Genomic DNA, 144,179 nt, shown 5'->3' on the forward strand with positions numbered 1-144,179 from the left:
TCGTTAAAGCGGTTCAGAGTCGACTCTTTCTTTTGAGAAACAATATCTTTATTTATCATGCACTTTGTAATAGGTGTAATAGAACCTGATTGCTGGAAGCTTTTAAATCAATTGATGAGGGAGAGAACTTGAACTTTTTTTTCTACTTCAAGCATTGGTCTTGAGAGTCCACAGATGATACACCCCAAATATCATGTGAAAAAGACGTACAGGCCAAGAGGAGTTAAACTAAATAAAATAAAAAGTCAAAAATAAAATCTGCCAATTCATTTTTTAGAGCTTGACCCAAGGATTCAGATTAAAAAGCATTTAATGGACTCACCCTACTGCCTATACATATATAGCTAACTATAGTTTACATAACATTTTAGCATATTGTATTAACACATAAATATGACCAAACTGGAAACAATCCATGCTGTGGGTGCTGACAGTTCATGGTTTTGCTGGTGTTAGATTTCAACTTTGACTCCTCGTATCCTGTGACTCCCTCTAGAGGATAATATTAAAATTACAGCTATCATTTGTCATTCACAGCAGTTATGACCATCTTTCCAAATTCGGGATTTACAGTATCTGATCTGACCAGTTAAGATAATAATAAGTTAAAAAAGTATATACATTTTATTTTATTTTTTATTTTAGAAAATGACGGATTGTTTTGCTAGATAAGACCCTTATTCCTCGTGTAGAGGCCTTTGAGCTGCACCGAAACGGCAATTTAGACCTTCAGCTCATTGGTCCCCATTGAAGTCCATTTTATAGAGAAAATCTAAGAATTAGATTAGATTAGATTGAACTTTATTGTCATTGCACATGTAAGGTACAAGGCAACGTGTATGTTTTGCCCACAGGGGGCGCACTATTCCCTAATTTGACTCATACCTTCAAATCATGTGGAATAAGGTTTCCTCTGGATATTGCTCAGGGAGGGAACTATGGTGATGATGACAAAAAACGGCGATAATACAAAAATATGTCGATTTGTTGTATGAAAACAGGTCGTTTTAATAAAACATTGTTCATCATTTCACTCTTTGCTATAGACTCCAATCCAGAAAATAAATGAATAAATAAAAAATAAAAATGTGTCTATGCACAAACCCAACAGGTCTCTTCCTCAAAAAAGAAGACAGATAAAACAGTGGCCCTTCAGAGCTATGTCTTTAAGAGATTAAAAACGTTACTATAGCTACCATCCACCAATCCACCTGCACTATAGCTTCCAAATGTGTGTTATTATAGTGTTAAGTGTGTGTGTGTGTGTGTGTGTGTGTGTGTGTGTGTGTGTGTGTGTGTGTGTGTGTGTGTGTGTGACGTGCAGTCTCTATTGGTCACGTGGTTTTTGGTTAAGTGACTTTGCAGGTCAGAGTTCAGTTCAGCAAGCTTGATTATTTTTATTTTAATTTTTTTGCCTTCAGCGGAAAGCTGCAATTGCAAAATGACGTAAGAATCTGCAGCACTGCAAACCAAACCATTCTGTTTTCAGTGCTGTGTGTGATTGAGATTCATCCCAGAGAGCAGTCCCCAGCTCACAGAATTGTGTTACAAGAACAGGGTCCAAATATTCAGTGTTGGCTCTGGGAACATAAAAATGTTTAAAATCTTCATAAAAACATAAACATTTTCTTGATGTTAGAGGGAACGTTTTTTAAAGGTATGATGATCCTCAAATGTGCTGTCAACTTAAGTTTGATTTAAATTTCAGCATTCTAGGAACATTGATTTGTAACATTCCAAAACCATAAAAATGTCCAGTTTCCTTAATGTTAGTAGAACGTTATTTAAAGGTTAGCATGATGTTCCTGAAACGTTCTTTCAACATTCAAACACCTGCTGTGAACAAGCACTGCAAGAAAGAGAAATAAAAACACAAACTACAACTTTCTTAAGAAATGCTCAATACTTGATTGTTTCCTTTGCAAAACTTTATTTTCTTTTGCAAAACTTTATTCTTTTACGTATATATATACATGTATGTATATATATATATATATATATATATATATATATATATATATATATATATATGGCATTAGATTGACTCCATAAATGCCTAATTGTATTAATTTGTTTCTTTTTATTTCTCAATACATCTGATGACATCAAAACAGATTTGGTTATGGATCAGGAACCCTTTTCCTGTTCCCGAACAACTACTCTAATGTGAGAACAAGTACTTTTATTGGATGTGTGTGTGTTTAACTGTTGAATGAATTCAATTATTGTTTGTGTCTTAATCATGTAGTCCTATGTGTACAGCTTCAGTGTGTTTTTATGAGAAACTAAAGAAAAACCGGTGGATACATTTAAACCAATCAATCGATACAATTATTAAAAAGGGTTTTTTGTTTGGTTGGTTTTTTTTTCACTCAATTTTTATTAAATTGGCTATGACTATTTTTATAGACAGTCTTAATTTCTGTACAGTATTATATTAAAATAACAATAAAAATGATTTCACATGAGCTAAATGTGCTCTCATTCAGGTTAAAATGTTCAGCTCTGAAATGAGTTTTGAAGAACTAAGTGTTGAGTCTCAATCGAATTAAATCTAGATTACTCAGTAATTCACTTTTTCACTTTTCTTAGGCTGTGTGCCATGACCTGCCATCCTGACATTTAAGATGTGCATTTACATTCTTAATTTGAACTTGTGCTTATTCAGTTTCTACTATTTTCAAACGTGATCAAAAAAATAAAAAATAAAGAAATACTGCACTAGTGAAGCTGTGAAGTTTATGTTCGAAATGACAGTTGAAATCATTCTGCTATTTTATTGATGCTAAAGTTTACTGAGCATTCTGTGCAGGTTAATCATTCCCAAGTTTGTTTCTTGCACATCTATCTTGGTTTGCCAAACATGAACTTGTGTTGACATCCATACATTGTCATGCTGAAATGCTCTAAATGATCAACAAAGGTAAAGGTTGATAATGAAGGTGAAGGATGAGGCCTGCAAAACAAACCAAGAACATCAACTCTTACTTCTATCAAATATGTAGTATCTGACATCGAGACAAACTGCACAATGATGCAACTGAACTGTATATTTCGTGCTCCTTCTGAGCCGTTCACCGCCGTCGGCAGATATTGTGCAAGAACAATGACCCGATTTACTGCACTTCTGTTTGTTAAAATATTTCTCAAAAATATTAATAATATCTAAAAAGTCACTGTCCACGTGTGGTCCATAGTAGGGTTTCGTTTTCAACAAACTGTTGACCATCTTCAAAATATTATATAACATAATAAAATTAATATAATAAAATCAAGTGTATAGGCTTTTGTTTGATAATAATAAGCATTAGTTAAATATATATATATATAAAAAGCATGGCCAGCACAGGTATTTTTGAGTATGTGATTAAATTCCTCTGGGTTCAATGAAAAGGTGTCATATGCACTTCACCATATCTGCTATTTATAGAGTCACTAGAATCATTGCTTTACAGCTCCAGTGTTTATGTAGAATTATTCTCGCCATTATAGAGATTATTAGTGGGTATAACTATTGTAATTGAAAGTTTATGATACAATAGCCTCGTAAACAAGCAGCTGGACGGGGAAAGAGTTTGTTTAGTGTTTGTGAAGATAGACAAGGGGATACCTTGCTTTACACTATTTACCCTAATTAACTCTCTAGTGATTATTGTGTTAAATAGCACACATAAAAACACAGTAGCTAGAAGATGAAAAAATAAGATCTTCAACTTCAACTAGGTCTAGGGAATAATTTAGACACACATTCAGCTTGTATTTTTAAACGTGTCAAGAATTATAACTTGTATTTGGACTTCCTAATAAAAAGTTCTCTTTGTAGTTCATATAGAATTACATATGTAGGACACCATACACATGTTTCTGTTACCGCGGTGAGAATATTTTTACAATATCCCCCCCAATAAACTTTATGACCTCAGAGGCAGCTATCAGCAAGCTTGTGTTTACAATTCTCCTCTTACCAGAAATAGAGCAGTGATAAAGAGAAATGGGACAATACAAGGTAACAAGACAGAGCTGAAGAATCATTAAAGCCTCTTTATTAAACAGAATACTTTCAAAGACACGTGCAATTTGTCTCGTATGGATAACATCGTTACATTTTCACTTTGAGGACTTACAATATATTGGTTTCGTACCTTGAATAATTTAGTGCCATCAGTGTCAATATTATTTAACAAAAGTTCAAGTTCATGATTTCACTTCAACTTCACGTGTTATCACAGTATTTAATTTTGCATATAAAAAATAATTGTTGTATATAAATGATATACACAGAGATACATAGCAAAGCCCAGTTATTCTGCTCCTATATGCGTTAACACATTAATGAAATGTGCCATTGTTTTAAGATAAGATAATTCACTCTGAGTTCAACAGAATATAAAGTCTATTTCTGAAGCATGGCCATGATGAGCTACAGACTGATCACAGTATCTTCTCTAACCTAAAGATGAAGATGGACATATGGACGCTAGCATCAAGTTCGCAGGCAGATGCATGTTGTTTGCTCGGCCTTTGGACGCCACACCCTGGCTTTGTTAACGTGGTCATAAAACAGGTCCTGTTGCAGCGGCGCTGTATTGAGGAGATATGTGCTGCCCGTCAAGCTGAGCTTCTCTGTCCCACCGATGATAAGAGAGTCCAGAGTGTGCTTGATAATGAAACAGCTCACAGTTTCTCAGCGTGCACTCGTCTCTTATCCAGCGATGCCGTTACACTGTGCAAACAGCACCAGCTCCTGTTCTAGTGCTGTTTATTCACTCACACGCTAGCCTTGTTCTCCTGCGCTTCTCCATTTCCATAAAACCCATCTGACATTCTCCTCAATGCTTTACACAAAGCAGGAGCACTCCGGGTGAAAATGGAAACACCTTCAATAAAGCTGACAAATCAATGCTGGACACAAACCGCTGTTTCTGATATCTGAGGGAAGACACATTTGAACAGATATGAAAATGGATGGTTTCTCCATGGTAAGTCTGAAATGAATCGATTTGCCACGATGAAAACATTTATTTTATTCATACAAATCACTTAAGAAGTACACTGTTATTTGAATTCACTTTTACAATCTCAAAACATAATAAAGTAATAAAGTATTAGGATAAAGAAACCGACACGACCAGAGGAATATTACACAACGTTTCTCTCATCCATTTCAGAATGTTGCTGCATTACTTTTCAATGGACTACTTTCGATTTCAGTCTTTTGTCACGGTTGCTCCATTCATGGTGTGTTTTCATTGATGAGTTGATTTGAAAGTACCCTGTGTGTAAAAGTGTGAGAGGGCTCTGTATGAAGTTCAGTACTCTTCTTTGATAGTCATTGGCATGGATGGTGACACCAGGCCACCGCTGCTGCTGGTCACCATTGAAACATTCCCAGGCAGAACTGATCCAGGGGGGGTCGGTGTGGTCGTGGATGCCGGCTGCGGCTGTTGCATTTTCTTTTTATTGACTTTCCTCTCTTTAGCACGCCGGTTCTGGAACCAGATCTTCACCTGTCAACAGCACGCTATATAAGTCATACTGAAAAACATTTTCATTTACATTCATTAAGGTAAAAGTTGTATATTTAATCTACACTGCATTACACCCCACTGATCGCAATCAGCTTTAAAGATTCCTGGGGGGGGGGGGGGGGGCATTTCACAGCGATGCCATATAAGAACCATTTTTGGTTCCCGAACGAATCTTGGTGAACAGTTCTTAAAAGAACCATTTTTCCATTATTTGTGGAATGAAAGTTCACATTCTTAAAAATAAAACCTCATTTATTTACATCTGTGGTTCTGTGTTTCACATCCATGGAGACTTTCCATTCCTCAGACGATTTTATAAAGGATCATAATGGAAAAAGGTTCTTTAGGGAACCCAAAACATCTTTTGGAACCCCTAGTGTCTCAAAGATGTTAAAGGCTCTTCGTGGAACCAAAGATGCCAATAAAGAACCTTTTTACAGCATGAACAACCGATTCTACATTAAAAAGGTTCTTCATGAAACCATAAATTCCAAAAAAGAACCTTTGTTTTTAAGAGTGCATGAAGGAGCTTTAACATCCACGGAACCTTTCCATTCAACATCATGTTCTTTATACTGGAAAACTGTTCAAATGCTCTTCACATTAAGAGAAAAAACGGTTCTTTTTAACAACTGTTGACTGAAATGTTTTTGGGGGAATTGTTTTGTGGCTTCACTGCAAACCCTTTTGGAAGCTTTAGAGTAAAGATGAAGAATATGTTTTCTAAGAAACTGTATTCGAGCAGCTGACCTGTCTCTCTGACAGACTGAGTGCTGTCGCCAGTTCTGCCTTTCTTCTTATTGTGATGTAACGGCTGTAATGAAACTCTTTCTCCAGCTCCAGTCGCTGATGATCCGTGTACACTACCCGATATTTGTCTTTTGTTCTGGTTTTCCCCCCTAAAAGACAAACGGCATAACAAAAAAAAAAAAAAAAGATTAATTAAGAGTCGAGTCAATTTTAAACAAATAATTGTAAATCAGTCCTTTTGAGAACCCTTTCCTTTTCATGTGTAGATGGGTATTTCATCACATGACACAAGAATAATTTATTGTACTTTATTATTTAGCAACAAATTGCTTGGCATATTCAATGTAAAACTGGTCCCTTTAAATGCTATTTTAATTTTTTCGTTTTTTTTTACTCACTGAGTCCACTGAAATTATATATATATATATATATATATATATATATATATATATATATATATATATATATATATATATATATATATATATATATATTTTTTTTTTTTTTTTTTTTTTTTTTTTTTTTGAAAGCTAACAACATGTATTTTGAGAACTGCTAAACAAATCAAACTGACTATGATTAATGATAATGTGATATAAACAAAGAGTCATTTTTTTTTTGTTAATGTCATTATGTGTTTATCTTTTCTATTAAAAAGTAACTATGTGTTTGCTCCCTTAATCAAGCCAATCGTCAAAAGCACACATATATTAAATACCAAGATGTCCATGTTATGAAAGTCTTTGGAATCGTGTCTCCATATTTCAAACTCGGTTTACCCTGTCAGCGGCAAGAGGGGACTTAAGTGGCCACAAGTTAAATATTAAAACATGAGCGGCACAGTTAGGACAGCGTCTGTCTAGGGCAACCGCCACAGAGGGAGGAACTCCAGATAATTAGGCTTCTCCACCACAGCATCTTCAGCCCGTAATCTCTTGGTATCATTAACCCAGAAAAGCAACTCTCACAGTCCTCCATTTAAAAAGCCAGGCATTGGATCGTATTATATAAAATGCATCTGAGTAAAATAATAATGAGCTAATAAGACATAATTTTAGGCTTGGCTCCAGACTTTTTTCAATGAGAAAGTCTGGGAACTGAGTTGTATTTTAATGTGTGGTAATTAAAATTAAAGTCTTGAGGAATTGCATCAAGATTCTAATTTAATTGCATATGTATTTTTCATATGTATTAGGCCTATAAAGCTAAAGCTCAACTAAATTTGCAACAATTTTTCCAACTTGCATATTATGTCATGGTATGGCATTCATATGAGGAAGAACTCACAGTTAATTGTTTCTTCATGTTCCAGTCTTAATATAATAATAAAGGCTCCTGAGCTGGGATAAAATACCTTATTAACAATACCAAACATCAAAGTTTTTATTATTATTTTTTTATTTATTTTTTTTTACAGTTATTGCACCAATTAAAATATTTTGGTGGGTGTAAATATAAGGCCCAACTGTACATGTAAACATAATTTTTAATTATGAAATTTTACAATTTCATAATTTAAATTTTAATTTGCTGACATTTCTTCCAAATCCTGTGAGCTGCATGGGCAAGCTTTCATTCTGTTACACATTGTGTTGTTTTTATAAACAAAAACAAACAACAAACAAAAAGATCCTATGAATAATTAATTTTTAAAATTATTTCTCCTTTTTTTATTTTCTATATTTTTTCACTTTCTGCTGTTTTACTAGCTATTAAATGTTAATTGCACATGCGCATCCCTGTATCCAAAAACTTCACGGCATCCAGGCAAAAAAGAACAAAGAGTTACATCAAAGCAAAGAAACTCACTCAAATCACTATATTAGCATGACAAACGCGTGAAACAGAAGAGTTTTCTTCCAAACTATCGCGAGACCGGGATTAGCAGTAGTTTTCCCGTGACATATACCTACAACACAGGCCTTTTTCTTTCTTTCTTTTTTCTTTTTGCGATTATGATAGTTTTTACTCTCTATAATAATTATTAGATTATATTTTTCAAAATATAATAACTTTTTATTATTATTATTATTATTATTTTTTTTTTACGTCTATAGAGGTTTATAGTAAGGCACCTGAGTTTGGCGGCGGCGCGCTCCGACGCATCCAGTCGTAGGGGTTCCGTCTCTGAGAGTTGGGCGACAGCTGACCGACTGATGTGTTTATGGAGGATGGGAGAAGGCCGGTCGCTTGAACAGATGAAAACTCTGGAGGACTGAAGCCCAGCTGACCAGTGCTCGAGGTCGAAGCTCCTGTTCCCGGGCCGTAAGGTGGCCATTCCTCTCGCGGCGGAGGGTACGCGGGATTCCAGGCTCCTGTCTGGCTGTGGTGAGGGTCGCTGGGAATTCCAGGGACGTGATGGTATCCTGTGAAGTCTGGATACTGAGGAGGTGTGGGGACAAAATTCTGAGGGTTCAGGTTTAGGCTTGAGTGTCTTACGGAATTCGGGTACATACTGGTGTCCTTCTCCAAGAGATAACTGACGTACATTTTCCCGCCTGGTGACTCCAGTGCATAATATGCACCCACACAGTTGATCTTGGCTCCTTAGACCCAGGTTTCCCTATAACCAACCTGTCGGTTCCTCTACCTGGCCAGGTTCTCTGAACCCTCAGACTCGGTGGCTGCTAAAGGTTGCGTCGTTGACGTCACTTTTATGATCATGATAATCACCCTCCCACGGTATCGAAACCTTGTCTTGGTGATGTTCCAGTTCACAGCGGCCCTCGATTGAATGCCATTCAGAATGTTTAGGCAACCTATGAAATTAGTGCAGTCCCACGTGCAAATGCAAAAATGCAATGAAATTTTGAAAAGACAACAGGTGCAAATCTACAGTAGGCGATAATAAACGTTTTTAAAAATAAAATATGATTTAGTTTATTACTGTCGGACACACAGACACACACACGTTTGTTTGTTTTTTGTGAAAAGTGTGTTCATCCCATAGGTGTAATGGTTTTTATACTGTGCAAACTGTATATCCCATGGCCCTACACCAACCCTACACCTAACCCTAACCCTCACAGGAAACTTTGTGCATATTTATAGGCGTTTTGAAAAATGGGGACATGGGTTAGATCCTCATAAGTCACCCTCTCCTTGTAATACCTGTGTCATACCCATGTCATTATACAGAGTTGTGTCCTGTGTGTGTGTATTATTTAACACTGAATTATGTATATCTATGTTTAAGGTAAATTCGGCTGTTTTTAAAATGATATTGTTTAAAAATGTCAGCAAGATTGTTTAGATTTTATTTCATGTTCAATTATTCTTATTTTTGTTTTCATGAGTTGTAATACATTTATTTTGATTAGTTCAGTGCTATTTTTGCATTTGTATTTTTTATTGGAAACATTGCAGGAGAAAATAATAATCAAGAACATACGTTGTTATGTGGCCTTACATTTTGCCATTTGTTGCTTTCATCATTTTACATATAAAAATAGCCCAAATGCATTTGTAAACTATTTTATGATTTAATGACATGAACTGTAATAACCGTGGCGTAATACAACGCAGGTTCAGTGTCACTGTATTTTTTATCTTATGATGGCAAACAAAACGACCAATTTTTAGCCTAAATTTTTCCAGAACATGATTCTTGCAATCGAAATAATTTTATATTAGTTTATATAACACACGACATTCGATTATCAGTTGGTTCAAAACAAAGAGCAATGTCTACAATGCGTAGATAGATCGTGGTCGTAAAATAATAATTACAGATTACGGAGTATGCATGATTTAAACGTACATTGATTATATACAACTTTTTTATTTTATTTATTTAATTATTTTATATCGAATTGATGTGAACCGTGTTGAAATAGCTGTGACGTCGTGAAGCTGATATTTTAAATTGTATAAGTAATAATATGCTGCTGATCAATAATATGATTGTTTGAGTTCATGTTTTAAAGACAAATAAGTGTGTGTTTGTGTGCTAATAATTTTATAATCGTATAGTAGCTTTTATTCCACTGTTCGGCTTGAAAACGGTGGCCTATTGATAAGATAACAACATGGAAGACACTTTATTACATTTTGAGTGGTTTACATATTTTTATTGTGTTTAACCTTTATTGATCTATATCTTAAGATGAGTTACTTAATATACACACGATGTATCACGCTCTTCATCAAGCTGTTCTTCAGGATTCAGTCATTTCTCTTTGCGGAGAGATATTAGTTTGTCCATATTTGACTCATGCATTACCAGCTCTAAGATAGACATGCCATTTATGTTAATGTCTCCATCTGAAAACCGTGCAAACACTTTACAGTCCATTAGGCACAGCAGTAAATAAACAGTTTCTCAGACCTCGAGGAAACAGGATAATGCAAACGGGTTTGGGTCGGTTCGGAAGGAGAACAAGGTTTCAAAGCGATCTGAGAGGATTTAGATGTGTGGGGTTACATTTCACACCCAAGTGTGACTTCCTTGTGTTTGAAAAAATAAAATAAAAAATAAAGCTTCAGAGAATATTGTCTTCGACGGACAGCTCTGATGTGATGGTTCATATGAATTACAAATCAAGCGTATTAATATGAATAAAAATCTATTAACAAATATGACATTCAATAGTTGATTAAAATTATGTAATTATTATTTATTTTTTGTACAGTGTAAAATGTGTATTTTTTACAGCTGTGGAAGCACAAGTCTCGCTTAAAACGACCTAAACAGAGCAAGGGTAACGCTGATGATTGATAACGCGAGTAGAAAGCAAAGGTGTCGTCGTTTACACAGTGCTGAAGTTCATGTATTATTTAATTTACACATGTATTTACGAGACACTAAACTTTCTCCTTCGTTCATTTAACAAAACTTCTGAATTTGTCTCTCCTTACCCAGGAGCAATATATTTAATTGACAAATAGATAAAAGCTTTTAAAAACCAAATGCCTATATATATTGGACTTGCTTTATTTAGTAGCTAGCAGATAACAAATAGGCTACAGTAGTACATACAGTAGTACATAACAACTGTATAACTTACAACAAAACAAATAGCCTAGCTAAAATAAATCACGTAGCAACAAGTGAAATGATTTTTCAAATGTAATGTTTTACCTTACTTTAGATGTGCTAATACATTAAGGAGATGGCTTCAAATTAATTTCAGCTTAATAATAAGCAGGACCGTATTTCCTAAAAGCAGGTCTTAGACCTTAAGAAAAATGTTTTTTTTTTTTTTTTTTGATTTTTGATTCAGTGCTCAGACAGTCTCATGCAGTCACCTGCAGGACAACCACGAAATCACACCTACAGCTAAATTCTGTTTCTAATGGTTAAATTTGGTATACTATTAGGTTGATTTATCAATTTATTTCCGGTTTATTATTTATTTTGGGTAGTCAGGTAAAAACTGTACTGAATAAATGCATAAAAATATTTTAATAAATGCATAATAATAAGTAAATTAACAGCAACATAAATAAACGCAAAATAAATGCAAACATGCAAAAAATGCAAAAAATAAAAATAAAAATAAAAAAGAAATAAACAGACTCCACTGATTTGTATTTAGTTCGTATTTGTGTGCATAATATATACAACTCTATAGTTTCCATAATCCTATTTACACACACACACACACACCCCTCACAGAACATTTTCAGAATTTTTACATTCCTGATAAATAAATAAATGTGTATTCAGGATAGGATAACATACACACTCACTCACACAAATGGATGAATGTTGGTAAGACTTCCATAGTACTGAAAAAAAGGAATGTGTGTATATATATATATATATATATATATATATATATATATATATATATATATATTATAGAAGTGAATGGGGACCAGAAACTGTGACCCCTCATTTTTAAGTTGTAACAGAAATGACATTAAAGTATTATTTAGTACTTTAGGACATATTTAGAAGAGAAGTCATTATGAATTTCTGTACTGAACTCTTACTTAAGTGGGTCAAAAAGCACTCTAGTTCCTCTAACTGCCTTTAATATGTCAAGTATAATACATTTTCATTTAATTGTAAACAGCATGCAGTTAAGGGTCTGAAAACATTGCATTTTGTTCATTTAAAGTGTAATAACAATTAAAAGTAATGCATTACAATATTGCATTACTCCCTAAAAAAGTAACTAATTCTGTTTATTTTTTATGGAAAGTAATGCATTACATTACTTTTGCATTACTTTTTAAATATGAGCAGGACTTGATTGTTTTTAATATAAGAAGTTCTATTCATAGCAAATATAGAAGCCCTTTCACACCAAAAAGTGTCATGAATAAACCTCAGGCTGAAGGAAAAGTAAACTGACGTCTGTACAGCAGAACACAGGAGAAGAAGATTCAACATTCTTCAGAAATAAAAAAAAAAAACATTGATTAGTTTATCTAAAGTCATTCTCGCTTATTAGTATGGTTGAACTGGATCAAAGATCAGCAGCAAAGACACTAGCTAATAAAATGGGATTAGATAATTATTATAATTATTTTATAATAACAATAATTGCAGCTTTGCATCAGTTTGCATTACACTGTTTTAATTCATTTTGATGAATACAAAACCCATTTTTTTGTGAGTGGGATGAATTATTGCACATTCACATTTAGTCTAGAACTACATCATATTCACACAGTGCACACAACGCCTCTGTACTTCTGATTTCTCCCAATATGGGGACAGGAGACCCACCAGTCAATAAATAGGAAAACAAAGTTACGGGTGTTACTTTTTTAAAAAAAAAGTAACTCAGATATTTTCTTGTAAATTAAAAAGTAACATGTTACTTTACTAGTTACTAGAAAAAAGTAATCTGATTACGTTATGTGTAATGCTTTACCCCAACACTTCTAATTAAAGGTTTGAAAATTGTTTTGTCTTTTTCACAAGGGGGCAGTACTACTATCTAGATATCTCAAAGCACTGAATACCCAATGAAGCCATCAGATAAATCCACTCAAATATCCTCCATATTTCTGTGCAAAAACATGAGGCGTATTTCAAAATCATATATTTAATTATATATGTATATAAAACACAACTGCACATATTTTTTTCCATCACCACTGAATTTGAAACTGTAACTGTGAAAGAATCGGAAAATCATTTCTGTCTATTGTCCATCACCAATCATTTGATGAAAATAAAGAGGAGCTTATTAGCACATTTCTCCATTCAACAAAGAGAGGTTGGTTGCTGGTCCCTGATTTGTCTCATGCTTCCACAGAATGCATTTGTGGGCAGAGGTTGGTTTGTGGAGAGCTTTGAAAGGTCATACAGTTCCACCATTAGGTCCTTAAATGGTATTTGACCTGACCCCAAGAAGACGTATCATCCATCCACCAATACCAGTGCTACAGGGCATCTGTTAAGAAATATCCAATGAGCCTGAACAAACAGCATGTACTTGTAATATAGAGTTGAAATGTAATGACGTCCTCGTGGTCTCCTGGTGCTCAGCAGCAAGCCATATGAATTTTACATTACAGTCTGATAGGATGCAAAAACAGTTGAAACATAAGAGGTCTGCAGGTGCTCAAACCATTGTTAATAATTTTAATTAATAGTTTCAATTCTTTCCCCGCTAGCACTTTTTTTAAAAAGTTGCCATCCACCGCGAGCATTTTTGATGATTTTCACTATTTTGCTGTATGAATATTTTAATATGCAATACATAAAAAACAGTTTAAATCTAGCTTAAAGCATTCTTTTTTTTAATCAACACTTGAATAGGTAGGTTTCATAAAAATGCATATTTTTGAGCAAAAGGGTGAGGAAATCACATTTCTATCAAAAAATACATCAGGATAATAGTCAGTATGATTATCAAAGTATAAATCCAGTTAATCGCTTCCATCATCTCCTCCAAAGCTTGCACAGACATATACCACTTCCTGGATCATCATTTTACTCTGTAACATTATGCAGTTTTCATTTATATGCTGTCTATTACTGATGTGCATCTGTTTACATAAGAGATCGCTTGTTTCTCCGTCCTCTTCATGTGTGTTCTTGTTCGGGAGGTTTTGTACTCGTTCAGAAGATGTATAATAGCGCCCCCCAGTGTATAACAGTGAAAACACGGAAAGCTGTAAAACTTGTTTTTGGCGGGGAAGTGTTGTCTTTTAAAAGACGAGATAACTGGTTGATGGTGGGGAAAGAGTTAAAAGAAAGGTAACCAAGTAAATGATTCGTTGAACTGTATCTTTTGTGAGATAAAGACATCTGCAGACAAGAGGTCGGGAACTAAACCAAACTTGACCAATGTAAGCACTTGTAGTTAAAAAGTTTATAACATATTTACCAACCCTTATTTATCAGCCGTGCACATTTGGATTACTTTTAATCTGTGTAAAGATGGATTTTGGACTGTCGAAAATAGTCTTTGGTGAGCATGTTTTCCTCTAAAACCTTAATTTGTCTTCACCTGAGAAAAAAGTCATGTAGATCTTGGATGGCCTGGGTGTAATATTCCTTTCCAGGTCTTAAACATGGTCAGAAATGAAGTTTGTAATTGTAAGTGGTGTCCAACAGCAGTAGAATCTTATATTTGTTTTGTCATAATCTTTAAATTAAGCTTCTTGAAGAACGATTGTACTTTGCAGAGCCTACATTTCTTTCTTTTGCGATTCTTCCCTCTCTTGTAATAAATTCCATCCCAGTTTTCCTGCTTTTCGTCGTCGTTAACCCAAGGTCTCCATGCACCGCCATTCAAACTGGGGTTAGCGCGGGCATCATCTGGCGGGTAGCGAACAGGTATTGCAGTGCGATTGTAAAACACTAGCCGTGCTAGCAGTTCCTTGACGACGTCAGGCCTGTGCGCTGCAAGGTCATGCCGTTCACAAGGGTCGCCTGTAACATTGAAGAGCCAAACTGATTTTCTTTTTATTTCAATCTGTCGCTCCAGGTGCCACCAGCTGCTGGGGAAGTTTGTAAGGACCTGGGGCGGCACCCAATCCCCATGGCCAGGGTCACCCGTCAAAAGCTTCCAGTCGCCCACTCTAATGGATGCTTGCACGGTGGTGTCCCACAATCCATAGCCGTCCTTCAACGAGCCCTGACTCCGCCGATGAAGAGGGTCGATGTTGTGCAGAATTTCCATTCGTGGGGATTCCTTTCCTTCACTAATGGTAGGCCAAACATCAAACCCGTCTAAGCCCTGATGGTGCGACACATTGCCCCCAGCAAGTCCAACTAGAGTTGGATACCAGTCAGTGATGTGTATAAGGGCTCTGCTGACCCTTCTTCGATGGCGTATCAAGGGACTGTGCACGAAACCCACCCCTCTAATGCCACCTTCCCAATATGTCCCCTTACACCCTCGTAGGGGCCAGTTACTTCCCCCTGTTAATGGCTGGGCTCCGTTGTCAGTGGAGAAGATGACGATGCTATTACGGTAGAAGCCATACTTTCGCAGCGCGTAAGTTATGTTTCGGACAGCCTCGTCAACGATAGAAACCATGGCTGCGTATTTCCTGCGGGGGACGTTGCCCATGCGGCGGTACGGATAGATGTACTCTTTGGGTGGCTTTAAAGGTGTATGCACCGCCTGAAGGGAAAGGAAGATAAAAAGAGGCTGACTGGTTGAGTCGTGTGTTGCTAAGATTTTGCGCACTCTTTGGGTGTAGAGGTGAGTTGAGTACTTCCCCGCTTTCCCCCATGCCACGGACTCACCTTCGTGGAGGTCAAAGCCACACAATGACTTGCCGTCACATGAGCCATATGTATAATAGTCTACGCTGCCGGTCAACGAGCCGAAGTAGCTCTGAAATCCCCGACGTGTGGGCAAACAGTCTTTCCGATAGAAGCCCAAATGCCACTTCCCCACCATGTGAGTGGAGTAACCGACTTCCTGTAAGCGTTGAGGGAGTGTGACCACATCCAGAGGGAGGCAGCTGGGTTGACGTGGTCTGATGATGGAGTGCTGGAGGCCAGTGTGAATTTGATATCTAAAGAAATCATAAATAAATTCCCAGTGCTTAGACACAGAGGACAAAAAAATAATGAATTGAAACAATAAGGTCTTGCTTACACCTGTTATGAACTCAAAACTGACTCAATACTTTCTGTATAAACATCCTAAGAACCTAAGGGGCCATTCACACACTTTGCAACTAAAAATGAGAGATGCAGCACTCAGGAATAGCGCAGAATGCCTCCTTCGCCATGTTGCTGTAAAATAAAACAGCTGCCATGCACCTTTTTACTGTGAACAAAAGCTTGCAACACTTGACCCCTTCTTAGGGGTCTTCTGATTGGTCCACTTTTTGGAACTGACATTGATAAGCGGTCCTGCATGTAAAAGTTGAAATTCTTTTAACTTGAGACGGTGTCTTAAAAATATGGCGCTCACATGTGAGATGCTACGAAAGACTCAAGATGCAAGTGCAACAGTCATACACATCCATCTAGTGTGTGTTTACAGAGAAAAACTATGGTGTAATACGCATTGTAATGAAAAATCGTGCTCTGTGTGAACGGTCCCTTATATTGCACAATTGATCAGAGAATATTATTGTTATCAAATACAATAATTGTTACATTAACATCCATTTTTGACCTATTCCCCTTTATTTGTCACAATTCCGATGGAAATCAATTCCTGATGTCTTGGAAAACAGCAAAGGACTAAAGCTTTTCCAGGAACATAGAGCTTTAAAAAAAACTACAGCAAATGTCCAATCAAAACACATACATGCACAAGACTTCACGCAACATCGGATATGTGACACTAATCTGAAGCTCAGTTAATAAAGGTGCTTGACTACAGTAATTAGCACTACAAACGTAGTGTATGTGCTGAGGTTCAAATTTTGGGTGCAACAGTGTTTAGACAATTTTTGCTTTTGTGAAGTTAGAGTTGCATGTTTACAGCAATCTTTTTTTCAGTCTCAACCAAGTTAAAGGTCCTTGTTTTCTCACTGAAAAGTTAGCATTTTCCATAAAAATGTCTTAAATGAATAGTTCATCCAAAAATATGAATCCTCTATCCATAATATTGGTTTCTCCAGTGAAAAAGTCATCTGGTCTGAATCAGGAGAGAACTATGCACACATCATGGATTTTGATCTGAGAGGACAACAAGGCCTTTTTCATTAGACTAGAGGATGTGTTATTATAGATTATGGACTCATATTTTAGCCTGAAGCAATGGTTTAAAGTTAAAACACCTTAATGGATTAATTTCAGCTTTTGGCTTCACGAGATGTTAACTGATGGATTGGATTACTTTTGAATAATGTGATCAGCTGTTTGGACTCTCATTCTGACGGCACCCATTCACTGCAGAGGATCCACTGGTGAGAAAGTGATGGAATGCTACATTTCTCTAACTATGTTGAAGAAACAAACTCATCTACATCTTGGATGGCCTGAGGGGGAGTGAACTTTAAGCAAATTTTCATTTTTGGTTGAGCTATGCTGACCGCTTGTTTTAAATAGGGTCATGAATCAATTGACCTATATCTTCCAGATCAAATATATATATACTCCCTACGTGACAGCTCAGATTTGATATCAAAAACTGTTTTTTTTTTTAAATAGTTTTTGCTATCAGTTATGTTAATTTTTTGTTTTATTTTATCTCATGCTGTTTAATTGCATTGCTGTGTCATGATTGCGTTTGTACGTATACACACCATCTGTATATGAGCATTTATCTCAGCTTGTGGATAGCTACTTTTGATCAACTTTTGACACTCTGCATAGCTATCGTGCGAAGGCAAAGAGGTGAATGACCTGCCTGTGATGAGCTGGCTGCGGGACGGGGTGCACAGCGGCTGGACATAGTAGTTCTCCAGGCGCACTCCCTGTGAAGCCAGCTTATCCAGCGTCGGGCTGCGGATGTGTCTGTTGTGATATCCGATGTCATTGAAACCCTGGTCATCTGTCAGTATGAAGATGATATGTGGGGGTCGTTTGGGTCTGAACGGCGCAGCTTGTTCAACCCGAAAGCGCTCGGCGTCTTCTCTGCTCGACCTCGCGTCACTGCAAGACGCAGAAGTTCGTGGACTGAGGATGAGGAGTCCGAAGAGCACGAATAATGCCATATACTTCAATAGCAGTGGCAACTCTATGAGCGTGCTCCTCAGCTTCGGGCTATTAATCTTCTCTGTCTTGCTGCTGTCAGCGCGACGTGGCGATGAAGATCTGCTGCTGCTGCTGGGTTGCGTCGCCAAAACCCCCCCAATGGTATGTTCCCCTGACCAACAAATGGGTCATGTTGTGCAATTCACCCACTAAAAAAAAAAAATCGGCGTTTTTAAACAAGCCTGTAATTCGTTTATTTCGTAACGCATAATAGGCAACAATGAAAAAAAAAAACCACCAAACAAGGAGTTTTCTATATTAAAACCACGGCCCCTCCTTTCTTTTTCTACAGTCCAACCCCATCATGACGAAGGCGGTAAGAACTGAATAGTCGATCGTCTATCTCTCAAAGCCCTTTGAGATTTGAAACAATGTTCAGAGTGTGATTTCATCGTTGTGCATATTTATTGCTTTTCTTCCCTTGTATGTGCAGGCCGCATATATCAGTCATTTAAAGGAACCGTTCACCCAAAACGCGAATTCTATCATTTACTCACTCTCAAATTGTCCCAATCATCTACGAGTTTCTTTCTTCAGTCGAGCACAAAAGAATATATTGACAATTACAAAAAAATATTAATATGTGAACAGTTGGCGGTAGCCATTGTCTTCCTTTCTTCATACTGTGGAAGTCAGTGGTTACTGTAGGCCTAATTGCACATTTAAATACTGAGAATGATTAATTAACATTTTACTATTAGGAAAATTGCACGCAATTATGCATAACTTACTGTTATTACTGTGCTACATGTGACATGCAACAAGGACACTAAAATCGAGTGTTACCAAAGAACTGGTGTAGGGTTTGTAACGTTTGTAAAGTACAAAAACCATTCCGTGTACATCTGCATTCAAACAGATCATTGTCATGTTTTATTATTATTGTTACACTTCTCTTTGTTTTGTAAAATATATCAGTGAATCCCAAACTTTTGTCCTTGAAACCTCACATACAAGCATACAGTGGCATAATTCATTTATATATATGTATAGCAACCCCCCAAAAAACTGGGAAGACAGTAAAATAGATTGGATTTATCTTGAATGCAAGTTGTTAACTTTCTACTCTCATTTAAGTATTATGCCCGAATGCTGTTAAATCTCACAAACACTGCTCATTAAAAACAGAATGCAAGACAAATAGTGTAACTTGATGGGATTTTCATGTCACGTCAAGCAGTGTTATAATCTTATGGGAAATTTCAGAAAACACTACAATTAATGAGTATTTATGCTGTAAATGCTATATTAAACCTTTTAGAGTACAGGTTATGAATCTATACTTCTAAAATATTGTTAACACCCATGTTATGTCTGGGACCCTAAATATGGATTTGGTGGTGCTGCTGTATATGCCTGTGGCCAAGCTAGCATTAGCAATGAACAATAAATTCTCTTTTCTGATTACTGGAAATCTCTATATTGGGTATATTGGCAAACTACACGCTTACCTCCACAGAAGCACACACACACACAAAAAAAAGATCTTTAGAACAGATTTATTTTCAGTTGGGGACACAAATAACATGTACATTATTTTACATCAGGACGCTTACTTAGGGCTTTGCATTTACTACTGATTCAAGAGCTTTGGCCACTTGATCGACGTTCATGTTGTCCAGTGAAACACTGCGCTCTTTGCCAAAACCTGAGGCACAGAGATGCATCATTATGTATATGTGGACATTTGTATGAATAATGCTTTTGTATTGTTTTCAGGAGTATTTTCCTACCGTATCGTGCCCAGAGCGTGGGCTGAACTCCAGAGCACTCTCGGATCAGGATGGGAAACTCCGGGTTTGCCTCCTTTAACGTCACATAATGCTGCTCAATAAAATCTCTAAAATTACAACAACAAATAATAATTACAAAGACATAATTAAGAATATGACTCAGAACTAGTTTCACATTGAACATACATTTTTTTTAAATAACAATGGTCGCCACTGATCAATTTGAATAATTTCTAATATGCTGATATGGTGCTCAATTTCTTTTTATCATCAATGTTTAAAACAGTTTTTACTCAATATTTCTGTGGAAAATGTGATAGATTACCATTTATGAGTCTTTTTTAAATAAATTGTTTTTATACTTTTAATCAGCAAGGACGCATTTAACCGATCAAAAGAGACAGTAAAGGCAAATTTTAATGTTACAAAATATTTTTTTTTTTTTTTATTTCATTAATCTTCCCATTCAACAAAGAATCCCAATAAAAATGTATAACCATTTCCAACAAAAATAAATAAAGTAAAACGGTTTTTAATAATAAGGACCATTAATAATAGAGCACCAATAAAATTCAAACACCAATTCATCTGCATTGTTAATCCTTTTGGTCTTTTGTTAAAAAAAAAACAAAAACAAAAAAAAACTGGATAATAAGAATTTAAAATGGGGGGAAAATCATGATGAAATAAAGGTTTTTCTCAAATACTCATTGGACACAATTATTTGCACCCCTAGAAATTCTTATGAGTAAAATATCTCTAGTATATTCCCATTCATATTTTTAGCACTCCAAGCATGATTATAAACATGACATTATCCAGCCATGGGCTCCTGTTTCACAGAAATAAAATGAGGAGGGAAAACAAAGGCCAAATTCCCTTTATCATTCATCACAATGAGAAAAACCAAAGAATATATTTCTGATGTGCAGCAAAAGATAATTGAGCTTCACAAATTACTGAAGTGGCTTTAAGAAAAGAGCTAGAGCAGTGAAAATCCCATTTCCACCATCAGGGCAATAATGAGGAATTTCCAATCAACAATGTTACGAAACCGCCTGGAAGAGGAAATGTGTCTATATCGTCCTAATGCATGGTGAGGACGAGAGTTTGAGTGGCTAAAGACTCTCCGAGGATCACAGCTGGAGAAATGCAGAAAATAGTGGAGTCTCTTATTCAGAAAACCTTAAAAATAATTGTCAAACAGAACCTACATTACCACACGTTGTTTGGGAGGGTTTCAAGAAAAATTATCCTAGCTCGTCCCAAAAAAACTCCAGCATATTCAGTTATCAGACACGACAGGAACTTTAAATGGGACTGACTTCTATGATCAGATCAAACTACAAATGAGCTTTTTAGGAGCAAACACTCAAGATGGGTTTGGTGAACACAGAGATAAAACGTTCCCCATGTGTACAATGAAATATACTGCTGTATTTTTGATGTTGTGGGCCTATATTTCTGCTGGAGGTCCTGGACATCTACATGGCATCATGGATTCTGTCAAATACCAATAGATAAAAAATCAGTCAGTGACTGACTCTGTTAGAAATCTTATAATGGACCATGCTTGAATCTTCCAACCGTTCAATAATTCAAACACAAACCTAAAAAAATAACACAGAAATGGGTCACTGAGCACAAAACCAAGTTTCTTCTATGGCCATTCCAGTCCTCTGACCTGAACCCTGTAGAAAATGAATGTGGTAAACTGAAGAGCAGCACCACCAACATGGAGCTGGGAATCTGAAGGGTCTGGAGAGATTCTGGATGAAGGAATGATCTCTGATCTCTTGTCAGGTGTTCTCTATCCTCATCAGGCATTATAGAGGAACATTTAGACCTGTTAAACTGGCAAATGAAGGTTTCAAAACGTATTGAATAAAAAGGTGCCGTTAATTGTGGCCAATGTGTATGAGAGAAAAACATTAATTTCATAATGATATTTCCCCCCATTTTCAATTTTAATTATCCAATGAAAGGATACATTTTTTGTGTGAATTTTTAAAATAAAAAGTCAAAAGCATTAACAATGCAGATTCATTTTCATAGCCGCCTTTGATCATATTTACCAAGGGTGCCAATATTTTTGGCCATGACTGTGTGTGTGTTTGTGTACATGTATATATATTATACTTGTTATATTTATACTTGGTATATCAAAATTGGACTGAAGGATTAATGTTCAGGGAATAATCAGTTGTTTTATATATATATATATATATATATATATATATATAAACATCTGATTATTTATTGAACATTTATCTTTCATTCTGTCAACTTGTCCGTGTTGTTTATTTAATGATTGAAATTTGAGTTCTTCCATTAGGCAGGACAATAACGAATAATGATTTTATTAGCCTCTTGAAGTTTACTGTTAATTATCTGTAGGAACCCTGTACTCTGAATAAACAGCGAGTGTGTCTCGTGCAGTTTTCAGTCACGCGGGCTGTCAGTCAGTATTTATAACGTGCGTAAACATTACTGCAAGTGATTCAAGCAGCGTCTACAGAGGACAGTCACACTCTCTACTAAACATCCACCCGTGAAGAGCGCCAGTACTGCACCTGGTTCCCTGACTGGCAGCTGATTTCTGGCATAAGTGCAGGCGGACCTCACGCAGATGTTTGGACAGATTTGAGCCGATCCCACGAACCACCGCCGCCGCCGCCATCACTGTCACCTTCACGAACGGAAGTCTTCTTCTTCTTCTGTTGTTTGTCGGCTGCTGGCAAACCAATGTCTACATTACCGCCACCTACCGTCTGGACTGTATAAGTTCCTGTTTCTTTCAGTAAATGCATCAGTAAAACCCTTGTGATTTTTTTTTTTTTTTTTTTTAATCTTTTAGAAGTCTTGAAAAAGGCAGTTAATAATAAGTGGCTTAATGGGACTGCTTGTCAGGGACATTTATAGTGACAATGAACAAGCTCATCTAATCACTTTGACATTCTTGTATTCAATCGAGCTCTTGCAAACTATTCTAACTCAAACTTTTAGGAATAATTTGTATTCATTTATTTAGAGAGATTGAAAAAGTTAACCTTAAAGGATTACTCCACCACAAAAAAAAAAAAAAAAAAATGTTGTGATTAATCACTTACCCCCATGTCATTTCAAGGCTTTGTTCATCTTCAGAACACAATTTAAGATATTTTGGATGAAAACCGGGAGGCTTGTGACTGTCCAAATTCAGTATCTCTGAAAATTAGAATAAAATTTAAGACCAATACAAAGAAAGGATTTTTAGAAATCTTGGCCAACTAAAAAGTATGAACATGAAAAGTATGAGAAAGTACAACACTCAATACTTAGTTGTGTCTCCTTTTGTCTGAATTACTGCAGCAATGCAGCGTGGCATGGAGTCGATCAGTCTGTGGCGCTGCTCAGGTGTTATGAGAGCCCAGGCTGCTCTGATAGTGGCCTTCAGCTCTTCTGTATTCTTGGGTCTGACATATCACATCTTCCTCTTCACAATACCCCACAGATTATCTATGGGGTTAAGGTCAGGTGACCTTAAGAGTGCTGTCTTTGAGTCATTTTTCGAAAGGAGACAACTCGATTTCATAATAGTCAATTCCAAAAGTTGTTCTTTTTTAAGATTATTAAATGCCTCTACATATGGGTTTTCAGCAAACTCCTGAGCTAGACCTGACTAATATAAAAATCCAAAATACACAAAACAAAATACTGCAGGCTGCTACTTTTTTTTTTTAAGCCCCTAAAAATGACCACAAGATTTTAACATAACACAACCACACCACAATACTGACAAGTTGAGGAAAAGGAAGACTCACGAATGGGCTAAAACCCCAAAAATCACTGCAACCAACAAAAGTCTAACTCAACCTCCACCTGCTTAAACACTACTTCATGCAGTGCACTATTAAATCACTAAAATGACAGACAAAATAATGCTGCGTTCCCACTGCAGGAACTTTACCCAGGAACTAGGGACTTTTGCCTGGTACTCGGTGTGTTTCCACAGTAGGAACCAGGAACTAAATAAAGTTCCGGGTAAAAAAATACCCCTCAGAAAGTCCCTGCTGGCGAGGTGGTACTTTTTAAAAGTTCCGGAACTTTCGGGGGCAGGACTTGACCGCTAAACATCCTGATTGGTTGAGTTCACGTAGCATTGGTTGAGTTCAACCACCATTTATTCTGATCATTTTCAAAATATTACTGTTATTGTGTCAGGAAATGTAATTTTAAAAGTATTTCAGGCAAGAATGTAGTTGTTTAAAACTCAAATCTGTGGTTTATTTTTAAAGACAGCGCCTATTTAAAAATGTGTTTCGCCGATCTCTGAGACGGTGAGCTCGTCGCAATCAGCAGGAGCTCAGAGATCCTCTATCTGCCAAGAAGCAGCCTCTCCTGGGATAGACCTTCTGATATGTGCCGCTGGCTCTGATGCCTCTTTAGTGGTGAAATGGACATGGTCATCTTTTGGGCAACTGTCAAGTCAGCAGTCTTCCCCAAGATTGTGTAGCCTACAGAACTAGACTGAGAGACCATTTAAAGGCTTTGCAGGTGTTTTGAGACAATTAGCTGATTAGAGTGTGGCACCAGGTGTCTTCAATATTGAACCTTTTCACAATATTCTAATTTTCTGAGATACTGAATTTGGGATTTTCTTTTAGTTGTCAGTTATAAACATCAAAATTAAATGAAATAAACATTTGAAATATATCAGTCTGTTTGTAATGAATGAATATAATATACAAGTTTCACTTTTTGAATGTAATTAGTGAAATAAATATTTTTAAATAAAACTGTTTGATGATATTCTAATTATATGACCAACACCTGTAAATTTACTAATGTTAAAAACTAAAATAAGTTCTAAATTTCTGATAGCTAACTTCTAGTTGGTCAGAATAGTTCTAAGATTTATGTAAGTTTGCACAGCTGGCCCCTGAGCAGAAAAATGGTGTATCACAATTTAAACCCAAATTAGAAAAAAACAAAACAACGAAATGGTCTAAGATATCTATCAAACAACAACCTTTGTAAAAATGCCAAAGGTATCGCCATTTGTATGTTCACTTAGATGGTGACAAGCACATTGTAGGTTCCGTCATTTTAAGGACAATTGTCTGGCATGGAAATTATAATTCCTACTCTCATCACTCATCATACTGTTGTCAGCATAATTGGATTTGCACCTTCGGACATAAAAAGGCCATGACTTAGTAAACTCCTTTGCTTGAAATATTGTGAAGTATCAAGACACCAGTGATATTGTACATTGGCAAAGGAACAATTTAGACAACAAATAGGTAAACATTTCTGTGGGTTTATGAGACATTGAGAGTGTCATACACAAAATCACTGATCTGAAATTTCATTCTGCACAAATTGATGTATATTACATAATGAAATTGACAAAAGAAAATCTTTACTTTGGTGAATGGTCTGAAAAACTGACAGTGCTTTTAAAAAGCAGAAAATATACACGTCTATGCAATTAATTTTAGCCTTCAAGGCAGCAGAGAAGAATTTTTCATGATTAAATAGGAGCAATCTGTCAGGATTTTCCATGACGAGTAACTCAAAGCACCAGTTTGGGTAGGTTTTTTTTTTTTTACAACAACATAAGCAACTACTGAGAAGCAGTTGGTTTTTGTGGTTACTGCTGTGTTTGCTTCACTTCCCGATAACACACACAACCTCAGAGACACCTTTCAGTAAGAGAAAGCCACAAACTGAAGAAAAAACAAGTTGAAGGAGTATACAAAACAAAATAATACAACTTAAGATTCATTGCCTCAGAAAAAAGAGATGGTAATTTTTAAGCAACTTTAACAGCATTTGCGATGTGATTTTGTTTTTATTCTTTTTTTTTTTTTTTTGCAAGATGCAATATTAAAAAGCAATTTTTGCCAAAGTAACTATCATTCTTTTCTCTCCAGCCTTTATTGGAGGATAATTTGGCAAGTAGTCTGTTGACATTTGTCTTCCTCCGGTCTTCTTTCTGAAGTAGGCCTAGTATCCAAAGCGTAAAATGATGTGTTACCTGCGTGCAAAGATAAGAATAGCCACCTTGGTAACTTTCCACACAAATTGAAAGACCTTAAAAACACACACATGCATTTTGGGCAACAAAAAAACAAAACAAAATACATTCTTGGTTTCTATTAAGTGTCATCTGTCTTTCGTTTAGTTGCCTGTTGTACTGTATGCATCCACCTTTTTCCTATGCCTTGTGTTACTTTGTGTGATTTGTTGAAGTAAATTCCATTTAACTGTAAACAATCAGTCAAAGGACTCAGTAATAAATAAAACTGGGCACAATGTGGTGACTTTAGATTCTTCTCACTTTTAAACCATTGAACATTCTAAAGAAATGTAAACACGTAAAAGCATTAGCATATTACTACAACTGGGGCCGTATCTATAAAACTACTGGTCTTAGCACTAAGAGTTCTTCTAAATAACAGTAAAAGTTCTTAGCTGTGAGTTTCCTCTTATATCCTGTTCTCAAAGCTTCTGAGACGAGGGCACTATTTCTTAGTTGATAATGAGGTCAACCCACCCTTTCTCTTTCCATTCCACAGTTAAAGTTGGTCTCAGCAGCTTTGCGAGCAGGAAACTCTTATAGCTAAGAAATTTTACTGCTATTTAAGAGAACTCAATGTTTTGTGAATATGGCCCTTGATTCCTAGTGCATTCAGTGAAATATCCCTGGAATAAACAGTAAATGAAATCACAAATGCACAGTATATGTTTTCTTTTTTACATACTGATAAACATGAATATAATTGGGGGGGTTGGGGGGGGGGGGTTAATAATCGTTTGAAAAAATACTGAGATTTCAATAGTCTTTGTCCGTTCTTGTAGTCTTTAGTGTGGTTCGTGTTGTACTTCTCCTGCAGTCTCCTGTGTTTTCTTCTTCTTTATTAATAAAGAATGTGATTATTATAAATTTACCTTGTTGTTTCTTTCATGCATGTTTACTTGAGCGTAAACAGAGTGAAAACCGCCAAAGGGGATAAATACTTCAGTAGACATAGTATCTGTTGTTTTGGCTTATCATAATGCATGAAGTCCTGAAAATGGATTTTAGTTATAATTAATAAATAATATATTTAAAAAGTCTTAAATTACAAAACTGAAGGTTTTTAAACAATATTTACAATAAGTATGCAGGCCCCCAACAGTGTAGCTTTCATTTGGACATCCAGGTCGCTTGGAAACCTCAGCACAAAATCTGCACCTGTGTTTATTACACTGCATGAGAAGGGTTTGATGATCTCGCCAAACGGTTCGTCTGTCGCTGCCCCGTTCAAAGACACCAGCTGTGGTCACAGTGTAAGACGGGTAACTATAACACAGTAAGTATTCAAGCACAGGTAGTCCTCATATACTGTCATATTTTAGTATAAAAACAGGCCTATGTATGTGTGTGCGCGTGATCTTCGCTGTAGGCATCAGATTTCCCCAGAAGTGTAACACAACCTGAAATCACCTAAATCTAAACCTATACAATCAAAGTGCGTCAGGAAACAAGGAAAGTGGCCTGATAAGCACAGTGTTAAAATTCTAATCCAAAAATACTAAAAGCTTTGTGTGAAGGTTATGTTAAAAGGTAAAAAATAGAAAATGACTTTGGCCAAGTTATTTGGTCATTGAAAGTCAAATTGAAAAGTGAAACTCGTGCATCACCTCAAAGTTCTGATCCACGCAGCAGGTAAGAGGTAAAAATGGTCCTGCGATCTTAGCGACTGCTTCACCTCGTTTATTCTCAACTGTGAACTGAGGCAGGCAAACATGCCAGTTTTGTCGAACATGTCCGATGGTAAAGCCTGGTGGGGACTGAACCTCCAGCTAAAATATATATACACACAGCATATTATATACTGTACAACATACTCAAGGGCTAATCGATAGAAGGATAACGTTCATACCTCATGATTGAAGCTGCCGCAAACAAACGGGTGCACCAGTCTGATGACCTCTTTATTAGATTCATTAATAACATTCATTATGAAGGAACGTCCTTGATACAAATGCCTGCTACAATAATCGCTGTCCTCAAGAATACTAAAAAGAACATTCCCGACATTATCCTTGACCTTATATCTGTTGTCCGGCTTTATTCCACAGCAGACTGTAAGAAATAAAAAAAGAGATAAGATTGTTGCTCCTTTGATTTTGCTTTATTTAGAAGTCCAAGCACCAAAGGTACTGGAACTCTATTGAATTTGTACTCATTTTCTTATTTGTAATGGGGCCAAGCAACGGAGGTGTGATGTGCGTTCTTGCAGCTATATTTATTATTAGTCTTTTTTGCACTAAAAGTGTCTAGCCAGCCAAAACCGTAAGCCAAATTTAGCAGCATGGTCCCCAATCTCCCCCATTACTCAGCTGCACACACACATACCTATCATAAGTACTTTTATGTTTTTGCTCATATCTCCACAAAAATACAGCTACAATCAAAATATTTTTCCAACATAAAATTATTCTAAATGTTTTAAAAATCTACTTTTTTGAACTCCTCCTAGACCATTTATCCAATTAATGCCAATTTTTGTATGTATCACCTAGAGACCCTTTTGACAAAAGTCATCAAAATAATTTTGATTCATTAAATGGTTTAGAATGTATAGTTTAATAAGTGCATGGTGCTATAAAATTGATTGGCTTATATCTTCTAAATGGTTTGACTAATTCAAATTATTTTGATAGTTTTTTATCATTTGTGTCTAGAGATGATGTAGGCAAAATTTTGTGAGAATCAGTCAAGTGGTTTAAGAAGAGCCTACTCAAAACGGCAGAGGGACCACAACACTTTGTGCTAAAGTTGCCCACTAGAGGGAACCACATGGTAAGAAATCTATTTTCTATCAGTTTCCATCACTGTGAACTACAAATAAATCAATTTTACAGTGGTAAATGTTTACAGAGGTAACGCTAACCCTAATAATATTAATAAATATGCATGTGCTTTATATCCTTAGATATATATTTTTGTTTTCATTTACATTTAATCTAAATTACCAACTGATGTCTGTGGTCCACATATTCAGTACAATACTCACAGAAGGGATCAGATAACTGATATAGTGACCGCAGATTTTTCAAAGGCTTCAGTGATTTCTTGGGGATCAGCAATATCAATGCAAATGAAATATGAATGCTCATAAATATAAATCGGTGTAAATGGTTCAGAATAATTACTATGCTAGATGCAAAGAATAATTAAAATTTCATAGAAATTAATAAACTTAATCAGTATGCAAAAGATTTGTACCTTATTTTTTATCTGAGATTAACAATGCATAACATTCATTATAGTTTCATAAAGTTTAATAAAGGCTAAACAATCTCAGTCTAATCGGTTTCCAAAGAAATCTATGATCTCCAAAATAAATTTTTATTTATATATACTTCAGAAAACATCTGTCAAGTTGTCAGACATGACTGCATATATTGCGGTCGAATTAAAATGAAGAGACAATATTATTTGTCCATTGTAATATGGTACATGAAATAGAAAGACACTTAAATAGGCTTACTAGTATTACGCTTGAAAAGAGACATGGCCATTGTGACCTAACTGTATCCTACACAAGGCATTTCCCAGCAGACACCTTGATTTTAATTAGACATCAAATATCGGTCATTGATGACGATGCTTTAGCATCCTTTTAAATTCAGTTTGGATGGCCATATCTTGGTAATTGGGTGAAAACTGAGTTAAGACCACACTGAATTTGGTTTAATGTACTGTAAATGTATGCCAATGATGTTCAAATCAGCGTCATGCCAAGTTTTGGCATCAGTTTGATTTGTATATTTGACCTGTGTGTGTGTGTGTGTGTTTGTGATCCGGCTATATCTCATCCATGAAATCATGAAATGCTGATCTGAACAAACCTTCATCAAAACACTCATCCGGATGAGGTTCTTTGTAGACAAACAATTGATCAATCTAAAATAATCATAAAAATAACAGAAAATAACTGCATTTGTTAGAGAAAAGTACATATAACAGTGTTTGATGCAAACGTTTCTCATAAATACAAAAATTATTAAATTTATCAGAATACAAAAAGTACAGTATTTATACTATATTTTTTAATTTACATTGAAGTTAACAAAATATTGTGTCAACAATAAAATATTGAATAACATGTGTTAAATAATATTCTTAGTAGGGATGCACCAATACTATGTTTTACTGAATGAATCCGATACCGATACTTTCATTTTTGGTAGCCTGCTTGTCGATACTGAGTACTGATAGCTGTATTTTCATTGCGTTTGAAATTCTTTAAAATACTGGGTACAGAAATCAAAAGTACAGTACAAAATACATTGCACAGTTCAGATCTGTGCTGCTAGACAAGAGTTTCATTAGATTTGGTGGGAACTCACTAAACATTTGATTTGACTTCTTGGATGGCCTGATGGTCAGCAAATTAACAGCAAATTTTCATTTTGGGTTGATCCACTGATCAGCAGATGCTGGTGTCGATTAAAAGATGCTAAGTTTATCACTAAACCATGCATTCACTGGAAAGTGCTAACTTTGATCAGTGCTTCAATAATTGCACAATTAATGTCAATATCCAGATAAATGATCTGAATTCACTTTTTTCTTTAATGAATAATAAACATATCCAGTCTTATCTGACCCAGGTCAAGGACTCCAGCTGAAGAGGGCGATATGGATCTGGACAAGGAAGCATTGCAGTGTCCACTAGTGGAGCATAAACAGACTGTATCAACCAGTTTTGTTAAACAAGTTATTACACACTGAGATCTATTGTGTATTCTTGCTACACAACATTCACATTCAACTTTTAACGGTTTAATATCTACAGATTACAACTTCCACTTAAAGCTCTTTAATACATTAATGCATATTTTAATGCAAGGTCTTTTTTTAAGTTCGCAATTATTCTTTTAAAGTAGGTTATGTAGGCATACTTTTTGAAAGTATGCTGAAGTGCACTTGTTTTTCACAAGGGGTAATATCTTGCTTTGGCTGTAGTCATATAAACTAACCCGCAGAGATTAACATCCGAACACACTCACCTGTCAACTCCATGTTTGAATTTATCTGCAAAGAGCGAGTAAGTCAATTAATGAAGTTTCGTGTTGATTTTTCTTCTCTTTCATTATTTGTTCGTTGTGAATAAATGAACGGTATAAAGAGTTTATAAAACTAAACATTCATATTTAAAATACAAAATTAAAACATGATTTCGGATGACTTTAAATATACCATACATACCAGTGAGCTGCAAATCGTCTGATCGGCAGTTGCACTAATTAGTACAGTTAATGTGTCTTTCATGACAAACAACTTAAGCACCTTTTTTTTCTGCATAATGTTTGTGGTTGAACAAGAGGTTTGACCCACTTTCAGGTTTAGTGACTTCCGGTTTGAACAGGTTGACAATGGCCCATTATTCCTGCTGAGTTAAGTTTATATGCCATAATTGCAGGCATTTTTCCATTAATTGCCCTGATTGAAACTCTGTACGTTAGCTATATCAAATATCTCGAAAAACTTTTTTTTTTTTTTTTGGAGATTCTCATTTTCACATGCAGGTGTGTGTCTCTAATTGACACTTTTCACTTCACAGGTCACCTTTACACTTCAGCGGTGTTTGAGTGTCACGGTGTAAAACATTTAGTAAGTGCTTTTTATTTTAAGGGGTTTGGGCCACTGTGCGCTTCTTGCCAACCCATGGACTTTCAATAAAATGGCATCATGTGAAAAATGATTGGATATTATTCTTACCTAGGCTGCCATCTGCCATTTTCCTTAAAGATTAAATTAAATCTGCTGAAATGAAATGTTATAACTATCCAAGAGAAGCCTCATTTGAAAGCAATAAAATGGCTATGAAAATGCAACGCACAGACGAAAGAACATACAGTGGCTCAATATCAAAAGTGGCAAACCTGTACCTTGATGCTGAAATGGTGCTTCACGACTCACAATTTTTTACAATCACTTTGGCACTAATTTCATGATACTATTTTTCAAAACAAATCATTGTGCATTCATATCTAAAAAAACAAGCACTTGCTTTGTTTCAAATAACTCCTTTATCATGTGTGGAACCAAAAGTTTCACTTTGTAGTTGTTCATGCATGTCATTAAATACTGTAGTAAAAAAAAAGTTGTAGATTTGTCCACAGCTCCATCCCTCTCTAAATAAACGTTTGGTGAAGTTCATTAGTAATGAAATAAATGTTGGGGTAAAACAAACCTGAACATTCCCAGTCATCAGATTGCTTAACTCTGCATTTTGTTTTCGTCACGTGCCTTTTCTGTATGCATGCAATAGTCTGCGAGCTTATGCTTCCACACCGCTGAAAAAATTGTCATTGTCCAAGATGTGTTGCCCGGTGTCTATAAGGTGAATATTATTTCTTGCCCAAACCAAACTGACCAAAGCCAACTTTTGTTTATTTGTCAGTCAGAATTTTGCCTCCCCTATCTTCTCTATTCTACAGGGAAAATTACAGTAAGAACACACTTCTTTTGTGCTTTGCTATTCCCTGCAAAAATAATAATAGAGTAGTCTGCTCATTATTGCAGCAGGATATGTTATCTGATGATGCTTATTGGAGCAATGCAGGCTTAATTCTGTGAAAAATATAATAATAATAATAATAATAATAATAATAATAATAATAATAATAATAATAATAATAATAATGGATGCTTCCACATGTTTTTTTCCTTACCTAACAAATTAACAGAGATTTCCTACAAAATAATTTACAAGTAATACCCTGCAAACTATTAGATGAACAAAAAATTCCTCCAGTATTTTCTCCAGTTGCTCCTTTTGTGATGATTCTGTTGAAACTGTGGTCCATCTTTTTTTTCCTATCTTTTTTTTTTTGTTGCTCTTGTCCATTTACCAAAACATTTTGATAAGATATTTTAATATTCTGAATTAAATGTATGATGAATGTGTATTGTTTTGGAAGAATGAAGTGCTGTTTTTTTTCCCAATTTTAAATTCAATTTATCCGACATAACACAGCTAAGATGGCAGTTTACCCGAATATATCCTAATACACAGCTTAATAATAAATAATAATATCTGGAAATTATCATCTCAAAAACCATTACATAGCGCTGCACACATCTATAAAGGATGCACAGCCTTCTAGTGGTTAAACAATGACATTATAGATTTTTTTCCCACCAGATGCCAGCTCTTCCTCTTCCAAACATTCTAAACACAGCCTTTATTAACCTACCGACAGATCTTTCGTTTTGAAATATTCTAATTAATTCATATTCATAACTTCATGGCTATTCGTTATGATTGTTCATATTTAATATGATAATGCATTATGTGTAACTATGTTATAAATTGTACATTACAGAAACGCAGAAATACCTTGAAAAATCTAAACTTAAAAAAAAAAACATGTAATGATGTTTCATTTATTTACAAATTTTGGGAATAAGTATTAGGAATATTTAGATAAATCTTGACCTCATTTAGTGAAAGATACAACTACTTAAAAAATATATGTTTAATATTACCCCCCCCCCCCCCAGCACCATCCAGTAGCCTGTTTACTTTTTTACATTCCTTTTTTTTCCCTTAATTTTTTAATGTATTTTATTTTACTTAATATACTATTAAAGAGAAAATAAAGGTCATGAGTTTCTGTTGGATACTGTACCAATTCCTGGCTGTCTGTGGTCTCTGATTTTACATGCAACTCAATCTATGCAACACTCACCAATGACTGATGCTTTCTCATGCTTTAACTCTCTATGCTAACTTTGTTGTCAGCATTTTCAAATGTCAGATAGTTCAGTTTCATTATGGTAGTAGCCTGTAGTTTGGGTTGCCATATGTATGTATTTTCCTGCTTTCATAAAACAAAAATAATGTTACGTCATACATAATATTAAAAATAAAATATTCTCTCAACTTTATTTTTATTTTATTTTTGCTCTAGCACTAATAATGCATTTACTTATAAATTAAAATCTATAGACTATCAATGTGAACCTAGAGATCTTTCCTTATTCATTGACACTAATAATATACATAACATAATAAAGAGTGAGGACAATTTTTTGCATACATTTTCTTTTCTTTTTTTTTATTCTTTTGCTGCTACAAATTACATATTAACTTTTTTTGTGTGTGGAAATTTAGGAAATGTATTTTACATAATGTACTTTTCCACATTTACATAAATAATAATAATAGAATAATTAACAGGCCACTTAAATAAAGTGACTAAAAATTTTATAGTTATTAAATAGCAGTAATATATATATATATATATATATATATATATATATATATATATATATATATATATATATATATATATATATATATATATATATATATAAACAAATAAAGCCTGCTGAAACCCTGTTGTGTTTGTTTCTGATTTTCATATTTATATTTTCTGGCTGGTCTTATAAATGTTCTGGAAACAATAAAGACATTTTGATGGGGTATTAAATTCCATTATTTTATTCGATCATGTCTGGAGTTAAAATCATTTTTTAATTCCCTAATATATTTCATGGTTTTCCATTGCCTGTGAACCGTGGGTGTGTGCATTAGACAGGGCAGACGGCTTTCCTGGCGAGTTTGGAAATAAATAAAAAAACGGGCTGGATGCTGGGTCATGGTGCTCTCTAACGGCTCCGTTCTCTCTCCATTAGGTCGAAGGATGACAAGACAATGAATGGATTTATGCGTCTTGGCGAATAACAAGTGCGGGATATCAGTGTCCCTCGCTCGGCGCCGTGATAACGTAGTTGTTGAATAGGGAGAAATGCGTATGACACGCAGGAATCTGTCGTAAACTACGTCCTGGGCTCTGTACTCCGGCGTGAAAGTAGAGAATACTAGTCCGAGTGCTTCAGATGAACGCATAGGATATTTTCTCCACCGCAACCGAGCTAATGTTAGCAGCTGTGCGCGGAACACTCCGCGAGACCGGAGGAACCACTTCTGACGGAGGCCGTGCTGAAAATGTACCCGAATAATCAGCTGACAGCGCTCCGATCCGTCGAAGGAAAACTTTTGGGTTCAGCTTCCACGGCGGGCGTGCAGTGAAGGGGGTCGTGCGGCTAACGGGGTCCCGAGGGCCGGTGTGAAGCGTGGAGCCGTGGCTGGCATGAACCGCATCGACTGAACGCTTCTCGGGTCGGCTAATGTTCATGGGTCCTGCGTACTCGAGATCCCTACTGCCTCAGAGCGAGACCTGACCGGGCCACACATTTGTCTAGCTTGACTGGCATTTCATGTATGGATGGACGCGTGCATGCTTTGACACAGTCCTGCGTGCATCGCTGCAGTTGGCACAGTGCATCCCAAGGAGGGGCTGTTGTTACTCTAACAAATATACATTGGCTCTGTCAAAGCGTTTAATTAGCGGAGGCTCGCGGCTGCCTGTCTGCCTAAGAACATTACGTAAGACTGCAGCGTACGCTACGTCTTTTCGAAGGAAAATTATTTGGTGACATTGCAGTCTCTCTCGGTGAGATATAACGTACGCTCCGCTCGGTTATTACGTCTGTCAAAGGAAGGGAAGGTGGAGCACTGTCCGTCGTACGTGCTGACGCAGTGGGATTTCTACGCGTGGTCTGCGTCTCGGTCCGCCCTTCCCGCGGTGACGGTGATGGGTCGGAAGCGGTGTGTCGGTGCAGATTGTTCGAAGATGGCGGCCGGGTGCTGCGGGGTGAAGAAGCAGAAGTTGTCGGGATCCCCCGGTGCGGGGGGTCCCGGCGGGGCGGGGAGCGGAGTAGCCGGGACCGGACATTGTGGATCGGAATTGGGGATCGGGTCGTCGTCGAGTGTTGTGGCCGGGAACGTGACTCGGGTGAACGGCCTGGGGGGTCCGGGGGTTAGTAGTAGCAACAACACCAATGCTCTGTCCCCAAACCCAGGAGGATACAACTCCACCGGCCTCTCCCCGACTCTCAGCCCCGGCTCCGGAGCCAGGAAAATGGTCGTTTCGGCGGAGATGTGTTGCTTTTGCTTCGACGTACTTTATTGCCATCTCTACGGATACCAGCCTCCTCGAACACCCAGGTTTACAAACGACCCCTAGTAAGTAACACTAGCAAGATGGCTAGCTATTTTGACCTGCTTTGCTACAACAACAGACGGTATTTTTCCTGTTCTCTGTGCTCGAACCAGTACGTTACGTTTAAAGACTTGGTGTTCTTGGGGAAAGTTTTGATGATGCCCTTGCTGCACTATTGTCATGATAATTATTTTGTGTTTTTTTGTCCGTAAACACCTAATAAAGTAACGTTAATTAATAGTTTACTTGCTAATCCAAGCCCTCTCTAAAAAACAAACAAACAACAAAAAACATACTGTCATGTTTCCAAACTCACGTTTCTAATATTAATATAATTAATAAATACTAGTAAGTGTAATGATTTAATTGTTAATTAATCGTCAAAATTACTGGAATCAGAACGTTACATATTTGATAAATCAATCTAATGTGTTTTTTTTTAGATGTGTAACGTTAGTTTCGAAGACTGAGAGTTAAATTAATCTGTCTTTAATGCGCTCGTTAATTGAGCATTTTTTTTCTCTCTGAAAGAGATTAAATGGGTGTTAGCCTCCTCTTCTTTAAGCTTCTCTGCAAGCTAACATGCTAACCAACGCTAGCCTTCAAACACGATTCTCATTCGCCGAATATTTTCCTTTTTCAATTTATTAGCTCTTAGTTATCTATCTTTTCCTATTTAGTTAGATTTTTACAGAAAACACCGAGTGTTATTTCGTTTTGATTCAATTTGAAGCTGCTGCCTATGGTTAGCTTTAGTGAGCTAGTAAGCTAACAAAGCCCAAGAGTTGTTTACTTTTCCCCCAGTTATTTCGTTGGAAACCTCTCAAAGTACTGTTCGTTCAATCTGCAGTCCAACGTTGCGCAAGTTGTACCAATGCGAAGGTACAATGATACAATGGTATCAGGACACGAAAGAATATTTAACTCGCATGTTAAGTGTTAAGTCTACAATGGTTTAATACTCTGCTATTCTGTCGCTCGCTAAACACCGACTCTTTGTCATCTGGGACTCTTTCAGGTAAGCGTTCTCAATGTGTTATAAATTATTATGTATTCGTGTGATGAAACAAAGCGATTTACTCAAGCCACAGATCGAGTGCTGGGTTTTAAGATTGTTCTTTATCTTATCCGGTTAGTCAAGGCTCGTCGAAGAGACAATGAATGAATGAATGTCTTCACTGCAGTTCCTTCCTCTGATGATTATAGTAACACTGCCCCTATGTGTACTGTGCACATAAATGCAGATATTTAGGCAATGCATACACGCATAGAACGCTGTTTTGCTAAAACAGTGGTGTTGGCCATTTATGGACTAGTCATGTTCTTTGCTTAATTTTATTATTATTTATTTATTTATTTGTTTTTGCACTAGTGAGAACAAGTTGGTAACTTTAAATTTATTAATTTAGCAATGTTTTGCAAATTATGAAAAAAAAAATCATGTTTGATAGACGAGCCAACAATATTCATTGTACACAATGTGACGTTCAAAGTGTGATATAATTCACAAGCAGGTGAAATTATAAATTATATCAGAGATATATCTATATCAAGATACATCTGATTATGCTGATATATCTAATTATGACACACACACAATTGCAATAGTTCATAAGTAGAAATGTGACTCCATTTAAAGCATGTCTGATGATATAGCCCAAAATATTCTGCTAAAAATTATATAATTTAATAATAATTTCATACAGGGAACATTTTATATAGTTTTATTTTTATTGGTGTGTTGACTCCTAATTTGCTGCTTATTAATATTTAGTTAGGTAGTTAAGTTTAGGTATGGGGTAGGATTAAGGGGTCTGAAATATGATCATGCAGAATAAGGTATTGATATGTGCTTTATAAGTACTAAAATGTTAATAGTGAGAATTGGTTCCTTAACTAAAGTGTTACCAAAATGATAAATAAAATTGCCACAAGTGAACATCAGGTTCAAAGGACCTTTATTCAACTTGAGAAGATAAAGGATAAAGTTGTGCCAAATCATATGAAAGTAAAACTACTGGTTTAAGTTGAGTAAACTACCAGTCAAACTTTGAAAAATTGATTTGGCCCAACTTGTGTATTCCTGTTCAGTAAACTCAAAAAAAAAAAAAAAAAAAAAAGCTTTGCTGCTGGTTGCTTTAATATTTTAAGTTGACTCAACTGCTTTTTCCCCATTTAAATCTTACGTCCAGGTTCTTAGCCATGTTCTTGCATCGTCACATCATTTAAAGGGTTAGTTCACCCAAAAATGAAAATTAGCCCATAAATTACTCACCTTGAAGTCATCCTAGGTGTATATGACTTTCTTCTTTCATAAGAGTCCAATCTGAGGTTAAAAAAAAAAAAAAAAAAATTGTCTTTGATCTTTCAAGCTGTTTGATGCCACTCAGCAGGTGTTGCACTGCATCAGTCCAAGAGAAGTTTAAAGAAAAGCTAATCCATAAAAAAAAAAATAGTGTCCAATGAAATTATCAATATTAAACCGTGTGACTCGAGACCGGTGGGTCGAGCAGGTGTCGCTCATCTCCAATCACTCCACCGGCCTCGCCGTTCCCACGTCTCTCGGCCTCGCCCCACTCGTCACAAACCGTAATAATCATTTTTAACTTTTATAAAATAAAAAGATTTCTGTCCCACTATTGAAAGTCTGTTCACCCCAAACTTTGATGTTCATTAACGTTCATAAAGAGATCATAAAGAGTAATATAACTCATTGGAATGGGGCAGTTTAATCCAAGTCTTCTGAAGAGTCGAGCTTTTAGGGCTGTACGATTTAGGGCTTAGATAATAGTTAATTTGATTTGATAAGTTTATTTTCATTATTGGTATATTAACCACACATCTTTTATAATATCTTGTAGCCTCTATTAGGATTTTGCATACACACAAAACAGCATGTAGTTTCAATAAGATACTTGTATTTTTTTAGCTGACCCTCGAAAATTACAGTGCTTTATCAGTTATTAGCTGAATACATTAATAAATGACAGTTGAACATGATTAAATGTAAAGATGTAAAACAGAAAACTAAAAATAGTAATGAATACCAAGTTCCAGTGAAATGCTGCATCTTCAGGATCCTCTATGATGATGTGATGAATCTGAGTTTAGAGTTACACTGTGTTTATTTGTGTAAAAACTATTGTTTATGAAGACCAAAAGCAAAAATGGACAGAATTTGAGGCCTTCACAATATTCAAAAGAAAAAGTGAATTTGAAGTCATGGGGTTAATATCACTTCATACATAAATTAAAAAAATAATTACACACTGAACACAGGTTTAATTCAACCAAAAAAAAAAAAGATTCCGGGATCAGTGTTGAGAAGGTTCCTTTGTGGAAAGATGAAGGAACTGCAATTATGAGCTGTATTGAGGCCTTCACAGAAAGAAGTGTACATGTGTGATCTAAACAACATCTAACATGTCATTGAAAACATTTCAAATGCACCATTTGTTGATTTCCCTTGTTTTATTCTCAATATTTAGTGACAGACTCAAATGTAGTATATTTTCACTTGCTGGTATAACATTTTATAATAATATGGGCTGTCATAATCAGGATTACCTTACCTGAAATGTGTAAATGTGTCCAACCCAGGGGATACTGTCACAACAGGAGAGAAATGCTGGCCCTTAAAGTATTTTTTTGCTACCCGACATCAAACATTCATTTATCATTCTTGGAGTAACCATAAAAATGCTCACTTTCACCTTGAACCTAAAGGATTTTATATGACTTTCTTCAACGTTAATGCCTCATGAAATGCAATTCATTTCAAACATAAATTGACAAGAACACCGTGGAATTTATTACAACTCAGACATAAAAGGAAAGGCTTATGTATTCTGTTAGTTTAACACCAATTAAGTAAACTGAAAAAACTTGTCATTCAGTGTTATTTCTGGCTTGGGGTGGATCGATGATACACCCGCATATCATTGTGACAGTTACCCCTCTTATAGTTTTGGCAGTTTCACCTCCTGCCACTAGAGGTTGTTATTTTGGGGAAGTGGGGGCTGCTAGGAAGCATGGTCAGAGAAGCATTTTGCAAACGGACATTTAAGTAAATAGCATTTTTAAAAGGTTAAAAAAAAAATTACTTAATTTGTTTGGAGCTTGCACACTAGCTTTAAGGCACTTTAATGTAGGGTTGTAAAGAACTAAAAGGTCTTTCAAAGACTGAGGAAGTGGTGATAGGATTTCACCACATGCCTTACCAGAGTTATATTTCTTTTGTCCTTCTGTGGATTTTCCAGAGTTGAGAACCTGGCCAGTTGGAATATTCTGGGTTATGTGTGTGTAATGGATAGTGCTAATTGATTTAATGTACACAGAGGGTGTGTTGTACAATTGTACAGTAAGTTGATGGTTTCTGGTGTATGCATATTGAGATTTATTTTTTGTCATTATGTTGCACCCCTATAACGAGATTGCATTTATGCAACAATAGGCTCCACTCTTTCCATCCAAATGAATCATGTTCAAGGACACATGCTGCTATTCTTAGATTTTTCTGAGATTTCAAGTGGTTTCTTTTTTTTGTTTTAAATGTTAAATAGGTAAAAATAACATTTAGGTATTTATCAGCATATTTGTGTCTATGTAAACATGCTCATATTTTTCCAGCACATTAAAAGACCGTTGCCAGTTTGTTCCTGGCCAAAGGGCTTAGTTTTAAATTTCCACCATGATCAACTGATACTCAACTTTAAACAGTGGCCTAAGTTTTCTATCAAGGGAGCAGTTAATTATTGACCGCGACCTCAGGCCGTATATTGTTAATCCTCGTTCTCATTAACTCCATTTTAATGTTAAAGGTGAGATTGGAGGTCTTACTAAGACTGCTAGGATTGTAACCATTGGATTCTGTATGTGTTTAGAGAAGAATCCAGCACCTATACTTTAGATTTCGTTCCAGAGCAAGAGAGAAGAAAACAAACATAATGCTTTAACATAAAAATATTGCCTGAAGAAGATGTGTGTCAACACTCTATGTACACCTTGGCAATTGAATCGCCATTGGCTAGTAGATTTTTTTTAGTTTACTTGCCAGCCTGATATACTGAATATCTGAAAATATCTCAAAGTACACTCTTAACCTCAGTCCGTGAAGCATTATAATATGATAATCAAGTATTATTTAATGATAGAACTTTAGTAATTAGAATTAAAACTTGGTTACCATGCATGAATGCATAGATATTTTAACTGGACTGGTGGTGATATATTGGCGATTTATTGGTCGACCACTACTTAGGACATCAGTGAAGTACAAAGCCTCCAAAATAATTGGTTAGCAGCCAGATGTTACACTGTGACCATTAGGGGTGGGAATCTATGGGAGTCACAATCCAATTCCAAAACAATTCTTGATCTATATTTTTTCCCCAATTAATTCTTCTGCTCCGCAAATAATCTTTACAATTTTACATCTTAGATTATCTTTTTTCCTCAGCATTATTGCCGTTTATTACTGATGAGATCATAGAAAGTGGCCACTTTAACAGGCTGCATTTGCTCTAATGCACAGATCTATTTCGATATCAGATATTTTTTCCTGCTCTGAAAACATAATTGACTGTTTGTACATCAATTTCATATAAAAGTATTTGAAAATGCAAGTGCATTTAACCGCAGCAGACAACATCAGGACAACAAACACAAAGCGCATGTGAAAATCTGTCAGTGTGCGTGTTTCGTGCATCTAATAGAACTGCATTCCAAATGACATGAATGAAAGCATATCTAAAGTAAAACACGGCGGGTGGAAGCACAGACTGTCAAGCGATGTGCACGTATCTCACAGCGCAAATTCTGTGCATTGAAGCCATCCGCATCTTTAGCGTGCACACTTGCCATATGCGGGGAAAAAAACAAGCTCAGAATCGATTCTGAAATGTTCAGATTCAGAATCTATTCAGAATTGTTGAAGAGAGAATTGCCATGCATCGGAGAATCAATTTTTTTTTCCCACCTCTAGTGACCATGTAAACATTTGGATTTATGCCGAACAGAAACATACATTTGAATTCTGTTTGCACGCTGGTCTCTCATTGTTACAGAAAGCATTGTTAGCCAATTTCTTTTTCAGTCTGATCCAATAATTTGTTGACCTATAATGGTCACACAAAATGTGCACAGAAGCGGTTATATCTTATATCTGAAATATCTTGTCTCATTTGTTTTTTAGTCTTTATCTCTTGTAGCATTCATAGTTTGAGCTTGTTAGACAAGTTAAGGCAGTCAAGTTTGTTTGTGCAGAGCCCTGGACATGATGTTGGGGAAAAATGGAGGATAATGTAGCCATAAATAAAGAATTTGTTCCCTCATTTTAGTTAAATCATGGCCAAACTATGAATTTGAAATTTCTACAAGAATGCAATAAGTAGGCCTGTGTTTTTTTGTTTTTGTTTTTTTGGGTTGAATCATTGGTTCACTCGATTTGTCCAAAAACAGATTTGCTTTGGAAAAAAACAGCATTGCTGCCATTAGACGCACAAATGTTCTGCTTCGCCTTTGTTTGGAAATATTTTTGTTGACAAAAAAAAAAAAGACAATGTGTCTAAAATGTATGACATTTATTCACATTTGCGATTGCACTTGCACACTGATATTCAGGAAAACTGCACTCTTGCTTGTGTGATAGTACTTGTATAATAGCTAATAAATAAAAACAAAAACCCAAAAGCCTACTTGGGGATATTTTTGCTTTCACACCTTGATTTATATGTTTATTTCAACTGCATTGTGATTGGTGTTCTTTTCTTTTCCAACAGCCCACTGTTTGTCACTTGGAAAATCGGCCGGGACAAGCGGTTAAGGGGTTGTATAGGTACATTTTCTGCCATGAACCTGCACTCAGGACTCAGGGAGTACACCCTTACCAGGTATGCCACATCCGTCTTTGAAATTCTGCTTTTTTCTCTGTAATGTGTCATTCATATCATGAAATAACATGTTCAGGCTTGCTCATTTATTTTTGGGGGATTCCAGCTCCCTTTCTATCATTTAGTTAACTCATTGTCCCACACCAAACTCACTCCATTGGTTGAACCTGAATTTCTTTTCTTAAATATCTTTCAGGGCTCAACGCTAAGGATTTTTCCTACTGGCAAATTTTTACTTGCCCTGCAAGTAATTTTTACAGGCCCTGCCACAAAAAAAAAAAAAAAAAAAAAAGGTTCCTGTTATCATTATCAAGTTTGTTCTTATAAATAAGCTTATATGACACCAACATTTTAGATTCAATTTTAAGATTCTCAATTCTAATTTCGATACCACTGCAAAAACTACTAGCCTATCAAATATAGTTCAAACATTATTAAAGACAAGTGAACAGTCAGTAAATAAGAACAAATTACCAATTACAAACAATAGCAGAACTGAATATATACAAGAAAGATACAAATTAAATTCTGCTTTAGGAAAACAACAGATAAGCTGAATGAGATGCAAATTCACTCTCTGACAGCAGATGGCACTAATGGAACAGCAGTGGTACAAGGTTTCCTTGGTTACCGCTGTAAACAAAGCTTGTTAATACTACTTTAGATACATTATACAGAGGCAAAATGAAAAGAAAACATCACATGAACTTTTCTGAAAACAGTCACTCCCCCACAGAGATGCACTCAGATAATCAAACAATACAATATTCAGAATTTTCTTCCAATATTTTGCGCATTGTGAACAGTGAGTTTGCATTGCCTGCTACAGTGTTCGTCATCTTTACGCCCATCTTCAGCATCTCTGGCCTCTGTTAAAGGCTTTTTACAGACTTTATTTCCACACATTTTTGAAAATTATTGCATGCAGTTTGTATGCAAGCCCGGAAGAGATCGGTTGAAATAAAGGAAAAAATGGCCTTTGAATCTGATGAATCATTGTTAAAGCTACAAAGATAATCGCCAAGACGGATATTTTGGCATACTTTTGTATGTATTTGTCCATTCAAGCACAAGAAGGCTCAGAAAAAACTCAATTCAGTGTTCGCACTTTAAGACACATCTCTCAATGTGCTCTAATTGAGTACTGAATGGAGTAGTCATTCTCATCTTGCTTGAATGCTTTAAAATCGCTTGAATTTGTAATTTAGCAAGGCTTTAATTCATGTGTAAATGATAACCTTTCGTAGCAATGAACTGACAAAGTCCCAATGACAAATTCGTCAACTTCCCCGAGCGTCTTATATTGTGGTCCAGGGCCATTAGACAGTCCTTATTGTTGAACCCTTTATTTTAAAATCACCGTAGTGTTTATACCTGGGCTGATCAAACAAAGAAAAGGTGGCCCAAATCTGAAATTTGTGAGTCACAAATGTGACTTGGATAAGTATGAATTTCACAAACCACATGGAATGTGACATTTTATTTTGATTATTCTTTATTTTCGGTAAACACTAGTACTTGCATATCAATTTTTGTAACATAATTTAACACACATTTACATTACATTTACATTTAGTCATTTAGCAGACGCTTTTATCCAAAGTGATTTACAAATGAGGACAGTGGAAGCAATCAAAAACAACAAAAGAGCAATGATATATAAGTGTTATAACAAGTCTCAGTTAGCTTAAACAGTACATGTAGCAAGGGTTTTTAGATGATATAATAAAAAAAAAAAAAAAAAGGAAAGAATAGATAAAGAATAGAGCAAGTGGATCATTTGGGCAACGCTGTTTTTCCGGGTTTTGTTCCATTAGAATATCATCAAAATTATTCCCGCCTATGGAAATTTAAATGGTTGGAGGGTGGAGGAGGGGCGAGGTCGTGGTTAGAATGCTTGGTTGAGTGCATCAGACAAGACAACAACGATGAAGTTCTGCTGCAGAGTTAGTGCATCAGAGAAAACTAAGAAGAGCTGCTGTAGCGTCAAGTTTTCGCCAGGTCCATCCATATCCGTGTGTGCAAAGGTACTGCGCGATCCTCTTGTTCAATATATTCAGAGGTCTGAATCAGACTCATATTGATATGGCAATATTGACGCCATCCTTAACTATATCAGAACAGACTTAACTTTCTGTTTTGGTAAGGGGCGGGGGATTACTGAAACACAGTCTAAGCTGTTCACCAATCATATCGCACTGGGACAGCTAACCAATCACAACACATTTCGTTTTATGGAAGGTGGGCCTTCATCAAACCTGAAATTTAATGAGCCATTTGTGCCAGACTGGGGAGAAAGGTATTTTAATTATGTGAACTATATGAAAAATAAAAAAAGCATGAAAGCATGTTCTAGTACACCCCCAACACAAAATTAAGACTTTGTTAAAGAGCATAACAGTACTCCTTTAAGATCAGTGATTTCCTGTTTAATTTTAAACCGTTCTTGTTGAGTGTATTCAATGATCAAAACTATTACCTCCAAAGAAGCGTTGTTGAGAATTTAGATTTCCTCCTCATTACGAACTAAAGTCGATAAATTCTGGATATGCAAACCTCTAGGAATTCTCTTTGCTCTCACATATTTGCTCAGGGTTGTACCGTGTAGCTGTAGTTGAATCTCATATATAGAAATTTCTATTTATTAGTGTAGTCCTCATCTGTTGAGGTTGGTAAATCTGGGTGTAAAAAAATGGGTGTGTGCCTGGATATCAGTAAGGCCCATGATTTCATAATGTCAAAGACCAAATCCAAGGGTGGGACTGCAACGCCAAAGATAATACAAATGAAGAGACTGGAGAAGCATAGTGCCAGATGGATTTGAATAACTACATGAACTTCTGGCAGTGTGTAGATCCAAAAATAGCTCAAAGATAAAAAAATAAGATCCGCACATGAAAAATGGGCCAAAAAAGCTCACATGAAATTGTAGATTGATTGCTGTGTTCCAAGGGATTAAAATGTTTACAATGTTCGCTGTCACACGGAAAAGTTTCTAAATTAAACAAATTTGTTAATACAAGTCACGCACAAGTAAATGGTTCTCTCATTGGTAAAAGTTCCACTGTTTATTTTCTGGGATTCCACGTAGCTGTGATGGCTGATATCATACATCAGGATGGAACAACTTCACAGGCTTATTGTGTGTTTTTTAGCTTTTTTTTTTTTTTTTTTAATAGCTGTCGTTATATTTATTTATTATTTTGAGCAGGAGTCCAGGATGCACCTGGATAACCTACTAGGAAGAAGGGCAATAAGATGGCATTATAAAATGAAAAAAATTTCTTTGATTTTGAATGCAGAAGACATGCTAACCCACATTCACAGGTTAATTTTAAGGTATTAGCAAAACAACTAAGCTAATGCTTTTCATGGAACTTATGTAATTACCCATAATACATTGTGATATAGCCTTGTTTGTTAGATCGGATTGCTTTCTCACTACAACTGAAAAACTCCAGAGTTCGTTTTCAATCGAGCCAAGACCACCTCAGCCATGTTTTGGCCTGGATCCAAGCACAATTGGCGTGTTCACATATGCCCAAACTAACCAAGCTAAGGGGAAAAATGTGCCAGGTGCAAAAGCACCCTAAATATTGAAATTCTCTAAAATAGTAAGAATGTACAAACTAAATGACATCGATTGGCCAATCAGAACTTAATATTATAACGAGTCCACAAGCTAATGCCATATGTCTCCTAGCATTAACAAATAGACATCTCAATGAGAAACTTGTGGCCTCTCCTGTTAGTGCACAATTGATTCAATGTCAGTCTCAAAATGTGTACACCCAACTTGCAGTAGCTGAAAGAGAGTGTCATCTGTCAGCCTGTTTCTCTCTTTTGATTCGATGTGCTTCATTGTTGAGAAACTACTTTCGCAGATTTTAAGTAAATAAAATAAGCCTACTAACCTGATATATTATGCAGTGCAGAACTGGACAGTTAACACCACTCTTCTGAAGAAGCCCAACAAATCCAGATTTTGTTCCTTGCATTACATGTGCTCCATTAATAACAACAGACAGTTTAGCAAAGCCCCATATTCTCATACCATATTCTTAACCGCTTTGAAAATATGCTCTAACTTTGTGCTGCCATGTAATGAAGCCAAGTTTAACAGCTTCAAAATATCAGAATATCAAAAATCTCTATGATCTTTCTTTGCAAAGATCAGGAGCTGACTGACATCTGTCACATCTGTGCTTTCAGGGTGAGAGAGTAGTTATACGAATTATATAATTATATGAATAATATAGTTTATACCACAATAGTTATTTTGCTGTAAAGTTACGAAATAAAAATGTATATTTCCGTGAAATTTCTTAATTGACTATCAAATCTGAGATTTCAGAAAAAAAAAAAGTGTTCAGTAATAAACTATTATGTTATGTGTTGCGGTTTTTGAATAAACTTTTTGGAGCTTGAAACTAGATTCCATTCACTAATATTGTTTTCTAGTTTTTTTTTTTAAGGTAAGAAAATCATACATTTAACAGCCATTTCATTAATACCTTGCAAGGTGACAATTTTTTTTACCAAGAAATGCATTGGTGTGAGCTTTTGAAAGCAGTCTCCTGTCAGTATCACAGCTCTTGGGAACTGAATTGAAACCGTACCGACACTACAGAAACTCTATTATTGTTACTGACAGAGAAGTTGCCAAAGAAAATCTACCTTCTTATTCCTCCTCTCATTGTTGATCTTTCCTTGGTGACAGATTTTTCTTATGAAGTTCTTTTTGAGACATTGTCACGTCCTCTCCTGTGTCTGCCAGTTTTTGTGCCACTTAATCTAGATAGACTCACCAGTCAGCTTCACTAGATTGTTAGGCAACTAGTCATTCTGACTGATCCCAAAATGAATTGGTGTAGGCATTCATGCGCATAAGTACTTATTCACTGCGATTGGCCGTCTACCCTAGTAGACTTTTTTTAATTGTAAATCTTGCCTTCATGTCCTCTTCACAGTGCCCTTAAAGACAGTCGTTTTCCCCCCATGACGAGGGACGAGCTGCCGCGCCTCTTCTGCTCAGTGTCTCTGCTCACCAACTTTGAGGATGTTGGTGATTACCTAGACTGGGAGGTAAGAGCGCAGAAGCTATTGCCATCTGTTATTCACAAAATTAAACAAACAAACTCCCTGTGCACTTAAGGGTTTTTTGCTGCAAGCATTTTGGTAATAAATGTCACTTACCACTAAAAACTATTCCCTGAAGAGCCAAACAGGTGTCTGTTCACTGAATCATTTGCATGAGATTTTAGGCCTTGTCAGTTTAAACGTTTCAAGTCTGTCTCATGTGGTCCAACAGAGATTGAACCACCATTTGAAATGGGAAAGTCTGAACTTCTAACCTGACCAAGCCCCAAGAAAAAATCTTTAGCATGATATGCAGGGCTTGCAAAATCAAAAGGCTAATTGTGTTTTCCACTTGGGCTAATAAAATGTATCACCACCCTGCACGACGGGACATCTTTAGTGGTTGAATTTAAGGCCATAAAAGTCTTAAATACCTTACATGGTATAAGAAAAATCTTAACTATTATTTCAAAAGTTCTTAAATTTGGGGACAGAAAGACAAAAATTGCTGTGATTTCATTGAATAAATATGAACTGCATGCATTGTTGGGTAAGCTACTTTCAAAAAGTAATTACATCATCAATATTGTATTTAAATAACTTTTATTAATTACTCTTGTCCTAAAAGTAACTTAGTTAAAGCTGCGGTAGGGAACTTTTGACGCTCTAGCGGTTAATAAACAGAACTGCTTGCGTTTTGCGGAAGAACATTGTAGCCGGAACTACTTCTCTCTGTTTATGTCTATGAAGAATCACAAAGGTACTGGGTTACTCCGCCGCGGTACCCCCGAAGCAATCTAAAATAGTCCGAATATAAACACTTATTATAGGTGCACCCTAGTCATTCAGGACAAGCCAAAAACACGGTTTGGAAAATGGATTCATGGTGTTCTTGCGTATTATATACATTTTCCTACATTTTGAACACAAACAAAGTTACGGACCGCAGCTCTGCTTGGTTATTTTTTACCGGGAGCGATGGAGTTTCTGCAAATGGCAATAGGACACTGGGAGGAGCCAGAGGAGATTGATTTTTTTTTCACAGATTATCTGTCTCATATTCTACTGTCAGGACATAATGACAGGTTTAATAAATATGTAAAAAATATTTTTTTACAAAAGTTCCCTACCTCACCTTTAATCAATAAGTAACGTAATTAAGGCTACAATCTTAAAATCCCTATGAACCTTATAAAATAAAACTTTTTTTTTCTTTCAATTTGAGTCAAACAGAATATTTTAGCCTTTTAGTTTTAAAAAAACTGCATTACTTAAAACTTAAAAAAAAAAAAAATGTAACCTTCTTTGGTTAACAAGTAGAAATACTCTGAATAACAACTGTAGCTCAACTGGTAGAGCATTGCGTTAGCAAGCAAGCTAGCGCAAGGTTGGGGCTTCGGTTCCCCGGGAACACATGGTAGGTAAAAATTGATAGCATGAATGCACTGTAAGTCGCTTTGGATAAAAGCGTCTGCTAAATGCATAAATTTAAATTTAATCTGAATAACTAAAAAGCGTAAGAAAAGTTAAATGATAAATTTCAGTTTAGCAAGATGTTCAGGAAAAGCCCAACTTGTAAAATCTGTGCAGGTTTATGTAAAAAATAACACTTTAATGTAGGTAAGAATAGATTACATAAATTATCTTAAATTGTAAATTATCAGAGAACATACATTTTCGATTATTTCTCATTTTTCTAATGTCTGTGTGTGAAATATTCGTGGAGTTTGTGACGTATAGAAAGTTGCTCACAGAGACCTAGATGGCAGAAAGTGCAACAATGTTTTGTTGTTATTGTCAGTGTACACAAATAAAAGTAGGCCGTTTTTAGATTAGATATAATCTTATCTGTATCTGAGTATTTAAGGTTTCTCTTTGAATCGGGAAAAAGTGAACGTGCTGGTGCGCAGAGGCTTAAAGATGCTGCATTTAATTTTATCTTTAGACAGCAAATTTTGATTTAAAATTCAATATTGATTTTAGAACTGTTGAAATTTACTGTATGTAATGCAAGTACTTTATATGTAACTGTTATTAAATTATCTAAAAATTAGCAGTTATCCATTACCTTTTCAGTGGATAATTAATTTAATTACCTTAACGCGTTACACCCAACACTGGCTGCAGGTTTCACAATCTAAACACGGTGCGGGTGTTTTTATATGAATTTGTCTCTGAAGGGAACCAACTGTCTTCAGAAAAAGCTTCAATGGCATTTTCATTTTATCTTTCCGATAATACATGATTAAGCAGCATTTATGAGTGCAGCGATGCTTTGTGTACAGTCATTACTGGGGAAAACTGCTTTATTTCTGCTGTTTCAGAAGCCCCACCTAGTGGCAATAAAATAATTTGCATACAGATAACTGATTTTCATTTTTATTAAGCCCTTCTACTGTTTTTGTTCAGAACAATGTGAAAATTGACTATTTTTACAAAACAAACACAGAGTTGCAAATGTGAAAGAAGCTTATGTGTCTTCTACAATTCATAAAAATGAAGACACTAAGAGTATGTATTTTTACATAACAGATCTATCTGGTTCTCAAATCTGATTTGCTGAGAGGATTGCCATACTCTAGTGATATCAGAACTTCATTTGACTGTTTGTAGCTTTCCACATGCAGTATTTCTTAAAGAAAGTGTCATTTCGTATGTCCAAGTCCACACACTTTTTTTTTTTTATAAATGATGCTTTTTGTGTGTGTATGTGTCACAGAATGTAGTTATAAGAATTTTTTTTGGCAAGAATGTAGTTGTTTAGACTTCAAATATTTGGTTTGTTATTAAAGATTAACAAATAAATTTGCTTAATTTTTGGAGATGTGAGATCCAGGGTGTCAGTGGGCGGCCGTTCAGCGCTCATGAACCCACCAAGAGCAGCCTCACCTCGGGCAGTCTTTGGTCTCATTATTATTTGTTCTATAGCAAATAGTTTTGCACTTTTACTTTTGACTGAATTGCCTAGCAACTTTTATGATGGCAGTTGCTGTTCTTTGTTAAATATTATTATTCAATAAATATTTTATAGAAACAGTAGTATTTATAGTGTTTGTTTGGTTTTGGGAAACAGTGTGTGATTTGTGATGGTAAGTTTTGTTGGTCAACCAATATAGTTTTTTTGACTGCTGATGCGGATATCTTGGAAAGCAGGGTGATCAATGGCTGAAATAAAGCAGATATAATTGTATTTATTTTAATTGCTATTTAGGAAATTTGAAGCAATTTGAAAATGGATTAAAGGGGTAAAATAAATATACTTTAGATGACTGTGTTTTCCACAAATAATTAAAAAGGAAGTAAACTGTACATAGCACTCAGTATTCTGAGAATTTTTTTGTGCATTAGGAATCATTTTTTTTAAAATAAAGCCAAGGTGACATTCATTTTACATGAAAAATGAATGCTGTATCAGATTCAGGTAATCGCACTCACTCAGTCCATCTCATAATACTCAACACCACATAATACATTGCTTTTAATACAGTTATATAATAAGCTTTTAATGAAGCAACTCAATGTTCCTTCGTTACTATTTGTAAATTGATGATTTCAAATTAGTAACCGAGGCTTGAGCTCAGCTGTTAAACTGTCAAACTGAGGTTTCAATAGGGCTGGACAATTAATCAAAAAGTAATTGAAACCGAAATTTAGAACCACTAACCGACGTAATTTTCCCATGTCGGTTATTTCGGTTATTTCCTGTTAATACTTCCCCCTTAAAAGCATGTGTAGCCACATAATTCTGCCAGTCAGTGGCATAAAAGCAAAACACGGAGGTGAACGCCAGTTCAACACATAGTGATGGCGCGAGCGGTGAGCCTTGAGTCTTCATTTAACTTTGTCAGTTGTATTTGTTTTATTTGAGTTAAAAAAAAAATATTCGCACAGCTGCATTATGGCACGAAAACTCATATCTGTGAAGATCGTGCGCACAGAGGAACGCAGATGTCAGCATTGTCCTGTGATTTATCATTGAAGTATCTTAGAGTCTCAATTTATTATAGCATATTTTTCTACTTTTGAAGGAATTAGGCTATTTACAACCCACAGCTTCACAATAATATAGAGACAGTATGACTAATTCACACACGCAATCACTCGTACTGGTACTGTTTACCTTTAATCTTTTATTTATCTCTTACACAGAGCAATAATATGTAAGAAATGTTACGAACATAGATAAAATAACTGCTGATAGTGAGCTATGATCGTTCTTTCAATAGGAAAAAATATCCCATCTTTAATAGTCGATGTCAACCGTCTGGCTGAGGCCAGTCTAAAAAGACGCTCAGAACACTGCTGCGTGTCGACACGAAAGCGTATCATTTTCACGTGTTATTAAGCCTTGCCACTTGCAAATGTAACCATTCAAAAGACTAAAGCATTCAAACACAAAACGCGGAAAAGCTGAACTGAGTCGCTGGTTACTCGCGCGCTGTGCTCTGTGCTCAGTTTAAACCAACAGAAAAGGATGTGTAAGAGGCGAGCCCACTTCAGCACCGCGGTGTTCTGGTTTGAACACCGAATTTGTCTGTTCTTGCTCTTGTAGCGACAAATACATAAAAAATATGTGAAAATACCCGTTTTGGATAGTATGTTCGAAAAACTGTCAGTTATGTCTTAAGTTAAAGTAAACAGTTGAGAAAAAAAATCGTATGAGTATTATATTGGATGCATTCATTGTCTTTAAGTGACCGCACCTAATAGAGCTTTGGCGCCGCATTGCATTCTGGGATGTGGCGGGCATGTTGATGAACAAATAAACAGAACGAACATACAAATTAAGCACTTTCAAACAGGGCCCACTGGTACAACTTGAACCGGGGTCCCGCAAACTCCAACTATGGCCCTGTTTACAGTACAAACCTTGTAAGTGAACTATGAGGGCAAAAAAACTAAACAGAAACAAAATAATCGTTTATTAATCGTAATCGAGGTAAAATGTTCAATTAATCGAGGTTTTGACTTTATGCCATAATCGTCCAGCCCTAGTTTTGAATTTGTGGCGGAAGGAAGTAATTCTGCACAAAAGAGGGTTTTTTAAGACCCTGTTGTAGTTTCTTATGTATTTATGCACTCGTGTTGTCAAACTGTTGTATAAACACAGTATCACACTTGGATCACTTTGTGATCAAATACGGCTGAGTCACAGCTGATATACAGCCATATCTTAGAACTACTTGTGATATTGCTCATACGTTGTTAATTAATATAATAATGTATATGTTTGACTTATCCCTTTTCTTAATGGTTTAAAGACTTAATGTGATATATAATTTTATACGATTTTTATTTTGTGAAAACCATTTTACAGTCATTTTACAGTTTAATATGTTACCAGTTCATATGTTATTTTTTTTGTGCAGTTCTTAAAAAGGGTCATAAGAAGCCTTAATTATTTACTTTTGTTTTTCAGATATCCTGTAAATTGTGGAATAAAATTTTTTCCCTGATATTTGTGTTTTGGAAATGTTTTTGATTGACATTTCAACTTTTATCCAATATATTTTTTTTATTCGCTTGTATTGCCTGTCTTACAAATGTTATGCTGGTTTAAAGAGTCATAAATGAAAATATAGCTGCAAGCAACGAGGATGTGCACAGGCATCGGTGCCACCGCCATCATGAGGCTTCAGGAAAATTAAGCACGTTGGGCACATGCACTTAACCTTCTGGCAGTCTGTTGTTGTTCGTGTATAAATTTTTCAGAATGTTAAAGACTTTAGTTGCACTTGGGAAAAGGCTAATTGTTATTAAAGCCATACCTTGTACCTTGTCAGGAAATGAAAAGAAACAAACTAATTAGAAAAACTGCTGTTTATCACGGAGTGTACCGCAGCTCACTCTGGAGCTCAAAACTACTTCAAGATCCGCTCACATACTCTCAAGCTCTACCCTCAGCCTACAATGTCAACAAACGGTCTGGCCACTGCAGCCTGTTGATAGACGGCTTGCAAATTTGCGTGATTTTGGGCCATGCAGAATTAGATACTAATTGCATCCTTGCTTTCAAATGAAGCACAGGCCTAGAGACTTAGCCTGGCATTATACTGTGGAGGCTTGATGATTCAGGCCATGCAAACATATGTGCTTGTATAGACACACTCTCTCTTTATACACTGTCCTTAGTGATCAACAACAGTGAAGACCGAAATGTGCCCTGGGTGAGGAGTGATGATGATGATGTCTTGTGTATTGTGCGTGCAATCTTTTTTTTTTTTTTTTTTTTTAGTGTTTGCAGAGTTGGGGGATGTTAGTTTGTGTTTTCCTTACTGTTAGCTGACTGAGACTTTCATGCAGAGTGGTGTGCTGTACATGGTTTGCAAAGCATTTAACAACCACATCCAAATAATAGACAGTCCCACCTTAAGATCACAGTTTAGTTTTGATTCTAATTCTCACTATTAGCTTTTAATAGTTAATAATTTAATAATTGTCTATTAATAGTTTGTATGGCAGTTGTTAAGTTTAGAATCTAAAATATGGTCATGAAGAATAAGGCATTAATAAATGCTTTAAAACTACTAAAACAGCTATCGTATAAATAAATGGTCAGAAAAATCCTTTTTCAAATCAGTACATGTGATGACAGGCATCTTATGTTAATAATTGTCGCTCAAAATTAATGCTGTCTGATTAACTAAATAAACCCGTCAATCCCCTTGCCACATCTCTCTAATTTTTCTGTCTGTTCTAGGGATGTTCATTTTTACCGGTTAACAGTTAACCGACCGTTAAGAATTTTGACCGATAAATAAAATTTTCAGTAATTTATCAAAATGTTGAAAAAGGTTTGCTGCATGGTTAAAATACGCTATGCGTATAAACAAATTGTGTTTAGTAGAAAGAGGGAGAAAAAAAAAAAACAAGTCACTTATAAGTTGCATTTTATTATTTCATTCAGAAATAGGCCTAATGCGACTCAAAATGTTTACAAACATTATAATAAACACTGTTAACATAGCTAGGCTATTTTAGTTCCTCTCACTCCACTACAAACCCTTTCAATTAACAGTATTTAGAAAAGAACAACAATTAAAAATAAAAGCTATAGTAATATAAATGACAAGCCAAAACTATTTAATTTGGCTTAAAACTAAACTGAAACCAATGTTGGGTCTCTCATTTGATAGTTTTTCGTTCATTTTCTTATAAAAATATTTCTCGTATAGGCCTATTAATTAATTCCTGGGAAACAAATGTTAGTGTTTTTAATGGGTCACAGACACTTCCTAATCCTTCCTAATTTAATTCAATTCTAATTTAAAATAATCTTATTGGTTAACGGTTAATAATGGGTTAACGAGCTTCGTTTAGGAAAAATAACTGCAGACTGTTAATATCCCTAGACTGTTCACACGACCATCTTTTGTAGTTCTGCTGCCGTTCCATGAGAATTCATGCATTTTGTAAACATTGACCGAATTCAGAGCTAGACTGAGTTTACACACACCCAGAGGCTAAATAGTGGACCACAAGTGTACCTCTGCTTTAGCAATCCTTCATGTGTTTGTCATTGCAAGCATCACCATTGCTCGTACCTATGGTCAGGGATTTGTATGGTCAGATTTTTTTAAGTGATGAAAGAGATGAAAATCCCATAGAAAAACACCTGCTAAATATATTTGTAAATACGTACAATAGGTAGAATAATTGCAAAAAGAAAAAATGGGTAGATGAGGCTAGAAAGCATGAAGCTTGCTGTGTCAGAATGCCAGTATGGAGCAAGACTAGCCCATAGCAGCGTGTTATGACAACACCGCCGTCTCCTATAGTCTGACACTATTTAAAAAATAAACAGTAAATTAATGTCTTTCAAGTCATTCGTAGCAAAATGTATTAAATATTGTAAATGGACTAGAACAGACCTCATTAGTTCTTCAGCATCATGCCCATTCGAGCAGCTTCTTTTCCTTTTAATGGCATTTGGCAAACCCACTTGAAGGACATGCAATGTTTTGGTCTGTGTGACTCCGCCCACTGCCAATGCACCTAATAGTATTTTGACACTCCAGGTTGCCAGTTGGTGTTATAACAGCTTACTTGCAGCCATTGAAGCCAACAAAATGAACCGGGTCAGAGATTATTCCTCTCAACCCAACTCATCAACTTGGCGTATAAGTCTAGTCACCTTCCGTTGTAAAATGTGCTCGTTCCTGTTGCGTGTCCTCAATCTTGCAACCCATGCGAGTGTCTGGAGAAACAACACTCTCTAATATTTTGAATGGATTGGACTACAGGCAGGCATCTATGATGTATAATTGTTTATTTGGTCTCATATTTAATTTGTCAGTATGTCTGTCTCTTCCTGTCCCTTTTAAAGAAAGCGGGAGCGGAACTGATTGCAGATGCACAGATGAAATTTTTCCTCTCTCAACAACCTATTCTTACAATTTTGATGTCATTATCAGCACCAAAGTAACAGTATTTGTCAATTTCACAAAGGTCAAGTATGGAAAAAATATACATGATTTTTCAAGATGTCTTTTTTTCCTAGGTGGGTGTTCACGGCATTAGGATAGAGTTTTTTAGTGAAAAAGGATCAAAGCGCACCGCCACCTACCTGCCAGAGGTTGCGAAGGAGCAAGGTGAGAATAAAATACACATGTCTTGAATTGCATTAGAAATAGGATTCAGACCAAAATGTAACAATCAGTATGAAGGACCGTGATTTAATTTCTGTCTTGATAGGATGGGACCACATTCAGACCATAGATTCCTTACTTCGAAAGGGAGGTTACAAAGCTCCCATCACAAATGACTTCAGGAAGACTATTAAACTGACCAGGTGAGACAATTGAGCATTCTGAACAAATTCTTATTTATTTTCATTACAGGCTATTTATTGGTTGATTAATCTTTTAGTTTTTGTGTCCAATGGGACAAGGCTTTAGTGAAAGGTGTTGGTGAAAGTTACGTTTAAAAGTAATGCGTTACAATATTGTGTTATTTCCTAAGAAAGTAACCAATTGCGTTTGTTACTTTTTGTGGAAAGTAATGTGCTATGATACTTTTGTGTTACTTTCCTCATCCAGGCTAGAATTGATTGTTTGTTTTTAATATAAAAAAAGTGAAATTAATAAAAGTGAAATGAATAAGCCTCAGGCTGAAGGAAATCTTTACAGTAGAGGGCGCACCTCAAACAAACCTTTAAGCTGTGCTTCCATTCTGGGTTTCTTGAAGGAATGTCAACATTCTTAATAAAAATTAAAAATAAAAATGCACAAATGATTTATTTTTTGCTCATTAGTATGGTTGAATTGGATCGTCAAAGTTAAGCAGCAATGACATTGGTTAATAAAATTGGATTAAATGCCTAAAGGATGTTTGTGTCATTTAACATCATTATTGCAGGTTTGCATCATTTTCAATTCTGAGAAAGTGAATCTGTTTTTGTGTCAGTGAGAGGAGTAAATGCATGTTCTCATTTAGTCTAGATCTATGGTAACTCAAAAAAAAATAAAAGTACACTGTGTTCACAGTGAAAGAGTTGGGCAAGCAGTGCCACTTTCAGTGTCGCCTCTGTTCTGTCTGAGATTACAGATAACACACACTGTGGCAGGTGTGGATTCCAAAGTATGCCCATCTTCCTACTTTGTAGATAAGATTAATTCAAAACTCATTCCCTTCATAACACTTATGTTAGCTGCAGTGTTTCCAGTCTGTGGATTTTGTCACCAAATCTACTTAGTAATGTTCTCATTGTTGCTGCAACGTTTAACAATGTTTTGAGACAAGGAGCTATTTTGGTAATATGTAAAGGGTTAGTTTACCCCAAAATGACCCTCAAATCATTCCTAGGTGTATATGACTTTCTTTTTCAGACGAATCCAGTCGGAGTTATATAAAAAATTGGGTGTTGGTCCATTTTAATATGAAAGCGCAACCTTTATTTGACGACTTGTGGACTGTTCAACTGCAACACCCGCTGACTGCAACGATAGAGCTTGGAGTAGCTAGGACAATTTTTTATATTTAATATTTATAATATTTTAAGTACATTTAGCCTTTTCTTTTTTGGTGATAACAGTCAAAATAAGGCAGACATTCTGCATTTTCCCTGTGCTCTATTTAAATATAACTGATATCACAACAGCCATTGTCTTTGTGTATGGTGGTTTTGTCAAATGAGGTCTTAGTTATAAATCTGGATTTTAGCAGTGCAGAGTAGCAGATTGGAAATGCGGGCATGTAGTCTTTATGGGTTGCGTTGTCTGGCAACCAGTGTTGAGGTAACGCATTACAAGTAATGTGAGTTGCGTTTTCTTTTTTCAAGTAACTATATAACTAAAATAACGCATTAATATTTAATTTACAAGAAGAGTTACTTTTTCTACATTTACTGTGTTTTCCCATTTATTGACTGAATTAATCCCACTCTCAAAAAAATAAAAAGGGTTTAGTATTCATCAAAATAATAAAAACCATGAAATGCAAACTCGGAATATGACGCAAACCTGCAATAATTAAATGTTAAATATCGCAAATGTATATAATCCTATTTTATTAGCTAATGTCTTTGCTGCTGATCTTCGATCCAGTTCAACCATACTAAAAAGCAAAAATGACTTTAGAGAAACTAAAAATTGTGCTTTAATGTTTTTTGTATTGCTGAAGAGCGTTGAATCTTGTTCTCCTGTGTTCTGCTGTACAGACGTCCATTTACTTTTCCTTCAGCCTGAGGTTTATTCATTACACTTTTTGGTGTGAAAGGGCTTATATACTTGCTATGAATATAACTTCTTATATTAAAAACAATCAAGTCCTGCTCATATTTAAAAAGTAACAAGAAAGTTACGCAAAAGTAATGTAACGCATTACTTTCCATAAAAAGTAACTAAGTACCGGAATTAGTTACTTTTTTAGGGAGTAACACAATCGGTAATGCATTAGTTTTAATCGTAACTTTCCCCAACACTACTGACAACAGAAGCAAAAATACAGATTTTTGTTACACAGTTTTACAGCTGTTCACAGGTCTGTTGTGCACAATGCACATTATTTCAAGGGTCTTTCACTGTTGTAACGCTTACCCCTTTTTCCACCATTGTTTTAGGTACCGTAGTGAAAAGATGACCGTGAGCTACGCAGAATACATCGGCCACCGCCAGCATCATCACTACCAGAATGGCATCGGGCACCCTCTCCCTCCGTACAACCATTATTCCTGACAGCGAGCCGCATGACCAGTCACTGGACCTCTCGGCGGACATCTTCCCGGGAGAGCCCGCCCCCTCGTGGTCTAGCTATCTGTACTACTGTACCATTTTATGATGATAGTTTCCGTTGCCATGTCTTCGGTCCGTTGGAGGCATGGCAGCGGGTGGCAAATAAGCATTAGGTGATTATAAAGCGAAAAAATACAATTCATTTCTTTGTATTCATTTAGTTTTTGCAGCGTATATATATATATATAACACAAATATATATATCAGTCCCTTCCCTTTTTTAAGAAAATAAACAAATATTATATATATATATATTTTTTTTTTCCAACAAATTTCCTAAAATCAGGTTTCTCAGTCTGTGGATGGAAATAAGTCATATTAAATGTTGGAGTAGTTATGCTTTTGCTCGGATTTTATGTATGCTCTGCTTTAGTGATCGCTCCAGTTTTTCTCCCTCTTTTATTGTTTCTTATTAGTTTGACTTTTATATCATCTAGGCAGCCACAGGGTTTAAGGGAATCTCGTTCCTCTCTGTGCAGTTCCTCTCGAGTGGCGATTTAGTTTTCTGTTCTTGTTTTATCGTGAGCATTGTTGGGTTTTGCAGTGTGGCTGACGTTAGGAAGTGAAGAACTAGTAAAGTGTTGTTGTTGGGGTTTTTTTTCTCGAACGCTCAGATTATTGAAACCACTATCTTAAATTAGCTTTTGGGTACACCAGAATATTTCCCCCATGATTTAAGTTGATTTAAACTGAACTAACTTAGATAAACAAGCCCTTTTTTGTCTAGTGTTGCTAGGAAAAGTCTCTTATTTAGTTTTTCATGGTGATGTGTTGTATTCGTGTTGTTTGTGAAATTAAAAGTGTAGGTCTGTGCTCCGAGTAAGGGTGTAAATGGATAAAGAGACAGCAGATTCAAGTCGGTTTGTTTTGTATTTCACCTATTTTGTCACACAGAGAGGAAAAGCTTTGTGAGAGAACAAGGTCAAACGACAGGGACAAGCTAAAAAAAAAAGCCATACTTTTTTTTTTTTTAATGCATGCTGTGGCAGCGAGGTTGCTCTGAATAGCTGTTTTTAATTAATTTCCCTCCTGGTCTGTTTACCTGGCTCGGGAATCTTCATTCTCAGGAGGATGCTTCAGAAGACACTTCGTTTAGTTATTAATGATCTGGTAATATGGATGAATATGTCCGTTTCTGTCTCGCCTGGCACCAATGTTTACACCTTCATGTGAACGCGCAGACTTTACTGTGGCTGTAATTGAGAAGATGACTAATTTGATGAATGTTGTCATGTCACACCAGGGAGTTTTTTTTTAAACTATGGTCGTTAAGTGTTTTCATAGTTTTCTCACGGACAATTTATACTCTATTAGACCCCTTTTCAACTCTTGCTCTGTGTTGGTTGGATAAAGCGTTATTTAAATTTTTTTCAAAGACCAGGAGGTAGAGTGAATATCACGTTATATTGTCTGTAGAAGCAGTGGACTCGCTTTTCTGAAAGGAAAATAATGGGGAAATCTGGTTTTGTTTTCATATGCAAAATGTTAAGGGCTTTTTGGGTTCCATCCACAGTCGTTATCCAGCTCACTTAAACCTAAAGAGAAAAAAAACCTGATTTCAGTTGTTTTGCCTTAAAAATGGTTATGATGTGGACCAGCAAATATTGCCCTGAGTGCTCAACTACCTTGAGACCGATTATTTCATAACATGAAGGTTTTGACCAGCGACTTTTGGGCAAAGATGCCTGTTTAACAGTCAAGTGTTTATTACTGCCCAGCCGTGACTGTTTTTCATCTGATTAATCTAAACCCCACCTACCAGGATGTAGGTCAGCTATGAAAAGTGACACATGTTGGTCACACATTGGTTTCTCTGTCTTGAACATCCCTTTAAATATCTGCATTTTTCTTTTTTTTAACCCTGGTATTGTTTTCTAGTTGGACGATCAGGGCCCCGTTTGTTGGTCCATTAAAACAGCACAAACTAAAAAAAAAAAATCAGCTGCAAAATCAACTAAGTCTTTGCATTTGAAATCTGATGTATTGGCCATTGCAATACATTTGTTGCATGAATAAGAAGCCTCTTGTTAAACATGGCATGCTTGTTTCACTGCTATATAGATATAAAAAAAAAAAAGACTAAATAAAATGGTGCTAATCGGACCTCATGTTGGGGGTGGTCGCAGTAAATGTGACTGGTCATGCGGACTCATATCAGACTTTATTATTATCCTCAATATATGCAGATCTGTTTTACAGGTGTTTTTTTTCTACCAGTGTAATCTCCTGCAGGTTTGAAAGGACAAGTAGTGACGAGTCTAACCCCATCTTTCCCCTCATGGCCTGGGGGATTTGGGCATATGCTTAACATCTCATCTCTTATAGATGTGCACATTTACGCAAAATACAATTACCCTGGAGTCTCGCTCTTTGTGAATGTTTGCGTTCATGTACGTTACCGTTTTGAAAGGCGGCTGGCTTAACAAGCTGAACGCTGTTGCCTCCATATGGCCAAAACTACAGCGAAAATGAGGTTCAGTGTGCTGAATTTACGTCTCTAACAACATTTGTTCAAAGATCATCGGTTAGTTCAGTTGCAAGCCATGCTATGTGATGAAAGACACGTTGCTTCTGTCAGATATGTCTGTACATTTTACAGTTGTAAAATGACTGCAACTGGAACAAAGTATTTTCATGATTCCTAGAGTAGATTGAACATGCACTTTGAGGACATCAGCAATCCCAGGCGCATTTGAAGACTGTAGAATCTCTCAATACCCGTCCTACAGTTACATTGCTCAAAGATTGGTTAAAAACCATTTTCTCGCTACCCTGTCTTTGGATTTCTGTTGTTTTTAACACCACAACTGGGATTAGTGTTTGGCGTGTATAGCAAATGCTCATTTTAGGCATGCACGTTGGGTTGTAACACCTGCAAACGAGCTTCGTGCTCGGTTGAACCCATAGTCCTTTGAAAGTTGATTGGTTCATGTTACCTTAGTGTGTTCAACCGAACCAAAGATGCCTCCAGCCATGTCCAAATGCTGCTCTACAGACCTGCCTTCCTGTCCTTCCAAAAACCTTCCCTGCAAGAGAAATGTCTTCTGTTTTCTGTGTATATTTTTTTTTTCTTCTTTTGTACAATTTCTAATGTTTTAGGATTTTAGCTACCTAAGTTCAATGAATTTTCATTGTAGCTGTCTTTGAGACCTTGCACGATGTCAATGACCGTAATACTAGGTTGCACTTTTTATTTTTTTGTTTTCATCATTGTTGTCATTATTATATATTTTTGTAAACAAAGAAAACCCCATAGCGTGCCTCTTAGATTTATGGGTTTCTTAAGGTTTTTTTTTTTTTTTTTCCTAAGACCAGCAGTTATACTTTATACAAAAGATGAGTTAATCCTTATTTTTAAATGCAATTTAAGGAAAAAATAAAAAGCCTCTTTTCTTTACTCTGGACCCAGTAGCTGCACTGGCATACAATCGCACTGATAGATATGGGGGGAAACGTATAACTAATAATAATAATGATGATGATAAAAAAAAAAAAAAAAAAAAAAAGTTAACTACAATAAATTTGTTTGAAAACTTTTGTAAAAAAAAGAAAAGGAAAAAAAGTAAACACAATGACTGTTTTTATATATCAAGTTAATTCTTAAAAAAAATATTTTGGACCTAGTTTCTAAATTATTTTAGTGGTTTTCTATGTTCTGGAGCTTTGAGAAGATGAGTTTTGAACATGCCCTTCGATGACTGACAGCTTGCGGTGTCATTGGGGGCCGGGGTTGCCTGGTGTAGCCCCATATGCCCACCACTTTTTGTTTCTATTTTGATTTTGGATTCTTTCTTCCTTTCAGAACTTGAAATAAAGTAACGACTTGGCAAAAAAAAAAAAAGAAATAAAAAAAAAATATATATATATATATAACTCCCCTGTAGAACTAGATCATTTAACCCCACTGAATTGCTGTTAGTGTGATGAGACCTGAAATGGGCATTTATTATGAATATGGTAGTATGGCTACAAAAAAAAAAAAAGGACAAAAAAAGACAAAATTACAAAAAAACAACACCCTAAAAAAAGTGTTGGGGGGGGGTAGATGGGTTATATGTGGGTATGTGAGCTATGGCTGTGGCAATGATAATGTAGTTTTAAAACATTATTGTTATTACCTTTTAAATCATTTATCCAATAAAAAATTAATTCTGAAAGGATAAGGCATTAGGTGTCTTTGTATTTATTTGTATTCTTTTGACACTTTGTGAAACCAAGACTTCATCAATGACATGTTTGAGAAGACCTTTAATGTAGATAAAAACATATGTACAAAAATGACACCAAGACAGACAGGTTTCCCTTTCAGTCAAGCTACATACATTGAAATGAGAGTGATCCCATAATTCACTAGACTGCTCAAATGACATTTCTTGCATGACCGCAACAGCCGCAAACTGTTCAGCAAATCTTAGTTTCTGACATGCAAACAACCGGGAAAACACGTGATGATCAGAGCAGTTTTGGGATTAGACAAGGGAGCCCCAAGTGTGGTTGGTAATGGAACTTATTTTTCCTTCATTTGACTACATATTGAACTTTTTGTATATACATGTGAGCATAGAAAAACACTATCATTTCCCATGGATAATATGATCAGTAGAGCACGTGAGCTTGATCAAACAGCAGGTGGAATCACTTTAAGCCAACAGAAAATGTTTAGTGGATGTGACTACAGCTAATAACGTCATCTTAAAATTTAGTCGCAACTATTTACATCCCAGTTTCAAAGAAAGAGACTGCTGGGGGCCTGGAAATAGACGTACAGTACCACTACATGTATGCTTTCCACAACAGGTCTACAATATTAACAGAATGTCATTTTGAGACCATCTATTAAAACTGCCTCAACCGCATGCAAGGCATGAGGAAATTCAGCGTTTATAACTGCGCACCAGATGAGTAAAAGGAACTGGGTTGGCCCACTGTTGAATGTAACTAAAGAAGGCAACTTGAGAATAAAAGTTACATCTGTTCTGAGGTCAAAGATTCTTCATTTTGCTAAACTTTAAAATAAAAATATAAAAACAAGGCAAGGTTTATGTTGCTTGAGTCCTTGGAGTTAAAACAGTCTTTAGATATAATGACAACGTCTGAACCAAACAACAAATAGAAAAAAAAGGTACTAATGTTTTTCTAGGAAGCTGGACAAGTTTTGTCCATGTAAGACTCCTGATAAAAAGACTAGTCCAACTTCTTGTTGCGTTGATGTGCTATATCCAGTAAATAGCGGCACATGGGAGCGGTGTGCTGCGAGAGGATGGTCAGAGCCTTGCCGTGCAGTAACGTCAGGGCAGTCTGGTGGCCGGTCGCCCATACTCGGTACCATGGTCCGTAGAAGGGGTCAGAGACCGCAGGGCACAGCATGTTATTCAGATTCACTTCTGTCAACTGGTGGGAAGCAGAAACACAAGACTGAGTTAGCATACATTCACAATAACTAAAGCAAAACATGCATGTGTGAAACAGAATCGTAACACTTCAGGGACCAATTCTCATTAATAACTAGTTGCTTATTAGCATATTAAAGGTTTATTTTTTTAAGCACATATTAATGCCTTATTCTACATGAGCCTATTTAACTATAACTATACCTAAACTTAATAACCGTCTTACTAACTATATAGAAGCAGCAAATTAGAAGTTTGTGAAGGCAAATGTCATGGCAAAATTGGTCCCCAAAAAAGTGTGACCCATAGAACTATATGAACAGCATATATGATTCAAGCGGAGTTTGCTTAGTTACATGCTTAATTATTTTTATGCTACAAGTTATTTATCACACTTTTATGTATAAAAACGTCAAATAGTAGTGAGAAATAACTATAAAAGTAAGCCTGCACCAATGGCAGATGACAGATCGTTCAAATGGTGTCATGTTACTCTGATGCATATTTTATTTAAATGGATGTGCACAAGACTAGTGTATGTGTACATGCAATACTTCCGATTCTGACCATCAGTTTTATTAAATATGCAAGAATGCCTTATTAAAGAATTGCATTTAGACATCAAATAAAACCTCATTTAAGAGTAATGCATGCACTTCAGTGTCTGATTCAACCAGGAACCAACTGATGTTTTTATATCAAGTAATATTTCCAGTCCAGAGATGGTCATTTCAAAATTACTGGTTTGATCATCTTAAAAGAGTCATATCCTCCAAGTGATTAGATAGCTTGGTACTGACAAGCCACAACATAAAAATAAAACAGTCTGATGCATTAAGACACGAACCCCACAAGACATCTGAAAGCGTCCTGTGGTCTCTGGCACCAAGGCATTAGCAGCAGATCTTTAAGTCCTGCAATTTGCAAGGTGGGGCCTCCATGGATTCGTTGGTCCAGTGCATCCCGCAGATGCTCAAGGCAACACCATGAACTCAAACCATTCCTCAACTTTTTTTTGCATTGTGGCTGGTGCATTATACTGCTGAAAGAGGCCAATGCAATGAGGGAACACTATTTCCATTAAGTGGTGTACGTGGTCAGCAACAATTGTTTGGTAGGTGGTGCCCAAGGCTTCTATGCAGAGTATATCTCTGCCTCGGTCAGCCAGTTTTAAGAAAATGGGATTCATCAGACCAGGCTTCTTCCATTACTTCATGGTCCACCTGCTCACTTTCCCATTATAGGTGTTTTCGGTGATGGACAGGGCCACCGTGGGCTCTCAGACGGTCTGTGGATATGCAGCAAACTCTAAAGCACTGTGTTCTGACATCTTTCTATCATGGCCGGCATGAAGGTTTCCAGCAATCTGAGCTACAGTAGCTCTTCGGTGTGATCAGAACAGACACCCCAGAAAACTTGCCTTTTTTCTCAAGTGCAAGTTTATACTTCGCAACTCTTAGGGTAAAAAAGCTCAACAGCGAAATGTAAACTTTAATGAAAACTGAAATTCTAGAAAAACGCAATAGAACATACTACTTACTGTACCACTTTCTAAATTCAACACAATGCAATGAGCTCATGTGACAAAGCAGTGGAATGCTGTAGAATAATGTGTACTCTTTCACTTACATACAGTGGGAAGCATGCAGTGTATACTATGCAGCTATCAGGAAGTAGTAATCAAGCATTCTATTTCTAACATAGTCATAAGCTACCAACTCTTACTATTTCTTCCATATTTCTATGGAAGAAATACAAAGAGCAGTATGCTAGTGTTCTGAATTATTCAGCAGTAGTGTTTGATTGGCATACCATTCCGAGGCCCTGGAGGAACAAAAAGTGGTAGAGGAAGAGGACGCCCGAGGAGAGAAGCGCCCACCACATGTCTCGGAGCGGCTCTGGCTTATACACACCTGACAAATGAGACACATGGCACAGTCTTTAAGAATCTCTTCAAGTCAGAACAGTATATATCTGGACGCTTGATCATTTGTTTTAAAGGAATATTCTGGGTTCAGTAGAGGTTAAGCTACATCTGTTACCACACAGAGTTTCACCTCCTCCTTCAAACAAACAAAATTGTGATTACAGGGAAGCACTAACAATGGGGGCAAGACCACGCACCTGGATAAACATCGCAATAGCATTTCAAAAATATAACCACTAAACTTGAGAATTATAGGGTGAGATGGGATAAGATGGTAACCAAATATAGGTTACCATTAAACAAATACAACTTTATGTTGTTGAGAAAAGTTAAAGTTATGTTATAAAACGTCAGACACAACTGTGAATCGGAATTATTATATATTATTCCCATTAATTACATATGCATCTAAAAAGTATACATTATTCATCATAACCTGTTGATGATTGAGGCAAATCATTTAATCTGAACCTAATCTGTTGCTATTATGATATCCTGTATCTTCTATAGGACTGATTCTTTCGAGACGAAATTCTTCTATTCAACAAAATCTAATGTTTTTGTTAATGATAGCCTTTTATATTTAGCTAAAATGATTCTTTTCATGATTTTACTATAAAAATGCTATTATAACTAAATTCGCAAATGTCTACATTTATACAGCCTAATATATTAAATAGTGCTGTGAAACGATTAATCGGAAGTAATTGCATCCAAAATATTTTTTTTGTTTACACATGTTAATATATGCGCTGTGTACATTTATTCTGTATATATAATTACACACACACACACACATATATATATAAAATGTTATTTTTATATATTAAATATATTCCCCATGTCATGTTAATTTAGCTTTAGACAGAGCGCGCACACACACACACACACACACACACACACACACACATTCAGACAGCCAGTCCATATTTTAATCTTATTATTAACTGTAAAGCAGAAATACATTGCTACGCAATATTGATGTGCGTATGCCCATTACAGATAATGCGCTCAGACATGAAAGCCTGGATCTCGCATTGGTTTCATAAGTATTTCTTTATCAGCTTTCTATGGATATGTTTCTCGTGTCTGTGTGTGAAGTATTTTCAGAGTTTTCTGCTGTTTCTTTATTTTACAAAAGCACAATGTTTTGTTGATATTGCAAGCGCATACAAAGAAAAGTAGACCTTTTACAGTTTTAAATTATTTATTTCTCCGTAATTTGTACAATCAAAAATGGCTGTTGTCAGGAAAACAAGTCATCGTTCAAGTTGCTGTTAAATATCAAATTACTGAAAGTTTCACTTTGTAGTGTTTTTTTTTTTTTAGGTTTGATAGCTTAAAAAATAAACTAAACACAAGAGTAAAGTAATTAAGAATCTAGTGACTTTTTAAATGTAGTAATTAGTAATGTAATCAAACTGCAGTTTCAATGTAGTGATTAGTCATTTGTACAACAGTAACTTTCCCAACACTGCTCATTTCTCTCTGAGCGTCACTGCTGTACTGGCATATACTGAACTCTGGACACGTGAAGTGTCTTTCTGACGTCAACATAACTGTCATTTCGAAAGCTAAAATGTCATCGTGGTGCACATGGATATTGGCAGATATGATGATGCACTACGACAGTTTGACCAAACTTCAGAAACTCACCTCCTTTTCTAAAAAGGTAGACTGGCACAAGATACAGCATGGAGTGCTGAATATAATAGATTTCCTTCTCAAATGGAAGCTGTGATGGGAGAAAAAAAAGCATGTTTAGAGGACAAAACCTATATGTTCTAGGAGTTAGCATGATTTGAACAGAGCGCTTAACTTAATAGTTGTTGGAATATACTCACCAGTCGAGTGTTGACTACTGGGAAGAGAAGCGCTAGAAGGGCTCCATTCAGCATATGGACCTGAAGTCTTTAACATAGAAAACATAGAAAGCTCACAGCAACAGTACATCTAAAACACCTCAGGATCTAAATATCAACTGGGAAGCAAGGAAATGCCATCAAACTGACAGATATCAGAAATATCATTCAAAACCTGAAGCTATTATAGGTCAAAACATCACATACAAATGAAAAAGCCAATAAATTATAATGACTATAACGCAGCAGTATGGATTACGCTCTTTTATGAAATATTGCACCATATAAATCTTGATCTTGGCAACTTTTTTTCATTATTTGGAAGGAGGGACTGATTGTGAGCAGAGCAGGGTCAGAAATTAAAGGGATATTCCACCCCAAAAATGAAAACCTGTTAAAGCTTAGTTCATCTTCGGAACACAATTTAAGATATTTTGGATGAAAACCGGGAGGCTTGTGACTGTCCCATAGACTGCCAAGTAAAATACACCGTCAATGCCCAGAAAAGTATGAAAGATATCATTAGAATAATCCATCTGCCATCAGTGGTTCAACCGTAACATTATGAAATGATGAAAATACTTTTTGTACGCAAAGAAAACAAAAATGATCACTTTATCACTCAAGGGGAAGTCGTGGCTTAATGGTTAGAGAGTCGAACTTGCAATCGAAAGGTTGTGAGTTCAAGTCTCGGGCCGGCAGGAATTGTGGGTGGGGGGAGTGCATGAACAGCTCTCTCTACACCTTCAATACCACGACTTAGGTGCCCTTGAGCAAGGCATCGAACCCCCAACTGCTCCCCGGGCGCCGCAGCATAAATGGCTGCCCACTGCTCCGGGTGTGTGTTCACAGTGTGTGTGTGTGTGTGTTCACTGCTCTGTGTGTGTGCACTTTGGATGGGTTAAATGCAGAGCACGAATTCTGAGTATGGGTCACCATACTTGGCTGAATGTCACTTCACTTTTTTTTTTTTTTTATATATATATTCAACAATTTGTCTCATCACTGTAGCGCCATTTTGGAGAATATTAGCTGAACGCAGGCAGCATATGCTCTTCTGTGTCACACAAGGGTGCACAAAATGGTGCTACGGTGATGTGAGGAGAGACAGAGAGGAATTGGTGAATTAAGTTATCTTCATTTTATCTGCGTGCAATGAATGGGCACAGCTGAAAAATACGGGGTAAGTGACTAATAACAAAATGTTCATTTTGGGGTGGAGTATCCCTTTAATGGGGACATGTGATATGACAAAAATGCCACTAAAATGAACAAAATTTGAAAATGCTGAAAAAGGACTGCCTGCCTGCCAGGTTATGCCTCTCCTCATTCCCAAGTATGGTTACGTTTAGGATTAGAAAATCACGTAGAGGCTTCAATGAGTGGGGTATTCATTTGCCAAGAAGATGCAATTTGGCACAAAACCCCTTTGCTACTCCGGGCTTGATAACAGGCAACTGCGTATGTAGGCAGACGTTCATTCTGATTATGGTCTTGGTTTCTAAATGCTGTTAAGATTCATAACTTCATGTTGTTTGGTTCACAGTGCTAATACTTTACATCCCTTCAGATGTATGAAATAAAAATAAATGGTATTGTCTCCTGTCCATGATGTAAATTTGATGCATTGATAAACTCTTCATTACACAACATTAGGCTGTTGTTTTGTTGGACTATTTAAACAGGAACAGTTTTTATCAAATAAGTTTTGTTCATATTAGCATAGGTTCATTTTACTTTGTACAGAGCCTATGCACACCGTAGGACCGGAGCCCGCAGTGTTCTGTTCCAACCCTGCTCCATCACACATACCACGTCTTATTCAAATAAGCCTGAAGGACTTGATGAGCTGGATCAGGTGTGTTTAAGGTTGAAGTTAAACTCTGCAGGGCACACCAAGCTAACGTCATACAACTCGCGGGGACGATAGCAGACAGTGTTGTCGCCTGATGTCTGCTTGAATGCACCACACAAACTACAGCCGACTGCAAACTAGCGTTATGTGCCTGCGTGTCTGTATCAGCAGCTTTCAATAGTCTTTATTCATCATTCAAAAGGAGAAACCGAAATAAGGATATACGAGATATATGCAGATACACAAACAAAGCAGCGCTTGCTTACAATTTTGAATATCAGTTATGTTGATAACTTTCTTCATGTTAAGCGACTTAAAAAAGCGGTGTATTGAAATGTTTGGGTAAGATTAGGGAACATTAGAACAGCCTTCTGTCTGTGCAGTCTTGATTTACGAGCTCATTTCCATCACTTTTGCTTTAATTCTCACGCACCGACTCATTTGCTGAGCTGAACAGCCAATCAGAGTTAAGTAATATTACTACATTTTAAAGCAATATTATATTTTTTTCAGTTACATTCATTTTTTACATTTCCAGTTGGATTTTAGTTCAAACTTTTTTCTGAAACACATTAGGAACATGAAGAGCATCTCTGGTGTTGAATTCAAGTTAGTTCTAATATGCAGGTTTAAAACAGGCATCACTGTGCTCAAAGCTAACCTCATTAGCTCATAACTGATTAGTTCACTTCCAGAATCAAAAATTTACTCGCGCCCATGTCATCCAAAATGTTCATGTGTTTTCTTTCTTGAGTCGCAAAAGAAATGTAAATAAAACAAGGATTCAAGCTTGTGTGATTCATTTGGAAACAAATCATTTTATAATATGATGAATCTAGAACTCTGGGGTTGTTAATAGTTTATTGCCATCTGGTGACATGTCTCACATCCAAGACATTAAAAGCTCCTGTGAGGAATTTAGCATCACCATGTCATTACACTGAAAAGTCAAAACAGGGACATTAACACCGCTCTGTTCAAATACCAAAGGCTTTACCAAAGAGCTGATGTGACATCAGCTGAGTATATATCATAGCAATTGCTCACCATGTGGTATAATATTAATTATCAAGTCACGTTTATTTTACATATCACTTTACAGTATACTGATTGCTTTAAAATAGCTTTACATCATGCCCTAAGTAGATAGGATTGTGTTAAAATTCCAATGACAAGCAACACTTAGATCTTCTGCTCTATCTACTGCCCAGATAGTAATGACAACAACAATGATTCATGCATCTTGTTATTATGCGTCATTATGTTTCATTTCAATGTGATCAGGCTTTTGTGGACAGCAAACAGATGCCTTTTGCCTTCAAATAAAACAATGAATCCAGAATACTTATTTATTCAACAATCTTCTAATGTCAAGGTGAAATTCTTGGCTGGTGGCCCATGATATAGGAAGGAATTATCTGATCTTAAGCTGCTGTTAATATTAAAATTATTATTTATAAAGTCTAAAATCATCACACTTTTGAGGTTGTTAATGTACCCCCAGCCATATTGTCAAATTAAATATTACTTGTAATGCGTTACCCCAACATATTAAAAGCTGATTAGAATCCTAAGCATTCACAGAAAAAGATGTTGAAAGGCTATTTTAGGAAGAGTGTGGTGATATGCACAGGTTTGCATTCTTCATATGCTGGAGAGGCCAAACTCTACACTAATTACTTTCACTAGACTTAAATTGCATGAGAAGACAAAGACTATCAAATATATATATATATATATACAAAATTACACAGTGCTCTGCAGTGCAACCTGGGCTGTTACCGAGTACTTACCTAAAAATAACCATGGCAGTTTTACAGGGGGGACATGCAAGCAGGAAGATCTGCAAAAGAGAGAGTGATAAAGCTCAATAACAATGACTCTTTGGACAAAGCAGCTAAGCTAGTAATGCAAACAACTTGACATGAGCATGAGTAAATGCCAGAAATTTCACAAAATCAACAAGAGGATAGCAATTCCAAATAATAAATTAACTGAACAAAAGAGACTTCTGCAAAGAGAAGAGTACTCATGCAAGCCATTAGAGCTGCTGTTAATGAGTGTATCTTTGATATATCGGAGGTGCATAAATTGAATCTTTTGGCCAAGGGCCATGCTGTGCATATCTTATCAGAACAAGTTCATCACATTTTCAGTGGCTGAGTGTTAATCAAACATTCAGCTACTGAAAAGTGGAGATCTGGAGATAACGTGACACCATTTCACACCAGCTCAGCGTTGCATGGAGAACTACCTAAAACAACTTGTGTAACAGTTTTATTATTGCAAAAATAACCTGTATACACCTATATATATTCTTATTTAATGCAAAAACACCAGTTTAACAATACCATCCAAGTAAACTTAAAATTACAGCTCTAAAAACGGAGCAATCTTTCTGAATAAAGTGTTTCACATATTAAAATACATTTCAATGTTTCAAATTTGTTGAGACATTTGTTTATGAGAAAACTATTTTTTTGGTTCTGATCTGAGTCAGAATGTCCCATGTGGTCTATTCTCTCAGTAAGGACGGCCACAAGCCATATCTAATCTAGGGTTAATGAGATCACACATTGACATCATTTAATATCTGTTTGGAGGGTAGCCAGGATATGAAGAGCAGTCTGGGAGCAAGGCACAAAGAGTAACTGCTAGCCGTTCAACTGGTTGATTTGACCGCTAATGTATCGAAAAATGAAAAAAAAAAATCATTCAGTCTACCCCTAAAATAATGATAAAAAAAGATGTCTATGCAACTATCTCCCTCAGAAATCATAAACGACACTGCACGGGTAATTTTAAAGCAATATTACCATTTTAAAACTATGAAAAGTCCTTTCTGCTGGTTAAATGAATTGAAAAATAATAACAAAATAAAAATCATGGTCATGATTTTCTCATCCTCTTGTTGTTTTTGTTTTTTTTAATCCATCTTTCCTGGCACACACACAAAAGAAATGTATGTGCATGCTCTTTTCCATACAACTAAAGTGAATAGAGAGCTATTGATAACTTTCTCATGAACTGACTGAAGTTATTATTCACTCCTAGCCTTCTAAAACATCATCCATGTTTTCACACGATCATCTCACGTTTGGTAAGTGATCATGGCCTTGACATTTAGATTGCTTTGAGGAGGAACTATTGCAACAATATGTCGGCAGGAAGACGTTCTTACGTTAAAAACATGTTTGGTATTGCTACAGTATAATGTTTTGTTACATTCTGTATGCACTGAAGGATTTGAAAAGCATGTTAATTTCCTCACATCTCCCTGTGTATTTTTGTGATTATTGGTTTTGCCAATTGTTTGTGTGTGAGATCCATTGAGCCTGTTGAGAATTCCCCACTATCATGTAATATGGACTAATATTTACCAAATGATAAGCCTGTGACCTTGTTCAAATACTGTATGACTTGCACACATAAGTTTATTGACATAAGTAGAACCATCGAGTTATTATGGTGTACCGTGCTTGAGAACACATGCTGAGTTTGCATATTTGATGCCTGGCAAAAGACGGGCATTCTGGAGCTGGACTCCGCAAATGAAGCAAGGATTTATCTATTTCCTAATTTTATGGGAAAGCCTCACCTAGAAAAGCTGGACAATAAAACGAAGAAATGCTTATGCCTGAGTAAGCTAGGCAATATATCAAATATCGTACCTGATTTAGAAGGTGATATGAAATAAAGCAACGCTGGTGATTTCATGCTGCTACTTATTTTACTTCAGCTTGATTTGTAAAGTGCATTATGCAACAGAGATCGTTTCAAAACAGCGTTTAGGGAAGCAATAGAAAAGTGATGCAAACTTTGTCAAATCAAAATTCTGCTGTAAAGCAGCTCTAAAGTAACAATAGTGTTTTAGCCGGTTGAAACATGAAGGCAGTAGCCAGTAACAGATCACTGGCCATGAACGTGCAAACAGGTCTGAGAATATCAAGACAGAGAGATGTTCCAAAGGTTTTATTATTATATATAATATTATTATTACAGAGTTCTGTCAAAGATTTATGTTACTGTTCATATTAATAGTCTTACTGTATTGGTGAAGTTAACTGTAACAAAACTAGGTCATTACTGCGCTTAAACAGCATTTATTGATCTAGGTCAGGGGTGGGCAACCTCAGACCACTTTCCTTCAGAGTTCAGCTGGGTTGGATCAAATCTCTGCATCTCTGCAGGAAAGTGGCCTCGAAGGAACAAGTCTGCCCATCACTGAACTAGGTCAAGGGAACCTTTTTTTTGTTTTGTTTTTTGTCAACCGAAACTGTTAGAAGTAAAATATTATTTACTTGTACCCCCTGATATCAAATTCATCTCTGGCACATGTTGCGATTTGAACTGATGTTACATTTAATTCATATGAAACACAAGAGCAAAGACTCTTCTGCTGGTGGAAAGGTCCTCTGGATGTTCATGCCAGGTTTCACGCTTCACAAAACCACTACAAGCTCCAATACACCGTCTTAAATTCTTCACTTTCCAACATTCAATCTCTTAAGCTGTAAATATGCAGAATCCTCCAGCTTTTGTTTTGGCAGAATATGCTATAAACTTCTGTCAACAAATATATATAAAAAAAGTAATCAAATCAACCTAACAAGCATGTCATATGAATGTACACAGATTATTTGAAGAATGCTGGAAACCACACAGTTGACAGTGAATACCATAGTGTCCATACTATAGTCAACTATTTGGTGACCAACATTCTTCAAAATACTGTTTCTTCTTCTGTGCTTGACGACTCATTCAGGTTGGAACTACTTGAGGGCGAGGAAATGAACGATTAAAATCACCCCCCTCATTCCAGTAAAAATGTACATCAGTTTAAACAGCTGCAAAGAAAAGCGGCACAAAAGTATGACAACTCTTCCTCATTTTTAGAACTTATCTTTCTCTCATTTCCTTCCTATGTTTTGAGGGCCAGATAACTGTAAGAGAAGAACTGCAAATGAGAACGAATTCAGAATTGCACCCATGTGTGTTATGCCATGTAAGAACATATTAGGAAGTTGTGGCCTAATTTGGGAAGTCGTGGCCTAATGGTTAGAGAGTCGTACTGGCAATCGAAAGGTTGTGAGTTGGAGTCTCGGGCCGGACGGAATTGTGGGTGGGGGTAGTGCATGTACAGCTCTCTCTCCACCTTCAATACCATGACTTAGGTGCCCTTGAGCAAGGCACCGAACCCCCAACTGCTCACCGGGCACCGCAGCATAAATGGTAGCCCACTGCTCTGGGTGTGTGTTCACTGCTCTGTGTGTGTGTGTGTGTGTGCACTTTGGATGGGTTAAATGCGGAGCACGAATTTTGAGTATGGGTCACCATACTTGGCTGAATGTCACTTCACTTCTTAAATTAGTGATGCATGCAATAACATCCAAAGCTTGGAAACGAAACAAAATGCATAGCCTCAAAAACCCTCACTACTTCTCATTTCTAGTTTACTAGTTTACCCAAAGCACTTGACTACTGCACACTTACACAATCTGAAGTTGAATGTTTTGTTCATGGGATTTTGAACCTCCAGCTCATATCATCTGCAACAAAAGCAGAACCACACCTGCCCAACAGGCTACTTTTTATGATTTTTAGGGATGCACCGGTTGACAGGCCATAAATCGGAACCGGTTTTTGGTCTTTTTTCGGGCGATTTTTCCGAAAGTGCGCCCCGTGCACAGACTACATTGTAATCATTCACTATGCCATTTGTGTGGAAGTATTTTCAACGTGTTTCTTTTATCCAATAAAAAAAATTTTGGTTAATGATTCACATTTCTATTTTTTAACTTGAGACAATAGTTATTTATTTTTCATTGGCTCAAGTAAAAAAAATCTAGATTTGAATCATTACCTTAATTTATTTTTTTATTATTGGATGAATGAAACACTTTGCATCTTTGTTTTATTCGCACCAACATTATTTGATTTTAAAAAGATTTAACAATGTATTTATATAGCATACTTTTATTTAGTCTCACTGGTAAAGACATTTTTTAAATTTAAAAACTAAAATGCTGATGCTGAATGTGTGTTGATTTTGTTGTTTGGATTGTAGAACTATGCAGTTATTGATTTTAATTTCACATGGTCACTGTTAATCTTTTAATTTAAGGCCAGTTCTCTGTAGTTTCAACCCAATTCAAAAACAGAAGCTAAATGCTGATGTCTGTACCATCTATATTTGTATTAAATGTAGGCTACTTACTGTGCAGATACCGCCGTTAATTTCAGATGCTTACGGTTATTGTTTTCAATTGCCAAAAGCCAGTTTAGCTTATTAAATACCAAATAAACTTCTTCTTTATACACACTTTCTTGTTTGTTGTTTAAAGATAAATAAAAAAAATCGGAAATCGGCCAGTTTGCTTGAAAGAAAATGGAATCGGCCATGGAAAATCATGATCGTGCATCCCTAATGATTTTATCATAAATATACTTACTTGCACCATTGTGACCACATGACATGGATTGAGGAGGTAGATGACAGTCTTTGTGGCAAACTTAAACCCAACCTCAACTCCAAAAGTCATGCACAGAGCCACAAGCAGTAGGTTCTTGCCCCAGGTGTCTTCTTTACTCCTCCTGCCATCTTTCCCCACATCTCTGACCTCTTTAGGGACATTGATCTTTTTGATAGCCACCACCACTTCCAGGATAGAAAATAACACAATGATCAGAGTCTCAAACAGTCTCTGTCGTGGAGAGAGGAAAGCGGCGCACTCGGGGCCTCCATTGCCCTCAAACATGGGGTCCACCCCTCCATACATCCAGTCCAGCAGACTGTAGATGTTATACCGAGACATGTTCCTCTGCTCGTATTGGAAAAGGTACGAACAAGACGGAATAAAAGACAGGACACCGACCTCCTGGCGAAACATTAACGTCAAATCTGGCTTCGGTGAACGAATGATGAAATGATCGAAGAGGTGGATAGCCTCTGCCGATTGATCAGATCCCCATCCTTAACGTGAAAGACACCTGTGGGAGAGAACTACCGACAATATGATGCGATCTAGGTTATTTTTAACAGATGATCGTCAGGGCAAGTTGTATCCGCGTTTAAAAACGTGACGCCTTTATTAGAAAGTGATTATCAGCTAAGACAAGAGTCCAGAATATTCCTCGCCAGAGCGGATCATTACATAAAAGCTTCAAAGAGAGACCCTCGATCAGCGCCGAGAGGCCGTAGATACACAAACACAACTGCGAAACGCGACTGCGACCGGAGAGATGTAGCTGGCGGCTACAATGTATCATCCGTGAACTGTTTCATCAGAAGGCGCGGTGTTTCCTGGTCCATGTGGCGGATCAAAGACCTCTTCACCATAGAAACGCCGCCCTGTTCACGCGGGACCCCAAATACACCCACACGGCCACGCGCATGCGCGGTCACTTCCTTCTGAGTGTACTTATGTCCGCTCCGCTCGTTTCCAGGAAAAGGACCGGGTGAGCTCGTGGGCCCCGCCTGCGCGTTCACAAGTATGTCCTAGTTAACTCTCTCACTGCCGGCGGAGCTGTTTCGTAAGTGATAACCAATGCAGGAACACCCTTCTCAACTATAGGCCTACCACACACACACACACACACACACACACACACGTTTGTTTTTATGAAAAGTGTGTTCCTACCATAGGCGTAATGCTTTTTATACTGTACAAACTGTATATTCTATGGCCCTACACCAACCCTACACCTAACTCTAACTCTCACAGGAAACATTGTGCATTTTACTTTCTCAAAAAAAAAAAAAAAAAAAAAACTCATTCTTTATGATTTATACGCGTTTTGAAAAATGAGGACATGGGTTATGTCCTCAGAAGTCACCCTCTCCTTGTAATACCTTTGTCATGCCCATGTCATTATACAGAGTTGTGTACTGATATGTCACAAAACATGCACACACACACACACACACACAAGCACATAGTTATATTAGGTCCAGAAAACAGGCCACTGCCCAGTCCAGAAAAGAGATTTAGATGGGTAAAACATTACTTCCTGATGAATCATATCAACAAAATAGTTATTTAAAGAAGCTAAAGGCACTGAAACCCAGACACTTGGTGGAATTATTTGTATCCTTCTTAAAGTTCTATTTCATCATTCATCCCAAAAAATATAAATAATAATGTAATAATCACTTACCCTCAATATATAAATTTTTTCGCTGGTTGAACTGGTATTATTGATTTGTGTATATTTTATTTTACCGTTAATTATCTCACCGAGATGTGAATCTCTTCTACCATGGAGACCTGGCCGAAATGGCAGCACAGAAAGTTTCAGACAAACAGATTACAAACACATAAAACCAATTCATATTTAAAGATGGGAGTGATTTAACACATTGCATCATGCTATCAGTTAAAACACAGATCAGACATAGTTCCTTAAGCTGCATAGTTGCATAAACGCCGAACGCTTTCATAAAAGACGACTTTACTTTGTTAAATGTATGAGAAATGCAGCTTTAACCCATTCCTTTAATGTTAGACGTGTTTGGGGCGTTTTACAAAGAAGAATCCTAATAAAGTCATGATTCATTGTTTCAAAAGCGACCTCTCGTGGTTACTGTAGTAACGACACTTCAGTCAAATATTTAGTCTTTTTTTTCTTTCTTTATTAATTTAATTTGATTTATATTTATTTTGATAAAACGTTTTTTTTTTCAAGGAATAAAATAAACATATGAATCCAAATCCAAGATTTGAATCAGGATTCAGGTTGCTTTTTACGGTGTTTATCACCAAGACAACAGTCCGAGTTGAACACACTTCTCGTGTATCCTGCTTGTAGCAAATGAAAATATCATGTATCTGAAGCTGTAATGAAATATTGAGCAACAGTGTGTATTATATATTTATTGTTTTAAATGCTGCTTACTTATTCATAAGAACCCAAGTAGAGGATACATACACAGTTACTTGTTTGGTTGATATAATCCTTAGGTGTGGAAATGTATAATTTCCTTTTCATTATCTTTTTTTTTTCTTTAAAATTTAATGTGAAGATAACTAAAATAAGTGTATTTTAAAAATGAGTCTTTGGAGAGTGAGTGCAGGCACACAGGCTTACGCTGGTAACTCATCAGTGGACTTCCCTTGTCAGTATTGGCTATATTTTTTACATTTATCTCATGCACACTTATTCAAGTTTTTATATGAATGAATGAAGGGAACTGACTGTCTTCAGAAAACTTTCCAAGGCAATTTCATTTTATCTGATAAAGTAGTGTTTATGAGCGCAGCGCTGCTTTGTTTACGGCCGTTAACTGAGAAACCATTATATTTCTAAACTTCCAAAAGCACTTCCTGCTTGCAGAGAATCAACGTGCATTTTCAATAATCCCGTCTGCAGGTTTTGTTCAGACCAATGTGAAAATCCACCCAAATTACCCTGTTTTAAATTAATATTATAATTTATGCTTCTGACTTTTCTTATACTTGACTCTTTTCTTAAAAAAAAAAAAAAAGTTTAAAGGCTCAATTGTGAGGTTTATTATTTTATCAATTATCAGTTTTTGTGAAAACTGTAAATCAATTGCTATTTTGTGGTGTCATTATAACATGTACATGAAAAATGCATCATTATGCAGAAGCAAGCATCACAACAAAAAAGGCTAAGTTTGTAAATGTGTGTAAATACATAGGGCCTCATTCATATATTTCCCTGGGGCCCCTTAATCACTAAATCTGCCTTTGACTATTCTTATCTATATACAACTACCACTGTTATTCACTAGAGCCAACGGTGCAGAACATACCAAAAAAACAACAACAACTAAAGCTGACCGATACTGCCCCGACAGACGACCGTCATCTTGGTGTCTCCCGTCTTAAACCTGCCCTATATACTCCAACTGATTCAATTTCTACTTGCATAAACACAAAAAAAGATGGCTTAAAGGGGGGGTGAAATGCTATTTCATGCATACTGAGTTTTTTACACTGTTAAAGAGTTGGATTCCCATGCTAAACATGGACAAAGTTTCAAAAATTAAGTTGTACGTTTGAAGGAGTATTTCTGTTCCAAAAATACTCCTTCCGGTTTGTCACAAGTTTCGGAAAGTTTTTTTTCGAGTATGGCTCTGTGTGACGTTAGATGGAGCGGAATTTCCTTATATGGGTCATAAGGCACTTCTGCCGGAAGAGCGCGCGCTCCCGTATAGCAGAGCACTGAGAGGCTGAGCACAGACAATCACTGATCTGATCAGAGCGAGAGCGTCGAGAAATGTCACAAAAGAAGTGTGTTTTTGGTTGCCAGTGCAAGACAACCCTGCACAGATTACCAAAAGAGAAACAGCATTAAGGGACCAGTGGATGGAGTTTATTTTTACAGAGCATCAACGGAGTTGTGCAAGTGTTTGTGTTTGTTCCCTGCATTTCGAAGATGCTTGTTTTACAAACAAGGCCCAGTTTGACGACGGATTTGCACTTCGTTTATTTCTTAAGGATAATGCAGTCCCAATGAAAAAGGGTCACGATCGTGTGTTGGAACCACAGGCGGTGAGTTAAACTGCTTCAAATATCTCTGCCTCCTTGTTAGTGCGTCCGCCTCCCATCGGAGACCCGGGTTCGAGCCCCGCTCGGAGCGAGTCCTTGCTGCTGCTGCTCTCGTTCAGTTTCAGCCTTCACAGCTGTCACAGCTTCCAAACGCTGTCAACGCAACTGGCGCTCGTGATTCTTTAGCTCCGCCCACACGTGACGCCTCCAGCCGGTCGTGTTTTTCCAGGAAAAATCGGTACAGACTATCTTTCTCTTATGAATATAATAAAACTAAATACTTTTTGGAGTAATGAAGGATGCAGTACTACTCTATAGGTAGTCAAGATTAACATGATATTGAGTGAAAACGAGCATTTCACCCCCCCTTTAATTCTAACTTCCTAAAACTAAACATGGACAAAACTGAGACCATTATAGCCCAATCAATAACTAATAAAATTATTCATGACTTCACCTGCAATATTTTATTAGCCTCAAAGATGCCGAAACACTGAGACATGTATTTGTCTCTCCTTACGTCTTGACTATTGCAATGTTCGTTTCATTGGTCGCTCCGGGTTTGAATAATTGAGAAGGACCTTAAACTGAATCCTACCTGTTGCAAAATTGCCAGTGACTTCCTATAAAACAGTTTTTTTTTTTTCAGTGTAAACTCCAAAACCAGTGTTTCATGGCAAACATGTTGGAGATCGATTGGATATAAGGTGGTTGAGTCATAAAATGATAACACCATTACACTTTAATTTTGTTGTCTAATGTGATAAACCATGGTGGCATCCAACATCGCATTTGCTGAAGTGCATAACCAGTTCCAGATAACCAGTTGACCGTCGTTTTAATCTTTTCAAGACAAACCATGGCTTTGTCTGATTCGGAAAAAAATGCTGCCTTCAGAGAACGCATCCAAGGAAAGCATGTCCGAATCCAATGTCAGCTTGATCGATCATCGTTCATCTGATCGATTTCTGAAGCCAGCACAGATGTGTCTATGACATCCCACAATCCCGTGCAATCCTAGTTCATGACAGTTGAGCTAAAAAATAAAAACGCTGTTGCAGTTGGTGATCAGTGTAAGTGGTTTTTCACCAATTTTTTTCCACTTTAAGAAGTTATTTCCAGCAAATTATTGAAGTTATTATTTATTTATACTTTATTAAATATTTACTTAGTTATCACCAACGCTCTCTCTGTTTCGTTGTAGATCTTTAGTGTGTTTGTAATAAATGTCAAACAAGATTTTAACACTATTACAGGTTTTATTTATTCATTTATTTGTTTTAGTGCTATTTCCACATGAAAGGTGTCTTTTGCCAAGTAAGACATGTTCCTGGATCATAATCTTCTGATGATCTTGGATCAACTTTATTTCCTAAAATACAAACTCAACCCCCTGCCCCTAAACCTAACCCTATACTCATCATTTATTCTTAAAATCAGTGGGAAATGATAGCTGATAAACAAGGGTGTAGAAGCACCTAATTCTGATTGTAAGCCTAAAACAGATATTTCCTGAAAAGTTATATCTCGGTTCTGATTGGTTGATTAGAATGTTGTTCCAGGATCAACAAGGATGTTGATACATGAACATGTTGTACTTGATGAAATCACGCACACCTCGAAGGGTTTTTGAGCCAGGTGGATATTGAATGCAGCTTCTGAAAGACAGAAAATAGCAGAATATTATTTTCTATATTTAATACAATCACACCGCATGATTAAAACATTCAGTGTATCATAGCATCAGCTGCTAAATTCAGATGTGCGTTCACTGGCAGCTGCTGAGCCAGATACAGATGTGTTTATACCGCACTGCACATTATAACCAATCACACGCGATGCTATTGATCGCAATGACCAATCAGAGGTGTTCTGATGAGTCATCGCTGAAATGCCGGTGTTTTCTTCACGCGCTTGCTGACTGAATACCTCTTTCTGGTGAATTCTCACGTCAGAAAAAACTAAGCGCAAATATTTGTACGAATCTGTAAGATGTCGATTTCACAGTGTAAACTGCTTCAGTGATTTTACTGGGAGTTTTTAAGAGTGCTTGAACTTGGCTGTCAGTGAAAATGTTCTTTGTTTTCTTTCTGTGCATTGAAAGTGTTATATTTAGTAATTTAACTTATTATGTTTTAGTCACTTTGACTCTCCCATGTTAAATTCACATTTCAGTCCACATACTTTTAGATTAATTTCAAAGCACTTTACTACTTTTAAAAAACAGCAAGCAAGCGAGTACATTGTAAACTGTGGGAGGTCAGTTACTTCAACAGTAAATATGACCAGCATTGAGTTTACTGGAATTAGGCTTCTCTTGGGTGGGGAGAATACTGTGTTACTGTTTTTTTATTTCTTTCTTCTTGTAGATTCATTGAAACCACAACCCTGCCCCTGAGCTGGGGAAGTCTGGGGGGAGACGGTTGCCCACCGCATTGCTGTAGATTTGTGATTTTGTTGGTTTTAACCTATTCTGTCAATGACTATACCACCAATGCATACATGCTAAAGAAAAGAAAAGACACTCTAAGAAGTCTGTCAAGAGTCTTGATTTTCAAAAATGTCAATATTACTGCTTAGATTTAAACTTTTTCTTATTAAATTTTATTCTGACTCACAGAATGCCTTTCAGTTCTACGAGTCTTTTCTGATCCCATAAAAATCACATTTACATTTAAATACAATTTTCTGTGACTTCTTTTATGACACTGTATATTTTTGTACATGCACATAGTGTTTAAACACACTGGAAATGAATAGACAGCTCGTCAGTTTATGGTGATGAGCTGTTTACTCACAAAAGTCAGCGTACTGAAGTCGTTTTTCTTGCCTGCACCCAAAATCACGTACTTTCCTATTGAATAGTGGGTGGAAACAGTATGTGTGAAGAGCAGAATTCTTAGTATTTGCTAAACAGTAGGGGAAATATACCCGGACGACTTACTAATAACTACTTTTTAGATGTTATAGACTTTTAGATGTGAAGTGCAGCACATCCGATGGACTTTATTATCCCATGAGGCCACAAGAGAGAATAATGACAACATAATGAAAGTAGTTTGTCTGGACTATATTACAAACATCCATCCTATATAGAACATAACATAAGCTGGGTATAATTTCTTATTTAAAAATAAATCCCCACTCAGAGAGTTTGCAGTTTGGCGCCTGTATAAATGCAGGTGCACCATTTGTCTAGCTTTTATTTATTTATTGTGGTTCCTTGCCATGATTGCATCTTGTTCGCTGTAGGCGACTAACGGACCGAAGAATTGTGGAATAACGTTCTGACAGAAAGCTGGTCAATATGACCGAAATCTATGATGACATGGTAATGCATACAGTATTACAAAATAGTAATCCAATCAGTAATCTGCTTTGAGTATTGTGAAATGTGTTACCAAAATAAACCTTACTTGAAGCCTGTCCAGGCAACATCAAAGACAACATGCAAATAAACAAAAAAGGCCCCGCCTTCACGTTGGGGTGGTGATGAACACTGCACTGATTTCCTGTACGCCATACTCACAAACTTTGCTTTGACTTCCTGTATGCCACACTCCTTCTTTTAGATGGCAAGGAACTTTATGATTCACCAAAATGTTTATGCAAATAGAACCCTTTCGGGGACGGTTAGGGTTAGACTTTTTTAGCCGAATGATTGCATCAGTGCAGAACCCACAGAAGGTCAAATAAGTACAGAATGATGAGATATAGAATGATGTAATGGTCTCACACAAGACATATACATTTGACCCCAGATTGAGTTGTTTCCCATGCTTTCCTTTACCTTCAGTATGAGACAGAATCGAAAGTGCTTTTCATCATCAAACACATTCGATACAAAAATTGACTTTAACTTAAGGATGGGTTTTATCTCTATTCTGTTATCTCAATTAGCAGTTACAAGAAAATACAAATTAGGCAAGAAAAATAGGAGTCTGACAATGAGATATGAATCAATTTTATACCAATATTTGATTATTATTATTATTATACATTTATTTTGTATTTATTTAATATGATACAATTCTTGTAGTTTCGATAAAAGTATCATATGAAAATTTTTATTTAATTAAAAAGAGAATGTATTAAATTTCAGTTAGTTTGTTCATTCATAATTACTTTTGTAAATTTGTTTTATTTAATGCTACAATTTTCTTCTTTTGATAAAGTCAGCACATAACACAGTTAATCGTATTTAAAAAGAAAATCTTTAATTTCAGTTTGTTTATTCATAGTTTTTTTGTGCATTTATTTTCTTATTTAATATGATACAATTCTTGTCTTCTTTCGATAAAACTATCATATGAAAATAGTTTATTGTATTTATAAAGAGAATGTCTTTCATGTCAATTCGTTTGGTTATTCAGAATTATTTTTGTACATTTTTTATTTATTTAATATGCTACAATTATTGCCTTCTTTTGATAACATTATCATAGAAAAATAGTTTATTGTATTTAAAAAGAGAATGTCTTTCATTTCAGTTAGTTTGTTTATTCATAACTATTTTTGTACATTTTTTATTTAAAACAATACAATCATTTTCTTCTTTCATAAAATTATATGAAAATAATTGTTTGTATTTAAAAAGAGAATCTCTTTCTTTTCAACTGGCTTGTTCATGCATAATTATTTTTGTAATATATATTTTTTATTTACTTAAAGTGATTCTTGTCTTTTGATAAAACGGTCATATGAAAATAGTTTACTGCATTTAAATGCAAAATGTCTATTAATTAATTAGTCTGCTTTTTCATACAAATAAATAAATAATCACTCATCAAATTCCAGATGTAATAAATTAGAAAAAATGAGGCGGAATTACTTTCAGAATAGCAACTTTGCTAAATAGTTTTAGACATGTTAGTAACTCCAGCAAGAGGACCACAGCATGGACCCAGGTCCCCGTTCATCTTCAGACGTTTGCAAGAGTCTCTGTCCAAGGTATTGCATGTGAGCAGAGATGCTTATTTAAAATGTTGAGATCAAACGGGACTGTCCCTTGTAAGGTGACTAACACACACAATTCCCAGCCAGGTGAAGGGAGAGACCCAGGGGAAATTTATAGAGGGCAAATAAACACTGGCCCCCCGCGCAGCCGCCACACGCTCAACAGACATGAACAGAACTCTGCCATGTGCAGACACGACACGCTGTCAAGCTCTTCTGCAACCAAGGAAGTCGCTTTTTCCGTATTCTCAGAATTCAATGTAGACTACAGCAGGAGGAAGGATGTGGAGCAATAGACAGTTTGCGTGAGACGTCAAGTGAGGAGTTCAGTGGAAATCGGTATGGTATAGGGTTCTGAGCCAACAAGTGTCTTTGTTAGAGCTTGAACATACAAACAGCATTCAGGAGCTCAGAGATGTGCAGCGCTGCAGGAACAAGACGTCGAAACACCGGACGGCATGCTGAGATGAAGTAAGTCTTTTCTAGATGGACTCAAAAGGCCTAAACTACAATCCTCACAGAATTACTAACTCAATTAAATGTAGAATTCACATTTAGGGGCTAGTCATCAAAATTGTTGTTTTTCGTTCGTGCATTTTAGAGCTCTATTGATTCCAGCTATACCACAAACTATAACTTTATCTCAGGTTTTATTAAACTATATAACTGGGTTTTCTTTTAAGTCAAAATCTACACAGACTGATTCACTTCCTACACAACCAAATCTGAAAAGAGACACTGTTAGTTTCTGAACAAAGAAAAGAGTCTGTCATGTAATCATCATAAACAGAGTTTCCTCTGCATTAACTCTCTATGTCACAGATATCATGAAGAATATATTTTTCTGTACAGTTTGTTTTAAGTAAGCCGTGGATGCTTTTGGGAAATAACCTAATATGCATGCATAATAAGGACATGGTATTCCCCCTAACAGACACCATCAGTTTCACTTTTTCGGAACAGCTCTGTCAAACAGAAAGACAGAGAGAAAAAGAAAAAAACCCAGAGAACAGCCACAGGAGAATACGTGAGACTTCATTAGCTGTTCATTATTTCAAACTACATTCATTGCATGATTATAGGATGTTTTGTGGACGACACTGCTGCTATTCTTTTTATTGCATCTAACGGAGAAATGTATATGTGCTGGATATGATCAAAGATTGCACTGATGTCATTTGCTTACTCAGTACTCAGTGTAGAGTCTGTCTTGTATCAAAATGCAGCTACATCTGATTACTGGGTCAGTGAAGATTTCACACGCTTCAATCAAGAGTTCTTCAAGAAAACTCGATTCTGAATCGATGAGTTTCTGTTTCTTACTCTCTTTCTTTGAAATGCATTTAACACTTTTGCACTGTAAAATGATTATGCTCTATAATCCACGATGTAGTACACAGTTCATGTAACAAAATAAAATTTGGACAAAAATGAGTCTTATACTGTCATTTTTATAGACACAAATGTGGATTCTAAATATCATTATCACACATGTGGAAGGAACCCTCTTCATGGTTTTAGAAGCATTTCGGTAGCACTTTATTTTACAGTCCTGTTCCTCATGTACATACTATGTACTTATTATAGTAATTACAGTAACTATGTAATAACTAGTTACTAAACCTGAACCTACCCCTAAACCTAACCCTAACCCATGTAGTTACCTTGTATTACCAGAACTTTCTTAGATAAATACACTGTAAGTAAACTATAAGTACATGTTAGTACACGTATTGTAAAATAAAGTGCAACCAGCATTTCTTATGAAAGCTCCATGTAATAACACATTTTCAGTCTCTGAAAGAAAACAAAAGTAAACAAAATGAAATCAAACATGCAAATGAAGAAATGATTAAACACAGAATGCATGGAAATTGTTCAAGATTGTTTTGTTTAAATAATAGCTGAAATAAAAAAGAGATATTGCTTAGAAATGAACAAGCCTGTTCAAAAATGCAAAAATAAATAATATTAATAACAGCAAGTGTTTCCTTCCCTCATCGGGTGACTGATATTGAAGCATCTCTGGAAACCGAAGAACCATTCATAAAGGGGCAAAGATGAGACGTCACATTCCAGTGTCCCCCTCAAATTACATTTACTAAAATTAGGATATACATATAAAGCATATTAAATGTAAATAAGTCTAATTTAATGTTCTTTTAAGTATCTTTAGTGTAAATAAAATGTCAAAATATGGTTGAAATAGCTAATGTTCCATCATCAGATATATTTGTGCAAAATGAAACAACATACATAATTTGATTGTATTTGAAGTTATTATAAATCTTGTTGCTGGCAAATGGGTCAAACCTGGTGGTTTTGAAGAATAGTGGCAAAGATTGGTAAAGATTTCATATGACAATGAATTATTATTTAGTGGCTGCTTTGAGATTCTCAAATAAAGACTATTAATGTCTTGAAAAATGATTCTCGTTCTAAATATGATTAAACAAGATTGTTTGGTATATGAACTATTGTTACAATTAATGTTTTTTAGTGGGTAGCTTCTCTAAATCATGGTAAAAATGTATGACATCATTTATAAAGGGAAAATAAATTAAAAAGGTCAAATTCTAATTTATGGGGGGGAACAATGTAAAGCTGTATTGGACTTTTATTGCGTTGAAGCTTGAAACCCCCTCTTTTATCTTTGATCCATAAACAGCTGATTAAATGTTTGAACCCAAACAATAAGGTTACATTATTATAGACGTAGTGAATATACGTACATCCTGTAAACCAGTCGTATCATTAGTGAAATTGTGGACATGAATGTAGAACTGGGGATCCCCACGAACATCAACGGAATCATAATAGAACCGCGAGGGGTTTGAGATTGTGACAGATATGTAAATAAATAAATAAATAAATAAAAATGACAATAAATAAATAACCTGTACAATCAAATCAAAATATAACATTTTACTCTTAAATATTATATGAAATAGAAAGCTACATAAACTTTTGCTGACTTCAGGTAAAGTGGGCCGTTTAAACTTGATTGTACTGTGCTCAATGAGTTTACACTTCCAGAGCATAATGATGCTGTTTAATTAAAGGGACACTATTTCTTTAGATGATAAAATCATTTTGACTGAAGTGATATGATCCTGGTGATTGGCTACACCTCAAAGAAGGACTCCCTCATCATTAAAGGTAATATGATGTTCATTTTTTCATTTCTAAGTTGTAAGTTTGCTCACTAAATGTAAACCAATAGTGCTGTGAGGTAAAGTAAACCTTCATTAATTCTAATCATATTCATTAAATAAACTGATATTAGAACATAAAGCTACAACCACCAATCTCGGCCCAGACCTTCAGACTATTCTGAAGTTAGTTATTATATCTTTTATAACAGATCCGGCATACGGTTTTCGAAAACCATAATGTCAAAACCACCCAGAAAAACAAACTTCATTGATTCTTTTACACAGTGAGATTATGATGTTTTTAAGATGTTTATTGTTATAGCAAAGCTTAACAACTCCCGACTGAAAATAACAACAAGAAATAAAACCAGCCTGAGCTGGTGAGATGCTTTGGCTGGTCTTCAACTGGTTTTAAACTGGTTTTCTCTGCTCATGCTGGTCTTAGCTGGCCAAGTTGGGAGACATGTCAGAAGATTAACCAAGATTAAACCAGCCATTTTCATCTTAAACCAGCTAAGACTAGATAACTAGTATTCAACTTTTTTTTTTTTTTTTTTTTTTTTTATGGATTCAGCTGATTTTAACTGAATTTTAGCTGCCTTTTTGCTGAATCAATTGGGTTTAGCTGGTTTTAACTGGTTTCAACCTTTTTCTTTTTTCTTTCTTTTTCTTTTTTTATTTCATTCTTTTACTGATTCAGCTGGTTTTAACTGGTTTTAAGATGGCTTTTTGCTAAATCAGCTGGTTTTAAGCTGTTTCCCCACCTAAATCAGAAGTGTTTATTTAGTTTGAGTTTTTTTCATTTTTTTTCTTCCTATTTTGTTTTGCTGGATTTTTTCCCTTCTTGTTAGCAATATGTTAATCATGTTCACATGCTAGCTACATGCTAATCATGCTAGAAAGATGCTAACAAAATGCTAATAATTTGTTAATCATGTCAGCAACATGCCACTAACATGTTAATTATGTTAGAAACATGCTAGCAAATGGCTAATCATGCTAGCAACATGCTAATCATGCTAACAACATGTCAATCATGTTAACAACATACTAGTCACATGCTGATCATTTCAAAAGGAGGTTAACAAACATGCTAATCATGCTAGAAACATACTATCAACATGCTAACAACATGTTAATCATGTTAAACTGCTAGAAAACATCTTAATCATGCAAACAAGGTCAATCATGATATCTTCATCTAATCTAATCTAAACTTCCAAACTGCTTCAAACTTTCACAAAAGGCTTTTTCAAGAAAACTTCAATTTGCAAACTTGACTCGACTATAATTTATAATTGACATGTATGACTGGCTTTTTACAAAACAGAAATGAGTGTGCAATCAGGAATATCAGATACGGAGGTAAAGAAAAAGAAAGTAGAATGAAGTTGAATCTGGAGTGAGAAAAGCATGGAATATAGATGCAGAGTATAAAGCTTTAAAATATGGTCACGATTAAAGCTCATTGAAAGTTTTTAGACAAAAACAGAAACAAGTTTTACAATATTACTAGTTTTAAAATATTAAACATTCCTCTTATTCCTCTTTTGTGTGTACATGTGCTATAGTCACATTTTTTATATGTTTTAAATTTAATTATCATCAATATTACATTCATCAAGTTAAATGTCAGCGCAAAATGTTCTATCAGTTGTTTTTAATTTTACTAAGACCGAAGGTTATATGTTTTTAAGTTTGTTAAATTAATAAATTCTGGGTTTGTTTAATAATATATATCTAAAAATAGGCCTATATATATATATATATATATATATATATATATATATATATATATATATATATATATATATATATATATATATATATATATATATATATATATATACACATATATATATATATATATATATTAATTACAAGATAAACCAAAAATGGCCCACTTTCACTCAAAAAAATAACTCTTTGAACGAACATAAAAAAATCATGGAAAGGATTTCCACATGATTAATTTGCTTTATTTCAGCATTATGCAACTCTGTTACTCCAATTTAATGTACTCACGTTGGGTCAACTTAATTTATTAACTATTTACTATGGTTGGGCAAAGCTTAATTTAATAGTGTCAGCCCAACTAATTTGCAATGTTTTGGACAATGATTTTAATAATTAAGTTCATTTTACAAAATAAGTTTAAGTAAACTTAACAAACCTTAATAGAGCCAACAAACATCAAATAAGTTAATTGTACCTGAAAATGTTAAATAATGATGACATAAAATTTGAATAATACCATTTTAAGCATGCCACCCCCTTGCATTAGGATCATGAGCAGCTGATTAATATTACTTCACATTCAGACCTCTCTTGCAGCTTGTCAAGCATAATCACAAACATATGTAAAATACAAAGCAACATTTCAATCTCTATGTTTCTTTGTCTGATTTGTTCTAAAATGTATTAAAACAACTTAACTGCTAAAAATTGTATTACTCATCTACCTATCTAATGGTGCTACACTTGCTACACATTCTGAGGGTGACAGAATAACAATTACCCATAATACACTGCAGAAATCCTCAGCCAATGAGATGCAAGTCTGTGTTGGTTTCATGAATCTGTTACTTTTAAGCAAAAATGTTATGTTGGCTGAACAAATAATTTTTAAGTAAAGCTGACAATACACACTTTTTTGTTGAATGAACTAGATTAAATCAAATTCACATTGTTAATTTTTTTTTTTTTTTATAATAATAATAAAATTGTTCTCACATGAGAAAGTTTCTTTGGCAAATAAAATAAAGTTCAACTTATTACATCAAATCAGTTTGATCTAAACCAATTAAATTGTGTTTACACATCTAAGCAGATTTATTGTGAATTAACTAAATTTAAATGAGTGTTAAAATTAAATTAAGTAAGGATTAAAAAAAAAAAATCTGTAGTAACACTCCTCGCCTCTCTTTCAGAACCTTATCTCATGCATTTATTACAGTTCTATAATTATTTAGTCTTCATAATTGTTTCAAAGCACAAGATCTTTGTGATGAGAACATCTGGTTAATTCATAAAACACAACAGTATATTGTTTCAGTTTACTTTCAGCAATCAGTTCATTCAACATTGGAAGATTCATGTTTCTAGGATCAGTTCAGGACTATAAAGAAATGTGTAGATCTACCAAATCACTCACTGATTAAACATTAAAATCATGGACATTATAAACTAAATGAGAGGGTAATTATTAAATGAAATAATACCATTCAGAATTTCAAGACAAATACTGACAAATACTATTTGTGGATACCGAAACCATACCATAGTAATTTCCTAACATTATCTTTGCCGAAAAAATTGCTTGCTCCAAAATAATAATAACAAAATTACAATTTTTTTTGTAATTGAATCACATTTAACATTTTAAGCAGGGGGGAAGAGACAACAACAACAACAAAAACAACAAAAATTTTAATAATGAGATAAAAAATCTAATCTAATAAACATGGAAATGATTACATAATTAATTTTTACAATTTTCTTGTTTATCAGATTATACGTTGTTTTAGGTGGCCTATTGCTGAATTTCTGATTTCAAAATTATAAGTAATTTGTTTATAATCCCCGCACTTGCATTTATGTATAGAAAACTTTTCACTAAAAGTAACAAATTAATCAAACAATGCTCTTTATGGGAAGACATCTCATTAGTGAATAAATCAAATGAAATATTTTAAAAACAAAGCTGAAAGCTGGACATGATATGATCTCTAACAAAAGAGCAGAAATCTCATCAAAATCTGGTTTAATAGGGAACTGGTATACATACAAACATACATACATACATATATACACACACACACATATATATATATATATATTACTTGTGATGTATAAATAATTATGAGGTTACTTCCTAATTTATATATCAAATCATCCGTCACGCACCCCCATTAAAAAAAACTTTTCACGCCTACTGAGACTGATCGGCGTGTAATGTTGAAATACCGCGAGAACAGACGCTCCTTATGCTTTGGAATCGCTCTCGCGGTATTTGATGTCAAACGCCGATCGGTCTAAGCCACGCCCACTGTGATGTTCACATGACACAGAGGATGCGCACGAACATTATCTTCCGGATAGAAAACACGCAAGGAAAATGTCAGAGAAGGGTAAGCCCCGTCTTTTCTTGTTTTCTGTCACTTAATACACGTTTAAATAAGGCTGCACATGACCCAGTTTTCAGTTTTACGTTATAATAAACAAATTTGTCGCGAAAGCACCTTCAGAGATGATGAATTAGGATTACACGAATATAAACACACGTCCTTCAGTGTGCAGCACAGTGTAACTTACATTAAAATGCATCATATTTAAACGATGAAGAGAGATTATCTCAATTATATAACATTTAATACGCTAATTCGCACCTTAGCAAAGCACGGAATGTCACATGCAGAACCAGTTCATGTTTGTGACATGAGTCATATTAGCCTTAACATGTGATTAACGTTAGAGAAGCCTTGGATGTGACTAGTAAACAGCAAACCTTTTTTTAATGTTGTATCGTCAACAAGTATCACGTACAGTGCCAAACATTTTACAAGCCTCAACAGAAAAGGAACAGTAAAAAATAAAATAAATAATAATAAAAAAAGGTTAAAAGAAGAGACAGTACATAAGCATCTTTTTACAGAGAAATATGTTATACATACATTTCCATTTCCATAGGATATTACTAATCAATATGCCTTTTGTAAACTTGCATTCTTGAATGTGAAATTTACAAATTTAATAAATACAATGTATAATAAAACCAACATCTTTTAAAGAGGGCAGAGAAACCTTCACTTGCACGTACAAACACAATCCACAGAAGTATTTCTGGAGATCCACAGTATGAAGAAGAGAGCAGGCTTTGTATTATTAGCAGGATACAGACACAGTGTGAGTCTCTTACTCGCGTCTCTTTACTTCAGATGTGTCTGAATGCGAGTCTCTTGGCTAAAGTAGTGTGCTATTTCTGTGTCTGGCTTATGTCTGGAGTCCTGTAAGGTTACATCATTAGTCAGGGTTGTGATGTAAAGATGCGGACTACTACTGGATGGAGTACAGCAGCACTGCGTTTAATCAGCTTGTTTTTCGAAAAGCTTTCCTCCTTGACCTTGTGTTGCATCAGCCAGGGTTTCTACCGCCAGCAGTAAATTAACACAGATTTCATGCTTACTGTAAACTTGCTTCTATGCCTTCAGGTACGACACAATATAAAAGAAATGCATTCCTCACAAAGTGGTTTTGTATAGCCATTTTACTAAATAAATACATTAATAATATATTTTTTTAATAATAATAACAACAGTTTTTTTTTGTTTAAGTAATAATACATAAGGAACATATGTGCTCAAAATCAAAGAGACTTTTGCTTTTCTTTATTGTGGAGAGTCTTTTATACAGTATTACTGTCCTGCATGACAAATGATGTATCACTTTTGATAAATAATTTCTTGCTAACAATTGTCACCCTTTCGTGGGATGAAAAAGCCTTAAGTTACTCAGGATTCATTTAAACATGTTTTATAAAATGACTATTACTGTGTTGTGACAGACACGGAAACCTTTGACGTGATGGAGCTGGCAGAGCATGTCAAGAAACAACGCTGGTGGAACAAGATGTTCGGTAAAAATAACTCTGGAGCCGCTGCGGAGAAGTACTCCGTTGCAACACAGCTGGCCATTGGAGGAGTGAGCGGCTGGTTAGTAGTCTGTGAACACTGATGCGGAGTAGAGTTTAACCAAACAGCTGACGCTTGTGTTTCTCTCAGGTGTGCAGGGTACTTGTTTCAGAAAGTTGGGAAGCTTGCAGCATCAGCTGTAGGAGGAGGCTTCTTTTTGCTCCAGGTAAATAGTAAAACCTGTAAAAGCCAAGTGCTTAGTAACAATATGTTGAGAGTGTATATTATTTACATTTACATTTAGTCATTTAGCAGACACTTTTATCCAAAGCGACTTGGAGGACAGTGGAAGTTTTTTTTCATAGTTTGGCTGGTCCTGTGACTTATAGTCAGGTGCCACTTATTTATCAAAATTAATTTGACATGAACCGAGAGAAATGAACCTAGAGAAATGAACCAATAGAAAACATTACTGTCTCCAGCCGCGAGAGGGCGCTCCATGCTGCTCACTGCTCCAGTAGTCTACACTGAAGACATAGAGCGCCCTCTCGCGGATGTAGATGGTAATGTTTTCTATTGGTTCTAAATAAATGCGACTTATATATGTTTTTTTTCTCATCATGATGTATTTTTGGGCTGATGCTACTTATACTCAGGTGCGACTTATAGTCCGAAAAATACGGTAATCAAAAACAACAAAAGAGCAATGCGACTTGTTATAAGTGCTGTAACAAGTCGCAGTTAGCTTAAACACAGTACATGTAGCATGGGCGTTTAAATAATATAATAAATAAAAACAAAACAGAGAGAATAGATAAATAATAGTGCAAGCTACTATATTAGTACACACACACACACACACATATATATATATATATATATATATATATATATATATATCTACACACATATACATAATTGCATAATAAATTAAAAGAAAATAGAATACAAAAATATTAGATAGATAGAATAGAATTAGAATAGTGAGTGTTAAAGTTAGAGGGTCAAATAAAGATGGAAGAGATGGGGTTTAAGCCGATTCTTGAAGATGGCTAAGGACTTTTAGGAATATATATATATAATTTATGATTGTTTAAAGATATAAGCCATCTATGATGCGCTTTCAGATTGCTCATCACACGGGCTACATTAAAGTAGACTGGAAACGAGTCGAGCAAGACGTGAACAAGGCAAAGAAGCAGCTGAAACTGAATTCAGAGCCTCCTAAAGAAGTGAGGACCAAAATTAATGAGGTAAGAAACAGTTTTATAATTTATGCATTTATGTAATTGTAATATTCTGTTTCCTCGTGTGTTCAAAACACACACTCATTGCATCTCAGATAGAGTATACCACAGTTATGGCATATCATGGTATTGGATAGTGTACATTTGCTTATTTACAGCATTGAGAAAACAATTCACAATGAAACTGAGTGGAGAATATAGTATGTGCATCTTTTTTTCCCTCAACTGCCAGTCAGACTCACAACATGCACCACACACACACACAAACAACCACACACACATCAGAAATAATGAGGTAACTTTTCTGTCCTGTTCAAGTTTACCAAATTTAAACATAAAACTCTGAATTCACTTGTATGACTGGAAATCACTGGAATGAGAAGTGTGCTGTTGCCCATTGTGTCTGAATTCATTTAAACGTTCTCTCTCTCTCTCCACGCAGGTGCAAGTATTTGTCAAGAAAAACATTGTTCTCACAGGAGGCTTTGCTGGTGGATTTCTGCTTGGTCTGGCTTCATAGGATCTCTCATTGTAACGTCTTATACTCCGAGGATGTCATCTAACATCAGATTACAGCTTCTGTGTGATATTGCAGCTTGTATTTAACTCATCACTCCTTTATCAGATCAAGATTTGATTCTTAAGATGTCTATATCTATATATAGGAAACGTATATCAATGCTAGAATGTATGGTTTCAGTTTTTGGATTGTGCATTGTTTTTAGTTTGTACTTTAAGCCCTGGTTAATTTTTTTGTTTATTTGAAAATTTTGCTAATATTAATTTTGCACGAACCAAGACTTGAAAAGTTAGCCTATTTAAACATGTAAATAGTTGAAACATTTGAAAATGTCCCTTTAAAACCCCTATCTAACCTTGTGGCTTTATGTCATGCTGACTAAGCTAAATGCTTTTAAACCCTGATGTTCAAACTTAAGCTATTTCTGTACTAAATCTGGACATTACTCCAAAGACCAAGGGGTCGATAAAAGTTGTAATTTTATTCAATAATGACAGAAAAGTTCCCAGTAAATAGACAATCAGGTTTTAAACAATTCTGGTTTGCCTTTTGTCTCATCTTTGTTTTGATATTCATTTAATACATCTAATCTATTTCCCTAAATTACAGCTAATGCTCAGCACATCATGCTAGAAATATTCCAGTTTCCGTTTCATTTTGTAATCTGCATTTCATACAGCTGTCCTTACGAGGCCTTTGTGTTTTGAACATGAAACCAAGAAGGTCACTCTGATGGAAACTAGATGTTGAATGCATATTATTCTAACTAAACTGTTGAATAAACAGTGACAGCCAGAGGCAGCTCGATTTAATTAAAGTTACAAGAGACTCTTTGGTGAATATCTATTCCACATGTCCTTGAAAGTCTCCTCTGATCTCTTGCAGCACATATACATGCATGCTGTGTATCTTTCTATTAAAGGATCGTCTTTGTGTCTGTAGATGTGTGTTCCTTGATAAATCCAGAGCAGCAGACAGAGTTTTCTCCTGCGTGGACTTCACAACACTTCTTCATGTCTCGAATCACATCCTCACAAAGACTTTCGATGTATTTGTTGGCTGTTAAAAACACATAAGAAGTCATCAGAAGGTCAAACTGCTTAAAAACGAAAAGCTCCGCAATCTTTAAGTAAAGCAAGGTTAACAACATTGATACCACAAAGCTACCTTGTAAACATTTCTGTATGGCACAAGCCTGTTTTTGACAGGGATCTTTCTGTGGCATTTTATTTTAAGATACGTAGAGCCGAGATACAGATCGGAGGAATAAAATAAATCCAGTGAAAGCTGTCACTTTTTGTAAACACATGAACACCGACGTCACCGGCGTGCTGCTGACTGTGCGACTCTAAATGTCGTCCGGTTGGAAAACGCCTCATCTTTTAATCTTTATCATGATTGCAATAATACTTTCGGTTTGGTTTGACCTTTTTTAGACTTTGACTGCCGACGATATTTATATATTTTGTCTGGACGAAAATATTTAAAACCAGGAAGTCTTTAGGGCGTGTAGCTAAAGTCATTGCTGTTATTTTATGTTTATTTATGTCTGCAATGAAGGGATTCCCAAACACATTTGTCAGTTAAACCCATCTGACATAACATTTATATCTCTGAGGAAACGAAAATTAACCATTTTACTACAAATAAAACCAAAAAAAAAAAACATGGTTACTATAGTTAAACTATGGTAACCACAAATTAACCATGGTTTTTCTATTTTAACCATAGTTTAACCATGGTATTTCTAGTAAATCTGTGATTATATAAATGGTAGTCAACACACCAAAAAAACCATGGGTTACTACAGTTTAACTTTAATAACACCATGGTTATTTTTCTCAAGGGCAGTTTGATAAATGTGTTGTTAACATTCACACGTTTACAGTTTAATGTTGCTTAATGGTCACACTGACATGCAGGTGAAGTGTTTCAATTTATTTTACCTTTCTATTATATAATTAATTATTAGTTTTTTTTATCAACTCACAAACCCACTGCAGTTCGTACATTAAAGGGATAGTTCACCCAAATAGCTAAATTATGTAATTAATAACTCACCCTCATGCCATTCCAAACCCATGAGACCTCCGTTCATCTTCAGAACACAGTTTAAGATATTTTAGATTTAGTCCGAGAGCTCTCAGTCCCTCCATTGAAGCTGTGTGTATGGTATACTGTCCATGTCCAGAAAGGTAAGAAAAACATCATCAAAGTAGTCCATGTGACATCAGAGGGTCCGTTAGAATTTTTTGAAGCATCAAAAATACATTTGGGTCAAAAAACAGCAAAAACTACAACTTTATTCAGCATTGTCTTCTCTTCCGTGTCTGTTGTGAGAGTTCAAAACAAAGCAGTTTGTGATATCCGGTTCGCGAACGAATCACTTGATGTAACCGGATCTTTTTGAACCAGTTCACCAAATTGAACTGAATCATTTTAAACGGTTCGCATCTCTGATACGCATTAATCCACAAATGACTTAAGCTGTTAACTTTTTTAATGTGTCTGACACTCCCTCTGAGTTAAAACAAACCAATATCCCGGAGTAATTCATTTACTCAAACAGTATACTGACTGAACTGCTGTGAAGAGAGAACTGAATATGAACACCAAGCTGGAAGAGAAGACAATAGAAAATAAATTATAATTTTATTTTCAGCAGTTTTTCAAATGAGGACGTCCCCAAATGGAGGTTTTTGGTGATTTCACTTTTGAGTATAAATTAGTTCCACAAATATGGTTAAGTTGGTACACTCACACACACACACACACACAAAACTAAGGAAACCCTAAAATGTGCTTTCTCGGGCACCGTAGATAAACTGAATGCCATGTGATTTTTTCCCCTCCCGTTTCCTGTCGGAAGGAATTGAGTGTAGCGCATGCGCTTTGCTGATGTTTTTGCTGAAGTTCTCTACAGTGATAAACAAACAAATCAGAGAGAAAAACACTAGCTGTTTGATTGTGCTTTATATAATGGCAGTGAGCGCTGTACATTTAGAGTCAGACGCATTTCTAGTCTGTATGAATCACGCTCTGAGCACGGAGAAAGAGGAAGTAATGGGGCTCTGCATCGGCGAGGTCTGAATGTTTTTGTTTATGTTTGTTTGTTTATGAAGTGTTGTTTTGTGTAACTGTGCGTGATCGATAACAGGTGCGGTCATGAAACTGTAAATATCGTTTTTCCGTCAGGTGGACACAAACCGCATTGTGCACATTCATTCTGTCATAATTCTGCGTCGGTCAGACAAGAGGAAAGACCGAGTGGAGATTTCCCCCGAGCAGCTGTCAGCCGCCTCTACTGAAGCCGAGATATCCTTTCACCAGCCCCGGAGCAGAATGCGACTCGTGCGACTCTTTAATTATAACAGTAGCAGACCAACAAGAGTGTTCAGGAGTTAAATGCACTTTAACCTGTTAACTGCTACCTGGCCCCTTGGTGGGCCCTCTATGTTTACTTCACTATATTACAATTAAATCCTAATCTTATCATGACAAACTATATATTGCTGTAGGTCTAAGAGTCCTTAATTGATATTTTACCAATCTTTTTTTTTTTTTTTTTTGTAAAAGATTTTGTAGTAAAAGTAATAGATTGAGTCTATGACCTTTGTCAAAAAAAGTCTTCTTTGTTGCTTTTTTCTCTATCACACTTTAGAATTAATCAGAAATTATATATCACTTGAAAACTTAAAATCTCAAAATGTATCATTTTAAACCCAATTTTATATTAAAACATTGCATTACCATGAAAATTGTACAACAAAATCATGTTGCAAAATGTTTTAACAACATAAATTATTGAACACAGCAGGAAGCCATCTGTACATCTAATAAACCAACAACTCTTAATCTATAACTAATTGAGGCATAATGATACTGGAATATCATAGCAAAGACCCCGAAGGGTAGGCTAAGGTAAATAATGCTAAGCTGTTATCAGTACATTTATGAAACAGAAGCTTATTTTTATTACAAAAATACATAACATACATATTTTTTTAACACAGAAGACAAAAACTTTCATCAATAACTAGCTAGTAAAATATTATTTTGTAATATATTAAGATGTGACTATTTACGTAAGTTTAATTAAACATGAACTTCCTTAAAACAAGAAGATACCCTACCTTTTGTATAATTACTGTTGTCCATTGACATAATGTATCATAAAAAAAAGACAAACAAGCTGTCATTTTATGTACTCTTGGGCCCCCTGGTGGCCAAATGGGCCCTAAGCATCCTTTTAGTTCACTTGTGCCTTGGGCCTGCGTACAGCCCAATTTTTCCCCAAAAATTGGGGCATTTTGTGAAATGCAATTAAAACAAGAATCTGTTATTTCTAGTTCTTTTTAACCATTATTTACAAAATTTCCCAACTTTTCTGGAAATGGGGTTGTACAGAATGAATAAAAATCTAAAATTCAAAATCCAGTTTATGCTTTGCACTAATTGACTAGTGGTTTCAGGCATTTGGACCTCATTATATTTCTATATTAATACACATTTACTGATTGGAAGCACTATGTAATGTTTGAAAATGACTTCTTAATGACGTTTATAATAAAGAGTAATCCTGATGCTGTTTTAGCACATTTTCTTAATATGAGGCACAGGTTGGCTGAGATGACGGGACGTCCCATGAGGGTTGTGGGCTGGTACCACTCTCATCCACACATCACTGTGTGGCCATCACATGTTGGTTAGTTTTAAAATTTCTAATGAATGCATGGAAGTATGCATTATATCTTCATTTTGTTTGAATAAATTGAAATTGTCCTCACATTATACAGATGTTAGGACTCAAGCAATGTATCAGATGATGGATCAGGGTTTCGTTGGCCTCATCTTCTCATGCTTTATAGAAGATAAAAACACTAAGGTAGGTTAAGCTCAAAATCTTTCTTTTAGTTACTATATTGTCACGTTTTTACCATGATTTTTGTTCTGTTTTTCTTGTAGACTGGTAGAGTTCTGTACACCTGCTTCCAGTCAGTACAAGCCCAGAAAGGCTCAGAGTAAATAATGTTCTTTTCATTTAAAAATAAAGATTTGCAACTCCATACATTATGCATAGACATAATTTACTTTTTTCCCTTCAAAACTAATTTCAAGCATTTAAGCATAAGATCACTAGTTTATTAAGTGTGTATGTTTTATTTATCTGATCACTCATTAATTGTTTTAACTGCTTTAAGTCGAGGTCCTCTGTGTCAGTGTTTTATTGAATTCCTTTCTTATGACAAGGTATGAACGGATTGAGATCCCCATCCATGTAATCCCACATGAAGCCATTGGGAAAGTATGTCTAGAGTCTGCCGTGGAATTACCCAGAATCCTCTGTCAAGAAGAACAGGATACATACAGAAGGATTCACAGGTATTCCTTGTTTCAGATTATTTGTATTCATTTATAATAGTCCATGGCTACATTTCTTTGTAGATATGTTTCAGATTATTTAATTTTTTTTGCACCAATATTTCAGTTTATCTCATCTGGATCCAATCACAAAGATACATAATGGATCAGGTAATGTTATTCTAAAATCTACTTTGTATCTGCTGAAGGAAGTAGTATTGCTTGCATGGCAGCAATGTAAGCATTTTAGATGAGTTTAGACTTTGGGTAAATAAAATCAGAGCTGTTTATTTTATTTACTTATTTTATTTGCACTAAAATGAACATCTCTTCAGCATGACGCAGCTGTAGATTTGTAAATAAGATCGATCAAACACATTCTACATGCAAATTGCAGAGATCAGTCGATTCATAATGCAAAAGTGAAGGAAATGAAAGATAATTTGTCAATGTATTATTTTTAAAATATATATTTTTTGTGTGTGTACAGTGTGGAACTCACCTCATTTCACAAATTTGAAGTTTGTAAAATGTAGAACCTTTTCTACAGTTGTTCTTTGGTAATGTTTTGTATGTGTGTGTGTGTGTGTGTGTGTGTGTGTGTGTGTGTGTGTGTGTGTGTGTGTTTCTCAGTGTTCACTAAAAACCTGTGCAGTCAGATGTCGGCCATAAGCGGCCCGCTGCTGCAGTGGCTGGAGGACCGTCTGGAACTGAATAAACACAGTATCATCAAACTCCAGGAAGAGAAAGAGCGACTGACACAAGAACTGGCTTCATTATAAGGAGAATAAAAGGAAGCAATGAGAGTTTTAACAGATCTGCCCTACTGCCATATTTTAATCAGGAATCAATGGGAGGGCAAATACCAGATGTCTGTAATTTCACATTCTGGGCCTTCAGCACATTTGTAATGCTCTAAAAAATGTCTTGTTGCTTCCATCCAGAGATTTGAATTACTGTCTGACTCTGTCATATATATATATATATATATATATATATATATATATATATATATATATATATATATATATATATATATATATATATATATATATTTGAAGAGTTCAGATGCAAAATCCTCCTAAAGTGCTGTCTGAAATGTTCATCTAAAATGAGCTTTTTTATCAGGCTCCTATATTTATGTTCAATTATTTCACTTTAATGGCACAGAAAAGTACCTGTACATTGCCATTGAAGTAAATTGACTGACCCTAAGTGTAGGAGCCATATATATATATATATATATATATATATATATATATATATAGGTTGCTGGTTGTAGATTTATTTTTTTCTCTTGTTACTGATTTGATTCTGAAGTGTACGGTAAAATTGACAGACATTATTTACTTATGCTATTTTTTTAATGAGCTGTAAATCACTGAATGTACATACATGTCAATTTAAAATGACAGTGTCAAATAAAAGTATGCATCTCAAAATATTAGAATTCTGTAAACAACATGATAGTGACTTATCCGATATAATTACAAAAACTTTTCTTTTTGTCATTTATAAGCAGATTTTCAGTCTAGGCATGTTGTTGAATGTTTCTGTGAATGCCAGTAGCTCCCTGGCTGAACAGTCTGGCTCTTAGACTACAAGTAGAAAAAAAGGTGTCATAATGTTTTTCCAGTTGGAATACAAATATGAACATTTGAGCTGTTAAATTGAAAAAACTGAAACTGGTTAAGGGTTGCCTTTTAACAGTAGCCTAGTCCAGCTCTCTCTCTGTCATAATTATATATATTTATATATAAATATAAATATATATATATATATATATATATTTATATATTTATATATATATATATATATATATATATATATATATATATATATATATATATATATATATATATATATATATATAAACAAACAAGCCACACTGCTGCTGACTAATCTTGCCTTAATGTATTAATGTAAAGCCACATTTACATATATTCATTTGGCAGATGCATTTATCTGACTTACAGTTGAGGAATACAACAGGCAATGTATAATAAAATGGCAATGTTCAAATTGGTAAAAAAGCTAGGTCAGGAGGATAAGAGAACAGAAAAGGTGAAGGTATAGACTTTTATTTTTAATTATTATTATTATTATTGGAGGCAGTTAGATGCTTAGAAAACTAATCGCGTAGTATCACTAAGTGTGGCAATAAAATATGAATCCAACTGAAAACCCAACAGAGTCAGATGTTTTATTTGTTGTCACTAGATGGCACAGCTGTCCTTGAACCGCAGACAGTTTTATTGAACAGACAGTCTTTAACCTCTTTAGACTGGGAAACTGGTCAACCTAGAGGTGTATAAAATATAATTATACACGATGAATGATAATACATTTCATGTCTCTAATATTTATTTTGTATAAAAGGAGTAAGTCACTCAAGGTGGGACTATAGGGTCATTTTCCAGACGGATGCACTGTAAGTTTCATTACTCAAAGGCAAAAATCAGGGTTGACTCTCTTTACAGTATTTATTGTTGGAAAACGAGCTGTGTTTTGATGCGATCTCACAGTGCTCTTGCGGTGACAGTAGTTTATGGAAATGGCCCACTGCAGTGCCTTGCTCATATACTCGGACATTATTTTTTACAGCATTTCTGTCCTCGAGAAATGAAATCTCATGCACTGAAGCAGACCTCTAGATATTGTCTAACAACATATGGAAGTGCAAATGGTGATATAGAGTAAATACCATTTATTTTATCCCATATTGCTGCATACAGTGGACCATAAAGTTATACCATTTTGCATCAAGGCGAAGTCTAACACTCCACTAAACAGAATGGCTTGTGTGTGTGTGTGAGAGAGTGTGTGTGTGTGTGTAAAAGCACTTATCCTGGGACTGGAAGCAAGCAGATAATATTAAAGATGTGCTTCGAGACTGATGGAGTGAGCAAAGACGTCTCTCCCTCCTTGTTCATCAACATACTGTTATTACTCTTGGCAGAACACTGTCATTTATTTTGTTTGAAGGCAAGCTGACTGTTAACCCGAAGCCTCTATAAATCTGAGATGGTGGTAAGGGTTCTGTCTGTGAGTAGGAAGTGAAGGGATAGAGAGTTTACGAGTGTGTGTTTGGAGGGCATTGTGTTTGATGAGATGCATAAGAGACCCCTAGATGTATTTATGGCAGAAGGGCCAATGTGGTAGTGGACAAAGACCAAAATAGGCAGGGCAGAGCTCATACACCTTCACCACCCCACCAAACAGGCTGGTAGTTTGGCTTTTGTGGTCTAGACTCTGCCTTGCTCCTTTATGAAACTGCCATGTGTAATTTATTGTATTGTTAAAATATGCAGAGACAACTGTAAGTATTCTGACTTTCTGAACAGTGCAAACTCTGAGTGGTGCCATCAAAACATTGGTCTGAAAAGGAGAATTTTGGCTGGCTATTTTGGGAATCAGTAGTGTTCAAATTAATTACCTGCATTTGTTTAGTAGTTTATACCAACAGTGCTGATTAGAGTACACTTGCTAAAGCACTATTTCAATCCAACATGGACAGGACTGACAAGCTGGAAGAGAGAGTATGAGAGAACAAGAGCAAGCGAGTTGGAAGGAGAGACAGTGTTTAATGTTTTTGTAATGTATTTCAAGCTGGTTCTAGTTTTTGCCATATGCATGACTCAATACTTGATTAAAAATATTAAAAATATGGTGGTTATGTAAATGAATTTTAAAATAATGTCAATAATGTCTCTGTTTTTCTTCACCAGCTAATATCGAAGCCAATCAATAAAAATGTCAGATAAGTAATAATAGTTATTACTACCTAATATATTGTGCATTTGTTAAATTAGTATTATTATTTGTTTTCTCAAAAATGTACATTTACATGGTAACATGGTAAAAGTGTTAGCAGATAGAAGGACAAAAGTTACACACGAGTTCTCAGTTTCACTATTCTCATGTCTCGTATCACACTGCAGACTGTGATTCAGATTATGAATATAATTGCATTGTTCATCTTTTTGCTTATCTGGTTGCTCTTTTACACAGTTTCAGGCAAGGCAAGACAAGTTTGTTTGTAAGTTATTTATATTTATATAACACATTTCATACACAGTGGTAATTCAGTGGTTTTAAAATATTATACATTAAAAGGACATAAAGGTACGATTAAAAAAGAACACTGCAGTGCAGTTGGTACAGCACTAGACATTAGAAAATGCATAGTTTCATAGATGCATAGATGTGTTTTCAATTTGGATTTTAATGTAGTGGCCAACAGAGCACATCTGGCATCCTCTGGAAGCTAGTCAGCTATGGGTGGCACAATAGCTAAATTTCATCTCACCATGTTTGGAATGAACCTTAGATGTTATAAAATGACTTGATCCTTGCAATCTGAGAGCTCTATTTATATTATATCTGACCAACATATCTGCCAGGTATTTTGCTCCAAGGCCATACAATTAAAAGTATTTTAAAATGGATTCTGAATAAAACTGGAACTGGTGTGATATATTCAATATTCGTGGTTTTGGACAGAAGCCTGGCAGTGGAGTATTAGCTGTAATATTATGTATGATGTATGATGTATATTGCAGTAATCTATCCTGCTGGTAATAAATGCCTAAACTTCTCTAGGTCTTGCTTGGACACAAAGGATCTGATTTGTTTTGTTGATGGTAATAAGCTAATTTAATAATTGCTTTGATGTGGCTTCAGAAGTTAAGATCAGAATCCATTATGACACGAAGATTTCTGACTCTTTAGACCCCTTTAGTCAAGGTATGCATTCATTTAATCTTTATTGCCAAATACGGTGACATCCATTTTACATTAAGCATACAGGGAGTCTAATGGTAATAGAGCCAGGTAGATTTGGGTGTCATCTGGATAACTGTGATAAGCAATGTTGTTTCTAATTATTTAGTCTAGTTGAAGCATATACAAATACATATACAAACAGCAGAGGCGCAAGGACTGAGCCTTGTGGAACTTCATGAGTCATGACAGTCCAGTTAGATTCTTTAATGCATGAGCTCACAAAGCAGCCTTTGCCTTGTAAATATGATCTGAACAATCTAAGTATTGTCTCATTTACTGCAAGTCCCACCCAGCTTTCCAGTCTGTTGAGGAGCCTGTTGTGGTCGACAGTATCAAATGCAGCACTGAGATCAAATAATACTAACACTGAAATTATAACTCAAAACTAGCAGCCCCCCAACAGGAGTTATTTAAAAAGGTGCTTTAAATATTTATTTCACCAAAAAAGTACATCCAGATTTCTGTATCATAAATCTGTTCTAAAGCTGTCAGTCATTTCAGATATGTAATTCCTTGAGTGTTTTAATTCATGTCCATATGCAGGGTGAGGACCCTTGTTGCTCATGTCAATCCCGCTCCTGATCCACTGCTCCTAACCCCCACACTTGGAGAATATTTATGTCTTCGATTCAGCTCCAAGATTTATTTGCCTAATACAAAGAGCTCTTATTTTGATGATCGTAACAGCTAACTCCCTGGAATCACAGAATACATCACCACTCCAAAGCCTTTCTGTGTAATAACTTGAGCTGGTTCAAAAAATCATCACATGACATCACATCATAGCCATATCTCATGTAAACTATAACTGACCCCTTACTAGAGATGGTAGAAGATTCTTACTTATATTTATAGCACTTATTGATGTTTAAGGAGATTTAAATGTCAGTGTTATTGATCAACTGAGGGTCGTGTTAACTAGGGATGTGTGCGTGAAGTATTTTACCTCACTTTCCAAGGTCCGAGGGCAAGTTCCACTTCTCTTTTTATGCCCTTCCTTCCCTAACTTCCTGCCATGTTGTAGACTCAGATGTATGTCATTGCTAATACTGCATGACTGGTTGAAACCTCAAAATGGCTTGAACTGGAAAGTACTAAGCCCTTGATCACTTGGAATACACAATGGAGCTGATGTGTAATGTTTTTTTTTTTCTTCTCTAATGAATTTGTTTGATTCACCATTCTATATGCCTATATATATATATATATATATATATATATATATATATATATATATATATATATATATATATATATATATATCCATGGGACATTCTAAAGAATATATAAAATAACAAACTAATAAAATATCAGTATAATAAACTTTGTGTTTAACGAACAGGCAGCTTAAGGTAGCAACAAGTATAATGTGGTTAAATCTCAAAATAATAAAGAAATATCACACACACACACACACACACACACACACGCACACATGCATGCACGCACATTGGGTTCCATGGGGGAAGCAGCAGCTGCATAAAAATGAGTATCACAGTGAATGAAAGGAAGGATATTCTGGCAGACTATTCTCAAGTTCAGTTTTTCATTTAAAAAGGGGCTTTGCCAAGCAGATAAATAAAAGATGTTCCGCTGTATCAGCCATTTTTGACAAATTAAACTCAATATAGCGGAACGCCCCATCTCGAAGTACCGTCTGCTCCTGTGGTGATGGTGTGGAGCAAAGAAATGCTGAGTGATGTCATTGATTTTTTTATTCATTGGCTTACTGAGATGCTGCTACACACTTATGCCGGATTTTATTCACCTGTACAGTGTATTATGATGCATTATATGTATATACATAATTGAGAATTGCTCTCATCAACAGTTGTTTTCTAATTACAATAGATTTTTAAAGATGTATTGGAGAACATAATGTTACTCCAGCTGATGTAGGATGTACCATTCAGCCCATCATTATCCCAAAGTAAAAATCGTCAAGATGAGCCAGATCTGTGTCTTGTATCGCTCTGCTTATTACACGGACGCATATGAAATATATAAATACGTTTACAAGATATATAGAATAATGACTTCAAATATTGTTATTGTAACAGTACAATCATTTTACATTTAATAATTTATAACCTTTATTATTAAAAATCAAAAGCATTCAAATGTACTTTTGCTATGGAAAAGTTAGCTTACATATTTATCTAAAATAAAACATCATCTGCTCTTTCAGGGTCTCTCTCATTCTCCTATGTGTTTCTTCTGAGACATTACTTTTTTTTTTTTTTTTTTTGCTTTGACAGAAAACTGCTGAGCTTCTAGCCATCTATTAAAGTCTTCATGCTCACTATATTCTGTACATTTAATTCATTACTGTCCTCCAACATCAGTAATACTACAGTTAGGAATTATACATTACAGTGGCATGCAGTGGTGTTCTAAAATGAGGAGGCAATTCTGAGGCAGTTTTTTAATCTAACTTGAATTCATATTCCTGTTTTACCTAATGCTGGCACATTTACAAAGTTAAATAGGCATTATTTACGACCAAAACAAAAATCTGTTTTGTATTTTTAACCAAACAATAAATGGTCTATTTATTAAAACGAATGAAAAGTCTCATCTCATTTTAAGCATGTTTACATTTATTGCAAAATAACTATAGGAACATGGTTACAATTTCTGTTACCTGTTTATTTGTACATATAAAACACATATTCTGCATGACCATATTCTACATTCCCAATCCTACCCAAAACCTAAACTTAACTTAACTACCTTTCTAACTACAAGCAGCAAATAAGGGGTTAATTGAGGCAAAAGCCATAGTTAATGGTTTGCTAATAGTGAGAATTGGACCTTAAAATAAAATGTGACCCAATTTTTCCACAAAAACAGAACACAATTTTGTGTTCCACAAAATTAATTTAGGTGTTAAGAAGCAAAACTGAAGGATCCGAACATTATTTACATGCAATTATGCAAACCTTGGTTTTGTATAAAGGTTATGTATGTCATGTATGTTGACCATGTTCAAGGAGATAAATAACAATAACAACAACAACAATAATAATAAGAATAATAATAAGAAGAATAAGAAACACCTTGTTAAAATAAAGTCAAATAAAAATAATATCTGTCACTATGGCTGTGCTTTAAAATGTCCAATCAGCCATTTACACACATGTCCTGAAATACAATGAATTACTATAATTTGTGTAAAATCATAATTGTGTTGCTAATCCACTGATCCTGAGGAGAAAGACAAATGAATGAAGCTTTAAACAGCTCTGTTCTGCCTGAAGAATTTAGAGGTGCCGTCTGTTCTGTGTCTTAAATTCAGTAACATAAAGCCAATAGATCCTACTTGAAATATTGGTTTCTAAACAGATAATACAATGATAGGGCTAGCACTTTATTCTGAAATATGTCTTTTTTTCACATATTGCTGTAATTCAGACAAAGCAGAGTCATTCACGAAGTCATACATACAATGATGTGCATGCTCAGCCCAAAAATAACTACACCAAAACTCTATATTTTTAACCCATGAAATTGGGTCAGATCATCTGGAATGCTGCCTTTTCTCAAAATTCACCCCCTGCACTAACTTCCAGCCCGGTCTATAGTGTATTTTGATGAATGCTTAAAGTAAGGCTAACAACAAAAAAAAGTGCCCGGTATAAACTCTTAATGCATTCCCTGTGCATATTTTTGTTCCCCAAACCAGACAAAACTATCCACACAATGGGTTTGACTTCTTTTCTGCTTGGGTGAATTCTTTCCAACAGGGATTCCATAGGGATGTGCCCAAAGTGTGAATCCGTATTCAGAAAGTCACAGGGAACTGTTGGGGACCTGGATCAGAGACTTCTGCTCTTCCAGAGAGCCTCAATCGCTCTAATTCAAAGCATTGTGGGCTAAACACCATGTAATCCATACAATTTGGCTATGTTGCATGTTCTGGACGGTACATCAGAATGTTTTTAGGCCAGCACACAATGTGCTCTGTCAGGCTTGTTCCATTTTTGTGGACTTATTTGTGAGAATTAGAATGCAGTCCCTCATTGGATCGGCTTCCACAGCCATCCATTATCTGCATGCGCGTCCTTGAGGAACAGAGTTTGGGGAGATTTAGAGTAGCTCAGTACTAAAACATAAATTTAATTGGAGAGCCAGTGTGCAGCCTCTTCGTGTGCATCTGTTAATCATACACATTCAATATTGTTGAATTAAACAATGATGAACAGTATGAAGAAGAAAATGATCATACATTGCAAAGTTAGATCCATCACACACTTTATTGAGGTGACAATCTCTGTAAAAGGAGAGTCTGTTTGGATCTGTTATTTTCTATGGTGCATTTAAAGCTTTAAAAGATTCTGGGACCAGACAAAAAGTGGCCTTGTTCTAATTCTCAGCAATGCTGTTTTTTGTCTTGACTGGCCCCTTTTAGGTTAATTCTATCTAAAGTGATTTTTGAGGATGCTTTATTGGAGTCCAGTTAGAGCAATGGTTCTCAAATCTATTAGAAGATCAGAATGCTGAAGAAGCAGCCTGCAGTGTCAACCTCCCACAGCCTCATAGCATTCCAGACCCATAAGACTTTTGTTCATCTTTGAAATGCAAACAAACATATTTTTTAAATATTTTCTTATCATTTGTGTCCTTCAGTTTGAAAATTCATGCAACCACAATTTTCAAGCTTCAGAATGTGTATAAAAACATTATAAAAGTAATCAATATAACTGTACACTGTACATTGAACCAACACATTAAGAGCTCTCAGATTGGTTCACATTACTTGTGCAGTAGCTGACTCCTGTTTGACATTCATTATTGATATTTAACCCTGCAGTTATGCTCTCAAAGGAAGTGTAAACAAATGTAATGAATTTTATTTTAACGAGGTGAGCAGATTGTATAGCATTTGGTTTTATAGACAAAACTTGCTGCAATGGCTCAGGATTTATAGATCCTATAAATCCATTGTGGAAATCTAAATCATGTGCTAAATCATGGGCATTTGGGATTGGGGCTCCAGACCATGATTGGCTTTTCAGGTTTTTGTTTAGGTTTCTTTTTCTTCTTCTTTTTAAAGGACACTTTTATGTTACAGAAAAAAAAAAAAACTTTTAATAATTCAAGGACCACACTGAGATGCCAAAAACCCCTAGACCAACTGACTTTCAATTACCTTCTACATTACATGAATCCATTCAGAATTACTAAATCATTATTTTGAATTTGCGTGAGAACAATGTGAAATTTGTCTGTGCATACCAGTATGCCAAGCTTGTACATACATGGTTTGTTTGTGCATCAATATAACTCGCACATGTGTATGATTCTGTACGTCACCGCAATGTCTTTGCCTCAATTGTAATCCTCACCCAATCAAAACTTTACTAGTGAAACTCTGGTAGGCTTTATCCAGCCGATAATCTTAGTTTGCATATCATAAATCGGTGGGTTGTTTTCTCTCTTTTCTTTTCTTGATATATATGCAATAGAATGTGGTTGGTAGCTGAATTTATTGTTGTTCTGAATTCTGCTGGAAATAACATAACTGAAGTGGAGTTCAAGTAGTGTGCAGTTGTGTTTCCTCTTTTTCCCTAAACACAGCACAATTCAAACAGTATCAAAAATGTGACTCTAAAACCGTGATACAAACCAAACCATAAGTCATCTGAACCATTACACCTGATTCTGTCAGTATTCCAGAGAGGCGGCTGGATGTATGAGTAATTACACAAGATATGGTGCTTTAATACGTCGATGTGTCAAACAGGGATATGGAGAGATACAAATCAGCACACTTTCCAAACATGATTAAAGAAATTTGAAAATTATTTTCAAACTGACACCCACATGCAAGATCTCAATCTCTCACTGTGCAGTGGCCAACTTTATCTTTTTAATTCCGTATTACACATTTTATAAATTTTCAGTTTAATTAAGGTATTGTAGTACAATGGTCCAGGACTTATGTCTTATATTCTACTTATTGCTAACATTCACACACATTTTCTATACATCTTTCCCACAAACATGGTACTTCAGAGTAAATATTTATTGCTCAGAGGTTGCTTTTCTAAACTTAGTAGACTTAGCAGTGATTTTCAAATATCATTCATTGTAGCTTCAACACTGTTTGTCCAAAAATTCCCCAGGAGAAATAAAAGCAGACAAAAATTGCACGAGAAAGTTCTAAGCAGAAAGGAGTCAAAAATGAGAATGTAGTGTGAGAAATATGAGATATAATTATTGTTTTTCTGTAATCTCTTTCAAGACCTCAATGCACTTCTATTTTTTGTTTTTTTGTAAATTCTTACCTGTTTTTTTTTTCTTTACAAGGGAAGTTCAGTATAAAGTTTAGTATAATATAAATATGTGGGCCTACTTGTTTAAAAATGTAACATCTGAGCACAGGATGTGATTTTGTTGAGATGAAAATAATATGGGGCAAAAATCTGAGTGCAATGCATCATTTTGTTCTTGTTAAAAAAAAAAAAAAAGAATGAGAAAATAGTGTAGCTTTATGAGTATTTTTCAGGTGAGACAAATGTGAGGCAAAAGTTTCCATTTGATATTCATATAACCTCATCTCTCTAGGAGAAACATTTCAGAAAAGAATCTAATTTTTCTTTCCTCTGGGACAATAATTATGAAGATGTAGGTAAAGATCTCCTGTTGCATTTTGATTAATGATCGAATGATTCAGTATTTGCATTTAGTCCCTGAAGGTGTAATTTTTTAAAATAATTTGCTCACAGTGCTGTTTTTAGCTAATAGGTACATCCTACCAGAAGATGCTGCTATTGCTCTGTGTTGTATTTGTAACCTTTAGTTTAAGGATTCTCATTTTGGTCTCCTCTCACCTAGATAGAATAATGATGGTACATCAAGAGTTTGCCTGTTCCACACCCAAGACCCTACTAAATGTTTTTATTAGCTTTGATGGTAACATAGAGGGCAGCTTCAATGGATAGTTCACCAAAAAATGAAAATGTGATGTTTATCTGGTTACTCCCAGGCCATCCAAGATGTAGGTTACTTTGTTTCTTCATTAGAATACAAACAAAGATTTTGAACTCAAATCGTTGCAGTCTATCAGTCTTATGATGTAAGTGGATAAGAATCACGGCATTGGGAGTCCAAAAACATACACAAACAAAACTAAATTAAACACTGCGGCTCAACATAAAACCATCGGTCTGTGCAAGAAACTGAACAGTATTTATATAGTTTTTTTTTTACCTCTGATTTTCATTGCAATGTACAAACTGTCTGTCCTGAGCGTGTCCTGAGCCCATTCTTCTCAACAGCAGGTGTCTGACGAGTCTTCTCATTGCTTTACGGCAGATCACAGATTTATTAGTTCATTACTGCCACCTATCTTTCAAAAGGACCATTGACACTCTATCTACAATCTAAATTAGGAGTGTCAATGGTCCATTTGAAAGATAGGTGGCGGTAATGAACTAATAAGTCTGCACTCTGCTGTAAAGCAAGAAGAAGAAGAAGAAGACACATCAGACACCTGCTATTGAGAAGGATGCGCTCAGGATGAGCTCAGTACAGACAGTTCGGACATTGCGGTGAAAATCAGAGGTAAAAAACGATATAAATACTGTTCAGTTTCTTGCACAGACCAATTGTTTTGCGTCTTTACACATCAAATGTATTGTCACGAGCCACAGTGTTTACTTTGGTTTTGTTTGTGTATGTTTTTGCCATGATTCCCATCCACTTACATTATAAGACTGATAGACTGCAAAGGTTTGAGTTCAAAATCTTGGTTTGTGTTCTACTGAAGAGACAAAGTCACCTTCATCTTGGATGCCCTGGGGGTAAGCAGGTAAACATCAAATTATCATTTTTGTGTGAGCTATCCCTTTTACATGAGATTGTAGCTGGGCAAGAATTGCTGCTGCTAAAAATGAAACGACTGTACCACAGATCTAGTTGAAGCAGTTTTAATCTAGCTTCTAAGACAAGGTAAGAAACTTGATTCATGTGATTCTTCTCTGAAATTCATAAAATTAAAGTAAAAGCAAAAAGAGAAGGATTTAACAGGTTTGTGACTCAAACATAAATATTCACAGTTCCTTTGGAGTTTATTTTTATATAATGGTATGAAAGGTCCACTCTGAGGCCTACAGTAGAGTTGGAATCAGTCAAGGATAGTCAGCTAAACATCTGTCATGTATGCAAAGCAGTCATGGACCAGAATGCAGGTACTCATGCATGCTATTCCTGAAAGAAGAGAGTTACAGAGAAAGAGAGCTGTGCTGGAGAAACTCCAACAATACAGACCATGCTACTTCTGCCAAAAGATTAGCATCATTTGAAGTTGAGCTTCTCTTACTAAATTTAATCTGTAATATCAAAATCTTTATTCAGCTCTGACAATGAACTAATGATCTGACAAGTAATTAGTAATGTGTGTGACAGTTGTGAGAGTAATTAGTCTTCTGTTTTGAGTGCTGTAAGCAGGTTTATGGGAACTGTGCTCGATGAGTTTCTGTAATTTGAGAATTTTTTTATTCTCAGAGAGTCTCAGTGGGTGCAAACAAAGATAAATTATTAATATTTTGCAAAACAAGATAGACACATTTCAGATGGGTTTTCATATTTTATTCTTGGAAGTGCAAAGGAAGTTCACTCGTTGGTAGAATCCAAATGTATATTACATAACACCTATGGGTTCTTCGATGGCAAATGTGTATGTTTACTGAACAGCTGGGGAGCATGACATAGATACAGCAGCAGTGCATATTCATTGGTTCTTTATTCAGATATATGCTCCTCCCTCTATTTTTCATTTTCTCCTAACATCACAAGGACATTGCACAGCTGTTGGAATTTGCTCCATGAGTGACGCCTGTTTTAGCAGCAGGATGCCTGAGGTTATTGCTCCACAAATAATCCAAGGTTTAACATCTATATCCGAATGCTACCTCCAGCAGTGTTGGTGACATTGTGGAAAGATGAAATGCATATGTCTGCATTTTCCTCCCCTCTCACCTGTGACTGTTCTGAACATCAGTGTTACCTCATAAATCACACAGAGGGAACATCAAACTCTGCCAGAAACCAGATGTCATGCAGGGAAGTTGCAAGGGACATTCAACATTTTAAAAGCGATAACTGCGTGAAGAAAGTTTGAGGCAGGGAAGAGTTGTACACCCTTAATTGCAATCTCCCTGCCAAAAGGGGCAAATCCAGTGAAGGAGGCTGCTGGCGATCACTCCCACCTGACAATGATCCACCACTGATTGTGCTTTAAGTGTCAGACTTCAAAATAATTGGCTGGAATTGCTGTAAAGCAAGAGAGTGAATAAACAGCACCTAGGAGCAATTTATCATCCGCTGTTTTGGCCAGTGTTTCCGTGGAATTATGCTCCAGGCCACAAGGGACCAATAAAAAGTTGTGTCAAGGTACAACAAGAAATTACAGAGAATAGAGCTACAGAAAGAGAGTACATTTTGTACTCAAAAAGTAGTCCAATAAAAACCAACATGACTGAGCTTTCTTGACATACTGGGTCAAAGATGTGCAGTGCTACGGATGTGACAGTGAATCAAATACGCCGCAGGCCACAGATAACATATCCCTCACTTTTCAATGTTCCCAAGCCCATGCTCTTAACTATGACTGTTCATGCCTCCTCCAGTCAAAGAACTTGCTCTATAATGAGTTGTCGTGTTGAGAATGTGAGTATTACTTCCTGACAGGGTGGCTGTAATGCAAGTGACTTGATGAATCTGACCTGACAAATCTAGGTCACTAAGACCCAGTCGTGTAAATGTGTTTTGCTTGTGGAGAATTCTGGGCTGAATTATTGCTGCAGGCATGGGCCTTAGGTATCCCTATCTTAAATAATCAGATGTAAGAGAGAGCTGCAGAGAAACCAAAAGTACAGCTTGTGCAGCACAGAGTCTTTAAGAGAAAGTTTGAGAGCGCAGTATATAACGTAACATTTTAACTGACTTATTGTTTAATTAATAGATCTAGCCATTACATTCATTGTTAGATTATAAAATGTCCACCCATGAAGCTGAATTCATTTTCAGTGAATGTTTTTAGCTGATACTAAGCTACAGTTTATAAGTGTTTATTTGCACACTTCGAAGGCCACAGACTTTCGAAGGCCAGGCCTCTGAAGTGCATGAAGGATCCTCTAAAGGGCATGAGATGCTTTGCCCTCGCAGGATTTCCTAATTTTGCCACTAGGTGTTCCCGATTACCGTTTTGAGGCATAGCAACAGTGCGAGAGGAGAGCTGATGAGAGGACAAACCTGCCAGGACAGGTGGATCCAGAATTTCTCATTTTTGTTTTTATGTTTTACATCATAATGGAGGAGACGTGATACACTTCAGGTTTAGCCAAGACCAAGGCCAGGTAAGTTACACTGGTTTGCTGCATCGTTTGGTGTGAGATTACAACTTTAAATGCAGGAATTGGCTTGGAGCTTACTTAAATAATGTAATGACACATACAAAAACTATAAATGTGGGGAAGCCGTGGCCTAATGGTTAGAGGGTTGGACTCCCAATCGAAGGGTTGTGAGTTCTAGTCTCGGGCCGGACGGAATTGTGGGTGGGGGTAGTGCATGAACAGTTCTCTCTCCACCTTCAATACCACGACTTAGGTGCCCTTGAGCAAGGCATCGAACCCCCAACTGCTCCCCGGGCGCCGCAGCATAAATGGCTGCCCACTGCTCCGGGTGTGTGTTCACAGTGTGTGTGTGTTCACTGCTTCTGAGTATGGGTCACCATACTTGGCTGAATGTCACTTCACTTTCACTTCACTTAAAACACACATGATATCTTACAAAGGTGCATTTTTATATACATGTTTACTGAAGAACCTCAATATTTCTTCTACAAATTTTGTTGTCATAGCTCTAAACAATTTCTCTTTTCCTTCTTCCATAAATCAGACCAGACCCCTGTACAGGATAAAGCTGAATGTACCAGTGCTGGACAGGTTTTTAATGGTTTTGGGCTGAGCAGGGAGGCCCTGACAGCGCTGCTGGATCTTCTGAGAAGTGAAGGTACAACAATCCAGACCCTGGTGTTGCTTTTCTGTCAGTGTTTGACATGTGCCTCATTCCACTGTCCACCGCATTGTCCTCCGAGTCGCTGAGGAGGTGCTGGCCATTCACCAAGAGACTCACCTCCTGAAGACCCAACAGAACACATGAAGGTAGGGCTGGGATCAAACTGATGTTGTTTTTCCCTAATGTAAAAAGTACTTTCAGTAATGTATAGAAGAATTTGTTTTAATGTTTATAAAATTATTTATAGGACAAAAAAAAAAAATATATGTATAGAATAATGTTTTGTGAAAAAAAGCTGCATTAAAAACATAAAATTTGGCATAGTTCTTTTATTTACACGTGAATATGCAAAGCAAAAATACAAAATGTACGGAGAGTACTCATTTACAAATAAATTACACTACAAAAGTAAATAATGTATACAAATTCTTCATTTCATTCTGAACTTGCATCACAAAAATAAACTTACAGAAATTAGTTTGTTTCACTGTGTAGCATTTAAAAAAAGAATTTGAAAAATTGTAATGTACCCCTCCCTTTTTTCCACTGCTTTCTCTTGCCTAATAGAGAATGGCTAATAAATAATTTATTTGATAAGCATTCTCTCAAGAAGAGAAAACAGACTCTCTATGCTCTCACTGCTCTCCTGTGCTCTTCTCTCCTCTGTCTCTCTCTGGAGTTTGATGTCCTTCCTGAATATCTCCACCAGCTTCCACTCACTCTTTCATCTGTCCCAGGACACTTGCAGAGCAAATAAACCATGCCTGTTGACTACAACAGCACAATGACTTTCAGCAAGAAATGTATTGACTTGCTTATTTTGTATTTTTAAAGTCTTTGCTCAGCAGGCTTATTTTATCCAGAATAGTACTAAAACAAAAGAAAATGGAAACACTTATGGAAAATATAAAGACAGGTTTGCAATCTTAATATTAGAAAATATGAAATATGACACAGCAGAACATGCATACAAAATACTGAAGTGCTAAAGTTTGGTTAAAGCATTTGTAGACATATCTTGAATAACAGCAAAACACCAAAAAGAGAAAGACTTTTGCCTTATATAGTGGTTGTCTTATTGTTTGTGAAAAAAAAAAAAAAATTCCTGGCTTTTAACACTTTCACTAGGTATTTGAGTAAATACTTACATTTCAATGTGAATTCACCCACAGAACTCTCAACTGCTGTATTCTTTGAATATAAACACCGTCGTCATCTGCACACAAGTGATTCTGGGATATGGTAGAGAGCAAAGTGTCAATCAGCTGTACACTTCACTTTCGTTGGAAACAGAGTGCGTATTTGACATCACTTTCAAATCATGTCAACATGACGCAATTCATAATGCGGTCTTCGGAGAGTGCATGCTGAATTGGGACAGCTTGAGGTCCTTCTATAATGTGACATAGTAAAATCATATGACACAATCAGAATAAAAATCCAAATTAGACATAAATTAGAAAGAGCAAAACAAACACAACAAAAATGTATTTTTATTTATTTATTTACGTTAACTTTTTAGCAGACACTTTTATCCAAAGCGACTTACAAATGAGGACAGTGGAAGCAATCAAAAACAACAAAAAGAGCAATGATATATAAGTGCTATAACAAGTCTCAGTTAGGTAAACACAGTACATGTAGCATGGGCTTTTAAATAATATTATAAATAAAAAGAAAACAGATATAAGAATAGCGCATAAAAAAAAGAATAGCGCAAGCTAGTGTTAGAGGTCTTTATATACACACACACACACACACACACACACACACATATATATATATATATATATATATATATATATATATATACATACACACACACACACACACACACACACACACACACACACACACACACACACAATTGTATGATAAATGAAAAGAAAATAGAATAAAAAAATTTAGAAAGGTAGTTCGATTAAAAAATATATAGAATTAGAATAGTGAGAGCTAAAGTTCAAATAATGAGGGTCAAATAATGGTGGAAGAGATGGGTTTTAACCTGATTCCTGAAAATGGCTAAGGTCTCGGTTTTGAGTTGGGGTGGTCATTCCACCAGAAGGGAACATTTAATTTTAAAGTCCGTAAAAGTGACTTTGTGCTTCTTTGCGATGGCACACAAGTGACGTTCACTTGCAGAACACAAGCTTCTAGAGGGCACATAAGTCTGAAGTAACGAATTTAGGTAAATGGGTGCAGAGCCAGCGGTAGTTCTGTAGGCAAACATCAATGCCTTTAATTTTATGCGAGCAGCTATTGGAAGCCAGTGCAAATTGATAAACAGAGGTGTGATGTGTATTCTTTTTGGTTCATTAAAAATTAATCTTGCTGTCGCATTCTGGATTATTTGTAACGGTTTGATAGAACTGGCTGGAAGACCTGAAAAGAGCACATTGCAATAGTCCAGCCTGGACAGAACAAGAGCTTGAACAAGGAGTTGTGCAGCATGTTCTGAAAGAAAGGGCTTGATCTTCTTGATGTTGAATAAAGCAAATCTGCAGGATCAGACAGTTTTAGCAATGTGGTCTGAGAAAGTCAGCTGATCATCATTCATAACTCTAGCTGTAATAAGGCTTCTAGCTGTTTTTGAAGGAGTTATGGTTGATGTGCCTAACTTGATGGTGAAATTGTGATGAAATTATGGATTTGCTGGAAGCACAAGAAGTTCTGTCTTGGCAAGGTTGAGTTTAAGGTGATGGTCCATCATCCTGCAAAAAATGTCTGTTAGACAAGCTGAGATGCGAATAGCTACCGTCGGATCATCAGGATGGAATGAGAGGTACAGTTGAGTGTCATCAGCATAGCATTGGTATGAAAAGCCATGTTTCTGAAAGACAGAACATAATGAAGCCATGTAGACCGAGAAGAGAAGTGGCCCAAGAACTGAGCCCTGAGGCACCCCAGTAGTTAGATGCTGTGACTTGGATACCTCACCTCTCCAAGATACTTTGAAGGACCTATCTGATAGGTAAGACTCAAACCATTGAAGTGTGGTTCTTGAGATGCCTTTTGCCAGTAGGGTAGATAGGAGGATCTGGTGGTTAACCGTGTCAAAAGCAGCGGACAGATCAAGCAGGATAAGTACTGAAGATTTGGATTCTGCTCTTGCTAGTCTTAGAGCTTCAACAACTGAGAGCAAGGCAGTCTCAGTTGAATGTCCACTTCTGAAGCCAGATTGGTTGCTGTCAAGGAGATTGTTGTGTGTGAGAAATGTAGAGACTTCGTTGAACACAACTCGTTCAAGTGTTTTTGCAATGAAAGGAAGAAGGGAAACTGGTCTGTAGTTCTCTAAAAGTGATGGGTTGAGGGTGGGTTTCTTAAGTAGTAGAGTTATACGTGCCTGTCTAAATGATCAGGGGGAAACACCAGTGTGGAGGGAAGTGTTGATGACGTGAGTGAGTCCAGGTACAACTTCCAGGAGTAATGGCTTGAAGGAGATGAGATGGAATAGGATCAAGCGGGCAAGTAGTAGGGTGATTAGAAAGGAGAGTGAAGAGAAGGATTTAAATGAGTGTATGTTTGCTGATGATTTGAGCGTGACTGATTGTGGTGTGGAAAATTGTGCACTGATGTGTTTAATTTTATTAATGAAAAGCGTAGCAAAGTCGTCAGCTATTAGAGATGAAGCAGACGTGTGTAGAGCAGTGTCGCGTATAAATAAGATCCAGCTGGTTGCCTGATTTGTGAGTAGCAGTAGTTGACACTTGGTTGAGATCAAAAGAGGCAAGCAGAGTGTGGGAATTAGCTTACAGAGGTTTGTCTAGGTGGATGTTGAAATCTCCAAGCATAACTAGGGGAGTACCATCCTCAGGAGAGGTTGAGAGCAACACATTTAATTCATCCAAAAAGTTACCCAGTGGTCCTGGGGGTTGATAGACAACTACAAAATGTATTTTAAGAGGGTAGGAAACAGTAACTGAATGAGATTCAAAAGAGCAGTTGATACTCAAAGATGGTAAAGGATTAAATTTCCAATCATTAGAGATGAGCAGACCAGTACCTCCACCTCTTCCAGTCAAACGGGGGGAGTGGGAAAATGAGAAATTATTGGAGAGTGCTGCAGGTGTAGCAGTGTCCTCTGGTCTGATCCAGGTCTCTGTTAGGGCCATGAGATTAAGCTTTGAATGACTAATAATAGAAGTAATGAAATCGGCATTGTTTACAGCAGACTGGCAATTCCAGAGACCAATAGAAAAAGAAAGCAGTGCATTAGCAGATATAGGCAAAGTGCACAGGTTGTTAAGATTGCGCTGCCTACATTGTGTGATGTGTGGTTGCGAGTGGTAGTGATAGTAGGGATCTGGAAACACATAGTAAGAATTGGTTATATACAAAAAACAACTGAAACAGAAATGAAATAAGGAGAAGAAAAAAGAGATTAATCAAAACAATCACAACAAAGGTCTAAGTAAGCGCACAACACTGACAAGGTATGCGATCGAGTACGAGACCAAACGCAGCAAGTTGCAAAAATGCAATAATCTATATTATAAATGAAAGTAGCCTAAAGCCCCCATCCTGCCCCAAAAACAAACCCACATAATATTATGGAGGTAAATATAGCATCTACTAGCAGAGTCTCTCTGCCAAAAATTAACCCGTTTATTCGCTTGAGCCAAAGTAAGGATATCGTGGGGATGGAGTCCAGGGAGTGAATGATACAGCTCAGGCCACTGTGTATTGCGCACATCAATAATGCATAATTTTTGTCACGCCAAGCAACAATAATTACTGTATTTGCATTATTGTAATTTGTAGGTGTAGATGTTAATAAAAACACAATCTAATAGATAGCAAATTACTGCAGCCGATGGAAATGCTTCTCAATTGGTGCATGTCTTGCTCCTCACAGAACAGATAGTGAAAGCAGACTGCAGTTTCTGTTCAGTGCTGAGTCATTCATGCTCAGATCCTCTCATTATAATGAAGTGTAGACACAATGTAAATAATAGATTCAGTGTACACTGTAGAGAGCTTCATTAATTGTAAATATAATTGCAAATGTTTATGCAAAACTATTAAATCTAATCTACAAATCATGCAATACTGTACCACTAAATAAGAAGTGTTTTGCAAGCTTTTAATCAGGCCAGTTAGAGACAATTATTAATCATTCTCCCTTTTTCTTAAATCATTCTTTAATTTCACTCATGAAAACATGAAATAAGTTTAATGCAGTTATCAATATTTTATTTTTTTTTACATTAAATGCATCTGAAAAGTATATAAAATTATTATTATTTTTCTGCACATTTCTACATATCACATTTTCTATATTACATATTCTCTATAAAATAGTTAGGTTTGGTGGTATGGTTGAGGATTAGTTATAGATAATTATAATTATCTATATAAAGTTAAATATTTTACATTTCTTTAGCTGTGAATAAATAATGTTTCCATTTTAGATGTTTCAATATATAAGATTATATCTTTAAATATTACATAATAATACCTATGCATAAACAATGAGACCAGGTTGTATTAATATGGGCCCACTGACAAAGTCTTTTTCCCCCTCATTTTTCCCCTCAAGACTTGAAGAACCAGAGACACTTTGATCATCTGAGATATGGACAATACAGTGTATTAACATACAGACATCTGTTTCCACTTCTCACTGAGAGAAGTCACAGGATAACTCCTTTCTCACCTTTCTCACATTTACTCCTTTTTTATCTTTCCGCTCACCCATCCTTCCCTTTACTCAGCTCTCTCAGAATAGTCAATAACATAAAATTATGTTCTACATGGATGCAAGTGATATTCAAAGTCATTTTTGGCATCATTTAAAGGGGTCATGAATTGCCTTTGTTTTTTATTTTGTACTGTTCTCTGAGGCCCACTTATAATGTTATCAAGATTTTTACATCAACAGAAAGAGTGTTTAAAGAGTGGCAAGCATGAAGCAGCCTATTAAACAGTAGTCATAACCTCTGGCTAATGATCAGATTGGGGAGTTTGTGATCGTGAGATTCGCGAGAACCTTTGAGCGACAGATTCCTAATGAACTAGGAAAATATAAAATAAAGAGTTAACAAGAATAATCAAAAGTCAGAAGAATAATAAATAGAAATGGATAAACAACCAATTTGCATTTCAACCTAAATTCAAGGTCATAATAAAATAGTCAAATTAGAATTTATTTTGTGCAACGAAAATAATGAATGTGTGAACATCAGGTGCAACCCTCAGACTTTTCAGACACTGAAATCTTTCCTTAAGTCTCCCAAAGGTCATTTCAATGTATGCCCTTGTCCTGGCTAGAGCTGCATTGTAACGGGTTTGTGGTCCAAGGTTTGGGTCAGGGAAGGGCGTCATAAAATACTGCCTGCAGGCATAGCCCCTGTCTCCACGCAGGATCCCATTAAAAAATCCCCTGTATAATGGAAAAATGCAGTTTTGTTAGGCTCAGCATAAGTGTGTGTGTGTTTGTGTGTAATGCTGTGAGCTTTACATTTATGTTCCCTTACCATGTTCAAATAATGTGCATAAATGTGACTCTCTGAAAATTCTTGAGTCATGCACTGATCCTGGCAATTTTGCTTCCAAATTTGTAATATGGAACATAGTCACACACCATCTGAGAGATTTGCATACTTTTTGATTAATTTTTTTTTTAATGTAATAAATTACTGATCTGGAATATTATAAATTGTAATAGTAACTTACCTGCACATTTACACTGTGAACCCCCTTTCGGTTCACAAAATCTCCTTCATTTGGGTCAGGTGGTGCCTTGATGGGGATGTGTGTGCAGTCTATGGCACCAGTCACGTTAGGGAAGCCTGAATTACGCGTACTGTTAGTCATACTTTTTGGCATGGTTATGATTGTATGTCATTAACAATTATAAATGTACCTGCAATAGCGAAAAAATTCTGCTTTACAACCCGGGGTCTTAAGTGGCTTGGGAATACCACAAAAAAAACCTAAAAACTGCTTTAGTGCCAGGTAAACTTTGCGAATGGCACGACAGACAGCACTTTTCACTAAGTTATCTGCGTCTTCAATAGTGTATAGGAAAATGCCACTTGCAAATAATCTCAGGGCAATGCACACAGTCTGTGCAGTTGTCAAAGCCCAACTCCTCCGTGCTGAACACTTAATGTGTGGTTCCAACAAATTAATAATGTAAATGACACCCTCACAAGAAAAACGGTATCTCTCAACAATTACACTTTCGCGCTGGGCTAAAGGATCCTGTCTATCCCGCAATACCCGATTAATTTGAAAAGCTCTGCGAATTATTCTCGCACCTTCCGCAACAGGTTGCTTGCGTAAAAACGGACAAGACATGGCTGCGACAGACTTCCCTATCTCCTCCGCTTATAAAGCCTCAATCTAATCCTGTTTACATTAAATAAGTCTGCTCCCGAGCAGGTTTAAGCTTACGGACCTGTTGCTATGACAGCAGCTCCGGGATGAGCTTCGAAGAACCAAACGATCCAAGATCATGCCAAATCGTCAACAATCAAATCCAGCTAACTGAGTTGGCGACGTACGAAGAACGGGCCCCTGATGTTAAATTGACGCAACACCTGGTTTGTTGTGATTTCAATTAATTAAATAGTAAAACATCAGTAAAATGATGAGTTCTTTGGCAGTGCCATTCATGTGTATGTTTTCTGAAAAAAAATCTAATGTTTCTTTACAAGTGTCATTCAAGGTGATGTTGCCATTTCTCTGTTATCTTGTGCTAAAACATATAGTTAATTGTACCCAACATGTATGTAAAATATTTCCTGGGAGAGAGAGGTGTGTGTGGGTGTGTGGGTGGGTGTGTGTGTGGGTGGGTGGGTGGGTTCGGGGGTTATAAGGTGGTCAGAGCCCCAAGAAGAGATTGCCAGCAAAGAAAAGAGGTAGCAAAGGAAAAGAGTCCACAAAGAGAAAGAGAGAGACAGAACAACAGTTATAGTCTCATAATATCCCTTCCTTGAAAATGTGACTTCAAACCAAACGTGAGACATTCAAACTGACCGATCAGCAGATTACAGTTTCACCTACTGGGCAAAAATTGTGAAAATTTGCAGACCCCCAGTGTATACACATGTTGGCCTACAGGCCTTGATCGATATCAGCACTTCTGTGCCTTCAGGAATGCCAAATGGCCCTTTTGTTACTCAAGATAGGTTTGGGACAGGAAAACAGAAGTCTTTGATCATTTTTTTACCCTACACCAGGAAAACTGTAACCTGGCACAGCAGGTGGCATTTCTCGGGGTTGAGATGTAACCCGGATTGGAAGCTAAGACTCCCTGGAGATGTTGCAAGGCCCTCTCAAAGTCTGGTGCATGCATTAACAGTCCAAATATACCACACAGCAGCAAAGCCAGCCAACACCAGCTCCATCAAACATTATATTCTCCCCTTGATGGCCACCCACTCCCCAGTCACTGCATTGCAGTAAGATGACCAGGCAGCCGGTTGCAAATGGAAATAGTGGATCCAGTTTCAATCAGGGCTTGACAAGGATGACCATTCAGAAAGACGTATCCGTTTTATTTCAATTTATAGCCTCTCACAAGCATGCATGCAATATACCCATGATGAAAGTGGAGCTGACAGTCAGTGAATCTGCATGCCACAAATTGTCCCATACATGTCGATGTCAAAATAAACAACGAGAAGCATTAGGAAATATTATGTGTGTGTATATATATATATATATATATATATATATATATATATATATATATATATGCAGTTTCATAACAAGGTTCGGGAGGAGCACGTCAGATACTTAGCCTAATTAACACAGGTGGAGCCACTTAATATAATCAACCTTAGGGTATAAATACAGCTGAATTAGCCTACCTGTCTCCATTGATGGTTTGTCAGCATCCCGGTTCGCTCCGTCTGCCATCTTATCACAGACCCAATTTTTCTTCCACCAAGGAGATCTGTACCGGGGATTTTTCAGATCTGCTACTTTTGCTGATACCCATGATCATTAAACACGGCCGCTGAGCACCATCAAACGTTGTCGCGACAGCTGCTCTTTTCGCCAAGCCACACGTCTTGGCCAATAGACCATGCAAAGCTCGAGCTTGCCTCGCTTAACACCACGATTGATCCGATCAAGACCGGGCTCTCCTCGAGTGCTGGAATCACACTTCAGTTCTTACCCACCGCGGCTCAGCCTGTCGCAGCGGCTTTTCCGACCGAGACGCAGTTTGAGGCTGCCTCCTCTAGCGGCGTAATCAATACATTTTCAGGTGAAGACGCTAAATACAGGTTCGCAGCTAGAAAGTAGTGCGGCAGCTGCGTGGAGTTCTGATCACATACGTATACGGAAATTTCAGATCCGATTTGAGCCTCGGATGCGTTCAAATATTTGATCTCTGCGACTAGACCGTATGCGAACGCCCAACCGGATGTGATGTTTTCTAATCAAATCTATCGGTGCAAGGTAGAACTGCAAATAACGATTATTTTTTCTGTCAACTAATCTAACAATTATTTTTATTACAATAAATTATTAATCTAATGTTCTTTTTTTAATTAGTCATTGAATCCTTTGGAGAACTTTACAAAAATATATACAACTTCTAATATAATATTCCAACCTTTAAGTTTTTACAGTATAAAATAATAAAGAGGCAAATAAAATGATTTTACTATGGTAAATATGAATTTTTATTAAACCACAGTAGCCATAAATTGACAGTAGTCATGAAATGTTCTTTAGCATCACAAACCATAAAATGTAGTCCGGGTTCTGCTATGGTTTAGCTTGGTTTCCAGAGATCTGGAGCTGATTCGGGGTAGCTCGGTGGTTTGTGACTGCTGTCTCGCAGCGCGCCGTCTTTTAAGGGGCCGTTCACTTATCACGTCATTTCCAATGTAGGCGCGCGATAAGCGCGCTCATAATGGAAGCGGCGCGATGCGCGTCGCGACTCACTCTTTTTCCAGGCAAGAATATCAAACCTGAACCAGGAAGTTGGTCACCAGATCACACGGTAACCAGTTAAATCGTAACCGGAGAGCGCCAAGATGTTTTCCTCTGAGGTGTTCGCGCATCGCAGTTGTGCTGCCGTGGTACACCATATCGGTTTTGCAAGGTGAACAAAGGGCCATTTTATTTGTCCTCTTTTTAAAGTATTCCCATACAGTGGTCTCTGTTTTCGTGAAAGACTGCAACTTTCTTCATTCCCAGTATGCCGTTAAGCGAGATGTAAACAAACCGTGTGTCGCGGTTTTATTTGGGGGTCATCTGATTTGTGACGATGTATTCATACATTATATTCATTAAAATCATTAATTTTACGATGGTGAACATGCCAAGGTAACAGTTGCTGCACGACCAGTTTGAAAGTTCTGCACGACTGCCTAGAGGGAGAAATATGACAATCATGTCCAAATGTCGTGTGCCATGGAAGGTGGCTTAAAGTTCGTTTAAATGAGGTTATGACATAGTTCTGTTGGATGACGATGCCAATTTTTACCACGAAGCCAAGGCTTTTTTCCCATAGTCGTCATCCACACTGAAATGTCCAAAGATATTATCTGCCTTACCGTGCATGTTTAAACCTCACACAGACATAAGTTTCATGCAATTAGTCTGTCAGGATCAATTTATTTAGGGTTATATTTCACCATTTATTGGCGTGATCGCTTAGAATTTATCTAATACACCACTACCTTCGTTTTGCCGCAGGACAGCAAGTGTGACTAAAAAATTCTGTTGTCTTTCTAGGTCTATAATATTGAAAAGCATGCAAGTAAATATCTTTAGAAACTGCTTGGAAGTAAATAGCACATAACTGCAATTTATGTCATTGCCATAATCATGTCTATTGGTATGTTTTACAAGACTAAATGAAGTTCATTGTTTTCAGAAGCCTCTGTTTCTAAAGTCTATACTACCATGTGAAACCAGTGTTTCAAATTTATCAGTTTTGGAGGCTGCTTAAAAAGGCTGGAAGGATGCTTTTCCAACAGGAACGTACTAATGTGGACAAAGGCTTAAGGAATTGTCAAATTAGGCAACCAATCACTAAGCTGGCAACACAGTAGACTATGCATTAATTTTTTAGGTTGCCCCATCAAATGTTACTAACCTGTCTACTCTTCCCACAGCCAAGGAGGGGGAAGATGGGCCTAGTGGTTAGAGCAGTGGTTCCCAACCTTTTTCAACTCGCGGCCCACACAACCAAACACATATGTTTGCGCGGCCCACTTCAAAAAAATTAACTGACCCCGCTATTGTTGGGTTAATAACTTAGAAGCTAGATTTTAAACTGTATTTATTGAATAAACATGGACAAAAATCAATTTGATCAATTTTGCAATTGTGACACACACCGATATGCTTTTACAGTCATAAATGCATTCAGGATTAATTTTAAACATATTTCCAAAAGAAAACCAATCAGAGCTTTATCAAAAAGTTGTAACATCTCTAGAACAGACATAAGTCAAAATTATCACGATAGTGAAGATGTAAAAAAATGTATAGACTTGTGGCAAAAAAAAATCCTGTATTCAGGGACATTTTTTTCTTTTTTTGCCATGCATTCTTCATAGAGCTCATTAATTGTAGCGGTGCCTCAGGTGTTTGCAGTGTGTATACAGTATGTGTATGCGCTCAGCAGTGAAAGCGCATAAATATAACGCGAAAGCACATTAAAATAATGCACAAGTGCGAATCTCTCTGTTCGCACGCAGATTTCCTTTGCTCTGTCACAAAACCAGTCGTGCTTGCTCAGAACAACGCTGCTTTGCGAGGAGAGAGTGTGCACACTTAAAACGTGTCTCCTCTCACTTAAACTGCATCCTGTTCACTAACAAATTCACTCTATGCTCATGTGTTAGACATGAATTATTTTCGCACATTTTTATTTCTAGCCTTTTTCCAGTGAGAACGCTCTGATCCGTCAACATTGGCTCAGAAAAAAGGCGCATCACAGACAGTGTGTGAACCTGGAGTTAGGCATATGGCCAGTCTCTGTTCTCGCGCTAGGCGCAATGCATTCTGATTGGATCAGATAGCATACTACGGGAGGTCAGGGCCACGGAAAACTGTGCTATAAAGCAATTTAGAAATCGCGCATGCTCAAACCACGGACCACAGGTTGAAAACCACTGGGTTAGAGAGTTTGACCCCTAACCCTAGGGTTGTGGGTTCGAATTCCGGGCTGGCAATACCATGACCGTGGTGTCCTTGAGCAAGGCACCGAACCCCCAACTGCTCCCCGGGCGCTGCAGCATAAATGGTTGCCCACTGCTCCGGGGGTGTGTTCATGGCGTGTATCTCTCCTCTTCTTCTCATGCTCCCCTTTACTTATCTGTTTTCCGTATCTCCTCACTGCCGCAGCAGTGTCTGCTCCCGCAGGAGCCTTTTCTGTATCTCCCCACTGCCGCAGCAGTGTCTGCTCCCGCAGGAGCCTTTTCTGTATCTCCCCACTGCCGCAGCAGTGTCTGCTCCCGCAGGAGCCTTTTCTGTATCTCCTCAAATCCTTTTTCATCATTCAATGGGTCGTTGGTTCTCTTCTGGCAAAAGTCGACATCACCTCCTCTTCCAAGTTATGCCTATTCATCCTAGGTGGTGGTGATAGTATTACGTACCAATTAAAGTCAAGACGATATTAGACTCATTCTCCTATTATTGTATTTTATTATCATTATTAGGCGGCCACTACAATTCAGCGACCAAACTGCTCCGTTATTTCATTTCACGCTTGCCCGTGCTTGCAAGGATGATTCGAGCCTGTAGGCGATGAAGAAGTCTCAATCCACAAACAGACGTACATCGTCTGTAGATACAAGGTATTTCATTGCACTGTAACAAGTAATCTGGTATGCGCAATATTTTACACAAGCCTCACTAACTAAGTTTAATGCCTCCGTTATGTTAGAATGCATCTCATTCTTTTGTTTCCGTGGCGTTGTGTCGGTCTCATCATGAGGCGCATGGTCCGGACCACGTACGACCAATGCATCAGTTTCAACTAAACCTTACTCCAAATATATTTACCGGTTTTGAATACTATATTTAACATGTTCGTTTACGTCCATATTAGGGTATAATTGTTGAACTTTAAATGAAATCCTCTATTGTTTTACCATTGACTGATTTCCAGATCATTTAGATAGATAACTTCCGTGTGCAGATGCAGCAAATTTTTCACAAGACAAGCGAGATGACCGTAGTACCCGATTACATGAACTAGCTGTTTTAAATATATTAAATTCATATTTAACATCAGTTTATCAGTGCATCTGAAAGTATATTCTTTTAGACTATCGGTGATTCCATAGGCTCTCTTTCTTTCACCCGCATGGTTTAAAACAGCAAAAAGTCATGCCATGACAAGAACGGAGTCTCTGTCTTCCTCTACCCAAGCATGATTACATACGTATCGTCAGGAAATTCTATTTATTTTTTGTACACTTAAATTTTCAAATACAGTGACTGCACCAAGATTTTCTGACTTTATATCGGAAGCAGCTCATTGGATTCATTAAACAATTATGCAGTAATCGTCATAGCATCTACCCTTTAGACAACCAAATTGTTCTTAGTATTGAACCCTGTCAGGCACTGCAAGAGTGCTTCCGGCTTGATCCAAACTTTGCCTTTTCCGTGTTTAAAAAAAACAAAAAAAACCCTCCTTCACTGTCTGGCCCAATACTGGCCATACAACTTTACCTTTCTGTCTTACGTTCGGAGAGGCTTTCCCGTCTGATGCTGCGAGTAATTACCTCCCATCAGACGTCGGTGAGAGCCTCCCGCCTAGACCACATTACTTTTCCTTTCTACGGTCGGCGAGGCTTACCCATTCGAAGTCGTTGCCAAGTCTCCCAGCCAGACAACTTTTTTCATCCTTTGGTCTAAAAGGCTTACCCATCCGACCCCGTCTGTATTAAGCTCCCTCGGGATGCTGGCGCGAGCCTCCAGTCCACACACCCTTACCTTTTCCTCCTACAGTCAAATGGTACCGTATTTTACTTTCTTATAAGTTTTATTTTTGTAATCTTGTTTGGAAAGTAAACCGGAGATTGTGATTAATAAACCACGGCATTTGTTGATACAACCGCATCTCTGTGCATGCTTTATGGACATGTGTATCGGCTACCAACGCTAAACTCAAGATGCTAAAAGAAACTTTTGGAAGATTAGCCTTAACATATTAATAGATATATTTTTGCCTTTAATATTTGTATTGTATGGTAACCATTTTATAAAACTACTGCTTAACTGTACTGAAGTTTTGTCTGTGTGTGGTGACATTTCAGAGAATTCCAAATGAATGCATTTTTGTCAAGTTAAAGGATTGTGCTCAGGGAATAGGGAACCTATAGACCTGTTTTGCTAATGATGATCTGAATTAGGTGTGTTACAGAGAGACTTAAAAAAAGAAAAGAAAATATGGAGGAGGTGGGGTGGGAGCAGAATTGGGAACCACTGGTCTATTCTAATATCTGATCAGTTGTGTTTGATTAGGCAGACATACAAAATGTGTACTTCTGGGGAGACTCCAGGAACAGGTTTGATATCAACTGCATAAAAAAAAAAAAAAAGAATGTGAAGGTTTGTTGGTTGGTTATGGATCAAAGAATGGCACGTTGATGACAATCTTTAGGTGATATTCATCATGGCAGCTGATGCAGGTCTGGTGTAGCTGTTTAAAACAGGTGCCAGACTTATTCTGAAGACTAGGTAAACCACTAGGCAGAAAATGTATAGAGGAATGCTCTGTTGAGGGATTTAAGCTCTTGACATCAGACAACCTATTATATAATTCCCCCAAAAATCTCAGGAAGCAACCAATTACTATACCTGCAATGAATAAAGTTGGGTATTCAGAAATTTGATCAGTACACACTGTTTACTCATAGATATTTCTTTTTCAGCAGTTATTTTAAAAGCAAGCTTTTATCCACTCTATCAAATGCTACAATGCAATGACAGCAGAGGGTACAGAGGCAGTTATCAAAAGAGACAATAAATTGTGGTTTGTGCTGACAGATCTTAATGCATAAGGAATCAAGGAGAAGACTTTAATCAGAAGTTCAGCCATCAGACACAGCCATGCCGTTTCCTTTTCACGACGTACACAATTCCTGCCCTACAGATATTCAGCTCCCGGAATATTACCACCAGTTAGGGTAATCGTATGCGTCTGAATGCCACTATTTATTTATTTTTTTGAAATGCTGTGGCAGCTAAAGCTTTCTACTTAAAGCTATCTTGAATTGAAATACTTACTGCTTAGGGAGAATTTTTTTGGCTTTCAATTCAAGCACAATACGAGACACGAGGTCACATTAAGTTCGCCTTTGCTCGAACCTCTAGCAGCTTTCTTTTTTGTAGTAGGTTTGCAAATATGCACTTTGTAACTGGGAAGATGAACAGTGGATTCAAGTCTCTTGTCTGCCTCCTGTGATGTGTGAATCTCTGAGTCTATATAAAATATTAAATTAAGGGATAGTTAGAAAGTAATAATAATAATAATAATAATAATAATAATAATAAAAATAATAAAAGAAAAGAAAATGAGCAGCTTTGAAATGTTTGGCATGCTTCCGTTGTGAGTGACAATGCAGATGACAATAGCCCATAGGGGCATGCTGTATATTAGCTAGCATAGTTCATATTTGATGGATGATTTTTTTTTCTTTCTGAGCCTTAAAGTCGATTTTCATAAATTAAAGTACCAAGGCATTTATACTAATGTACAATCATCACTATCTGATATTTAATTACTGTAGTTGAGATGAGTGGATAATTTTTCCTGAAATCTATTATCATCTCTTGATAATTTATGTCAAAAAAGGACAGACTGCACTAATCAATAAAATATGTCTCTATGGAACCATGGTCAGGATCATCAACTGCTAAGGAGAGAAACGATCACTGATTCATCCACAAATTATGTAATGCCTTGAGTTGGGTTTGACACTTGTTAATATAAAGCATAAATAAAAGGTGAAAGGTGAAAGAACACACCGTTGAGGTAACTCAACAGAAGAAAACAGTGCATTAGATAAAACCACCTTTACCTTCAAATGTTGAGACCTTTTAGTTATAAAATCCATCAAGCAACATATCAGACCAGAATCAATGTTATGAACACTCTCTAGCCTTTCTCTTGAGATATGAGACTGAGTACAGATGAAAATCAATAAAAACTAAACACCCAAAAGTATTTGCACCTTCAAGATGTGCTAAAATCATATTTAATAGAGCACTTATTACATCATCAACAACCCTGCCAGTCCTGCAGGCAAACTGAAAAAAAAATCTAGATTTTTCCTTCACAATAATCTTCAATGATTTCATAATCAGAGAGGTAAATACTGCAGGCCTATACTCACTTAACGATTTAATTTATGTATTTTTTTTTTTTTTTTGGAATGATTAGAATTTTCTTCAGGGCTGATATGTAGAATGAAATCAGGTATGCAACATAATAATCAAACATACCAAGTGGAGCGCTACAAAAATATTTTTAAGATACCTTTACAGATCCATAACAAAGGTCTAAACATTTCATATGAGATATTCAAGCAACAGGGTTCCCCAAAAATATCAATCTGCAGTCTGGAAGTCGATCTTTGAGCTGTGTTTCAGTAAAAGTAAGAAGGTTCTATTGAACTCCATGAGGAACTTGACATTTACCCACAAGTTTGTACGGTTTGTTATGGAGTGACTGAACAAATAAACAAAACAAGCAAACAAATTAAGTGGAAAACCTACCGATATAAAAACATCTCAGGTTATGCATGTAACCATGATGCTCTGAGAATAGGGAATGAGATGCTGCTTCCTCTAGAGGGCACTTTGGGAATGTGTCTGAAGCATGAATTAAATAATGACAATAAACTTGACATTAGCAGGTGGAAGCCTATGATGTAAGCAAATGAGCGACTGCAGATACACGCTGCGTCCTCTAGAGGGTGCTTTGGGAACAGTATACCAATGCAGCCATGCTGAGGGATACGTGCCTAGGTAACTGTTTGCCCAAGTCTGGACTTGAGGAACAGAATCCCTACCAGCGAAAGCGCTAGGCTTTACGGCAGGCTCAAGCGCTAAACATCATAGACTAACTCACCCACCAAAGTCTGTAGCTCTAAGAGTCGAGGGCTCAGCATAATGACTCTCTAAACGGAGAGGAGACCTAGGTACCCTCAATGCCAGATGCAGGTAGTGAGGCTCTAATAAAGAGCCTACTACTTGGGCTCCTCCCTAAGCGGGCACTAGAGGGCACTTTGGGAATGCTGTCAGCGTGACCTGTGTCTGAAGCATGGATGAAATAATGACAATGAACTTGACATTAGCAGGCGGAAGCCTATGGCGTAAGCAAATGAGCGACTGCAAATATAAAATGGCACCTGTAGAACACATCATCCTCTTTTTTTGTCTGAGGAGAAACGGCATGATGCAGAAGCATGGCACAGAGATGAAGTGTCTCGTTCCCTATTCTCAGGGAACCATGGTTACATGCGTAACCTGAGATGTTCCCTTTCGAAAGGGAACTCCACGCTGCGTCCTTTAGAGGGCACTTTGGGAACGGTATACCAACGCCGCCATGCTGAGGGATAAGTGCCTAGGTAACTGTTTTCCCAAGTCTGGACTTGAGGAACAGCATCCCTACCAGCGAAAGCGCTCGGCTTTACGGCAGGCTCAAGCGCTAAACATCATAGACTAACTCCCCTGCCAAAGTCTGTAGCTCTAAGAGTGGAGGTCTCAGCATAATGACTCTCTAAACCGAGAGGAGACCTAGCTACCTTCAACGCCAGAGGCAGGTAGTGAGGCTCCAATAAAGAGCCTACTACTCACGCTCCTGCCTAAGTGGAGCTCTAGGAAATGGAGGCTTCAGCAGGAAAACTTTAAAACAAGGGGAAACCTACAACGATCAACCCTGGCAGGGGAGCTCTTAAGAGTGGATCACTCTCTTAAGGGAGAGGAAGCCTAGCTTTCAACCCTCTTAGAGAAGCTCTTAAGAGTGGAGGCTTCAGCATGATGAGACCTGACTACACTCTACACTACACTACAGAGGAGCCTACAGACTAAACTACAGAGGAGCCTACCTACCAATAGCACTGTCCAAAAGGAGCTATGGAGAGTGGAGGCTTCAGCAGAATGACTCTCTTAAATGAGAAGAAATCTATACACTCAATCCTAGCTTGAGTGCTTGAGAGTGAGGGCCTCAGCATAACGACTCTCTAAAACGAGACAAGACTTAGCCACACTCAGCATCAAAGGCAGTTAGTGAGGCTCAAATAAAAAGAGCCTACACTCCACTACTGCCTAGGCGGAGCTCTGGGGAGCAGAGGCTTCAGCAGAATGACTCTCTTAAATGAGAGGAAGCCTAGCACTCAGTTCTCTTAGAGAATCTCTTAAGAGTGGAGGCTTCAGCATGATCACTCTCTTGAACGAGAGGAGACCTGACTACACTCAGCTCCAGAAGCGGTAAGCGAGGCTCAGAGAAAGAGCCAACAACTCATATCACTGCCCATGACGGAGCGAGGGCTTCAGAAGGATCTCATAAACGAGAGGAAGCATTTACATTTACATTTAAATGTAATCACTTAGCAGATGATTTTATCCAAAGTGACTAACAAATGAGAAATCGAGCATTGCGTTAGTTCAGTCAGGCCACGTTACTCATGCTTGCATCAGCTGACAGTCAGCTGTTCTTGACGTGTACCAATCCAGTCTTGACACCTATCACCTACGGTCTATTTAAATTCCCATTCTTCAGTGTCTCTTCCATCGCATCGCTGCTTCCAAATCAAACTGTTGCAGTTTGTTTCAGAACATCGGAAATCTGCGTCTAAGATAAGTGAATGCTCTTTTAATCCATATCGCTGTGTATGTTGCCTGGCGGTTAACATCTTTTGCATCAGTTGCAGGAACGAATATTAAGCATATTTGCAGCAGCATGCAATCGCTCTGAGGACACGCTGATAAGGCCATGAGAACAGGGTTAAATGAGACCAGCATTCTCGTGTAAGCGTTTCAACAGGGGTTCGCTGTAGTGGAGAAATCTCAATGTCACTGGTGTTTATTTCTAAGGTTGATGTCAAATTAGCTGTGTGAGTGTTTCAGATCCAAGCAGCTTCAAAAGCACACATTTATCACTCAATGGGTCTCATTGATGAAACATTCGTAAATATACGAGTAAATATGTGAGTGATTTGCGCGTAAAGAGAACTTCCCGACAACTGTTCTCCTGATTCACAAATACTTCGTAAACGTCAGATGTGATAGTGAAATTTGTGTGTGTGTTAATGAATTCCAATCAGTCGTAAATGGGACGCGCATGCACGCTCATTCTCAATTACCATAAATCCCGCCCATTAAATCCAACTGACAACTATATGAGCATCATATTATGACACCAAATGAAGGATTTCAACATGTCTTCTCAAAAGTGAATGAAAAATTTAAATTTCTCAGCTGCAGAAATTGAAGTTTTATAATCAGAAGTTCATTCAAAATGCCACGTTTTATTTTCAAGCGTATATAGTGGCGTATCAGGTCCTAAAAAAAAGGAAGCCTGGCAGCATATTACAGATGCTGATAATACAGTTTCATCTGTTAATCGAACAGTCCCAGAAGTGGAAAGAAAAACCGTATGTAATTACTATATATATAATATATTTTTTTTAAATGCTGTGTAAATATGTACCCGATTATTAATTAAAATGCAGCCGTATAAATGAGCAAACCGTTCAGACGTTAAACGCACTATTTACACGTGGCTGGGAGCAGGTGTAGATTTATTTGGAAAATACGAACGCTTTAATGAATCCGAAAATTTACGCCAGAACCACTTTACACGCGATTTACACAAAAATTTGTTCTGCTCGTGTTTCATGAATGGGACCCAATGGCTCCTATACATAGGCTTATAAGAACGTGTTCTCAATAGCCACATTTACATGTATTTTATTTTTTCATTCAGATTTAAAGTTTACATGAGACGTTATCTAATCCGATATGGTGTTTACATGTGATCGTGCTTTCGATTTGGGACATACTAAGTGGCCTACGATGATAATGCAAATTACCAGAGAGAGCGAGAGAGAAGAAAAATAAATGTATTCATATTTTCATAACTGCTCGCTACGCAGTATGCATTATGTACCGAACGGTTCGTTGGAAGAATTAATTATATTTAAAAAAATATACATTGATATGCGTTCAACAAGGTAGCCCAATAACCCAAACGACGTAACAGGCAAAGCCCCTGACACCTCATGCAGTTCATGCACGGTACGCAGTGGCCAATGCGTTTAACAGACCAGAAATAGAAGATCCTCCAATAACCAACAGGTCTGGTGTTTGGGTGCACTTTGGATTCCCTGTAAGCTATAATGGTGATGGCAAGAGAGTGGTGGATAAAAAAAACGGTATGTCGCATCTGCTACATGACAATAGGGTACACCAGCAGGAATAAAAAATAAAATAAAATAAAAAATAAAAAATAAAAACACCAGCGGGAATACTTGAAACATGTCAACTCATTTACGCCGACATCACCTTAGTGTGTCAGTATCTGGGCAAAGACGAAAAAGAGGAGAAACATACACGCAACAAACTATCCCCGCAGCATTTAGACAGACATTTCCAACTGACTCAAACAGGGCAAAAGACATCACCACGGCGATTGGTAGGACACATTTACGTTACAATTACAATATAGCCGCGGATATGAGACCTTGCTATTTAACATTCATTCTATCATCACCATTATAGCTTTCAGGGAATCCAAAGTGCACCCAAACACCAGACCTGTTGGTTATTGGAGGATCTTCTATTTCTGGTCTGTTAAATGCATTAGACATTTTGCAACGAGCCTTCAGCGCGTGCTGAGTGAGCGAGCGCCTTAGGGGCCGTTCACATATCGCTCGGGCAGAAGCGCCCCTGAGGCGTTTGCCTTTGCTAAGCAACAATGACGTGCCCTCTCCATGAAGATGCGGAAATTTCAGCAAAGGATAAATGGATTTGCAGCTTTAAAAATCGCTTGCAGTAGGCTAGGTCTGCTACTAAATTTATTTCAAAATTGCAATCCATATACAACTATGATCAGCTGTTCCTTCATCGTGGCTGAGATTTCAACGTTGTTACAGGCAGGGTTCTAAATTATCTTTTTTGATCACCAACCAATGTGGCTGGTAACTTTCTAAAGTTACCAGCCAATCAGAATTTCCACTAGCCATTTTTTTTTCGGTAAAAATAACAAATTATGAGTGCCACTAAATGCATTTGATCATTTTATTAACATTGTTGGCATGAAAAACATCAGTTTATAAACCGTACTCACGAATTCATAAACTGTTACCTTGGTTTAACAAATTGTGCCCACGAATTTCCAATCCGTGCGCTCAGTTTTTGTAAACCGTACCCTCGGTTTTTTAATCCGTACCCACAAATTCATAATCCGTGCGCACACTTTCGCAATACGTCCCCACGCATCTGTAAACCGTACTCACGGATTCATGCAGCAAGCTCCTGTTAACATACAGTTTTATTGACTATTATTAAGTGGAATAGGTTTAATAATAATAAAGAAATAATCTTATAATAGCAACTGATTATTATTGTACAATAAACCTGGCATTGTGACTAACTCTGGAGTAAATTTTTCCTGTTTTTTCCTGTTCCTGTTGTAAATTGTTTTGGATAAAAGATTCTTATGCATAACCTGTACAATAATATATAATAATGATAAAAATTAAGTTATTTTTATCATTTTAATGTGTAGGCTAAATAAATGATAACAAGAAAATAATTCATGAATTGCTTTATTTTTAAATAAACTTTGACAGTTTTGTAAATGCTTGTCTACAATTCTTTCTTAACATGCATGAAGACTTATTTTTCTGATTTTATTATACTAAGCTCCATCCACCCCACCCGCCGGAGTTAGATGCATGTTTCACTGTTAATGTTTTTAATAAATAATGAGGCCGAAAATAACATTGCATTCAGTTAGAGAGAAAAGGAATGAAAATATAACCGGCATATTATTTGTTTTGTATTGCTTTTTACCCTTATTTTCTTTTTAGCGTTTTTTTTTTTTTTTTTTTGGTCATAAAACACAGGCGGCTGTGTCTTATCCTATTGGTGATTAATATAATAATCACTATTAAAATAAACGCTAAAAAGAAGACTATTTGTGAATGCTGATCGTGGACTCATTGGATACTATGAAAAATAATGTTTAATAAACAGAAATGAATCTGCTGGTGGGGGTGGAGCTACAAATGCGTGTCAGTTTACAAATACAAATCCGAGGGAACGGATTGTGAAAGTGTGCGCACGGATTATGAATTTGTGGGTACAGATTTAAAAAACTGAGGGTACGGTTTACAAAATCTGAGCGCACGGATTGGGAATTTGTGGGCACGTTTTGTAAATCCGTGGGTACAATTTGTTAAACCGAGGGAACAGTTTATGAATTTGTGAGTACGGTTTATAAACTGAGGGGACGGATTGCAAAACCGTCGTCACGGATTGATTTTTTTTCTCCTACAGGTGACGTGCGGGGCTCTCCGTAATATCCTCATCCCCTGCCTCGTTCCTCTTTTCGCCCCCAGAAATCTGTCCCAACCACCGCCACATTTAGTTTAATCTTAATTTTTTTCTTTAATAGCTAACTCCCTCCTCTTTCAGTCTATGCTCCCTGCTCTGGCTCCATTCATTCTTCTTCCTTGTGTTTTCTGATGGACGCTATTCGTTTCCATGTTTTTTCGTGCTGGTTTCCCTGCAAACTGCGTGCAGCCAATGAGCATATGAAACGTCATCACGTAGCATTACAACACAGTGCTCGTGGGAAATGTAGGAAGTGCTGCCAGGGGGATAAATGATCGAGAACAGAACCTCATGTCATGCATCACCAGCCAAACTGGCTAGTAAGTTTTAATTAACACCCGCCAAAATGAATTTTAACCCGCATTTGGCGGGTGTTAATTTAGAACCCTGGTTACAGGAAAGGATGAAGCTGATTGGTTAGTTCTTGTCACATGACCCGTGGTGCGCTTGTGGCATTCTGAAAAGTTGAGATGTTTTTACATTTTGCTGTATCTAAAACGTACCGAACTGTACCGTGACATCAGTGTATCGTATCGAACCGAACCGTGAATTTTGTGAACCGTTACACCCCTACTGCTCTCACTTGCTTGGAATTAAGACTAATATTATAACCTTGAGCTGATCGCTAAAGTGAGGGAAACCTCCCCCACATTAGGCACGGTTTCTAAATTACACCAAACTGCCAAATAAAGTGTGAAGCAGCGCTACGCACTACATCCGCCAGCTGCACGCAAGAGCAGTCTCTCGCACAGCGCTGCGTTTGCACAACATTGTAAAGTGATAAACCGATTCATCCATTCAGCTGTGACACAGAATTATTGATATTGGCGTGTTGTGTGACACATGAGAACATTAAAGGTTCTGTAGTGATGCTGGCTGAAAACATCCACAAATAATGTTAACTGCATGAAATGTAGTGTAGTTCCAGTAAACTGGAAAACACCAACATAGGCATATCAATTCAGCATAGGGAAAGCCGCAGCCTAAGACCTTCTATAATGCAGCTCTGAAATGAATTGTATTCTGATATTAATGAAAAAAAAAAAATCTAAGATTAATTCTGTACTTACTTGGAAAAATAGACGATTTCTCACCAGGTTTCGTTAAACAATGAATCACAAAGGGGCGGCTTATGAATACAGATAGTGCTTGCAACGAGCTATTGCACAACATTTACAAATGGATTTATGAATCTGTATAATTCATACAATGACAGGCAAATTTTGGTCAAGGGTTTTCATTGAGCTATTCACAATCATAGTGTTGTTTCTAAGCTGAAAAGCAGTAAATTTTGCTCCCTTATTACATCAGCTTTCTGCAATGGTCATGAGATTCCAGATGATTATATGGAGCATTTTCATTCAGACTGGACGTCACCCTTAGTTTCTGAAGGGTGTATGCGTCCCCTGTTGGACTACCACCCTCCATTATGCAACTTACAGATTTAATGCATGTTACATGCTCCTCGTGCCGCAACAAGGGGTCGTATGTATCACACAATTTGCTTAGTGGGGCTACAATAGTGTTTCATGGATTCAAGAGTTGTTCAGTATTAAAGAAATGCTGATCAGGAATTTGTTGGTAGCGCTGCAAAGAATTGTTTGAGAATGTCTCCAAATAAGTGTTTTTTGGATGTGAGGGAAAGTTACCATGTTCGGCTTCTCAAAGAACCTAGCATTACATGAACCGTTGATGCAGTTTGCTTTTCCGGGGCAGCAATGGAGTGTAGCAAGTGTGTTTGTGTTCTCATTTCAGGGATGAATGTTTTATAAACAAGACCAGGTTGATGCTGGATTTGCACATTGTTTGCTGTTAATACATGGTAAAAGACCCCATTCAGGTAAGTACAACTGCATCAGATTTTGTCTTTTGTCGGAAATCAGCACATAATTGAATATATGTTAATGGAAACAACACGAAACATCAGTATTATAGCTCAGTCTACAGTACTGTATGCCCACAGGAGCGTGATTTTCCAGAGAGAATCGGAAGCCTTATTTTTGTCTTGCAGATGCGACAAGGCTGGAGACTTTTGGAGATGGGGATTCGGTACTGCTCTGTGGGTACTCAGGATTGGCATGATATTTAAGTATTTTAAGAAACATGTTTGTTGCACATCCTCAATTGCTTAACTTGGGGTGACGCTTCCCCCTTTATGATTTTGGGTAGATACATAAAATTGAATAATATACAACTGCCATCGTATAAGACTGCTGCTGCTGCTGCTAGGGGTGTATGCTTCTCCCTTTACAATCACACAGTTGCTTTAAGCATTTTAAGAACATGCTTGTTGCACATCCTCCATTGCTTAACTTCGGGTGACTTTAATGTGACTTTAGTAGCATTAGTTTGTTGGTTAAGTGCTGCCGGAAAAGATGAGTCTTTAGATGTTTTTTGAAAATGAGTAAAGACTCGAATTGAGATCGGGAGGTCATTCCACCAGCTGGGCACAGTCCAGGAAAAGGTCTGTGAGAGTGATTTTGAACCTCTTTGGGATGGCACTACATGGCATCATTCACTTTACGCAAACTTCTGGAGGGCACATAGGATTGAACTAATGAGCTTAGGTATGTTGGTACCATGCCAATGGTCATCTTGTAGGCAAGCATCAGTACCTTGAATTTGATGCGAGCGCCTACTGGTAGCCAGTGTAACCTGATGAGGAGAGGAGTAACATGAGCCGTTTTTGGCTCATTGAAGACAACCCTCGCTGCTGCATTCTGGATCAGTTGCAGAGGCTTGATAGTACATGCAGGAAGGCCCGCCAAGAGAGCATTACAATAGTCCAGTCTGGAAAGAAAAAGAGCTTGGACAAGAAGTTGGGTGGCTTGCTATGACAGGAAGGGTCTAATCTTCCTAATGTTGTATAAGGCAAATCTGCAGCCCGGGTTGTTGTAGCAATATGGTCTGTGAAGCTTAACTGATGATCTATCACAACTCCTAGGTTTCTGGCTGTCCTGGAAGGAGTTATGGTTGATGAACCCAGCTGTATAGAGAAGTTGTGATGAAACGATGTGTTAGCTGGAACCACCAGCAGTTCTGTCTTAGTAAGGTTGAGCTGAAGGTGATGGTCATTCATCCTGCTAAAAATGTCACTTAGACAGGCTGAAAATCTAGCAACTACCGTCGGGTCATCTGGTTGGAATGAGAAGTGGAGTTGAATGTCATCAACGTTGCAGTGATAAGAAAAGCCATGCTTCTAAATGACAGATCCTAATGACGTCATGTAGATGGAGAAGATAAGTGGTCCAAGTATTGAGCCTTGAGGAACCCCAGTAGCAAGTTGTTGTGACTTAGAAATTTCACCCCTCCAATACACCCTGAAGGATCTATCAGAAAGGTAGGATTTAAACCACAGGAGTGCGGTTCCAGAGATGCCCATTATAGATTCCCTCGAAAGGTGACCTGCGTTGGGGTGTTTGCCGCTTCAGGAGTAAGTGCTAGGTTAGCAGTAATGAGGAAGTGGTCGGAGGTGTGCAGTGGATCAACTAAAGAGTTGTCCATGGACCAACAGCATGTGTAGATGAGAGAAGGAGAGCTTCCTTTTCTCTCATGAGTCAAACACATATGTGCTTCATACACAAGGTCTCTTGAAGACAAAAAAAGAGGATGGGAAGCATAGCACTCAACCCTATTGGAGAAACTCTTAAGAGTGGAGATCTCAAGATGACGGCTCTCTCTAGAGTGAGAGGAGGCCTGACAACACTCAGCACTAAAGACAATTAGCGAGGCTCACAAAAAAGGAGCCTACAAACCAATAGTGCTGTCTAAGTGGAGCTATAAGGAGTGGAGTCTTCAGCAGGATAACTCTCTTAAACGAGAGGAAGCCTAACAACACCCAACCTGGTTGAGAGTGGCGGTCTCAACATAATGACTCTTTAAAACGAGAGGAGCCCTGACTACTAAACACTAGACACAATTAGTGAAGCACTCAATAGAGCCTTACTAATAGTTCTGTCTAAGCAGAGCTCACTGCCAATGACTCAGAAGCTAGAGTACTAACCATGCTCCTAAATGTCGTAATTAGCACAAAGGCCATCAGATGAGGGGCA

At 36.6% G+C, this 144,179-nt stretch overlaps 9 protein-coding genes across 9 annotated transcripts; 3 read left to right on the forward strand and 6 right to left on the reverse strand.

Annotated features, from left to right (window-relative positions):
- Positions 1 to 5,091: 5,091 nt before the first annotated feature.
- Positions 5,092 to 8,924, reverse strand: LOC113063852 (homeobox protein CDX-1-like). The gene is made up of 3 exons (XM_026234246.1): positions 8,354 to 8,924; positions 6,279 to 6,427; positions 5,092 to 5,507 (listed from the first exon to the last, which is right to left on the reverse strand). The coding sequence occupies exons 1-3, from the start codon at positions 8,766 to 8,768 to the stop codon at positions 5,310 to 5,312; spliced, it is 762 nt and encodes a 253-aa protein (XP_026090031.1). The 5' UTR covers positions 8,769 to 8,924; the 3' UTR covers positions 5,092 to 5,309.
- A 3,865-nt stretch (positions 8,925 to 12,789) lies between these two features.
- Positions 12,790 to 18,585, reverse strand: arsib (arylsulfatase family, member Ib). The gene is made up of 2 exons (XM_026234247.1): positions 18,004 to 18,585; positions 12,790 to 16,214 (listed from the first exon to the last, which is right to left on the reverse strand). Exons 1-2 carry the CDS (start codon positions 18,312 to 18,314, stop codon positions 14,810 to 14,812), a joined length of 1,716 nt encoding a protein of 571 aa, XP_026090032.1. The 5' UTR covers positions 18,315 to 18,585; the 3' UTR covers positions 12,790 to 14,809.
- A 1,249-nt stretch (positions 18,586 to 19,834) lies between these two features.
- LOC113063705 (NADH dehydrogenase [ubiquinone] 1 alpha subcomplex subunit 2-like) lies at positions 19,835 to 22,816 on the reverse strand. Its single transcript, XM_026234036.1, has 3 exons — positions 22,661 to 22,816; positions 20,088 to 20,194; positions 19,835 to 20,002 (listed from the first exon to the last, which is right to left on the reverse strand). The coding sequence occupies exons 1-3, from the start codon at positions 22,765 to 22,767 to the stop codon at positions 19,911 to 19,913; spliced, it is 306 nt and encodes a 101-aa protein (XP_026089821.1). The 5' UTR covers positions 22,768 to 22,816; the 3' UTR covers positions 19,835 to 19,910.
- A 2,850-nt stretch (positions 22,817 to 25,666) lies between these two features.
- Positions 25,667 to 31,446, reverse strand: LOC113063706 (phospholipid scramblase 2). The gene is made up of 9 exons (XM_026234037.1): positions 31,339 to 31,446; positions 31,140 to 31,164; positions 30,737 to 30,801; positions 29,976 to 30,030; positions 28,001 to 28,203; positions 27,759 to 27,920; positions 27,230 to 27,391; positions 27,024 to 27,142; positions 25,667 to 26,109 (listed from the first exon to the last, which is right to left on the reverse strand). Exons 1-8 carry the CDS (start codon positions 31,432 to 31,434, stop codon positions 27,047 to 27,049), a joined length of 864 nt encoding a protein of 287 aa, XP_026089822.1. The 5' UTR covers positions 31,435 to 31,446; the 3' UTR covers positions 25,667 to 26,109; positions 27,024 to 27,046.
- Positions 31,447 to 34,745: 3,299 nt separating this feature from the next.
- Positions 34,746 to 63,329, forward strand: LOC113063855 (AMME syndrome candidate gene 1 protein). Its single transcript, XM_026234248.1, has 6 exons — positions 34,746 to 36,169; positions 42,926 to 43,036; positions 48,007 to 48,121; positions 56,616 to 56,706; positions 56,810 to 56,906; positions 59,175 to 63,329. The coding sequence occupies exons 1-6, from the start codon at positions 35,739 to 35,741 to the stop codon at positions 59,287 to 59,289; spliced, it is 960 nt and encodes a 319-aa protein (XP_026090033.1). The 5' UTR covers positions 34,746 to 35,738; the 3' UTR covers positions 59,290 to 63,329.
- LOC113063856 (transmembrane protein 164-like) lies at positions 62,634 to 77,801 on the reverse strand. Its single transcript, XM_026234249.1, has 6 exons — positions 76,833 to 77,801; positions 72,174 to 72,223; positions 68,508 to 68,574; positions 68,320 to 68,398; positions 66,549 to 66,649; positions 62,634 to 64,737 (listed from the first exon to the last, which is right to left on the reverse strand). The coding sequence occupies exons 1-6, from the start codon at positions 77,268 to 77,270 to the stop codon at positions 64,531 to 64,533; spliced, it is 942 nt and encodes a 313-aa protein (XP_026090034.1). The 5' UTR covers positions 77,271 to 77,801; the 3' UTR covers positions 62,634 to 64,530.
- A 15,214-nt stretch (positions 77,802 to 93,015) lies between these two features.
- On the forward strand, positions 93,016 to 96,935 carry LOC113063857 (FUN14 domain-containing protein 2). The gene is made up of 5 exons (XM_026234250.1): positions 93,016 to 93,135; positions 94,569 to 94,716; positions 94,786 to 94,861; positions 95,763 to 95,888; positions 96,325 to 96,935. The coding sequence occupies exons 1-5, from the start codon at positions 93,123 to 93,125 to the stop codon at positions 96,400 to 96,402; spliced, it is 441 nt and encodes a 146-aa protein (XP_026090035.1). The 5' UTR covers positions 93,016 to 93,122; the 3' UTR covers positions 96,403 to 96,935.
- Positions 96,936 to 97,195: 260 nt separating this feature from the next.
- On the reverse strand, positions 97,196 to 97,764 carry cmc4 (C-x(9)-C motif containing 4 homolog (S. cerevisiae)). The gene is made up of 2 exons (XM_026234252.1): positions 97,570 to 97,764; positions 97,196 to 97,461 (listed from the first exon to the last, which is right to left on the reverse strand). Exons 1-2 carry the CDS (start codon positions 97,625 to 97,627, stop codon positions 97,319 to 97,321), a joined length of 201 nt encoding a protein of 66 aa, XP_026090037.1. The 5' UTR covers positions 97,628 to 97,764; the 3' UTR covers positions 97,196 to 97,318.
- A 1,498-nt stretch (positions 97,765 to 99,262) lies between these two features.
- LOC113063859 (lys-63-specific deubiquitinase BRCC36-like) lies at positions 99,263 to 102,751 on the forward strand. Its single transcript, XM_026234253.1, has 8 exons — positions 99,263 to 99,486; positions 99,598 to 99,717; positions 101,020 to 101,107; positions 101,199 to 101,287; positions 101,368 to 101,423; positions 101,653 to 101,784; positions 101,891 to 101,934; positions 102,397 to 102,751. The coding sequence occupies exons 1-8, from the start codon at positions 99,301 to 99,303 to the stop codon at positions 102,543 to 102,545; spliced, it is 864 nt and encodes a 287-aa protein (XP_026090038.1). The 5' UTR covers positions 99,263 to 99,300; the 3' UTR covers positions 102,546 to 102,751.
- The last annotated feature ends 41,428 nt before the right edge of the window (positions 102,752 to 144,179 follow it).

The sequence above is a fragment of the Carassius auratus genome, chromosome 46 (assembly GCF_003368295.1).
Source record: "Carassius auratus strain Wakin chromosome 46, ASM336829v1, whole genome shotgun sequence".
In the NCBI taxonomy this organism is placed as follows: domain Eukaryota; kingdom Metazoa; phylum Chordata; class Actinopteri; order Cypriniformes; family Cyprinidae; genus Carassius; species Carassius auratus.

Coding starts and splice junctions, on each gene's coding strand:
- LOC113063705 (XM_026234036.1), bottom strand. CDS start 22,767: ATGGCGGCGGCGGCGGTGGTTCGTGGGATCGGCTCAAATCTGTCCAAA. Junction 20,195..22,660: donor GCTGCCAGTCAGGGAACCAG/GTGCAGTACTGG, acceptor TTGTAATTTTAG/AGATTTTATTGAGCAGCATT. Junction 20,003..20,087: donor CACGCTCTGGGCACGATACG/GTAGGAAAATAC, acceptor TCTGTGCCTCAG/GTTTTGGCAAAGAGCGCAGT.
- LOC113063855 (XM_026234248.1), top strand. CDS start 35,739: ATGGGTCGGAAGCGGTGTGTCGGTGCAGATTGTTCGAAGATGGCGGCC. Junction 48,122..56,615: donor GTGATTACCTAGACTGGGAG/GTAAGAGCGCAG, acceptor TTTTTTTCCTAG/GTGGGTGTTCACGGCATTAG. Junction 56,707..56,809: donor AGAGGTTGCGAAGGAGCAAG/GTGAGAATAAAA, acceptor CTGTCTTGATAG/GATGGGACCACATTCAGACC.
- cmc4 (XM_026234252.1), bottom strand. CDS start 97,627: ATGCCACAGAAAGATCCCTGTCAAAAACAGGCTTGTGCCATACAGAAA. Junction 97,462..97,569: donor CATACAGAAATGTTTACAAG/GTAGCTTTGTGG, acceptor TGTTTTTAACAG/CCAACAAATACATCGAAAGT.
- LOC113063856 (XM_026234249.1), bottom strand. CDS start 77,270: ATGTTTCGCCAGGAGGTCGGTGTCCTGTCTTTTATTCCGTCTTGTTCG. Junction 66,650..68,319: donor CTACCTTTTTAGAAAAGGAG/GTGAGTTTCTGA, acceptor CTCATTTGTCAG/GTGTGTATAAGCCAGAGCCG. Junction 64,738..66,548: donor TCCTCCAGGGCCTCGGAATG/GTATGCCAATCA, acceptor GCTTCCCACCAG/TTGACAGAAGTGAATCTGAA.
- LOC113063857 (XM_026234250.1), top strand. Junction 94,717..94,785: donor ATTGGAGGAGTGAGCGGCTG/GTTAGTAGTCTG, acceptor TGTTTCTCTCAG/GTGTGCAGGGTACTTGTTTC. Junction 95,889..96,324: donor TGAGGACCAAAATTAATGAG/GTAAGAAACAGT, acceptor CTCTCCACGCAG/GTGCAAGTATTTGTCAAGAA.
- LOC113063859 (XM_026234253.1), top strand. CDS start 99,301: ATGTTTTTGCTGAAGTTCTCTACAGTGATAAACAAACAAATCAGAGAG. Junction 101,288..101,367: donor TAGAAGATAAAAACACTAAG/GTAGGTTAAGCT, acceptor TTTTTCTTGTAG/ACTGGTAGAGTTCTGTACAC. Junction 101,424..101,652: donor CAAGCCCAGAAAGGCTCAGA/GTAAATAATGTT, acceptor TCTTATGACAAG/GTATGAACGGATTGAGATCC.
- arsib (XM_026234247.1), bottom strand. CDS start 18,314: ATGGCATTATTCGTGCTCTTCGGACTCCTCATCCTCAGTCCACGAACT. Junction 16,215..18,003: donor AGCCAGCTCATCACAGGCAG/GTCATTCACCTC, acceptor TGATTTCTTTAG/ATATCAAATTCACACTGGCC.
- LOC113063852 (XM_026234246.1), bottom strand. CDS start 8,768: ATGTACGTCAGTTATCTCTTGGAGAAGGACACCAGTATGTACCCGAAT. Junction 6,428..8,353: donor CGCGCCGCCGCCAAACTCAG/GTGCCTTACTAT, acceptor TTTGTCTTTTAG/GGGGGAAAACCAGAACAAAA. Junction 5,508..6,278: donor TCAGTCTGTCAGAGAGACAG/GTCAGCTGCTCG, acceptor TGCTGTTGACAG/GTGAAGATCTGGTTCCAGAA.
- LOC113063706 (XM_026234037.1), bottom strand. CDS start 31,434: ATGCAGAAAAAAAAGGTGCTTAAGTTGTTTGTCATGAAAGACACATTA. Junction 31,165..31,338: donor AGACGATTTGCAGCTCACTG/GTATGTATGGTA, acceptor CGCTCTTTGCAG/ATAAATTCAAACATGGAGTT. Junction 27,392..27,758: donor GCGTGGATCAGAACTTTGAG/GTGATGCACGAG, acceptor CTGTGACCACAG/CTGGTGTCTTTGAACGGGGC.